The sequence below is a fragment of the Lissotriton helveticus genome, chromosome 4_2 (genome assembly GCF_964261635.1).
Source record: "Lissotriton helveticus chromosome 4_2, aLisHel1.1, whole genome shotgun sequence".
In the NCBI taxonomy this organism is placed as follows: Eukaryota; Metazoa; Chordata; class Amphibia; order Caudata; family Salamandridae; genus Lissotriton; species Lissotriton helveticus.
The window spans coordinates 132,900,650-133,044,828 of NC_136064.1; the positions used below are offsets into that span (position 1 = coordinate 132,900,650).

The 144,179-nt window shown below is 43.4% G+C and overlaps 1 protein-coding gene across 1 annotated transcript; it reads right to left on the reverse strand.

Moving 5' to 3' along the window:
- Positions 1 to 13,266: 13,266 nt before the first annotated feature.
- Positions 13,267 to 75,859, reverse strand: LOC144752118 (nicotinamide N-methyltransferase-like). Its single transcript, XM_078640062.1, has 3 exons — positions 75,707 to 75,859; positions 60,322 to 60,529; positions 13,267 to 13,868 (listed from the first exon to the last, which is right to left on the reverse strand). The coding sequence occupies exons 1-3, from the start codon at positions 75,852 to 75,854 to the stop codon at positions 13,442 to 13,444; spliced, it is 783 nt and encodes a 260-aa protein (XP_078496188.1). The 5' UTR covers positions 75,855 to 75,859; the 3' UTR covers positions 13,267 to 13,441.
- Positions 75,860 to 144,179: the final 68,320 nt, after the last annotated feature.

The following is a 144,179-nucleotide window of genomic DNA, read 5'->3' on the forward strand; positions in this document are numbered from 1 at the left end:
CATCCAGTGACTGTATGCTTCTGTAAAGTTAAAATATGTCTTACATATTGAAGAATGAGTGGATGTATAAGTGTCTGGATGAAGGATTTAGTAGGTGCATGACTGACTGTATAAGTGAGTGATTAAATGTGTCTCACTGAGTGCATGGGTTAGTGACTAAACTGTTTTAAATTGTGCATCATTGTGTCTGTTGTTTTGTAATCTGATGCATGTGTTGATCATTAGCTATATGACTAACTATATGGGTTATTGATTAGTTGCCCAAGTATTTGTATGGGAGACTGAGTGTGTGTGTGGGTGTCTGGGAGGTGTATGACTCTGTGCATAGATGTGTGAGCAGTTGATTCACTAGATGTATGGGTTCAAAAGTGCATGTGGAAACATCTGTATGGGCGGTTGACTGTGTGCATGAGTGTATTGGTGAGTGAATGGATATCTCAGTGCTACATGTCAAAGTAAGTACATATGTAAAACACAGTACATGTGATAGTTGACATATATAAATAACTGTGCATAAGAGCCAGTGAATGTGTGAGTGGCTGTATGGATTATTGTGAACTTGTATCAGGGATTGTATAACAGAGTAAATATGTGTTATTATATGTTCCAATAAGTAAGGTGTGTATAACTATATAGTTGAGGAAATCGAGGTGTGATTGATTCTTTGCAAGACTGACTAGGTGTGTGAGTAACTCCATGGATGAGTGACAGTCTGTGAGTGTCTGTTTACACTGAGTGTATCTAAGGTTATATTAGAGTCTGAAGAGGTTCATTGTATCATCACATGAATGATGTCATCAGTGATGTGATCAGTAATGTCAAATGAGATGTCATCAGTGATGTCATCAGTGATGTCATTTGAGATGTCATCAGTGATGTCATCAGTGATGTCACTGACCATGTCATGAATGATGTAATATGTGACATCATCAGCAGTGGATTGCAGGTGCGCGATATATAGTTAGTGCAACTAACTATATATGGAATTTCAATGGTTTTGTGTGAGTAAAATAAGGTTTTCTAAATGCTATTTCCTAACTATATATGGTCTATAACCTATGGTTTTTTCAGTGAATTTTCAAGGTTTTGTAAATGCTAATTCCTAACTATATATGGTCTATAACCTATGGTTTTTTCTGTGAATATATATATATATATATATATATATATATATATATATATATATATTCACTGAAAAAACCATAGGTTATAGACTATATATAGTTAGGAATTAGCATTTACAAAACCTTGAAAATTCACTGAAAAAACCATAGGTTATACACCATATATAGTTAGGAATTAGCATTTAAAAAACCTTATTTTACTCACACAAAACCATTGAAATTCCATATATAGTTAGTTGCACTAACTATATATCGCGCACCCGCAATCCACTGCTGATCATGTCACATATTACATCATTCATGACATGGTCAGTGACATCACTGATGACATCACTGATGACATCTCAAATGACATCACTGATGACAACATGCAGTGACTGTATTTTTCTGTAAAGTTAAAATATGTCTTGAGTGGATGTATAAGTGTCTGGATGAAGGATTTAGTAGGTGCATGACTGACTGTATGAGTGAGTGATTAAATGTGTCTCACTGAATGCATGGGTTAGTGACTAAACTGTCTTAATTTGTGCATCATTATGTCTGTTGTTCTGTAAACTGCTGCATGTGTTGATCATTAGCTATACGAGAGGCTATATGTGTTATTAATTGGTTGCCCAAGTATTTCTATGGGAGATTGAGTTTGTGTGGGGGTGGCTGGAAGGTGTGTGACTCTATGCATAGATGTGTGAGCAGTTTATTCACTAGGTGTATGAGTTCAAGAGTGCATGTGGAAACAGCTACATGGGCAGTTGACTGTGTGCATGAGTGTATTGATGAGTGAATGGATATCTCAATGCTACATGTCATAGTAAGTACATATGTAAAACACAGTACATGTGAGAGTTGGCATATATAAATAACTGTGCATGAGAGCCACTGAATGAGTGAGTGGTTGTATCGATCATTGTGAACTTGTATCAGGGATTGTATAAGAGAGTAAATATGTGTTAGTATATGTTTCAATAAGTAAGGTGTGTTTAACTGTATAGTTGAAGAAATGGAGGTGAGATTGTTTCTTTGCATGACTGACTGGGTGTGTGAGTAACTCCATGGATGAGTGGCAGTGTGTGAGTGTCTGTTTACACTGAGTGTATCTAAGGTTATATTAGAGTCTGAAGAGGTTTATCGTATTAGCACAAGAATGATGTCAAATGAGATGTCATCAGTGATGTCATCAGTGATGTCATTTGAGATGTCATCAGTGATGTCATCAGTGATGTCACTGACCATGTCATGAATGATGTAATATGTGACATGATCAGCAGTGGATTGCGGGTGCGCGATATATAGTTAGTGCAACTAACTATATATGGAATTTCAATGGTTTTGTGTGAGTAAAATAAGGTTTTTTAAATGCTAATTCCTAACTATATATGGTGTATAACCTATGGTTTTTTCAGTGAATTTTCAAGGTTTTGTAAATGCTAATTCCTAACTATATATAGTCTATAACCTATGGTTTTTTCAGTGAATTTCAATGGTTTTTTAATAGCAAATATCATAAGCTGTCGAATGTCAAGTACGTGGTAAGTAAAAACATTTTCGTGTTTATGCACACTGATCTGCTTTGAATACTGCCCCCCACCCCTCATTTCTATTAGGAGTACTCTCTCTTTGCAGATAGTGAAGGGTAGTTAACGCAGCCCTTTGCCCCCTTTGTAATACGTCGTGCCTGCTTCTCTCTCCATTTGATTGATTGTTCTCTTTGGTTCATTCTCTATTTACAAACAAGCACAGAGTCGCAATACTCTGTTTAGTCTTTGCAGATAGCGAAAAATCGTGTAAAAAAACAAAAGGAATCGAGCAAAATCAGTAGGCCACTAATGGGATCTCTTTTTGACCTCGCTAAAATAGAAACATTAGGAACAACCTGTTGAAAATAGCAATGCGTATGTACATAAGCGGCGTTCATTTGTGTTCACAGTACCCCTTGTTGATTGTTTCAATCGAGCATTGAATTGTTCGAAGTTAATTCTCTTAAGGATCTTCTCTACCTGCAAACGAGGAAGAATAGGAATATTCTCTCTCCCTTTGCAGATAGTGAAGGGTAGGTAACGCAAGCCTTTAACACGTCGTACCTATTTCATTCCTCATTGATTGATTGATTGTCCGAACATTGACTGTTTGGGAATTAGTTATTTTTGGAGGTATTCCCTGTTTGCATATAAACGTAGGAAAATCTTTGCAAGTAGTGAAAGGGTACGTAATGCGGACCTTTCTCCCCCGTTGTAATCTGTCATGCCTATCTACTCCCCACTGATTGATGCACCTTTTTCACCCGGACCATTTACTAGAGATACGTCATCTGGCCCGACCAGAGAGCACCCCTAGTGGAAAAGACATATGCAATAATAACGAAGTGATCACTGTATCCTGTTAACAGAAACTTTACCATGAAACAACCTGGAAAGAAAAAAATAGGAAAACGAAAATCAGTAGGCCACTGATGAACATGAACTTTTATTAAACAACAAACAAAGAAACGATAACATAACGTAATGATAAAACCTATTAATGTCCTAGAAACAAGAAAACGTTAAACTATGCCAGTGGTGAGAGACCAGAAAAACAGTCCGAGAAACCAAATCCGAGAAACCAAATCACCCCTCGCTGTCCCAACTCATGCACTCTGAAAGTTCAAAGTTTTGAGGAGTGCTTGTAACATTGTCTGAAGCCTATTTGCAATTGCTTCATCTTCACTATTCTTAAAGTAAGTGGGGGCTGTTGTGATGCGGTGCCACCCTGAACCGCTTGACGGAGGCCCCCGAGGGACGGTGTCATGTCGCGGACTCGGAGGGGGCGCTTGGCTCCGGCCCCCTCCCCAAGTCGTGTTGCCCTGGTGTGGCCTGAGATCGCCCCCGACATAGGTGGCCGGCTCCCGGGGTCAAGCGGAACTTTTTTCCTTTTGGTGACTCTTCCATTCTTCACCTTGTCCCACAATCCGTTTCACCTAAAGACACGCTGTAGTGGGGCACCCCTTTTCCGTTTCATTTGCCATTCAGCCCGCTTTTGCTACACTGTGCCTCTTCCGCTATTCAGCTGTTTACCGCCCGCTCTTTCGACTACAGCGTCTCGCTCACCATGTACTTGAGTTGCTCCCGCTCTTGCGGCGCAGCGATAGGCGGCTGCCACAGGACTCTCAAAATGGCGGCCATCTCTTCAGATTTGGGCGTGGTCCACTAAAATGGGCCTGCGACACCTTGGAACTCGGACGCTTGTCTGCTAGAGCTTGGGCTCCATTCTCGAAAGCGTCCCCTCATCCTTGAAGATTCTACAAAAGTCTTGGGGGGCCCCCGACTCCCGCAGGCTTCTGGTGGGGAGCGCCTAGCATGATTGCTCGTGGAATGGCCACGACGGAGCTACGAAATGGTGGTGCTCTCATGCTAACGCCAGCTTCAGTCTGAAACATCCAGAAACACTGTAGACTACCAATTCGATCAGTTCCGGTAGCGCTCCAACGTGACCCGGTAGAGAAGAACTTGCCCTCCCCTCTTTGACTGATGGTTCTTGTTGCCTGTCCCTTCTGTTGTCATTTAACAGAACTATTTAGCCTGCTGAAAGGGGTTGTGTGCCGTCCGCTGGTTGGTGGAGACATTTTCACTATATTCTGGACCTGCGTTGTCGCGTAATGCGTCATATGACGCGCCGCGTTAGAAAGTTTAATAAATTATTAAACACAATAAACAATCCTTAAAAAATAAAAGTCTATCATTCATTTTTCATTGCAGTACGCTGCCCAGAAAGCTTCCCGGTTCCCGGACCGGGCGCTACCCACGCAAAAAAACAAAAAAAAAATTATTTTTTTTTGCCCCGCGGGGCCGTTTTAAAGCCTCCACATTAAACCTAGGGGGTCAGGGAGGATCTACTATGCCCCCTTATGGTTATTTGCCCCTTTGTTTTGGCCTCCTCTTGTCTCTCGATCCTACCGAGAGACAAGATGGCGGCAGCTACGGACTTTTTGGAATGTTGACAGACGCCAGAGAACCAATCAGCTTCGCTTCACAAAGCTCCGTTGCGCGAAAGGTACGCGTCCTGGAGCGCTGCCCGGTCCGCTGCTACAGATATATATCTTTTTTTAAACGTTAATTTCTCAAAATCCACTGGAGCACATATATTGAGACCTACAAAAGGCACATCGGGCTACCAGTCCCTACAATTTTGCCAACTTTCGTGCAAATCTATTCAGCCGTTCGGGCTAAAAGTGAGGCTAACCGCCCTATGGAAAAATCAATGTTAAAAACACGTTTTGGGACCCCCCTTTTTTCTCGGCCCCCCCTCGACGAAACCCCCCCAAATTTTCAGGGGCTGCTCAGAAACAAAATGTGCCATTTTCCTGAAAATTTCAGCCAATTCCGTCCACAAACGCCAAAGTTATTAGACATAGAATTTTCAAAAAACCCATAGGGAAAAAATCCTAACTATATATACCTACTGGCGACCGCCAGTAGGTAATATATAGTTAGGATTTTTTCCCTATGGGTTTTTTGAAAATTCTATGTCTAATAACTTTGGCGTTTGTGGACGGAATTGGCTGAAATTTTCAGGAAAATGGCACATTTTGTTTCTGAGCAGCCCCTGAAAATTTGGGGGGGTTTCGTCAAGGGGGGGCCGAGAAAAAAGGGGGTCCCAAAACGTGTTTTTAACATTGATTTTTCCATAGGGCGGTTAGCCTCACTTTTAGCCCGAACGGCTGAATAGATTTGCACGAAACTTGGCAAAATTGTAGGGACTGGTAGCCCGATGTGCCTTTTGTAGGTCTCAATATATGTGCTCCAGTGGATTTTGAGAAATTAACGTTTAAAAAAAGATATATATCTGTAACAGCGGACCGGGCAGCGCTCCAGGACGCGTACTTTTCGCGCAACGGAGCTTTGTGAAGCGAAGCTGATTGGTTCTCTGGCGTCTGTCAACATTCCAAAAAGTCCGTAGCGGCCGCCATCTTGTCTCTCGGTAGGATCGAGAGACAAGAGGAGGCCAAAACAAAGGGGCAAATAACCATAAGGGGGCATAGTAGATCCTCCCTGACCCCCTAGGTTTAATGTGGAGGCTTTAAAACGGCCCCGCGGGGCAAAAAAAAAAAAATTTTTTTTTTGTTTTTTTGCGTGGGTAGCGCCCGGTCCGGGAACCGGGAAGCTTTCTGGGCAGCGTACTGCAATGAAAAATGAATGATAGACTTTTCAAATACTGTTGTTAATTGATTGTTGGTTTTGTTGATTATTTTTTATTTTTTTTTATTTTTTAAGGATTGTTTATTGTGTTTAATAATTTATTAAACTTTCTAACGCGGCACGTCATATGACGCATTACGCGACAACGCAGGTCCAGAATATAGTCAAAATGTCTCCACCAACCAGCGGACGGCACACAACCCCTTTCAGCAGGCTAAATAGTTCTGTTAAATGACAACAGAAGGGACAGGCAACAAGAACCATCAGTCAAAGAGGGGAGGGCAAGTTCTTCTCTACCGGGTCACGTTGGAGCGCTACCGGAACTGATCGAATTGGTAGTCTACAGTGTTTCTGGATGTTTCAGACTGAAGCTGGCGTTAGCATGAGAGCACCACCATTTCGTAGCTCCGTCGTGGCCATTCCACGAGCAATCATGCTAGGCGCTCCCCACCAGAAGCCTGCGGGAGTCGGGGGCCCCCAAGACTTTTGTAGAATCTTCAAGGATGAGGGGACGCTTTCGAGAATGGAGCCCAAGCTCTAGCAGACAAGCGTTCGAGTTCCAAGGTGTCGCAGGCCCATTTTAGTGGACCACGCCCAAATCTGAAGAGATGGCCGCCATTTTGAGAGTCCTGTGGCAGCCGCCTATCGCTGCACCGCAAGAGCGGGAGCAACTCAAGTACATGGTGAGCGAGACGCTGTAGTCGAAAGAGCGGGCGGTAAACAGCTGAATAGCGGAAGAGGCACAGTGTAGCAAAAGCGGGCTGAATGGCAAATGAAACGGAAAAGGGGTGCCCCACTACAGCGTGTCTTTAGGTGAAACGGATTGTGGGACAAGGTGAAGAATGGAAGAGTCACCAAAAGGAAAAAAGTTCCGCTTGACCCCGGGAGCCGGCCACCTATGTCGGGGGCGATCTCAGGCCACACCAGGGCAACACGACTTGGGGAGGGGGCCGGAGCCAAGCGCCCCCTCCGAGTCCGCGACATGACACCGTCCCTCGGGGGCCTCCGTCAAGCGGTTCAGGGTGGCACCGCATCACAACAGCCCCCACTTACTTTAAGAATAGTGAAGATGAAGCAATTGCAAATAGGCTTCAGACAATGTTACAAGCACTCCTCAAAACTTTGAACTTTCAGAGTGCATGAGTTGGGACAGCGAGGGGTGATTTGGTTTCTCGGACTGTTTTTCTGGTCTCTCACCACTGGCATACTTTAACGTTTTCTTGTTTCTAGGACATTAATAGGTTTTATCATTACGTTATGTTATCGTTTCTTTGTTTGTTGTTTAATAAAAGTTCATGTTCATCAGTGGCCTACTGATTTTCGTTTTCCTATTTTTTTCTTTCCAGGTTGTTTCATGGTAAAGTTTCTGTTAACAGGATACAGTGATCACTTCGTTATTATTGCATATGTCCTTTTCACTAGGGGTGCTCTCTGGTCGGGCCAGATGACGTATCTCTAGTAAATGGTCCGGGTGAAAAAGGTGCATCAATCAGTGGGGAGTAGATAGGCATGACAGATTACAACGGGGGAGAAAGGTCCGCATTACGTACCCTTTCACTACTTGCAAAGATTTTCCTACGTTTATTTGCAAACAGGGAATACCTCCAAAAAGAACTAATTCCCAAAAAGTCAATGTTCGGACAATCAATCAATCAATGAGGAATGAAATAGGTACGACGTGTTAAAGGCTTGCGTTACCTACCCTTCACTATCTGCAAAGGGAGAGAGAATATTCCTATTCTTCCTCGTTTGCAGGTAGAGAAGATCCTTAAGAGAATTAACTTCGAACAATTCAATGCTCGATTGAAACAATCAACAAGGGGTACTGTGAACACAAATGAACGCCGCTTATGTACATACGCATTGCTATTTTCAACAGGTTGTTCCTAATGTTTCTATTTTAGCGAGGTCAAAAAGAGATCCCATTAGTGGCCTACTGATTTTGCTCGATTCCTTTTGTTTTTTTACACGATTTTTCGCTATCTGCAAAGACTAAACAGAGTATTGCGACTCTGTGCTTGTTTGTAAATAGAGAATGAACCAAAGAGAACAATCAATCAAATGGAGAGAGAAGCAGGCACGACGTATTACAAAGGGGGCAAAGGGCTGCGTTAACTACCCTTCACTATCTGCAAAGAGAGAGTACTCCTAATAGAAATGAGGGGTGGGGGGCAGTATTCAAAGCAGATCAGTGTGCATAAACACGAAAATGTTTTTACTTACCACGTACTTGACATTCGACAGCTTATGATATTTGCTATTAAAAAACCATTGAAATTCACTGAAAAAACCATAGGTTATAGACCATATATAGTTAGGAATTAGCATTTACAAAACCTTGAAAATTCACTGAAAAAACCATAGGTTATAGACCATATATAGTTAGGAATTAGCATTTAAAAAACCTTATTTTACTCACACAAAACCATTGAAATTCCATATATAGTTAGTTGCACTAACTATATATCGCGCACCCGCAATCCACTGCTGATCATGTCACATATTACATCATTCATGACATGGTCAGTGACATCACTGATGACATCACTGATGACATCTCAAATGACATCAATGACCACATCACTGATGATATCATTCATGTGACAATACAATGCATCTCCTCACGTTTTAATATAACCTCTGTTTCACCCAGTGTTAAATACAGAGTATAATTTTTGAAACCATTGACACACCAATACTAGTTACTACATACGTACTCACTGATTCCTACGTCTACACACACATTCACTCATTCACCCATACAATCATTCATACATACAATCACTCATCTTTACAACACTATCATATGCACTCATACACCTATACAGACACTTACACTCTGCCACTCATCCATGGAGTTACTCACACACCTAGTCAGTCCTGTAAAGAATCAATCACACTTCCATTTTCTTGTCTATACAGTTAAACATAGAGCACCTTACATTTTCAAACATACACTAACACATACTTACTTTCTTATACAATCATTGATACAAGTACACATTGATCGGCACAGAGTCACACACCTCCCAGCCAGCCACACACACACTCAGTCTCCTATACAAATACTTGGACAATCAATCAATAACCCATATAGTTAATCATATAGCTACTGATCAACACATGCAGCAGTTTACAGAACAACAGACATAATGATGCACAAATTAAGACAGTTTAGTCACTAACCCATGCACTCAGTGAGACACATTTAATCACTCACTCATACATTCAGTCATGCACCTACTAAATCCTTCGTCCAGACACTTATACATCTACTCATTCTTCAATATGTAAAACATATTTAAACTTTACAGAAACACACAGTCACTGGATGATGTCATCAGTGATCTCATCAGTGATGTCATTTGAGATGTCATCAGTGATGTCATCAGTGATGTCACTGACCATGTCATGAATGATGTAATATGTGACATGATCAGCAGTGGATTGCGGGTGCGCGATATATAGTTAGTGCAACTAACTATATATGGAATTTCAATGGTTTTGTGTGAGTAAAATAAGGTTTTTTAAATGCTAATTCCTAACTATATATGGTCTATAACCTATGGTTTTTTCAGTGAATATATATATATATATATATATATATATACTGCTTTAGCCTTAACTGAATTACAAAAAGATGAAAGGATTTGCAAGTGACAAATGATTGTTCTTCCCTAGAGGTTGGTAATCCCCCCCAAAAAATATGAGAATTTGCCTTGATCATTGAGAGGAAATTCAAAAGGTTTAAACTTGCACAGTGATCATGTTCTTCTATAAAGGGCTTAGCAATTTAATATATACCAATCACCTTTCAAATGGAACACTCACAATGAAGTTGTGTGAATATAATTGAGCAAATATTTTGAGGGCTAAATAGTTCAAATATAACTATATTAAGTGTATTATACTGTCATGTAAAGGATACCTGGAGTCAAATTGTCATCAAAAATGATATCATCCAGTAAGTTTCAAGTAAGTTTTAAGTACGTTTAAGGCAAGGGTTAGGTTAGATTCAGGACTTGCAGTTATATTATTGTTAATTGGACTTTAGGAAAATAACCTTCTTCCTAAGACCTGAACTTCCATGTTATTATTATAAACGTCACCCCTAAGGTTTACACTTAGGCACCCATAGGGCAGGTTTCAATGTTATTAGAAGGTTTTACATGGTCCTAGTCCTGGTAGTGGATTAAGTTTTCACTACTTTGAGGCCTTCTTATGCCTTATTACATTTAATAAGTGCTAACGTTTGATTGGTAGCAATTGGAACTTTGGCTTTTTGTGTCTGAAAAAATGTGATTTAAAATACTCTTTCACTTTTAGAACATTGACATTTTCTTGCCCAGTTTTGTGTCTGTAGCCTGTTTCTGGGTCACAAGACTCAATGTAGTTGGTAGCTGTACTTACGAGGAAATAGGTTTATCTGAATGGGCACTCACTAGCAGAATGGGGAGGGGAATTTGGCACAGCCCCACTTGCAAACTAATAGATTGTACTCTGTCTTGACACAAAGGACTTCACACCACTTCATTGTTCATGCAGTCAGACTGGAGCCAGAACAGGGGAGGCAGGAAACTTCAACCACTTCAAAGAAAAAACGATCATAGTGCTGTTTTGGAAATAATACGCATCTCTGTGTTATCCTATGTCACCCAATTTTCCCTCCTTCTTTTCACCGAACACTCTTCATTCTATGAAGCACGTTCCTTCTTTTGGAGCAACCTCTTACTCAATCAAATTGATGTTGCATTATCTTGTCCATTAACTTAAACTTGTACATTAAATTAGTTAATACACTAATTTGGTCTGGTCTGTGTGTCTAGTCTCGTGTACAACTGAGTTTCATGATAATATTGACTAAGCCTCTCAGAAGGTTGCCTCAAGTTGTGTTTCAAGGCTCCTGTCCAAATATATAAATAAAATTAAATATACTTTGAAATTATGCTTTTTGTAAATTAGGTTCTAGGACCACTGTATTTTGTATCGTGTAGTGCCCAGGTCCAGGACTAACCTTGGGTATACCCCATTTTTTTAAATGGCCAAGTAAATACCTCAGCCAGCAACCCAATTTCCCACACCCCCCAGTCAGGCTCTCAAAGGCAACCAATCCTGGATTTCCACAACAATTTGAAATTGGTGGCACACAAAATGGATGTTTGTCTTTTCACCTCACATACAGTTTCCTTCTGTCTGGATTCACTGAACACTCAGCAATGTAGATATTTAATCATCATCAAAGCCATTGGATTAAATCATAGATTTTTTTCTATTCCTTTAAAAATTTCTATACATTCAAAGATAAATCAGTGCTTTGATGTTTGAGCTTTGTGGATCAGCAAAGTGAGTAGCATATTAAAACCAGTCACAGACAAAAAAAATATAAAACACAAGTGATTGTATTGGTATAATCAGTCACTGAGTATGTTTCTCTTGGTGCTGATCGGTAGGGACTGCATTAGTCTGATGTTGCATAAGTTTGGATGCTTAGGGCCAAAGTTGGATTTCTGCTGTAGGACTGAGTTGGGCACATTCTCCAAATGATTATTTGACATCCAACTCAACTTGAAAACACTGGATGTCTCATTTTTGGCAGGGCAAACCTGAGGAGTTGTGAGAGCGAAATAAGGTGCACCATTCCCAGGTAAGCGAAGAGACATAGGGTGCAAATTGTGAACATTTCAAATTGTGAATCCCATGCAATTGGTACTTACAAAGTCCACACTAATTACCTAGGAGCAGGAAATGTCTGAGACCTATTGTTATTGAAGCCAATAGGTTTGCAAGACTGACAGAGTTCCCATTGAATCTTTCAAAGGATTTGGCATTAGGGCCCAGTGGCAGGCTGAAAGTCTAGCAGGTCTTTAATGTGAGTGATTATAGCAAAGTGGGACAGGTTTCATGTTTCATGTTGATTCTTTTTAGACTATGGCATACATCAATCAGTGAGGCAGATAATTGGACATATCCCTCATACATCAGTCTAGACTGACAGCACTTGAATGTTTTGTCTGATGCTAGGGTCACTATTGGATTATTTTCTGCCTTCAATTCTCAGAACAGATGCCTATCTGAATATATGTCCTTTTGTGTCTGAATCTGCACCTGTAAATAAACAAATCATACTTTTGGAAGTAGACCACATTAAATGTCATACTCTGTAGAAAACTGAAAAGCATTTCTCACTTGAGAGATAGAAGTGGCCACAACTAATTATCCCATCAAATAAAAAGCAAGTAACTAGGAGTAATTGTGCTGACCTGAATTTAATAGGAGCACAAGGCCTCTTACATTTAGATGGAGCGATAGGTTACTCCGGGATACCCCTCTCTCTAACCTGTATTTGGGTACTACCTAGGCTCAAGCAGAATTTCAGGTATCCTAGAGTCATCCAAGAAATCCAGGTAATTCCCCATTACTCTTTGACAGAGCATCAGTGATAATTATGTGGTTACTCCTGCTCTTATTATCAGGAGTAATTTGTGGGGGAAATCCTACCGAGAGTCCACATTTACTGAGCATGAGTGGCTGGGAGATCAATACCTGTGTTCTGTTGTATTTAGAGCTATTTCTTAGCACAAAAACCACTCTCACCATTTCAGATGTGGGGAGGCATTTTTGCTCTAAGAAAAAGAAGTAAAAGCAGAATTACACTTCTTCCGAAATGATATGTAATCTTGTAGAATAGTGGCCACCCCTACTACCACCTGTGCTATGATGGAGCAGAAACCTGCCTTAGCCTGCACCGTAAAGGAAGAATTATTGACAGAGGGCTCAAGTGCTAGGTGAACAATAAATTATATCAATGAGCATAGGAGTAGATCTTGAAAATGAACAATTTAAAAATTGCATTTTAGAAAGAAATACAACATATTCAATCTGGAAAAGAAACAGACAGAAGTTTACAATGTATTGAATTTAAAGTAAGCAAAGCAACAATTCATAAGACCTTCAGGTGGAGAATGAAACTAAACTGGTAGCAAGAAGGTAATTTATTCACAAATACAATTTAAAATGTTAAGCAGTGAGAAAATAGGGAGAGGTAAAGTACAGATGGTATCAGCAATAATTAGTTTTACAAGAATAGAAATGGAAAATGGCTAAATATCATATGTGTTTTTCAATTGAGATTGCTAGTAGACTGAGGAGCTATTTCTTTAGGGCCTTAACATAAAGAACACCTTTGTAATCTACCACATCATATAACCGATGCACTTTCCTAGGCAGCATCTCCGACTCCTGAATGTCATATCCACACTCATCAAGGGCTTCTCTCACAAAAGCTTCATCGATGCATAGATGCGGAAACTTGAAACTCCCAACCATGCAATATGTTTGTTCGAGGCATACTATAATTATGAGAAGCCCTCCTTTTTTTAACAGCGTTGACACATTTATAAGGGTGCTGCAGAACTCTTCCTTCTTGGTCACATGGCATTCCAAGCAATGCTTCAAAAAGAGGCAGTCAGCTGGGGGCACAGAAGTGGGAGAAAATGGATTGCATTCCATGACATCATATTTAAGAACTTCTTTTATTTTTCCTCGCAGCATATTTTGATTCTCAGCCCATGCATCCCTAAAAATTTAAATATGTGTACAGTTAATACCAACTTTTGTCCATTGGTTGATCTCACCACCACCTTAGTTTTATTCTATTTCCCTAAAACAATACGTTTCAATAAAATGTGATATCCCACTTGTCCAATTTATAAATATATAATGTAGATAAAAACGACATATATTTGCATTTAAATATACAGAAAGACAGAGAGAGATCATGTGCCATATTTCACATTACCCACTACGTATTTTGTATATCACATGTCAATTTTGAGATGTTCAATTTCACTTAGAATGTTTAGGTTAAGCTAGCATTCAAGAATGCATTGGAATGTGGCAAGAACAAGAGGATTTATCAATTTCAGTGGCAATCACATTTGTCAAATAATTATGGATTTACTGGTTTTGCCACACACATCACAGATTTTGCAAATTGTGTAAGTTCCACCCAAATATTGTTTTGCTAGCTTCAATGAATGAAAACAACACTGCCAGATGTTGTGACATATAATTTGCATTTTTGGTGCAAAAATAAATAAATATTAAATAAACAAATTGCAAAATATCCAGCTTCCTAACTTGGCTCATGATCCTAGTCACCTAGAAATTGATGAAGGTATAAAAAATGTTGTTGGGTATTCATGATATTTAAATCTATCTATCTTGGCGACTTGGATCATCGTATCAGTCGCAAGAGGAAACACTGGATATTGCGGTGCATTGAAGTAAAGAAGGGGTCTGGAGAATAATAGGACACTGGGACCCGTAGAGACATTACAGGAGGGAGTCTTCCGTCAAGAGTCAAACCATCAAGGGGCATGACAAGGATTGAGTTCAAGAAAGAATTATTTTTGTATAACATGAGGTTTTGAAATTGCGTATTGGATACAGTAAAGATAAAGAGGAAGGTTATCCTGACCGGAGGAGGGTCTCTCTGTTACTGGAATTAGATCATTTGAGTGAATTCTAGATGGTTTGGAAAGTAGCTAGTCAATACTAAAGATACAAGGAAGGCCATCCCTGGGCAGTGGATGCCAGTGAATCACGCATCCTATTGTAACGTGCAAGATTACGAGAAGTTGCTTTTTCAAAACTGAAGTTGGAAAGAAGGATTGGACAAGTCTCCTAATATTCTAAATAGAGGAGCCCTGATGATGTCCCTGAAGGGACGAAACGCGTAGGCTGTATTGTCAGCATAGAAGATAATAAAGTTGAATTAAAGAAGAAAACACAACAGCATTGGGATATAATTATTTTATACTTGTTTTGGATTACTTTCTAATAGCAAAGATGTGTGTTGCTTAACCCCATGGATGCTCAGCATATTCCCCTCCTGTGCTGAGAATTTGTAAATCCCATTATTCATGACGAGCTGGGCTCGTCATGAGCGTGCGAGAAGGCTACTTCATGACGAGCCCAGCTCGTCATGAGTGTGGAAGGGGTTAAACCCTTTGATACTAGAGATACTCCTTTGTTTATATTTATTGTTGTTTGATAGCAGTGTCAACGGTGGGCTGCTCAAAGTTGAGTATCAATAATTGATAAGAATAATTATTGAAAATCGTGCTGTGCACATGATTCTAGTACCCTCACCGTGCTCTTTGCTTTAGTATCTATCTATCTATCTATCTATCTATCTATCTATCTATCTATCTATCTATCTATCTATCTATCTATCTATCTATCTATGTATCTATCTATCTATATATATATATTTGAATGTATGGTGAGTCTCTTTATACAGCCTACAGAGAACACATGTTTCAGGCACACTGCGCTTCTTTAGGGTTGTTGCAACATAAAAAAATCCAAATCAATGAATATTTCATTAAATAAGAGCATCATATTCTATAAACACAAACTCTATACATACTATTACAATTATTATTACAGAACAGAATTGTGTACAATGCAATCTGCTGTTTCCAAAAGTGTAAAATTATTGCACTTCCCCATCACTGTCAATGGACATGTATCATAAAGAAGAAAAGTATCATATGCCAGTTTAATTTGCAAACCCTACCCAAGGGATGTCTATTGCAACTCAGTCAGTTGTTTAGTGTTTGTAGCTGTGACCCATGTGTACCTAGCTACCTAGTTACAACAACTGTCATACCTAAATTCTATTTAAAATTCAATCATCATTTACCTTATACTAGAGGCTTTCTTAATCAAGCACTATAACTAAACAAAATATGACTACTGGAGTTGAAATGTAATCATCTTTCCAAAGGTTTTCTCAAGAGTATTTGTGTTTATTGTGCCTATATGACAGGTACACATAAAACTGTATGCAATGTTTAAGGTTGCTTACAAACACCCTGTTGCCTTCAATTGTAAAGTGAACTGCATCAATGCTGTAGATTCCATGCATGTCAAAATAAAGTGTGTTTTTGTAGATGGAGCCCATGTTATAGTCTCTGGGGAAAGCAGAAACCGTGTTAATAACAAGTTTTGTGGTGTTGTCAATCTGTGGACAGAATAGATGACACCACTTCTATTTCTGTCTTTGGCTTATGTTGGAGTACACCAAGACAGTGTGAGGGGAAATAGTAATTTATTGTGCAAAGATGTCCTTCATTAGGGTTTACAGTTCTACCCCAGTCAATGTGTCTAGGTCATTGCCACCACAGTGCACAATCATGAGGTCAAGGGATACATATTAGTAGTACCTGAATATATATGTCTTCTGACATTATTGCAATTACATTATTGGGTGTTTTAAACTCTGTCTGCATTTCTAATTAGGTGTGTCAGGTTAAAGTCTGGGTGGGATGGTAGATCTATAATTGAGAATATGTGTTTCTATGAGTGCAAAAAGCACACTGAATCTTTGGAGTACATATTTAGTCTTTTAAGCATATACCAAGTTGCCCGATGGCCTACCTGCACGTTTTGTTATCAATGAGTTATACATTGTACAAAAATAGTTAATTTCTTGTGTTGGAGTTGTAAATGTGAAAGATGACATACACATAAAACTGCAGCAGGCCATGGCATGATGCAAGAGCTATGTATCTCCTTGTTACACTTCAAAGTGTCAATTGTATTATTAGATATTGCAATGAGTGTTTCAGCTCCTATCTAGGACTGTCATTGCATGTATATGTAGGTTTGTTTGTAAATGACTGCCTCTCTTTGTGACATATACATATCTCTAAATGTACACAGATATGTCCACCAGTGCACATCCCCGTTTGTTATTATTCTCCAATTCAGTAGTAATTCAGTCACTTAGTAGAACGATTTCTTTCAAATTCCTCAGATATTTCAAGTAGTACACAGTCCATCAATATTTCAAAATCTTGTTTATTGATTATTATTCTTGCCACATCGTCACAGCCTTTTTGTTGATATATCTCTAAATGTGTCTATAAACGGCTGCATGTATTGCTTCCTGGGTGCGTTACTGTGTTTTTTTCACATTGTGGGCAACTGCTTCTATTTATATGGCATAGCTACAGCATACCGCAGTTGTGAGGTATGTGTTGTAGAACAGCAGTGTATGCCTAGTCTACAAGGTTTAAATGAGAAGATAACCCTTTCATTACATGTGTATGTGAGTTGTTTCTAGAGGGCTGCATCTCTTTGAGGTTACTTCTATTAGCTCATTCAGATATTTGCGAAGAACTGACACTCACTCACGTACCATGCAGAGAAGTAGACGTTGCATCATGTTTCGGGCCTCTAATACATCCATTCACAAATCCACTCTTTCAGTTATACAGCTAGTCATATAACCACTCACTAACCACTCAGCACTATGCTTAAGACATGTCTCATAGACTACTTGCCTGGATGAGTAACTAGGTTCTGTCAGTACTTAGGTGCATATGTGAATAAATGTACAGTACACCTTTAGCTATGCCGTCAGAATTTTAAGTAAATGTGCCACTACATCAGTGTCTGTTTTAGTTAGTCTGTGTATCTCTAAATAAGTATGTCCATGGCTATAGTAATATTCAGGGTCTATATTAACTGTATTATAATATTAAAACTGTTTATGTTTATAGTTAAGAAATTAAAATATGTAATGTGATAGCACGGATTTAAAAGATAAATATATATGTATTAATTTCCCTTTTAGTGAAGGCACTGTGAGCTAGCTGGTCTCTAGGCCAACATATCCTGTGGGGGTGCCAAGAATCATCCTTGGCACCTTGCCCACAATGTATGTTATGCAATAAACATTCTGATCCTGTGTATTAGTAGGAACTACACATAAGTTTCAGCATGCAGGGACCCTCAATTTCAGCCGAGGTACCTCCTCTGCCCATCTTCTGAGATGCTTAATATTTATATAGGATCAATGCAATGTAGGTATTGTGTAGGGATTAGATCCATGCAAAGTAAGAAAGCATGCTTATTTGCAGGAATACTTACTAGCTTGTCTATGAAACAAAGTGTACCGAAACACTTTTCGTCATTTCCGAATGTTAGGTATAACTCACCTAAAAATTCAAACTTTAATTAGTAGACTTTACTATGACAAAGTTCCTGCTCTATGTTTAAGAGAAAGTAATACAATTGTTATGCATGGTACTGTGGTAGAAAAGGGTTTCGATGATGTACAGTTTTGTTTCTTTTGTCCTAAAGAAGTGTATAGGGAAAATGAAGATTTCAGTAGCAGGTCTACCGCAACAGCACAGTGGTATGAGTGTTGATAATTTTGTACGAGAGTTTAGAAAGGTTAATAATTTTTCTTCAGATGTTCCCCATCAGTGATTGCATTTGTTGTCGACACAAAAGTCAAATTTTAACTGTTCAATTGTTTTTAAAAACTTGAAATTTAACAATGATAAGTGGCGTGTCTTGTCGACACAGCAAGTTATATGAAAAAACTGCTACAAAAAGTTAGCGGAAAACAAAATGCCTGCTAGAGCAGTTCATAATAAAATAAAAGTCATATCTATTCCTGAAGTACTTCAAGATTTGGAATTGTATTAATGTATGTGTTGTAACTTGGCACTTGGTACCACCCCTCCCTCCTGTTTCCCCCTCCTGCTTTCTCCCCACTTGGTATGGCCCGTGCTGTCACTGGAAGGCAGCAGTAGAATGTTGATCAGTTACGATCCTGTCAAGCTGGGAGCACTTGTGTTGAATTTAACTTATTAAATGTTCTGGAACCTTACACCGTGTGGACCTCATTACTACATTTCTTGGCGCCGAGGGAAACGGAGCTGAGCCAGGGTCAGTTAGGTGCTCTCCCCTGGATTTGAATGAGCTTGGACGAGGAAAAAGAAAGTATGAAATTATAAACAGAGGATTTACCTTGGGCAGTCCGTGTGAAAAAGAAATGTTGAAAGGAGTAAGACCCAAGAATATGAGCTCTGGAAAAGGTGGAAGTTCGTGAGGTGAGCAGTTTCAGCGTTGTGAGGAGAGCTGAGTGGAGCGGTGAATGAACTTGGAATCGTCGACGCCGTGTTTGAACTTTATAAATTGAGCCTCGGTGACTGAGTTTAAAAGTGTGCGCGTCAAGAGTACCCATTGTTCTCTGTTTCCGCAAGTAATAGAGAGGCAAATCAGCGCACTTTGAGTGCAGCCAAAAGTTCCGTCACATTTGACAAACCTCTCCTCAAATCTGCAGAGCAAACCTGATACCAATTTGGAGAGGGCACTGCCACCGTGTGGACATTTCAAGCATTGAAGCGTGAGAAAATATACAGTAAGAACAGTTCAGCGCATGACAAATCAACCGAGCTACGAGGAAGTGAAGCACAATTTAGTGGCGGTTTCCCTCGGTTGTGAAAAGTCGGAAGGAAAGAAGTGTAACTCTCCTCAGTGCTATGCGTAGGAATTGAACCACACCGGAGCAGAAAAGTAGCATCAGAGAGTGTCGACTGAAAGGAATAAGACGACACTGAGCTTACCAGTATCTACCAAAGGCAAATTGGTGAGTCATTGTGGAGGGGAGGAGGAGAAGTGAGCGGGGCAGGGAGCGATCTATTCCCTGAAACTGCATTTTGATCTTTTGTGAGGCACCGCTGAGCGCGAGGGGAAGTCACCCCATGGAGAACTTTAAGGTTACAGAAGACATTTAAGCGGAAAAAGGGAACGAATTTAAATATCTGCCACCGCTGTTAGTAGTGGATAAATCTAGCATTGTGAGGAGAGTGAATATAAGGTCTAGGACTTACCGGGAGCAAACCGGAAGAGATTAAATGAAATCTGGTCGCTTTATACTGGAATCTGCGCAGTCTTCAGCCTTACGGGTTGCCCTTAAGGAGCTTGGGGCTAAGAGCGAAGTTGTAGAAGTTAATGGGACGCAGCGAACGACTTATGGAGGCATTGTTATTGTTCCTGTCACTGAGTGGGCGCCCTGTAAGCACCTTGCTCTGTCCCCTCCGTGGTTTGTGAGGACTGGTGCGGGGCGTGGGAAGCAGTGAACACTCGTGAGGGAGAAGACGTAGCAGGTCTTGCTCCAAGGAACCCCCGAGTCCTCAACAGGAAGTTCCCGCCCTGTAATTGTGGAAAAGAAAGAGGACTTCGCAGTCTTCGTCACTTTCTGTGTGAATATTTGAGATAGCCTCGTTCGATGCGAGGAGGAGATGTCAGCGGAGCTGAGAGCAAAGTCTATCCTTGATTACCGCTTTCGATATTGAGTTGAGCGCAGTGTTAAGCCTGTGAACGGCGTTGGAAGTGAGATTCCTCCTCAGATTTCCAGTGGGCAACAAAAGAAAACGTTAAGGTTTGGGGCGTGTGAGTGAGGTTCCCGGCATACTGAATGGGCTTACACTCTAGCAAATGTGATAACGCACTGCCATTTTGATGCCAATTTAACCAGCAGACCACGTGAAGCTACTCCGGTAAGGTGGGGTAAATCCGAATTTTGAATTTAAGGGCAAGCGGAGGAAGAGGATGTGGCAGTGATCACTAGATTTATATAAAAGTTGAAGAAAAAAAAAAAAAAAGAAATAAGAGTGAGCAATTTAAAATTATTGAGCAAAGTAAAAGAATCGCCGTGTCAGGAGGAGGAGATATCGGCATATGATGATAACAGCGTTACCTCGTTAGCACAGGATGAGGTACCTTAGCTAGTATTGAGAAATCCTCATGGTGAACTACAACGGGGCTCCGGAGCAAACACGCCATTGCGCTGGGTGAAATTTAGCTTATCTACTCTTTTCACCTACTGTGTGCTTCGCTAGTAGCATAGAACCGAGAGAAACTTACTGTGGTGTTCTGTTTATCTGGTCTTATAGCAAAATAACATGGAAATAAACAAAAGGTATAACGTATCTCCACCGGAGCCAATTTTTGAAAGGGATGGTATTACCACAAATACAAGGGAAGAATGGAAGGTATATTTTCGCAATTTGGAGGCCAAAATAGAGAATGAGGAAAAGCCATTACTTCCCAATGATAAGGTGGAAATATTGTTGAATAGATTAGGTGCAGGAGGGGAAGAAGCCTACGTCAACATTGAAAAGATGGACAAAGAGGAAGCTGGAAGAAATGTAGGTGAAGTAGTTATGGAAGATACAATGGATCACTATTTGCAAGTTATGTCTGGTGATGTACAAAGGTATGAAGTTTTCAGGGATAAAAAGGATGATAAAGTGGGAATGAACATGAGTAAAGTTAACCCTGTGGGTACTATCAACTCTGGAGGAAGTGATATTGATACTGTCGCTGATTCTGAGTCACATTATTCCACGGTGAGCACGAGTTTGTGGAAAGGTAAATTAGCTGGAGCTTTTGGATTTGAACTCATAGAGTCCAACATATCCCTTAAAACGTACATAGGTGATGACAATGACATAACAGGGAGCAAAGAGTTGGAATGGAGATACAAGAAAAGAAGTACAAGGAAAACGTTTTATATCACAGAGATTGAACCCTTTGATCTGAGAGGAGTGGAACAAAAGAAATCTAGATGTATGATATACCTAGAAAGCAATGAACACAGGAGTAATCGGGTGAGAATCAACAGCACACAATTAGCCAGGTTTGAGTGGTTAAAAGAAAGGAAACCACCATATAAGGGTGAGGTGGCATGAAAAGGAACTGCTTGTAGAGTGGAATGGAGAAAAAATGTGGTTATGGACAATCTCAAAGTAAAATGTGGGACATATAAAGGACTTGAAAGGAGAAAGAATATGAGCAAGGAATCTGTGAAGGTAAAAAGTGAAGAAGTTAGGAAAAAAGAAAATGAGCTGATTAGTAAAGGTAAATGTAAGGTAACTCCAACTAAAGGAGTAAAGGAGGAAAAGTGTAATCCTACACGACGCAATTATTGGAGAGAGTGGCATGAAGCTTCATGGAATGAACCCATTTCCAGAGGATCAGGTGCTGAGTATGTAAAGAGATCCGAGGTGGGAGGATGGCCTAGACCAGACAACGAAGATGAAAAGGTGTATGAGGTCTGTGGTGTTACCAGGCGCAGGCGCAGTGTGGTCTGGTCCAGGAAACTACCAAAGGGAAAGATCTTAAAGTTAGTATCACTCACCTGGATGGTGGTAACGATACGAGGGAGAGGAGAATGGAGCACATTAGAAATAGAGTTCCCAGGTGTCCGGGAAGTATAAGAGAAGACAGTGGAAGAGGGTAAAGAGGCACACGATCAGGTGATATGCTCACTCCTCGAACTAAGATGGGAATTGACCGGTGGCTGACTGCCATAGCGGAATAGCTGATGTTCTAGGAATCTTTTACCCTGTAGCATCCGCCTGGGCAGTCCGGATTTCCACGTTGGATTAAGGCCAGGACATTTGGTTGGCCATCGCAGAACTAATAACTCCTGTTGTCAGTAACACTTCCTGTGTAATGTTGAACTGAGGATTACCAGAAGTTTGACTTGGGGTTGGTCATCACGGAACCAATAACACTGGTTTACAGTTATACCACAGGTGACATTTTGTGGAGTATAACTAGAAGTCTGAAGTGTAGGCCTCCTGGTCTACGACAATGTGGTAGTGATGTCTTACCAGTGTCTACATAATTTCCGTGATCTCAGACACTAGTATTAAGAGCATTAGGTCTCACAGCCTCTTGTAAGAATTTTGGGGTTCAGGGGGGACGGGAGGTTGGGGCGTCCAGCCCATGTTTTACCCATCCCCACCTTACATTACCGGGAGTTTAAGGGGATTCCAAGTCACCTTACGGTTAGTATACACGGGGTGAAGAGTAGATACAGTTTCAGTCATCCACCCTCCCATCCTGGGATTTCCCCATCCCACCCACTCAGAGACTGTGTTATCTCGCTTAGAGGGGTCATTTGCCAGTTTTGATAGAGGCTTTGGGTTCACCCTTTTAGATTTTCCAGGTTCTTACAGGGGTTTAGATCTTCTGGGAAGGACCTTCAGCTTTTCATGTTAGCGCATTTGCAGTCATCTCTTCTCCCTATGCTACTGTATTTCTCTCTCTCATTGCTTCTCTCTCTTCTTTCTCCTATTCCTTCCTCCTCGCCTTTCCGCCTCCCCTTCTCAGCTGTCCCATTCATTTTCCCCCTTTGTCTCCCTAGGGAGGATGATGTGTTGTAACTTGGCACTTGGTACCACCCCTCCCTCCTGTTTCCCCCCTCCTGCTTTCTCCCCACTTGGTATGGCCCGTGCTGTCACTGGAAGGCAGCAGTAGAATGTTGATCAGTTACGATCCTGTCAAGCTGGGAGCACTTGTGTTGAATTTAACTTATTAAATGTTCTGGAACCTTACACCGTGTGGACCTTATTACAACAGTATGCTTATCCAATGTATACATCCATTCCAAGAGTTGTATATTTACCACTAGATTCAAACCATAATAATAAAACTGTAAGGGTACAACTAGATTTGCGGAAGCACATGTAATTCTAGTGAATGGTGCTCCTACCAGGAGCAAGAAGAAAGGGGAATAGTTAGCTAGCAGCCGCCTCAAACCTAATGCACCAAAAATGTATTTTCACTAATCTCCCTTCTTAAAAGTTCCACTGACATACTTGAATGGACCAAACTGATCACCGGCCCAAACTGCACCCCAAGCATAGTGTACTAAGCCAAATCGGACTGAACAAGAACCAGAACACACAAACTCACATCAACACACTGGCCACAATTTCAAGGTTTTACATGAGCTACCTGACCTACCTGATCAAACTAAAGCCATTTCTAGATACGTCAGACCTTAAAATGTCAATACAGGCTTTAGTTATCTCTTGGATCAAATACGGATGCTCAACCCTCTCTGGCCTACCCAAGATCCATATGGCAGCTCTAAAAGCTTATCTAAATGCAGCCGTAAGGTTCTAAACAGGATCAAAACTATTCGACTACATTTCACCGCACCTGAAGGCACTGAACAGGCTTCTCTAAGAAGCCAGAATCCAACACGAATTGGCTTTAACACACAAAAAAGTGTTACACCATAATTCACCCTCATATCTTGCTCAGAAATTGTGGTAAAATAGGCACTCCCGATGTTTCAGAGAGTTTGTGTTGAAACCAGCCCTCTTCAGGAAGAAGAAAACAAACAATAACGCTTTCTCTGGGGCTGCAGCTAGAATCTGGAATGCACTGCTGCCAAACACTAGAAGAATAACATATTTATCAAGATTCAAAAAGGAAACTAAGACTTTCCTAATGGGCAAATTTCTTCCAAAAACTCTCTCAGTGCATATGCACATCAGCGGCCTAGCAATATTATTTTGCTCTGTACTTGAAGTCTACGCATTTGAGCCTGTCTATGTCTCATAGATGTAACCTATGCAACTCTTGTATCATGGACAATGTGTACTATTTGCATTATTCATACTTCACGGTCTCTTTAATGGGCAGAGGCTGGTGTTGTGCAGTCTTCTTCTACTCCTGCTAATGTTTTATTACCTCCCTCAAGTGTACTCATGATTGCCTGTTCCTAATATTGTGTACAGCTTGTTATCTCTTGAAAGCGCACTGATATCCTAAGGGATCACGTTTGCACTCTATGTAACATTGAATAAATAAATACATATTAGATCTGGAATAAAATAATATTTATTATTTGAATATAGATGATCTTTAGAATATAACACATATGGGGGTGATAAATAATCATCAACAGGTCTGGTTGAAAAAGTGGATCGATCCCCATCTGATGAAACTTACGAACACTACAGTATACACCCTCTTCATTCTAAAGAAATCATTGGTGATGCTCACTTTCAAATAAAATAATCAAGAAGATCTCCCTTGAGTGTGTGGGAGAGTTCACCAGCTCAGTGTTTCACTCATCTGTTTCCTACTGGACTAGGTGGTAGATGTGATGACAACTCTATACAGACACCAGCTGCCGAGTACAGATCAACTAGATCATACCCAGTGGATCCGAGATTTCTACAGTGAATTCCCTATATATTTCTTCTTTTATTTGAGAGTGAATTATCAGGCTTTTCAGATTCAGTAAACCATATTCTGAAGACAGGAGTGAATCTCCAAAATATAACTGCAAGGGGATATGTTAAATAATTTTAAGGAAAAGTTGAAAACCTGGAATACAACTTTCATAATTTGATGGCACTAACTAATTTTGGTGTCATCATGGGGAGCTGAAATGCATATTGAGAAAACTAAGAGCATCAACTTAGTTTCGAACTCTCACTTCTGCTGAGTATGAATGGGATGATCTGCATCAATTCCTTCAAGAAGAAAACCCAAACATAAAGGACCTCAATTTAAAGACACCAGTATAACTTTGTTCAGTGGATCCTGCAAATATTTGCCGATATTTTTAGCAAAGGCTTTAAGCAACAATGTCTTTCATCTGCAACAAAACTAAACCTCGTCTCTGTGAAGTAACTAATTTATTTTGGTGCAAAGAGTAGTATGCTAGAGGTGCTTCACTAGTTCACATACTGCTTTCTGGGTAAAAGATGTTCTGAAGTTTGTAAAAAATAATGTTAAAGCAGTTTGTGAAATGTGCCATCACAAAAGATACCATTGACAAGGGTATCATGACAAATATGAATGCAAAGGAAAGTTTTAAACTCTATGACATTTTGGATAACCATGACCTACGATCACAGAAGTAAGAATGACCAGTTTTTTGCCTGCATTCAGATACACCCTGCTATGAAAATCATCAAAAAATGCATACAACCTGGGAGGAACAGAGGATTAAAAATATATCAATGACTACAATACTGTTATTCTGAAGACGTGGACTGCAAATATGGATTTACAATTCATTGCAGACAACTCCATCGCTGTTGCTCACCACGTGACTTCATATATCACAAAATAAGAGAAGACATGTGGGGGAAATGTCTGCACAAAAGAGTCTTACTAAAAAAATAATCAAATTTTCAGCTTAAAAATGCTTTCCCACAGAGAAATCGGTTTGTGTGAATGCGCGGACAGGTCAAGCATATCTAATTCATTCTCCAAGTCAAGAGGAGTTCTATGAGTAAGCCTAGGCTTTGAAAGTAGTCATAATAGAGAATTAAAGTCTTGTTTAGAAATACAATACCTGTCACAATTTGAACCCAAGAGTAGAGATATTCTGAAGACTAATATGCTGGATACATACTACCCAAGTAGGAGTCCTCATCTTGAAAACATGTGTCTATAAAAAGTTATTTAGCATTATACAGATATGCAGTCCTTGGATGTGAGGATTGTTTAGTAAGACACAAAAAAAGCTTATTACCTCAGAAAACATAATAGCCAAACTCCAGTAAAAATAGGGGGCATATGTACAAGTCCCTATCACCACAGTCCCTATTACCATGGGAACGTCACTTATTGTGATGTTCACATGGCGATAGGGACCTTGCCTTATGTACAATGCATCGTTAAGCCACTTAACGTGGCTTAACGCTGCCTTGTTCACAAGGCACCCTTTCACACTATGTTTAGCATGAAAGAGGTGTGCAGTGGGTGTTGTGGTGGGCATTCCAGTGCAAAACCCATTGTATTTGATGCTGCTCCCTATGTACAAAGGTAGCGTACATAGGCGGCAGCGCCAAAATTAAGACCAGGAAATTCCTGGTCTTAAATTGGCGAAACAAGGAGAAATGCATCATTTCTCCTCATTTTTGCTTTTTCCTTGTGTGCTGCCTTGTGCAGCACACTTGGAAAAAGCAAAATTCCATGGTTTGTTTATGCACAGGAAGGTGTCCCTTCCTGTACATAAACAAACCTTTTAAAAATATGCCATTTTGTAACTTTCATGTATGCTGCATGAAGCTGCACACATGAAAGTGACAGAATGGGAATTTAGGACTGTTTATGTGCAGAAACATTTTTTGAAAAATGGTTCTGAAAAGAATCTTACTCATTATTCAACTCTGTTGTTAATTTGAAAACATTTAGTAATTTTTTTGTACTTTTTCAAAAATAAAATGGCAGCAAGGGAAAATAAATATAAGTTCATACAGAATAGCAAAGTATTATCCATAAAGTATCACTGTGCACCTCATCAATGTCCAACATAATGACAACAGACTGCTTTCCATCAGCTAGGGTGACATTGCAATCCAAACAGTACATACTCACATGATGTAATTGAGGAGAGATATTGGGCTGGCACCTCCTTACGTCTGAGGGCTCTGTAGTTACTGTTGTAGGTGCTGCTGCTGTAAATGCCCTTGTCTGTTTTTTTCTCTCTTTCCTTTTGTGCCATATTCAATTGTCTTCTGTACTATGTTTTTAAGTGGAAGAGCATTTGCCTAGTACCACAAAAGTAGTCTTTGGCAAACAGAAGAGATTGCAAAAAAATCCTAAGCCACACTTTGCTTCTTGTGTTACGGCTCTTTCTCTCCTGCTTGACTGGGCAGATGTTATTTCTCCTCAGTTGACCCTGATGCAATTTAATATTTGTAGAAAACACAAAAAAGACTAACAAATTCTCCCTTCTTTTAAATATCCCCACCATAGCTCCAAAAGTGTTCCAATCCCCCAGAGAAACATTCAAGAAGGCACAAACAGGTGGGAACTTCCTTTCAACATTAATCAAAAGTGATTCCTCTAATCAGATCTCTTCATTTCCAAATCATGTGATCTTCATGCATACCAGCACATTCGCAAACACTGATGTCATCACTGTGAGGGAAGTAGTTTATTGATATATTGTAGAAACATGTAGTTGTGTAATAGCATGTGCATCTGAGAATCACATCTGAATTGATACTCAGTTACTTCTCCAGAAGGAGAATTTCTTTTTTTGCTGATGAAAGACATCATAGCTCCAAACTTGTGGTTAAAATACCTACAAATATTGGAGGGATCCAAGGAACAAAGTCTGCCAGCAGCCTACAATTAGCTATTCTTCCTGTTTGAATTTGCTTCTTCCAGGAATTCAAGAAGGTCATTCCACATATTCTCAGTACAACTGAGTGTAAGAAGCCAAGTAGATGCTCCTAGGTTTCTCACGTGCATTTAAGTTCTCCATGACAACAATACCAATACTCGTTGGTACCCTGTTTGCATGTCATCAAATTAAATACGGTATATTCCTAGTTTTCATCTATTTCATGAACTCTATCACTGAATTCCCTTGCAAAGAGATTATGTAGATGAAGTCATGCCTCCAATGTATAGTTAACAGCATATGAAAGTCCAAATAAGTCACTTTCAAACAGAAGATGAAATATGTTGGGAATACGCTGCCAAAAACTTGGATCTGAGTATAATTCTGTTGGCAGGTATTCAGGTGCTGGTATCTGTACTGGGTTGCCATCAAAGAGTTCAACTTCTCCAGTGGGAAATATTTGTGATAAACAGAGAGCGTCTTTTAACCCCTCCCCTGCTGATGACGTAACCGCTCCGTCATCAGCCGCGGCCGCGCTGTGCTGATGATGGAGCGGTTCTGTCATGGCCCGCCCGGCACGCCTGCGCGGCGCGGATTCCGCGCCTGCGCTGAGCGTTCTATTGAGCGGGGCGGGCCATGACGGAACCGCTCCGTCATAAGCACAGCGCAACCGATGCTGGTGATGGAGCGGTTCCATCACCAGCATGCGCCCGCCGCTCTTCCGCCCGCCCCCTTAGCACTGCGGCGGAATAGCCGCCGCAGTGAAGGGGTTAAACTACCTCCCATACACTCATGGGAGCTCCTTTTGCTTGCTTCATTTGAAATAATTCAGAGGCATCAGCGGCCCCTTCCACTTTTCAAACTGTCCACTTGATGGCAATTGTTCATCCTGTACCTATAGCGCCTCTTCAACAGAATCAATATTTTTATAATAAACATAATTTTGTACCAGATATGATGTTGCATTGTTAACTTTACTAATATCTACAAACTCTTTCCAATTGTTTATATGTGTTATAGTCGGTGGCAGTTTACCTGTATTAGGTTATTAGGCTCCATACCAACTGAAATGGGTGTACACATAGGATTAGAAAAGACTCAAAACATAAGTCTGCTAGTTCTTGAGGAATAGATACCAACTTTAGGTAGTTGTGCACTCTTCATTTCTCCTAAACAAAGGGCAGGGGCTTTGACAAAATAATAAAGCCTTCTAACAGATGTTTGCATTACAGAGTGGTGAACAGCTAACATTCTGAAGTAATGAAAGGTGCTTTTGCCACTTTATTTAATAGGCATGTTAGTGAATGTCCCTGCAAATTTGTTGTTACTCTTACTTTGCATGGATCCAATCATTACAAAATCCATATCTTCTGTTTCCCACTTTTGCGTGCAAAGATATGTAGTAAAGTACTCAATATGTCTGTTTAATGCCAAACACTGCACATATTACTGCTGTTCATATTTAGACCTGTGCATGCCTTCCCTGTACCTTTTCAGCTTTCATTTCCTTAAGATTTCTAGGGACTATCTCCTCTTTTTCAATAGGAATACCACCCTTCCCCTCAAAACATCGGCCAGTTGTTTAACCTGCATGCACTAATGAGGTCTCTTAGAAGTAGCTTACTTCGTTAAAGGCTCAGTGCTAGATTTATGCTTCAAATCACCTCTAAAAAGTTTACAAAAGTTATTTTATCTACAAGGTTTCTTAAATCGTTTCTCTTCATACTTAACACTGTTTTATCCAGTATTTTCATTTTGTTTAATATTAATATAACCATTTTCAGCGTTATGGCAAAGGCTTTATCTACTACAGCTTCCAGGTGTTGCGTTTGCTAATAAGCAACTGTTCTTCTCCTATAGAGCTTTAGACTTCTAAACAAATTTTGTATTACCCTACTTGTGAATAATTTTCTTCTTATCTCTTTGTGTTGTTTCTGCCTTGCTGTTAGATGACGTATTTTTACAAAGGTTTCCATTTTGAACATTATTTGCTGCTTTTCATCTCTTAGTTGTAGGTAAACTTTTCTTTTGGCTGACATAATCTTCCATATTTTCCATTTTTCTTACTACTTGTTTACATAAATGACTTAGTTCTCTTACCAGTACTTTGTTTTTTCTACACTATTCTATCAATTTTCCTCTTTTTTCTTCTGAGTTCTCTGAAAGCAGTAATGTTTTTTTTTGTTGTTCTTTTCTTCTCCATCCCTTTCTTTTACCATTAATAAACAATCATAGATATATGATTATGTTACTGTTACTATTTTGGCATAGCTACAGTGTACATTAGAGGTCAGTTTTATGTAGGTAAATCATCTGAACGGGGTTTAAATGCCAAATAAGCCCAGCAATAGAACAGGATGCACAGCCTCAAGTGTACTATGTCTAAGATATCTCTAAAGGCCTACTTCCCTGGATGGGTGACTTGGTTTTGTAAGTTCTTTACTAGACATCTAAATGAGTGTCTTATTCCCATATGTGAGGGTTTGTTTCCATATAAGCAAGTTTGTTGCTATATTACTGACTCTGTTTGCAACAGTCCGGCTCTGTTAATCTATATGTCAGGGGTGCTACAGATTGACTTCTGGGTGTGTTTGTTACTATTAGGTTATTTAACTGAGTGTGACACTCTCTTCATTAGTGCTACATATATAAGAGTTCTGCCATTGCATGTGAATGAATGTTTAGATGCTTCTGACACTGTTTCGACAGGTGTATTTGTGGCGTTCTTTTTTTCTACGTGCTTGTAAAGCTTTCCAATCAGGTAAAACACTAGATGCATAACTGAGCCTTTGGGATTGTAAGTGAGTATGTAGCTCACTCAGACTTCTAAGTACATGTGTTAGCCTTTATACAAATACAACACATGCTATTGCTTAGCTACAGGGTACCTTTGGGCTATGATACATGTTGTAAAATAGCAAAGTGCTGCTTGTCAATATGTTTTAAATATCAAGATGGACGAGCAGTAGAACTGTATGCACAGCCTCAAGTGTAGCAGGCCTTAGACATGTGTGTCAGTCAGTAAGTGGGGGTGAGGGAGTTTCCATATGTAAGTACCTTTCTCCTTTTGTGACTGCATGACTGTGTAATTGTATATGTAAAGGAGTAGCATGGAATTATTGTTAGGTGTGTTACTTACTATTTGGTTAGTTGAATGAGTGTACCACTGCCTCTGTTAATGCTAGATACATAAGAGTTGGTTCTGTGCTTGAGTCTCAGGGGGTGTACTTGTTGGTCTCTGCTTTTGGATGTGCTTATATAAAATACAAATCAGGGTGCAAGAGTAGATATATATTTGAATATATAGGCTTTTAAGTGACAATAAAGTGGCGGGAACTCTGGAAGTGCAAAAACAACAGTTGATTAACAGAATGCAGAACAATGTCATACATTTACCCCAGTACAGAGATCTGGGCCTAAATCCATCGTTTTTTTGCTCACCATGCCATTCCAGTTTGAACCCAGCCGTATGCAAATCAGTCTTGACCCTGTGCCCCATAGGAACAGTCTAGCCTGAACGGCCAAGCCATGTCCTCCCTGGACTGGAAACAAGCATCCTAGTACCGGTTTTGGGATTTCAGCCCTCATCAGCCATGATAGCTTGATTCCAGTGGCATAGAGTAGTCGGTACTCACGTCTGAGCATACCCGTCCCACAAATGCAAAAACAATAGTCGATGGACAGAATGCAGAACAATGTCATACAATTACCCCGGTACAGAGATCTGGGCCTAAATCCATCATTTTTTTGCTCACTATGCCATTCCAGGCATCCTAGGAGTTGTTTCAGCCTTTCAGCCCTCATCAGCCAGGATAGCTTCATTCCAGTGGCATGGAGAGCACAAGACTCACATCTGAGCATACCCGTCCCACTCGGGGTGACAAAAGCAAAAACAACAGGTGATGGATAGAATGCAGAACAATGTCATACATTCACCCCAGTACAGAGATCTGGGCCTAAATCCATCGTGTTTTTGCTCACCATGCCTTTCCAGTTTGAACCCAGCTATATGCAAATCAGTCTTGACCCTGTGCCCCATGGGAACAGTCCAGCCCGAACTGCCAAGCCAGGTCCTCCCTGGACTGGAAACAAGCATCCAAGGACCGGTTTCGCAGTTCTGTTTGTTGTCTATGTACTTGAGTGTCCATGTAACTTGTGCTATGTGGGCAGCACCAAGCACATGGCAATAAAAGGGTCCTGGAACATATGACGGACACTGTTAACAAAGACCTACACTACCCGATGGCATGACATTCTGAAATCCATCACTTCTCCGACGGCTCAAAATTTTAATATTTTGCCATTGAACAAGTGAAAGTGGGATCTGGGGTGGTAATAGGTTACTCCAGCTGCACAAAAATGAATCTATGCATATTATTGATCTAGGGACTCGCCATCCTGAGGAGCATAACAGTGACAAAGAAATGACATACATTTACATATTAACTGATAATGCCTAAGCATGTTGAGCACTATTGGGTTGCAACAATATTTTGTGGACACTATGTGTTACAACTCCTGCATTTATTCAATAATGCCTAAACTGTGTATTGTTATGTTTCAATTTATTCCAAGCCTTCTTTGTTGTGCTCTAACACTGTCTACCTCATCAGCATTAGTAACGAAGGGTAGACTTGTTATACCAGTCAAACAGACTATATAGGGGTTAGATGGTTATAACATGTGTTTTAGCATAAAAACCCTTTGTCTGTAATAACGCAATAGGACACATTACTTTGTCCATGTTAATCATTTTGTGATCACAAGTTATATTGCACCATAACATCGGTGTGATGGCCATTCACTGTGATGAGCCGTAGCATGACTGTACTTACGTCTTATACATTATGCAATGCTTGCTGCATGACACTTTGGCTGCTTAAACGCAACCGGACAAGTCAAAACACTACTATCATTCACTTGCCTGTTTCTACATGTGATGATATTTGCATTTAAACATTGTATGTTCAAATTTCACCACTACAAAATGGCCGCTGTACTCAGTTACCTGTTGGATCTACGGCTGTAGTCCTCTTTCTACTCCTATGTAATGCTTTTATACCACAATGTATACATGCAATAGTTGTTGTGACCAAGGCAGCGGGACTGCCAAAACGTGTCATGTATAGATTTATGATGTAATAAATCTGTTCTGTATCAATATTGCCTGGCTGTTTCCTGAGTGTGTGCCTGAATGTGGTGAATTGAATTTGTTCGCCGTGTACTATACCGGCCATGCGCGCCACCTCCCCCGGGTCTGGGCTTCCCAGAAGGAGTGATTGTTGTTTTGTGTATATATATATATTTTTTTTTTGTTTCACAAAGCTCCTGCATTCGAAGACGCACACCAGAACAGTTCTTTAGGGCAACCGGCATTTCATTTCCTTTTGTTTCATTGATGAGGCCCTACGCGCTTCGAAGGCTTCCCTTCTTGTTCACGGGCAAAAACGTCTGTGGTAGGTTGGTCATTAAAGTGCACTCCCCTTTTAGGGCATATGATGTCACCGCCTTCAGGTGAAGCATTGCATTGTTGTTTACTGCTGTGCATGCTGGGGTATGTAGTGTGCCGTGCATCCTATTCCAATAATAGATTTTAAGCTACTGCAAACTTTTGACGTTTATTTTCTTTAATTTTCCTCAGCCCACAGTGGGCTACAGGCAGATGAAGACCAGTTCATTAGCAAGCCAAACTGTTCTCCCAAGCACAGACTGCGAATATTTCTGTGTCTGTGTGGCCTCTTGACTTACGAGCAGTGCTGTCTTCACGACTGGAATCGCCGTCGAATAATTTTGTTTCACAAAGCTCCTGCATTCGAAGACGCACACCAGAACAATTCTTTCTTTTTAGGTTTTAGGGGTGTTATAATTAGTTGGATAGTTCACTCGTACAAAACCATTGAAATTCCTCAGATATAGTTAGTTGTACTAACTATAACTCGTGTGTACGCAATCCACTGCTGATGATGTCACATATTACATCATTCATTACATGGCCAGTGACATCACTGATGACATCTCAAATGACATCACTGATGACATCAACCACGTGAAGTATTGGAACCAGAAAAATTAGCTGGCTTTTGTGCAAATGTTTTTGAACTACCCTGTGGTGGTTTGGGGCACTGTTCCAACGGAGTGTAATTGTAAAAAGCATGTTAACACTTGCTTTATGCAGAAATTGATGAGAAGTATGTTGAAAAAAGAACATGTTGTCATAATTAGGTGTACCATCGTACAATTTGTCAGAGGAAAACACAGTTGAATATTCTAGATCTTCCAGCAGGTCATGCACTGTTTCAATGTCCCAATCTTCAGAAATAGTATTAGTGGTAATGAAATAATTCAAAGACATTTTTAACAAATATGTAATTTGTAAAAGCTTGGTGGGACCCTACACATCATATGATACCCTATCCCAAACAATACCCTTGTGAACTGAAACTGCCATTACGTTTATCAAGGAAAGGTCTCCGTTCAAGGTGGAATGATGCATGTGGTTTGAGTACCAAGTTCCCCAATTGTACTACATAGTTTTCTGGAAGATATTTAAAAGTACCAACCCAATCTAAAGGACCAGGAAAAGTAATCCTTTTCAACCGAAGATAGAAAACACAGACTTTCAGCCTGAAAGGGAGATGCATTTGATGTGTTAGTAGACAGATGAGTCAGAAGCGATGTTATGAAAGTCATTGAAGTATCCATAGGCCATTTGATCTATTTTTGGAAGCTCAGCAGGTTTTGTAGAACCTAGTGATGACTCTATTTATGTTACATTGACATATACCGTTTTTTGTCAGGTTTTTTAATTGAAATCAGTTTCAGTTCTAGTTGATTGTACAGTTGTTATAATTGTAACAGGTAGAATACATGCGTTGTTGCTTTTTATTGTTGTCTCCAGTTGTAGAAAGGATGCTTCTTCAATTATCAAAGCTTCCATTCGAACTTCCTGTAAGGTAGTGAGAGGAGGCAGGGAGATACCCAGGATCACACATCACCTACTTTTGAGAATTGGCCACATAGTGTGGTTTTATCAGCTCAATGGAGTCAACTATTTTTAAAAGAGGTAGCAGAGGTACAGTTCTGGTACTTTCAATAGTACGATCACTCTGTAGGAAGACCCAAACTCATTTTAAGGATTCAGTCAGAACTCCCCGGGTCTACCTTAACATCTCCAGTGGCAGTGCGTTTTACTTGCACATTGCTTTGTTTATCCTAGAATTTATTCAATTCATGGTAAACAGCTATGAGTTCACTGATGTCAAATGGCGTTTCCACCACCAATGTGATGGGATTATAAAGGTCTGAAACCCACATCTTTACCTCAAACAGGATTTCAAACGGCATCCGACCATCCAGGGATTTTCTATGCATGTTGTTGAGTGCTAGCTCGACTCCATATAGGTGATGAACCCAACAGCACATGAGCTTAGTACCCTTGATGGTAAAGACTTTCATGTGGCCCATAGGGACATTGTTGTCTTCACTAACTTTGCATGAGCACCCTGCAGCTTTCTTGATGCTTTTGCACATGTTACTACAGTCTTTATTTTAGCAATACCTTCAATGACTATTTTTACATAAAAACTCATCTTGGTGTTTACTATCTACATGTTCCTGTGATTTTGACTCAACATTATATGCAAGGTCGTACAACAATGCCCCTGTTATTTTGTCCCGTACAGGCCTTATCCCGTAGACACAACACGCTGATGCAGCTGTTGTTTGGGCACAAGGTCCTTTCCATGGAGAAGAGTGAGACAGCACCTATGATGGTGATCTACCACCTATAGACTAGTATGTGGTCTGCTGAAAAAAAACAGAGATCTTCTAATATATAATAATACTGCTTCTTAGAAAGGGGAGGGAGAGTAGGCTCTATTGCCTCCCCATGATGACATTTCCCTTATTGATTTATGGACTAGTTGCTATGCTGACTGTATTTGTAATATGCATTTTCCTGCTTGTTGTGGCAAGTATATTGCATGTTAGGGCTTTCTAGTTAAAATACATATTTTAAACTATTTTGTGTCTCTGTCAGATTCTATTGTGGAAAAGTACAAGAGTGAGAGTGAAAGGGTGTGTCTTGTTGCCAAGATTCCTGAGATCTGTGAGTATTGTGTTCTAGGGTGTTTAATCATTTGTCTCTCTGTGAGTGAGAAGGAGAGCAAGTGAGACACTATAGCTAGTCAGTCCAGGGCTTGTGGGTACTACTGTGATAGGCAGACTCAGTCCCTATACACCAAGGTCCCATATTCCTGCATATAGTTCTGTATTCCCCGCAACACCTGCTTTAGGTGATGCTGTTTCCTCTCCACAACCACATTTCCCTCGAGATGGTATGGATACAAGAAATGCAGGGTCATACCCAAGTTCCCATGACCACTTTATACTCTAATCTCTAGAGCTCAAAGCTGGACCCGGCTGGAATGCAATGTACATAATGCGTAAGTTCCAATAAAGACTCAAAGAAGGGATTCTTTCTCTTTTGCTATCCTGGCATAAGTGGACCATAGGACTTGCTGTTTTGACCTACCTGCACTGCTCTGCTTTCTGAGCCCCAGGGAACTGTTCGCCGGACACGCTTCGCGGGTCCCGCATCACTAGGGCATCTACCGGGCTCTGTGGCAGCGAAACAGGGCTGCGAGCGTGACGGCAGGGACTCCAGCAACCAGGAGTCCCGGCGAGGCCGATAGCTTACACCTGGCCCGCTCTCCCTGTAAGCCACGCCCACAGTGCACCGGCTTCGTAAAAATCAGCCCTTCTTCCCGGACCTGGTGGGATTCTTTCTCTTTTTCTATCCTGGCATAAGCGGACCATAGGACTTGCTGTTTTGACCTACCTGCACTGCTCTGCTTTCTGAGCCCCAGGGAACTGTTCGCCGGACCCGCTTCGCGGGTCCCGCATCACAAGGGCATCTACCGGGCTCTGTGGCAGCGAAACAGGGCTGCGAGCCTGACGGCAGGGACTCCAGCAACCAGGAGTTCCTGCGAGACTGATAGCTTACACCTGGCCCGCTCTCCCTGTAAGCCACGCCCACAGCGCACCGGCTTCATGAAAATCAGCCCTTCTTCCCGGACCTGGTGGGATTCTTTCTCTTTTGCTATCCTGGCATAAGCGGACCATGGGACTTGCTGTTTTGACCTACCTGCACTGCTCTGCTTTCTGAGCCCCAGGTAACTGTTCGACGGACCCGCTTCACGGGTCCCGCATCACAAGGCATCCACCGGGCTCTGTGGCAGCGAAACAGGGCTGCGAGCGTGACGGCAGGGACTCCAGCAACCAGGAGTCCCTGCGAGGCCGATAGCTTACACCTGGCCCGCTCTCCCTGTAAGCCACGCCCACAGCGCATACGTACATAAACAGTCCAACATCCGCGCATGCGGGACGCGCGTGGATTGAAGCGCGGCTCGAAGCCCGGACAAAGGGCGGGCCCTCTGAAGCCCTCAGAGGCACGACGAGGCCGGGCCGGGCCTATACACTAACGTGTTGTGTAAGTTTATATCTTCTTACATTTGTTTACCTCCTGAGCATGGCTGAGACACGAGACAAATCCACTTCCGGAGGCATTGTCGGGAATACCAAGGGTACCTTGGAAAACTATTTCTTCAAGAGTGCTATTGATCTTGATAAGGAGAGTACTTTGGCAGATCGTAGAGCGGAGCGGTGTCGCTCTATTGAGTGCCTGAAAAGTAGACCTCTCTTGGATGGGGGGCCCTGTATTACACCAGTTGGTGCTACTACCCACACAGAGAACGAGGACATTCTTTCCATTGACAATGTTCCTATATTTTTACGTGATACGTCCCCCTCACTTGATTCTCCCAATAGTTTATCTATGAATATTGTACCCCTTCCTGGCGATTCCATTGCAGGCACGGATGTGATAGTTGAGCAGCCTGTGCCTGTCTTTGAGACCGTTAGGAATAAGAAGGGTAGGAAACCAGCCATGCCCAAAGTTTACGGCCCCCCACCTAACAAGAGAAGGAAAAAGGGTGGTGAGCCGCTTAGAAGCAAGATTCTCCACTCTGACTTCGGTAAAATCACTAAGGGGAATACAATACCTACATCCACACTGAAGGCCACTGTACCAAATGTCCAAATTTCAACGGCCCCTACGCATACTGCATTAATTTTAAAATCCCCTACACAGACTGTACCAACTCCCTTCTGGTTTGGCTACCCCCCTGAACTCCCCGACTAAGATAACCGTGCCGGCTGTTCCTCTTGAAGGTTTTGAACATCTATTTAGGTCCTTTGCTTTACCCATAATAGAGAGGTTGAAGAAGGTAGAAGAAAGGCTAGGAGTTTTAGAAATGGCTGTAAGCAAACATGTTGCACCATCTAAGGGTCCTGTGAAGCTAGCCCCACCCCCTGTAGTAGTACTGCCATCTCCCACACTTGCTGTTGAGACAGGCACAAATAAAACTAGCAAGCCCACAAACATAAAAAAACAGAGGGCAATACCCCCTAAACCGGTCCAACAGTTATCACCTTGTACAGCTAGTGAAGTTCTGAAGGAAGGGAATAAATCCCTCATGGGAAATAAGCGAGAGGAGAGGGAAACAATTGGTATAGCTAGGTCGGAGAAGTGTGGGGGGCGCCAAATCGAATTACCCCCTGAAGCGGCCCCTTTTGTGGTTGTCTTGACAGGGGTTCCGACATTAGAGGTTGGTAAGAGAGAGGGGTTTTTCCAGCTGAAAAATAAAACCATATATTGGCTTAACCAAAACCGACCACTGCCCCCTAATGTCAATGGTGACCTTTTGCATGTTCGTCGACTTTCCTGGCTGGGAAACAGAGTGAAAAATATAAAGGGGGATGTAATCATTATCAATTTTAGAGATCCTGGGGTAATAAGATATATTTTAGAATGGATTCCTGGGAGCATAGGTAATTCCATTGTTCCCTGTGATCTGCAGGCACCTCATCCCATGATTGCTGAAAACGCATCTAGGTGGGAAACTGTTCCTTTTAGGCGCCACATAAATGGAAACAAGAGGTTTGATCACTTTGAAGGAAATGGGAGGATGGATCACCTGCTACCCTTCACTCCGTTGGAGGTCGCAAATAGGTTTGATGCTTTTTCAGATCTTGATGATTGCAATTGACAAGCGGGACCTCCCATCAACAAGCGATCCGCAAATGTAAACCAAGACGATAATGTCACACCTAGTCCTCCATCGCAAGCCCTGATATTAGAACAAACTATCCAACCTACTGTTGGCAGCTCCTTTGATGATCAATCCTCACTGAACTGTGAGTTTGAGCTGGGGCGAGCCCCTAGTATATTCACAATTACACCATCCGCCCCCATAACTGGGACCTCGCAGGGGGAGGACAAAGACTTATGCAAACTCCTTAGTTGGAACGTTGCAGGCTTGAGAGCTAAAAGGGAAGATCCTTTATGGATTAATTTGATCTCTTCCTTTGACGTGATAGCCATCCAAGAATCCTGGGAAACTTTAGCAAACACTTGGTTAGATGGCTTTGCTAGCTTTTTCGTACATGTGACACCCAGCTCTGCGGGGAAAGCTAAGGGGGGGTCTTATTTTTCTCTTTTCCCCACATCTTGCGGGGTATTTTAAGCAACTAGAGTCAGGCTCCCGTAATCTGTTAATTGTGGAATGGACTGTTTCACCGATCTGTTCCATTCTACTAATTAATTTTTACAATTCCTGGGAGAGGGCAATGGACACTGATCACATTGCACCCCTAGAGAAATTTTTACATAATTTCAGTCTTAATAAGCACACTGCTTTTGAGCTCATCGTGTTGGGCGATTTTAACATCCATTTATGTAACCTTCCCTGCTATATAGGTGAACATGTGGGCCCTTTAGGGGCGTCTATTCCCCACTTTGAACACACAAAATCAGGTGAAGCGCTGGAAGTATTGTTGGCTAGTTTTAATCTTTATGAATCTTTTAACACAGGTGGGGGGGATAGGTGGCAGCCCCAGTGCGTGTTCTATCATCAGAGCCTACCTCCAGCTTCTTGAGGCTCCCCTGTGGCGCGAAGCTTGTTTCCAGAAACCAAGGGGCGGCCGGGCTTTGCTCCGCCGCAGCGTTTGCTCCAGTACTTCCGGCTGGCCGGGCTTGGCTCCGCCGGTCGGGAGTCCCAGGCACTACAACCCCCAGCAGCCCTGTGGTGAGGTCGCCTGCCCCAGCGTCAGCGCACAGCGCCAGGAGGCGCTTAAAGTGGGAGGTTTTGCCAAGGACCAAGTGGCAGCCCCAGTGCGTGTTCTATCATCAGAGCCTACCTCCAGCTTCTTGAGGCTCCCCTGTGGCGCGAAGCTTGTTTCCAGAAACCAAGGGGCGGCCGGGCTTTGCTCCGCCGCAGCGTTTGCTCCAGCACTTCCGGCTGGCCGGGCTTGGCTTCGCCGGTCGGGAGTCCCAGGCACTACAACCCCCAGCAGCCCTGTGGTGAGGTCGCCTGCCCCAGCGTCAGCGCACAGCGCCAGGAGGCGCTTAAAGTGGGAGGTTCCGCCGAGGACCAAGTGGCAGCCCCAGTGCGTGTTCTATCATCAGAGCCTACCTCCAGCTTCTTGAGGCTCCCCTGTGGCGCGAAGCTTGTTTCCAGAAACCAAGGGGCGGCCGGGCTTTGCTCCGCCGCAGCGTTTGCTCCAGTACTTCCGGCTGGCCGGGCTTGGCTCCGCCGGTCGGGAGTCCCAGGCACTACAACCCCCAGCAGCCCTGTGGTGAGGTCGCCTGCCCCAGCGTCAGCGCACAGCGCCAGGAGGCGCTTAAAGTGGGAGGTTCTGCCGAGGACCAAGTGGCAGCCCCAGTGCGTGTTCTATCATCAGAGCCTACCTCCAGCTTCTTGAGGCTCCCCTGTGGCGCGAAGCTTGTTTCCAGAAACCAAGGGGCGGCCGGGCTTTGCTCCGCCGCAGCGTTTGCTCCAGTACTTCCGGCTGGCCGGGCTTGGCTCCGCCGGTCGGGAGTCCCAGGCACTACAACCCCCAGCAGCCCTGTGGTGAGGTCGCCTGCCCCAGCGTCAGCGCACAGCGCCAGGAGGCGCTTAAAGTGGGAGGTTCTGCCGAGGACCAAGTGGCAGCCCCAGTGCGTGTTCTATCATCAGAGCCTACCTCCAGATTCTTGAGGCTCCCCTGTGGCGCGAAGCTTGTTTCCAGAAACCAAGGGGCGGCCGGGCTTTGCTCCGCCGCAGCGTTTGCTCCAGTACTTCCGGCTGGCCGGGCTTGGCTCCGCCGGTCGGGAGTCCCAGGCACTACAAACCCCAGCAGCCCTGTGGTGAGGTCGCCTGCCCCAGCGTCAGAGCACAGCGCCAGGAGGCGCTTAAAGTGGGAGGTTCTTCCTCGTCCCGCGTGGACGCGCGCGGGACGTGCCGGGCTAAGCCCGGGCAAAGGGCGGGCCCTCTGGGGCCCTCAGAGACCGCAGGAGACCGGGCCGGGCTACCCCTCTTATCTTTGCCATTCCCTGCATATTCAAGGTAATTAAATCACCTTGTTGGTTCATAAAGATAACAGTTTGTAACAGTCCTGATGGAGGCCAAAAGTAAAAGCAGAGCGGTGGTAAGAAAAACACCCATGCATACACGCTCAACTACAAGGAAACAAACATTGGCGCCAACACCTTTACCTACTCTAACTGCAATTGATAGAATGCTGCAACAAACAATTGGAGTTGTTGTTAAAGCTATTGAAAATACAGAAAGGAGACTTTCTCTACCAGCGAGTATGTGTTTAACAAATCAAACGTCACAAATTATTAATACACATGTTAGCGTCACAAATGAAACTACAATGTCACATGACTCACTTTTGTTGGAATCTTTTGCTGGCTTGCCAAGGTATGACCAACCCGATGTACCACAACCTCTAGAACCTGTTTTCTGTACTAGGGAGAGCAGACGGTCTATAATACCTGACCTGTCAGCTAGTATAACGCCACAGCCCCTAACACAGAGTGATGTGCCTGTATACACAGGGGAATTGGATGGTTGTGATACTAATGCCGTCATTACAACAGTACAAATTAGTGACATCAGTCTGTCAAATAGTGAATCTGAGTGTGAGTCTCTTCCACCTAAAAGGAAATCTATCCAAGGTCGAAAAATGTTAATAATTAACAGACATGTTAAAACATATAGAAGGAAAAAGAAGAGGGCTGTACAAACCCTAGAAACTTACGAAAGAGAGGATGAGATACATCAGAATAGTGGAGGTACACACGTAAAGGATACACAACTGATGGAAATACTAACTCCATCCAATGTCGATGTACTGACATCATACTTCGATAAAATGGTAAAAACTTATATTGCACCAGTGATGGTATCTCTAGAAACTTTAAGTAAAAAATTAGAGAACCTAGAGAAACTGGGCATAGCTAATCTGGATGTCCTAGAACACCTGGGCATGCAAACCAGACCTCACACAATTAATGCAGACTCTGGAAACCTGAGTAATAACATACCAAGTACAGTAACCCGTATCCCAAGTGTGCCCACTATGGTGGCAAATCTGGTACCATCTACAAGTGGAACGCAGAGGCCAACAACCACCACCCCTAAGATAGTAGGTAGGCAGAAAGCAGTTGGGGCTCAAAGGAACACCAGTGACCCCACCTATAATAACAATAAGAGTTTACCTGTACCGAGGCGCCATATTAATAACATCATCCCGGCCCCTATTAATTTGCCACCTGAATGTAGACCTTTATTAGCGATTCTCGCTAATGTCCCCAAGTTGTTGCCCACCCAATTTGAAAACCAGGAAACCCTAAAAAATAAAACCCTGCACTGGTTGGTGAAAAACTGCGGTTTCCCAATACGAGGGTCAGGTGAGATTGTAACTACACAGAGGGTAGGTTGGGTGGGACCAAATAAAAAGGAGATAGACGGGGACTGTATAGTCATAAATTTTAGGACTACTGAATGGGCAAGAGATTCGATTCTACATGCACCTATGCCATCGAATCACGAATATAATATCACGCTGTTCCCACTTGACTATTTTTATAGGAATCAGTCAGGAAGACAAATTACTACATATACCTTCCTGCACCCAAGAGCTGCCCATATCAACTGTCCTAATGCTGCCCCCATTTGTCCCCCTTTACTTCCCAATGTATATGATAACTTTTTGGTCCCAACTTCCAACAGATTCCAGTTGTTTAACTCACTAGAGGAGAATGACTGACTGAATGCTTTATCTTTGGCCCCGCACCCTGAAAGCGTTGCAATGGGTGACATATTAAGTATGGAAAAAGAGTTGGGGAACAAAAACTGTGTAAATGCAAGAATTGAGCCAAAGTTAATGTCGCCTAATAATGTGTTATGTACAGATAATGTTATAGATAAAGACATGGATAATGTAACTGTAACAAATGTTAACGCTAACGTTAATACGACAGTAAATCCAGAAGCTTCATTTCTGTCTAACCACCCTGAAGGTATAGGAGTCAGTTATGCTGACTCCCTTGTAATAAGTACTTAGAATATAGCGGGAATCGCCACAAAATTATGTACCCCATTCTGGGATAACTTTATTACATGTGGTTATGATATTATATGCTTACAAGAGACATGGCACAGAGAACAGATACAAGTGGAAGGTTACACCCCTATAGCGTGGCAGCAGTAGCATCTAAGGCTGGCAGAGCAAAGGGAGGCCTACTGACTCTGGTCTCAACCAAATTAACAGAATTTAATGCTGGGGGACATACAGTAGTATGCCACCATGCGTCTGTATTGCGACTAACACATAGTCACGGCAGGGACTTAATTATTGTAAACTTTTATAACAATATTGTGGGCCCTAAACGGGATAAGATTGTCCCCGAAGTTGAAAGTGCTATTGAAGCTGCAATTGCTCTTTCAAAGAATAACTTTGCAATATTATGGACAGGCGACTTTAACATTCAAGCTGGTAGCCATGCTCGGAAGGGGATTTGCGGTCACCACGAAGAGCATGTAGGGGGTGACAGCGTTTTCGTTAATCATTTTTTGCATAGTAATTACAGCAGCGCACTGAATAACCTAATAGCTAAATTTAATTTGGAACTGCTTGAATGTACAAAGAATAAAAATAATGAAAAGTGCCCAACATTTAGGGGGAGAGATGCCCATTCGAATATCGACCATATTTTGGTGTCTAATGGTTTGGTTTTCTCCAATGTTTGGGTAATAGAGCAGCCTGTGAGTGATCACAATAGCATTTCAGTGGAGTTAATGGGCTGGGGCCCAAAAACCGTTGTGCATGGTAGATCTGTTCACGGGATCACTGCTGTAAGACCAAATGGTACGAGAATTAAATGGATTAAAATTGATCCTAACAAATTAACGAAGGATATTATTTGTAAATGTACCAGAGAGGTTGAATACTGCCTTGCACCTAACGTGATAGCGTCTGTCATTCTCTCTAATTATATGAAAATTACATGCACAGTTGAAAATTCTTTGCTAAAAAGAAATAGAAAGCCTAAAAGAAATAAAACTGTGTGGTTTGACGAACATTGTGCTAAGACCTTAAAAAGGTTGAAAAGTGTGCTTGATGTTAAACCTAGAGATAAAGAAAGAGTTAGAGAAGAACGAATTAATTATAAACTGGCCCTGTCAACCAGGAAAAGGGAGTTGCAGAACGACGCCTGGAATAAACTTGATATGGCCGCTGCAACCAAAAACCATAAACTCTTTTGGGAAACCATAAATGGCCCATTCTTAAAGAATGATAATATTCCCGAGGTCAGTTCCCATGTTAGTTGTCTTGCATGGATTACACATTTCTCAGAGATTTTTAACTCTGATTTTAATCCAGATGGGTCTACTCTTTGTTTTAAATGGCAGAAAATGCAGTTGTTTTTAACTTTAAATGAAGTGACAGAGGCAATTAAAAACAGTAAGGGGGTGTGGAGAAGCAATCGTCCCTACCCCGCCGGGGCGGCATTCCAGACAGGGGTCACTCCCCTTAACAACGGGGCGTACAACATACCATACCCATCGGACTTCCTCTCTCTCTCTCTCTGCCCCCAGGAACTGACAACAAACACCCCGACCAACGAACCGGAAGCGAACACACATGACCCTGGAAGTGAGGCATCAGTCGATGACCCGGAAACCACCATTTTGGGACCCGGAAGCTCTTCCCCCGAAAACAACCCGGAACAGAGAAAAGCCGGGTGGAAAGAAGGAGAAGCGTTCCCAACAGCGGACTCGTGGCAGGAGACAGCGGTAGGCGTGGAACCCCTGACGGAGAGCGGAGCAGAGAAGGAGCGCGAAGAGGAGGACGAGGAAGAAGACGTTTGGTCGGAGGACTGGTGGCGGCCTCCGGAGGTGGCTGGAGAGCGGCCGCAACTCGGACGAGAGTTGCGGCGGGGCACGTGAGTGACCACTATCCTTTTTCCGTGTTCCCTTGTAGATACTTGTAATTATTTTATAAAGGAACCCTCACAAGCACACCCCACTAGCTATAGCGATAGAGAAGTATCACTGGCACTGTATATACTCCTGTGCACTGATCCCTAAACACCGCCAAACACTCTCTTCCCATTCCTGCTCCTACTGGTCCTGTCCCCTCTTACCCCCCAACCACCTTACCCCACGCTCGCTTTCCGATTCCCTCACTCCCCGGTGCAGGTGGAAGTACTCGACAGTCCTTGCTGAACTGGACTAACCCCTGTATTCTCTCTCCCTTGTATACCTCCGAGGAGTACCAGTGTCCGGCACTTACCACGACGACCTCAGCCCAGCAGAGGACTACACCCCACGGAGCCTACCCTACCTACGAACCACCTCAACCCTACGCTACCCCGCCGGAACTCCCTCACCCCACTCTGTTGCGAATGACTTTGTACTCTACTCAATAATAAAAACCACTGAACATAGCTCACTATATTCGGCCTCCCCGCCTGTCATTCCGGTCCGCCCAACCCACAAGCCCACAGGGGGGTAAAGCACCTGGGCCAGATGGGGTACCCATGGATTTTTATAAACATGAAATATCTCTATGGGCCCCAATTTTAACCCGTTATTTTAATGCTGCGGTGGAAGATAACTTACCACTGACATGGGGCCAGTCAATTATCATACCCCTTTACAAAAAAGGATCTAGGTCAGAGGCCCGGAATTACCGACCAATCTCACTCTTGGACTCGACAGTTAAAATCCTTAGTCGAGCCCTCTTAGTGAGATTGGAAGACTGGGCTGAGGAGAAAAACATCCTGTCCCCGGTGCAGTATGGGTTCCGTAGGGGAATAGGCACAATGGAGCAGTGCGTGAACCTGGAACTCATAGTCGGCAAGTATACTAAAGCTAAATCTGGTAACCTTTACCTATGCTTTGCCGACTTGAGTTCCACGTTCGATCTGGTGGAACACGCATTGCTCTGGCCCACATTATTGGCAATGGGTGCCCCCACTGAAATTATCCATCTGCTCGCCCGTTTGTATAATAATCTATCAAGTAAAGTTAGGTTTGGAACAGACGGCGAGTGCACCCCTTTTTTTAAAGTTAGGGGGGGCATCCGTCAAGGATGCGTACTCGCCCCCCTACTATTTTCTCTTTTTATTAATCAGGTTGACACAATTTTAAGAAAGACTAATGCAGATGCTCCCATCATAAATGGTAACCCTATCCCAGTCCTTTTATACGCGGACGACGCGGTTCTCCTCTCTAGGACTCACAATAAAGTCCACATTTGTAAAGCGCACAATCACCCGTAAGGGTCTCTAGGCGCTGGGGGCCGTCGGGAAGATTAAGCGAGCTATTGCCCAGAGTCACATGGTGCTGGGCTAACCTGCTGCCGGAGCCGGGGATCGAACCGTGGTCCCCAGATTCCAGCGTCAGTCGCCCTGGCCGCGGCGCCACACCTCTCCCCCTCGCCCTGGCCGCGGCGCCACACCTCTGACTCCACACAATGGACTGCAGTATTTAATTAATCAATTCCACGTATTTATTGAAAATAGGAAATTGAAAATTAATAAAGGGAAGACGGTTACTATGGTGTGTGGTAAGAAACCAAGAAAACACAAGCCCTTTTTTTTAGAAGGGGGGAGATTGGAATCTGTTAATACATTCTGTTATTTGGGCATCACCTTTTCAGGAGATGGGAGATGGATAAATGAACAAAAAAGTGTTCTTTTTAAAATGGTTAGGAATACAAATTGTATATTTAGATTTGCTGCTAAATTAGGGGATCGCAGAATTCATGAAATGCTAACCCTTTTTAACGCTAGATGCATTTCCTCAGCTATATATGGGGCCGGGGTCTGGGGGTATGATGCACAGAGTGCCAAACCAGTTCAGGGGAAAGAGAACGTGTTTTTAAAAAGATTAATTAGTGCCCCAGCTTCGGCCTCAATTGCGTTAATACATAAGGAACTCGATATGCATTATGTCAATGATTTAATTGTCCTCCGACCTTTGTCCTTATGGCGCTCAATTTGGGCAAAGGAGGAAACAAAGTTTACGCAGGACGTAATAACCGATTGTATTAAACTTGACCGCCGATCAAATATCCCTTGGCTGAATCATATACATCATTGGTATAAAACACTGTATGGCCTGGATATTTTTAATGACTTAACAACGGATCCTATACCATCAAAGCGGGAGTTGAAGGTATCGTTTTTGAAATATATAGCTGGGATTAGAATGGAAAAATATGATAAACAGAGTACATTCAATCTTTACCAGCAATACAACATCAATGAAGGTTTTCAATCCTACCTTGCAATTGTTAGTATTCCTTCCCACCGATTTGTATTAACCCGTCTCCGCCTAGGAATTGTGCATCACCTTGTAGCCTTTCCCGTGCCCAAAAAACCCGGAACTTGTTTGTGCCCATGTGATGGCAAATCCGAACAGAGTACGTGTCATTTTATGTTATCTTGTACCTTTTATACCTCTTTTAGGACATTTTATTTGAGACCCATCTTTTTAAAATATAATACGAATCATTTACAAATAGCAATGAAACTATTGTTTAACCTAGAGACCCCAGATGTATGCTTTCATGTGGCCACCTATATCTTAAAATGTATTTTTGCAAGAAAATCAATTATCATATGAACTCTTTCAGCTGCTAAATGTACTGTGCACTTTAAATAAGATGTTGTTGACATTATGCACTTTATCATGCTAATTTGCACATACATGTATGTTGGTTTAATCGCTGCTATTGTATAATTTGCACTGTTGTAAAGACACAGCACTTGCACTTTAGTGCTGCTAATTGCATACTGCACTTTAAGAAGGATGCCGTCAAACCTTTCTCTAGAATTGCTAAATTGTACATACCATAATATAGTGATGACATTTAGCACTTTAATTGCATATTTGCACATAATTAAAGGTTGTATAAAATATCACTATTATAGATAAATGCATTCTTTGAATGGCTTAATGTTTATGTTCTACAAATGCTGCTAAATGTATTCTAGATATAGAATCAACTGTATAGGTTTTTTTTTTGTTTTGAGCTCTATCTTGATACATTGTGTTTTCATTTCAATGGTAGTATGCTCTAGTATTGTGTAATTTTTATTGATGTTCATTATGTCTGTTGCTATATGGTTGTATTTTCTTAACAAACCGAATAAAGCATCTTTGACTTTGAGTCCCCACCTATAAAGGCTCGGCTCAAGGGTCCATAATTGATTATATATTCACCACTCCTGGGCTAAACATCAAGGTGAAAACCTAAAGGACTATTCCCTCACCCTATAGTGATCATAACCCTGTGTTATTGGTGATGTCTTGGGGAGACCTTAAACGTGAGCGCTTGGGCCGCCCCCATGTGCAGGCGGCACTTGTGCCTACTGATCAGGGTAGGCGGCTCAAGTGGGGCAAGGTGGTCCCAGATGACTTTATGGCAACCCTTTTGCCTAAAATTGAGGGAGACATAGAGACATGTTTAAATCAAGAGGCCTCTAACCATACAATCACACAGGCTTTTGAATCTATATGTGCCCAAATATCGAGGGACCTGATAGTCAAGCCTACCCAGAGATCGCCTAGGACATCTAAGTGGTTTGACGCCGACTGTTCACGAATACACAGTCCCCTGAAGCGTGCGTTAAAAGCCATACCGAGGGACAAGGCTCTTATTGCCAACTTGAGGAGGGAATATAAATTGACCTTAAAGGGGAGAAAAGATGAAATCAAAAGTGAAGCGTGGGACGAACTGCTCTCTATCAACGTCTTGGGAGACAGTAAGACATTTTGGGAGATCATAAATCACCCTTTTTTTGTCGGGGCAGATAACGCAGCCACTGACTGCGTTATTCCGGATGAGAAGTGGGTTCTCCATTTCAAAGACGTCTATGGTGACAAGAATAGTCCAGCCCCGTGCAGCCCAATGGTAGCTCGGGTGTCCCGCCGGTAGATTTTTCTGAGGAGGAGGTGTTGAAGGCCATCCTGGAGACCTTAAAAAACAAGGCTCCGGGCCCCGATGGTATACCTGCAGACCTATACAGACACTCTCCGAGGATTTGGTCTCAGGTACTAACTAAAGCCTTCAGGGTAGCAAATGACAACGTGTTTCCCAATACCTGGGTGACCTCCATTATAGTGCCAATTTTTAAAAAGGGACAACGTGAGGACCCGGGGTGTTACAGACCCATTTCCCTCCTTGACTCTGCCATCAAAATCTTAGGCAGAGTCTTATTGTCTAAACTTAGTGGAAATTTGGAGGTCTGTGGGGGGCTTTCAAATATACAATATGGGTTCAGAGAGAAACGAGGTACTCTGGACCAATGTTCGAATTTGCACCTGCTAATTGCCAAATATGCGGTGGCCGGGGAGGGGTCTCTTTATTTGGCTTTCATGGACCTCTCCTCGGCCTTCAATTTGGTAAATAGGTCCAAACTGTGGTCAATCCTTCTTGAGATGGGGATGGATTCTTCCCTGGTCACATTTATGGCCTCTTTGCACCAGGAGTTATTCGCCAAGGTAAGGGTCACAAACGAGGGAAGGTGTACGGACACTTTTAGGTCGGAGAAAGGGGTCCGCCAAGGGTGCATCCTGGCCCCCCTTCTTTTCACCATTTAGATAAACGGGTTGGGAAAACATCTAGAGGAGGGGGTGGCAGACGTTCCGCGTGTGGGAGGACTGCAGGTTCCGGCCCTCCTATACGCGGACGACGCCGTACTGATTGCACACACAGGTATCGGTCTACAGACACTATTGGATCGTTTTGGTTCCTTCATGGAAAACCTTGACTTGAGAGTAAATGCCAAAAAATCTCATTCCATGATAGTGGGCAAACAGAGAGGAAAGTTTAGAACTAAAATCTTCACATGCAAGGGCGAGGTGGTTTCCAGGGTTCCGATCTTCCCTTACCTGGGGGTCCTTTTCGATGAAAGGGGGTCCTGGGCGCCCCAGATAAAGGCAAAGAGTCTATCCTTGGCTCGTTCAACATCTGCACTGTTGGGTTTTACAAAAAGGTTGGGGGCCAGGCCGATGGAGGCGCTTTTAAAGGTTTATAACACCAAGTGTATTCCCATTGCCACCTATGGGGCCGCCTTGTGGGGCTACGCTACCCATGATAAAATCCAAAGGGTAGAAAACGGGATGATAAGACAACTGCTTTCAGTCCCCAAATCTACCCCTACCTTTTCTACCCATGAGGAACTGGGTTTGCCTTACATTGCAGATAAGTTTAACCTGGCACCCCTCTTATTCTGGGAAAAGACATGGCTTAATTCAGAGTTAACCTTGAACCATCTTATTCTGGAGGATGCCATTTCTTTGGACCACGCCATGAAAATACCTTGGCTGAAGTACTTAAAAAATACATTTTCTGTTCTAGGTAGAACGGAACTTTTTTTATCTCCATCTAACATCAGGAGAGAAGATGTAAAATGGATCACGGCCCATTTTCTAGAGAGGGTGCGTCTTAATAGAGAGGAGAAGGAAATAATGAAACCATCTGTAAGAGCACACTCTATGTTAATCACTACTCCCACCCTGGAACCATACCTGAAATTTGTTTCAAGACCTCTCCATAGATCCCTATTGGCAAGATTCAGGTTTAACCTGATTCAATTCTCCTTAGGTTGTTATCCATCATGGGCAATTCAGAAGATGTTCCTCCCTGTGAGTGTGATAATTTTTCAAAACAAGATACCATGCATTTTATGATGTTTTGTGGGTTTTATAGTGCCGCTAGGAAGAAACATCTGTTACCTGTTTTGAGGGAGGCTGGCTTTATTCAAGTCAGACCTGCATTAATTTACCTCCAGATGTTGGGCAATATTTACATTACTTTTAGCGTTGCCACTTTTCTAGCGGAAGCTTTTAGAATTAGGAATAAACGTGTACCACTGAACACTTTATTGTAAACATGGTATCATTTTAACAGATTTCTAACTCTATGTCCCAAATACGATGTAGAACAGTCTAACCATGACCTGCACTGATTTTGTACATAAATGATTTGTTGATGTTAATGTATATGTATTGTATGTGCCTTTTATGATTTTTTTTAAATCGAATAAAGTGTACTTTGACTGACTGACTCAAAGATCCTTTATAATAGTACTGGCATCAGCCGAGTGCAGTGACCATGCCCACAGGAAACAAGAGCAGGAAGCCATTGCTACTACAATGCACTTGTAAGCCCCATCTAATAACAGGGGGTTGCTATTGTCTAAAAAGACACAAGCCAGTGGCTTGGTTGAAATATGTAAAGGTATCTGGGTTGGACACACTACGGTGGAACCTTTCATCTGCTGGCAGATGTTGTATTTAAGGACTAAGTCATGGGTACATTTATAAAGACCTGGTTACCAATAGCACTGCTGCAGTGATTAAAATTTAGCAGCCACCCATGCATGTGCAGAAACAAGACCTTTGTGTGCAGCTAACATCTAATACAGTCTGCAATCAGTGTTTGGGATTTCCGTATCCCTCACTCTAGGAATGTGAGCATATTGTATGATCTGTGCATCTAACGTGTAGGAGTACACAGGTGGAAAGCCTTTCAGTAGGTGGGTGTATTTGACTGAAGGGTTGACAGCCACCATATTGTCTCTGTTTATCCTTGTGCTCAAACAAGTAAGCTGAGCAACCGCAGCAGTGCAAACTGTCGCATTTGCAGCTTTATTAGCTGTGGAATTCACTGCAACATTAACACAACATAAACATTAACACATTGATGACTTAATATGTGTAATGCTACCTTTTCCCAAAGCATCTTGTGCTTTACCGCAGAGCATTCTAGAGGGTTAATTTTTTTAGATAGAGGATATGCTTATTTATATTGTGGTAAAGCTTGTGTTTGCAGTGTAGAATGACATCTGTAGTCTACATCTGTTCCAGTGAATGATTTAGCCCTTTGTCTCCATCATGGATTTAAGGCCTTGGTGTTTGGAATGCTTGCTTTGGTGACAGCCTATGAAGTTGGCACGTGAGTCACAACAATTATGCATTTACCCTAATCCAGAGCTCTCTTTCTCACCACAGCACTCTGTACTGCTGTCAGGATTGTTTCAGTAGTTGCAAAACACATTTCAGCATTTGTGTATGAGATTTATATGCAGTTGGTATGGTGTCACCTGCATTGAACATGGTGAAAGTGTACCCAGATGTTCCTGTGATGATGCGGATAGCCAGGTTCATTGTGTTTACCTGTGTGTGCAAATGTTTGGAGGATATCTTGTCAGTTTGTATGGAACAAAAAATATTAGTATGTTCCTGTTTCCAATGTGTGCCTGAGAAGTCTGGACGTATCAAGTTGTAAAATGGCTTAACCCATTCTAAGTAATCTGGAATATATGTTCTGCCAAAATTTAGGAATACTAATATGAATTGCAGTCTTTTCAATGTTGTTGGAGGTTGAAGCAGTGCACACTTCTCTAAGAAGTGTGTTTCAAGGCTTTTGCCTTCACTTGACAGCTCATATCCCAGAAAATGGACATTGAGGTGGGAATTTGGAACCCATGTGAGCAAAACTTGAAGTTAAATGACAACTCTTGTCAAGTGTTTAACAAGGTCATCATCTGTCAGCTATATCTCATCAACAAAGGACAATGCTGGGTCATCAACATTGTTTAGTAACTTTGTTACTCTAGTTGGAAACAGCCAGAGACTATTGTTATACCCCTAGGGCAATCAAAAGAAATGCCTCTGACAGCCTATTGCTGAAATGTTGTTGGATATCTGTTTAAGATATCAGATGTTGTTTTGTATTTTGTGTGCATTCTGTTCTGCAAATGTGCGAATAGATGTGCTTAAGTAGGCTTTAAGCGAGGTGTTTTTAGACAAGCAGGATAGTGGTGCTGGGGCAGGTTAACGTTATGGTACAGTGAGTAAATGAGGAGCACATTTTTCCACGGTACAATCAGGCCAGGGGTAGACCCGTAACCCCTGTTTACAGTGTGGGCCAAGAAACCCACACAAACACAATTCAAAACCACTTCCTGGGCACACCCGTAGGGGTACAGTTAATACAGGTGTGCTGTTAAATCGGTACAAAAAGTAAAAGAGATCAACATCTGTGGTTCCATGTACTGAGAGAGGTTTATGCAAGTATAGTAGTTCATCAAAATGCCTGCCAACACGTGTTTCGTAAACAGGTTGGTACCTGTGACTCTTCAGGGCTGGGAACAATACAAAATTATTAGTCACATCTAAGGTCAAGAATCTCTAAAGAGAGTGTGAAACTTAATACAGTGGAATCTTTGGGGTGACTTCATACAACACCCTATTACCAGTGAAAACCCTAAATGAAAGTTCTAAAGGGACAAAAAGAAGGGAGCCAAGAATACAAGAAAGAGAATAAAAAAGTGTGGTGTGTTTAAGTGTCTGTAGTCTAATTACTAGATGTTGGACCTGGCCCTTCTGGCAGGTTCACCCGTAGACTTTTTTTTTGCTTTTTCTTAGCCTGTTTCTGGAACCTGGGTTGGTGATTTTAGGCCTCTGCGCACTTTTTCACTGTGGTACAGTGTAAAGTGTGTGTGCTCTCTGTGTATGTGTGGTGAGTGACCTGCCCTCCCATAGGAATAAATGGGGAATATGTATGCCCATTGTACTTCCTGATGTGTGGGGATTGCAGGGTCGAGTTTGATATGTGCGAACTCGGGAGAATGAATGCTGCATAATGGTGTATGCGGCATGGTTGTGTCTAGTCTAGAAGTGCCACTTTTAGAAGTGGGCATATTTGTGTAGTGAGTCTGCTGGCACGTGATTGGCTGGGGAGCCTGGCCCAGGAGTGCCTGGGCCTGCTTGTGGATTGACTGTCTGGTTTGAATGTGACAGGGGCTGCAGAGCCCCAGGAGGTTGTCTGAGTCAGCCCGTGGATGAAAGGCAGCATCTGCTGCCAGGGAAGTGGGTGGAGATAGCACCTGATAGTGAAGGGCTGTGCCTGCCTGCCACAATGCTGGCTCCACCCCCCCGCTGGGCGACTGTCACCTCTGTCCCTGATACTGAAGGGACTTCCCTCTAAACCAGTCTAGCTGGTTCTCACACTGCCTACACAAAGACTTCAAAGACTTTTCACTGTATAAGAAGGGGCTGTGTCCCCTTCCAAAATGATCTTGTTTCTAACTTGAATCTGCCAGGGGCGTGCTGCTGCTGGGGCTCAGGGGAATCCCTGAGCCCTGCCCAGCCCCTGGACTCCTGATGGACTTTCCCGGCTGGGGAGCTTGGAGGACTTTTTCTTTGTGGATGGCGCCCTGGGAGTGCTTTCCTTTTTATTGCAGGACTCCTGGGTACATCTAGCGCTGGGAGCGCTGTATTCGCCCATAGCGCTTGAGAGCGCTTTTATGCCCGTTTATTTACTCAATTTACGGGTGCCACCCCGTTTTTATTGAATTATCTGAGGCCGGTGCCCACCCGGCATTGCCCCGTGTTTGATTCACCGCCGCCGGCCCGGAGATCGTGTGAGGAGGTGCTGAGCCCGCCTCCCTGCCCAGGGCCGCGCTGCCATTGGCGGCCCTGCGAGACAGGAAGCCAGGCAGATCCTTTGGTGACATGGGCGGGGCCTGTGTGAGGCAACTTCCGCTTCCCCCTGCCCGGAGAAAGCTTTCGTTTATCGTTGCCGGTCTCCCATGCTATGGAGGGAGACCGGAGATGGGCCCGAGGATCGTGGAGGCCGGCGTGAGCTTTCGCGGGGCTCCCATGAGGACTCGAGAGCCCCGCGGTGATGTGGCAGGCCGAGGAGCGAAGAAGGCACCCAGGAGATGGCTGCCGGTGCCGCCGGTGTGGGGCTCCCATTGCTGAGGGAGAGCCCGCAGGCACCAGCCAGCAGTAAGCAGAGGGCGGAGGGGGCGCGGGGCACATTGCCGGTGCCCGCCCCCGCCGCAAGTAAAGGATCGCCGGCATCGAGGAGGAGACCGGAAGAGTCCCCGCTGCCCAGAGAGCCGGTGAGTGAGTGCCGAAGGAGGAGGTGGGGGCTTCGGGGCACATTGCCGGTGCCCGCCCCTCCCCTCCGGTGTGAAGAGCCTGTGAGGCTCAGAGGGGCCTCACTTGTCTTTGAGCCTAGTGAAGGGCTCCGGGGGCATTTTTCCTTTACTGAGAGACTCTGGGGCACTGCTTCGTTGAAGAGCCCGGAGAGGCTCAAGGGGCCTCATCTTGTTTTGCGAGCCCAGAGAGGCTCGTAGGGGCATACTTAACTATGGTGCATTTAGGGCGGCCCCGGATGGCAGTGGGACGCCCCAACGTTGGCTAGAGCCCAGAAAGCTCCTCAAGGGCATTTGCAATTTAGAGCCCTGAGAGGCTCCAACGTGAGGGCATAATTGTTTAGAGAGCCTGTGTGGCTCAGAGGGGCCATAGTTGTTTTTAAGAGCCTGTGTGGCTCCAATGTGTGTCTTCAGAGCCTGTGGGGCTCCAGCGTGGGCGCAGTTTGCACCTAAGGGTCAGTGAGGACCCTGGCGCAGTTTGAAGTTCACAGCTGCCCATCAATTAGCGGGCAGCTGCACCGTTTAGGTTTTGGGATGTCCTCAGGTGCCCAGCAAATAGCGGGCACCTGCAACGTTTAGGTTTTGCGCCGGTGGCGCACCCCTGACTGGCGCTGCATGGCAGCGCGCCCTGACATTCTGGACACAGGGCTCTTTTAGTCCCTTTATTAGTTGGGGGCTGGTATGTGATTTCTGCGCAATGTGATTTCTATGTTTTTAATAGTAATTTCTAATGTGAGTTTTGCGCAATGTGGTTACCTGCTATGTTTAGGATGGTAATTGTCTACTGTGTGTTGTTGCGCTATTGAGTTGGGTTGGGGCACCTCTGAATGTTTTTAATGCATCATGTGTCTTTCTTTCCCTGCGCTGCACCTCTGAATGCTTTAGGCATCATGTGTCTTCTTGCGCTGGTACCTCTGAATGTATTTTTATTGCATCATGTGCTTTATTCTTAACACCGCTGAATGTGTAGGTTTATGCATCATGTGTTTTCCTTTACTACTCCTCTGAATGTATATTTATGCATCATGGGTAATGTGTTCTTTCTTAGACCCCTAAATGTTGTGTGATACTTAGGTGGTTGTTCTTTTTAGTACAGGTGGTCCTAGTGAGGTCCTGCTCCCCTGCATGACATTCTCCTAAGGTGTTTAGGGTTGCGTAGGTGTTACTCACCTGTCCCCAGTAGTTACTGGATGTGATTTACAACGGTTATTCTTTTTGCTGTACTTATTCTATTTCTAAAAGTGCTGATTATGACAGTGGCCCATGTGGCCCTGCCCTGTGTAAATATTCCCATGTGAATATTGCCCGTGCCAGTTGGCACAATGTATATGTGTGATTCTATCTGATATGTTTTTACAATACAAAAGTTATTTTAATATAACCTTGTGTGGAGTTCCTTTTGTGGTGTGCCTAGGATGTTGTTGCTGTTGTGTGCTGACGCAAATGCTTTACACATCGCCTCCGAGTTTAGCCTTACTGCTCGTGCCAAGCTACCAAGGGGGTGAGCAGGGGTTATCTTGGCGTGTGACTCCCTTGCCCTGACTAGAATGGTGGTTTCTGCCTGGCTTTGGCGTCAGCCTTAGCCTACCAGAAATAGCCAGTTCTAACACTAGATGATATGAATGCTCTGTTTTCATTACTGGTAACAAAGGATTTTTCGTAGCTGATGAGCAACTTGTTATTACACCTTAGTGTCCCTAAGATGTTTTTTAGCATCATGCTTAATTGGATTTTGTCTCGAGGTTTTGGAGTCGTCCTCAATTGTGTATCATGGTAAGGGAAATCAGCATACCACCCCACATGGTTACAGTACAACACAGGAGATAGCGCTAACATCCATTACTTGGTGTATGACTGCTTTACTGATTCTGGAACAAGTTCAGAGAAAACAGGTACATTTACTGTTTCCCCATGTGGCCATCAGTTGTTGCTGCTGCAGATAAGAGCAGTGGGCCAATGTGTCCAGGTGAGGGGGGATTTCGAGAGACGACGACAAGGGAAAATGCATTATTTATTTAAAAGTTATACTTTTAAGAATTACTCTTTGATTGTGGTTTAGTAGATTTGGCTCCCAAACTATTTCTAACTAGCATATCGTAGATAATTTTTGGTAATTCGCACTCCAGCTCTGCAGGAGTCAAATCCTTGATGCTTTGATGCAGTGCCAATGCTGCTGCTTCCCCCTATATGTTTTTTAACAAACTGTTGGATACTGTGGCAAAATTGCCCATCAGTTTCAATCCCTAGTCCAGGCCAGGTTTTGCCCCATACTCATTCTGGAGCTGTTTCAGGACTTTAGGACACACAGCTAAGGAAGGGCTACCATGAGTTCTGGTATATAAGTCGGCAAAGACTGTACACCAAGTTGTGCACTCTTCACACAGGGGCAGTTATCCCCATTGGCAAGCAAACAGTTAAAATTCTCTTTTTTTCCAGAAGGCCCATAAGGAAAAATAAAACCTCAAACTAGCTTGTTGGAGAGGTATGGCAGCGCAGCCAGTGTGTCTGACTTTAGAGCAAAGGGCACACGGTTCAATCCTCAGCAGCAGCTCAGCTCACTTAATGACCCCGACAGACCCCAGCACCTGAATACCCTTAGGAGTTATAAGCTGCACTTAACAACTCTGGTACAGTATGAATTATTTTTGCTATCCTCCTGTCTGACAGAAGCTTTTCCCATGATTGCATTTAGTGTTTGTGGGCTGATGCCCAGAGTAGCCAATTGTGGTTGTTTAGCTTAAGCAGTCCACTTAGAATTAAGTGTTAAAGTTTCATTAACAAACTTTGTAAGACGTCTATACATTGTTACCAACTCTTTGTGTAATCTTCTTACCTCTGCTGCTGGTAAATAATCAACATTAGGATGTAGTGTGTAACCGGCTAAGACTAGCTATGTTACTCTTTCATTGCTGAGTGGACAGAGGCTAACATTTGCTCTTGTGTGTGGTAGGGCGCCTTTAAAGCAATTTATGTATTGGTAGTAAGTGAGAAATGTTTCTATCTTTTCATTTGTATAGATATCCGGTATTTCATCCTCAGTGCATGTGTGAAATAATTGTTTAACGTTGTCTGCAGCCGGGAATGTAACACAAGAATAGAACGCCTCTTTCCTAAATGCTTTGTGTGCCTCAGCCATGAAGGTAATATCTTCACCCCTGGGTGTGAGACTGTAGTGTAATAGTTTCAGAGGAATTTCATATCTGCAGTTCTTTGCAATGTTTAATGTCCGAGGACCGTAGTCTCCAGACACAATAGGAAATTAATTACACAGAGGTTATACACACTGGGAAGTAGAGCCATTAGGAGTTTAAGCTTGAGCAGCCTACAGCCAATACATAGGATCTAGAAACTAAGCTGTGGAAGATTTTAGCTTTCACCACAGACTGCTCCTGGTAGGAGGTGAGTAGGTGTCTCTGAGAAGGCAAACATTAAAATAGGAACCAAATTAACATGAGGCACCATGTTGTGTAGTTTCCACCCAACGGTAAGAACTGCAGGGCCGATTTACAATCCCCTTGCAAAACTTTTGCACCACAGTTGCGTCACTATTTTTATGCAGTGGCAGAGTAAACACAGACAGCTAGGGAGATGCGTCACGTTGTAATGCCCTGCACCACATTATACCTCCATCAGATATAATGTATGCAGGGTAGGCGTTCCAATGCAGGAAAGCCTCTGAAAAGTGATGCAGTGAAATCTACAATATTTCACTGTGCCATTTCTACAATGCCACTGCGTCAACACCTTATGCCTGCTTGAAGCAGGCATAAGGTGTGATGCAGCACAAAGGTATAGGCATTCTTGAACATTGCTGTAGTGGCTTGCATGACCTTTGTGTCAACAGTTGTGTGTCAATCCATGGTAGCGCAAGGAAACTGACCCATCTATGCTATTACTCAGAGATGTGTCAGTTTCTTGTAAATCTGCCTGTACATGTTTGTGGACAGCATAACTGTTGGGATGGTGCTATATGCCAGCCAGCTCACAATTCCACCATAAGTACTCCTGAGCTTAGGAAGGTAGTAAATGGTTCAGGTAAACACTAAACATGACAACCCCGATCACTCAGGAGTCTTTTAAACAGATGTAGAACCCTTATGATCAGTCATTTGTGCTCTCCTTCTCTCAGTGAAATGTACAAGTAATGCAGAGTGGGACATTTCCCCCCCATGATTCTTGTATAACATGTATGTGCTGTAATGATTAATAGACAGAAGCAATTTATATTTGTTAGCAGTACCAGGACAGCATTCAGAATAAAACATTCCACCATCATGCTGAAACATGGAATTTATTCAAGCATATAAAAACAATCTAGAATTAAGGTGTACCCCTACTATGCATCCACTAATCAAAATGTGCAGGGAGAGTGTGTGTGTTCTGTTTCTCTATGCAGGATGATCCAACCCCTGTTACCTGAAAGGAAAGGCTGTAAGCCCATGTCATATTCACAAGCTGGAAACTCCGAGAAACTAATACAGAATTCTCACACACGCAAATGTGTATAAGAGATTATGGTGAGAAAGAGAAGGCAACCATAGAAAAGTGTATGTGGTGAAAGATGGCAGCACTTCTACATGGCCCCAACTAAGACACATGATGCTCCCTTTCATGCGGTACAGCAAGGTGGCTTGAGGAGTTGCATGAATATTTGATAAATAGGCCCTTATGTACATTTCTGTATATGCAGAGATGGCAAGTTTAAAAAAGCTGTATGGCTGGTGCAATGGGACGCCTGAAAATCTGCCCCTTGCGTGGATTTCCAAGCATGCTACAACAAGTTTTTGAATGGCAGAAAAGTGCATAGATAATTTCAGTTGGAAGTGTAGAAAGCAGCCCAGACTTTTACACTTTCACACATACAATGTGCACACTTTTTATATTATGCACTGATCTGTACAGAATACATACCTGTTGCCTTGAAGCTCACAAGTCAACTTGGCAGCGTGACTGCAGTCAATAGCCCCAGGGGCATTTGTCCTCCATTTTTCTACCTCTAAGTTGCATTTGTCAGTCGAGCAACCAATAATGATCTCTTCGAAATACTGACTGGCTAGAAAGAGGTACTGGAATAGAGGAGCAATGGATAACTGGATCAGAGTCTTTCCTTTCACAGCACCTGGTTAAAAACATGATGAAAATTAGAATTAGTATCAATCTTAGGAAGACAGTCAATTTAAACACCCTATGAAACAGCTCCACACTTTTCATATTAGTAGTAACATAGAAGGTACAGAAGGAAAATTGAACATGAAACACCTAAATCATGCAAAATGCAAAACAATGTGTAGGGGAGGTAGAACCTGTAGCTTCAAACAACTCTGCAGGATGCTGAAGCTCCCAAGTGAAATCATCTCAATGCCAATAATAGCGACATTTGCCAGAATACCTGAGGGAATCACTGATCTAGAGAAGAGACCCCTCATCTCCCTCCCCCAGAGACTGGAATGCAGCAAAGCCTGGCTCAGGTGGCAACCACTGATTGAAACTGGGCTGATTGATTGATTGATTGTGGGTTTCTAAAGCGCTAGAATCGACTCCCAAAGGAGTATCTCTGTGCTGTAGACCGCTGGGGAACCCGTCCTGGCTTTCTCTGTTATATGGTCCCTACTGGGTATCTCCAAGGTATGTGGGGGGCCGTTGTGGAGATGAGGCAAGCTAATGCCCAGAGTTGCAGAGTGTGATCCCGAGTAGGCACCGCGGAGAGAATTATCGAGTCCGCTGACCCTGGTCCACGACCCTGCCGTGTCGGGAATTGAATCCTGGTCCCGGGCTGTCCTCTGCTCCCGGGTCTGCCGCCTCTAACCAGTGAGCCACACCACTCCATTCCTACCACTTTGAAATAGGAGGCAGAAAAAGGGTATTGCAAAATGGGGGGGGGGCAAGGAACAGGGAAGGTTTGTAATACCTTCAAGCTAACCATGGTATTGATGATAGGAATTTGGAGCAACAGAAATGATTGGTACAGCCCTAGAAAGAGATCTATGATTGGATGCTGATGATGGCATTCTTTAATTTGGGCATCTGCCTGAATGATTCAATCAAATACAGCCGCAATTCTACAACCATCAGTGATGACGCTTCCCTCAATTCTATTCACTCTGTTGAGAAGGCTGTAACTTCATAAGAGAATGCTAATCCCAGGTCTCCCACCTTTGTTTACAGTAGAGACAAAGGGGGCATAGCATGACTGGGGCTGGTAACCTAAGCTTGAGTGACATCCAACTGAAGTACTGCCATATGCTTTCTGCATGGCTGGTTGTCTTTTCCCATGTTCACCTAATTGTGCATGTTTTAGGCCTTGTTTTCCTTTGCACAAGTTACAATAGAAACATGCTTGCTTGTGTGCCACATTGTACTTTCACAGGGAACCTGCATGTGAATTGGTGTTCTGTTCTTTTCCTGTGATTTAGTCTGAGAACCACTGACAAGGTCAAAAAACAATTTCCATTGTTAATCTTACTTGCTAGGCCCTAGCACATAGAAATAACACAAGAATGCAGCTGTTGTGTATGTGATCAAATGTCACACAATATAGATGAGTCCGTGAGCCACATACACACACATGGAACATGAGTTCTGAGACAAGAAGATTGTTTTGGCTGAGATGAAGAACGTACATCAGTGTTTGATAAGGTACAGGTCTACTGATGAACGGAGAGATCTTTCATATAATCACTTAGCTCTACTCACAGGGGGGCGTGGTTAGATTACTATGCCTCAGACAGCACTTTTCAGAGTATATGGATTATTAAATATGCTCACAGTATTTTTATTTTGCATTTGCTGTCTAATTGTGGCAAGTATGCTGCATTTCACAGCACGATAGTTGAAATAAATATATGAAACTTACTTTGTGTCTCTTGGTTATATTATTCTAGACATGTTTGAGTAAGAGGGGGAAATGTTGTATCCTGTTACTGCTATCCCTGAGAAGATAGAGAGTGTTGTGTTCTGTGGTGCCAATTTACTTGTTTCTCTGGTATGGTTAGGAGGGCAAGTGAGGCACTATAGCTAGTCGGACTCAGGGTCATGGATACTGAGGTGGTATGATGGCTCAGTCCCTACATGGTAATGATCCATGGCCCCAAGCATAGTTCTGTTGCAGAGCAGAATCCCTGCAGCACACACACACATCGGCAGAGAAACAGCTCCACTTGATGGGTAGATCAGTACAGCAGATGGGTTTGAAAAAAAGGCTGACAATATCTTGTGCACCATCATGACTGGTTGAGGGAACCTACAACCAACTCTAAGGTGGGTACAACTCATGATCAGCAGACAGATTGGTGCAGAAGGAAGATGAAACATGCTCTTACTAACCAGTTTTCATCACAACCATACCCCCACTCCTTGTTCAATATGGACCCTCATGTCAAAACAGAAGTCTTTGCAACAATTGCTACTCTCAGAGGAAATAGCAATAAAACCATGATGGATTTTAACAATAACAGATGGGTCTAGGGGCACACAGTCCATGCTGGATACTTTAATAAAGAAACTGGCTGATGTAGCAGTCTCTTTTAAATCGGTTGACGCTGCAGTCATACAGATGGAAATCACAGAACAATTACTATGTGAAGACATAGCGACCTCTAACAATCGAGGTAGCGTCTATGGACTCTACAAGCAAAAAGAGGTCTATTAATGTGGCAATTGCAGAATTGAGTAGTGGATTAGGAAAACTGTCTCAGACTGGACAACATGAGGAGTTCATGGATCCAGGGGCAATAAGAAAAGGGTGTCAAGCTAACTTTCTTGAAAAACGTTCTTCCCACATGGATGAATACCACGTTAGAACCAACACTGGAGTTCAAAAAATCGCACAGGGAATGCAGTTGTCAGATCCCTCAAAACCTAAATGCACCTCACCAATTTTTATGTGTTTAACACAGAACCAACAAGCCTGTCAAGTTATCTCAGAGGCCATTAAAACACGGATCCTGCTCATACATAAATCACTAAATATATCTGACTGCACATTTCTCTGAATAAACAAATCCCAAGTAGAATCAGATTTTTGGAAATAAGACCTCAATTGCACAAAAGAGACATCAGATATCTGCTGTTAGAGCTGACCATAACTGTGGAGGGATAAACTAGAGAATGTGAAAAACCCAATGATCCAGAATACTTCCTAAAGACCCTAGACCCAAGTGAAATGGAGACAAATGGATTAATTTATGAGGTTTTAGTGCAGGGCAGTGCCGCAAGGAATCTTGAGGAATCCTGCATCGAAAGAAAAGAGCAGGAATGTGTATCTAAGAGATACAGCATATTCCTTTCCTCTTCCTTGTAAGTATGATGCAGCACCATGTGCTGCTGGAGCACTAAAGTGCTGGTGGGGCCTTGCAAATGAGGCACAAAGAGTAGCTTTTGATCCCATACTTCAGGAAGTATGTACTCAATAACAACAATGGAAGAGCATGATAAGGATAAAAGAGAGATACTGGAAGATACATCCCAAAAGTGTATGGACAATGGTAGAAACAGGCCTAGGTGACACTCAGCATCTATGGACAAGCCTGTTCTCCATTGAAGGTCTAATTAGCAACCCAGTCTTGTTGCGGGAAGAAGGTGAGGGCCAGTAAATGGGCAGGGTACTGTAACCAGTCCCAGGATGCTTGTTTCTAGTTCAGGAAAGACCTGGCTTGGCAGTTCAGGCTGGACTATTTCCATGAGGCTCAGGGTCAATACTGATTTGCATAAGGCTGGGTCTGAACTGAGGTGGCGAAGTGAGATAAAGAATGATGTGGATTCAACCCAGATCTGTGACTGGGGGTGAGTGTCTGAAAAGATTCAGCGCTCTGTCCATCCTCTCCTTGAGTTTGCTTTGTTCGCCCTAAGTTGGCAGGGTATGCCCAGACGTGTGTTTGTTGCTCACTTTGCCCCTGGATTCAAGCTAACCTGGCTGATGAAGGATTTTACCTAGCAACCAATCCCAGGATGCTTGTTTCCAGTTCAGGGAAGACCTAGCTTGGCAGTTCGGGCTGGACTGTTCCCGTGAGGCACAGGGTAAAGACTGATTTGCACATAGCTGAGTCTGAACTGAGGTGGCAAAGTTAGCTAAAGAATGATGATGGATTCAACCCAGATCTGTGACTGGGGATGAGTGTCGGAAAAGATTCAGCTCTCCACCCATCATCGTCTTGTGTTTGCAGGATCCTGTGTCAATTGTCAAATGAGATTACAGGTACTTTTTATATATCAGACAGCTATCTTACAGATAGAGAAGGGGATGAGCCTCAACTCAGGAAATGTCCTACTAGATGAAGGACCCTAATTAAATGGGGAAAGACTGACAGACTACCTCACCAAAACTCATGGAAGGAAAGGGCAGGATAAGAAGTTGATAGACGTATGGAAGGTATGGGATGCAACACTTTACGTAGTTACATGACATGTGTTGCATGTTTTCTTCTTTGTTCATTAGAAGTGGTTCCAATGTCCACACTCTAGGGCCCTTCACATATGAGAATTGATAATAGAAAACACCAATACACTCAAGGTGAACAGATATTTACACTTGCCGATGATATGCTCAGCGCCAGAACTTTACAACCCAAAATAACATAAAAACTCCAATACAATCCCATAATTATCTTTACTTTTATAGAGCTGAACCAGAATTCAGATTTAATTGCCCTTGCACTTTGAAATATCCTCACAGCCATACATAGTAAGTTGAATCACACAGCATATGCAGATACACAAAAACAATCTGCAAGGTCTCTAGCCACAGTGGCTCCACTGTGGCTAGAGGCCATTTTGTAAAGTGGAAAAATCAGTTGTTTCACAGAAACAAAACGTAACTCCAGTAGAAAGTGAAAGATTGAGATGTGACATGATAAGTAAAGATACTACTCTCTCTGCAGGTGCAGTCTGCGGCAGCTCCTATGTTCTAGCATCAATGTATTTTTCATTTGCTAGCTCTGAGCCAGCACTATAAAGAGGGGTGGGGCCGAGTCATGGGTGGGGGAGGAGGAGTTCACTCCCTAAGTATGCATATGTGTTTGGCCTGCCAAACACACCTGCAAACTTAGGTTTCCCCAGCCCGACTGCATTGAACAGCTTGGCTGGAGAAACCCCACAGACACCCTGATCTGAGCTGAGAGTCTTTTCAGCCTGCTCAAACCAATCCCTGTACTGCCCTCATGCCATGAGAGCAGCACAGGGATTGGATGGGAATCTGTCCCAGGGGCTGCTGGGACCAGGAAGAGGACAGGAGGCACAACATGATGCAGTAGCTGGCTTCAGTTAAGTTATTTCTAATTATTATTATAACACCCCAGTGTGACCCCCTTGTCACCCCCTGTGCTTGCCCTCTCACGCTCCCCCTCCCTGCATTCCCTCCACCTCCCACAACCTTTGTTTGTGGTGGCCACCACTAGGTGCAGATGACTTCATTCAAACACTGTAAACGGGGAAGTAGCCCCGATATGTAAATTATTATCCGTACATGTAGTACTCACATGCTAAGATGAGTGTGGAAGAAATATTTGCAATACGTCAATGAAAGACACAGAATTACTTTAGGCTCTGTTTACATACCCCTTGTCTCTTTTGGAAAACACAGGTTCCAATTTAGACTGATTGGAATTTAGAACTCTCTTGGGTGATTGTGAGCTTTACAAATACGCATACCATGACATAACATATTCTATATGACTTTTGTATAGGATGAGATTTTCATTCATGTTTAATTATTTTATTTGTGCTTTTATGGCCTTTGAGCGCATCAAGTTCATTTTGACTTAACTTGAATTAACATAACATAACATAACATAACATACCATAACATTGCATAGCATACCATAAAATAACATAAATAGCATAGCATAACACAACAAACATGGTTTAACAAAAGAAACGTGGCATCACATAACATGACATGCTATGGCATAACATAACATAACATAACACAGCAAAAGACAACCTAAGATAACATGGCCTGACATGACACAATATAGCATAAGCAAATATGACATAACATCACATACCATAGCATGACATTACATAACATGACATGACATAACATGATAACATAACCTAACCTAACATAACATATGACATAGCACAACACAACATAGCATGGTGTTAGACCCCTTGCTTGGTCGGTCAGGTGCTCTAGAACTGAAGCTGGGACAAGTCTATAAGTCACTTCACTACATAATGATGGACCAGTCCCGAGCAGTTTTATGGAGCTTATTGTTTCTTGAAGATAGTGATTACACGTTCCTATCTGGAGTGCACAGTACACACTTCAGGATTGATTTCTTCTTCTTAGCAACCCTAACCAGGTGAAAAGTGTTCAAGTATTTCATGCGTCACTGGTTTGGTTTGTATACTTTAATGTGTATCTTTGTTTGTAGTATGTGCACTTGCTAAGCTACCTACTTCATGCATTTGTTTGTAAAAATTATATATGTATGGCCTGGTAACAATTTAAATTAAAAAAGAGTCCACAAAAAGGATGTATTCATGATTGTGTTAATATGTGTCTGCAGATCAGCGAAGCAGCACATTTGCACCTCAAGTCTCCCAGGAGATTGGGTGCAACAAAAAATTAGCTTCTCACTGCCCTGCTATCTGGGGAGATATAGCAGGCCTGGGTATAAAGAGAGTTTGATGCTCAGCACAAGCTCATGTTCGGTAATGTAAAGTGTTTCCCCACTGCCACTCAGGGAGCTAAGGATAGCTCCGGCTGAAAGCAGGCAAAACAATTCTCTGTTGTTGCAAGGAATATGCATATGTTCTGGTCAGGTAAAGAGTATCACAATAGGTTTCTGAGATAACTAACCTTGAAATCAGGATCAAAAGTTAGTGGTGTACTCTTATGTCCTTCATTGTCTCTACCACTGTTGAGCAGTAGTAGAACGATAGTAAGATATAGGATATTGGTGGTCTGTCAGGCTTCACAGAAGTCAGCTGACACCTAACATCTAGTGTTAAGCCATGTCTCCTGACCTACCACCTGATAATACATTCATTAATTCTATTTAATGTGTAGGTGATTTCTCAGAGTTAGGGTATCTATAATATGTCTCTAAATCTATTTAATTATGAGAGATAGGTGCATGGGTAATGTTAGTCGTTAATGTTAATGTTAATGGGACTTGTAGAGCACACTATTACCAAAAGGTGTCCTGAAGCTAACCATTTATCCTAACCTGGAAAAAACAGGAGTCTTACCAGTAGGCTGATGTGCTAAAACACCAAGTTTTCAACTCTCGTCTAAATTCCAGGAGAGACGAGGCTGAGCAAATGGACAACTTGAGTTCCAAATGGTGATGGTACCTAATAAGAAACCTCGGCCACCCCAACTTGATTTTTTAAATCTAGGTACCCTCAATGTTCCAGAATTAGAGGATCTAAGTGTCGTTCTGGGCACGCACCATCTAAAGTACTGATCTAGGCCCGAGGGCCTATTTTATGCAAAACCTTGTACGCAAGGCTTTGAATTGAATCCTTACCCTAACTGGCAATCAGCGTAACTGTTTTATAGTTTTCCTGAACAAAACATTTTTTGGTGTATGAGTAAGAACTCTTGCAGCTGTATTTTGCAAAACCTGAAGTTTACTGGGATGTTGGGCCTGCATATTAAAATATAGGCCAGTACAATAGTCTAATCTGGCCAATTAAAGCTGATATGATAAGTTTTTGATAATTTCCTGGACTAAAAGCCAAAACCTTTTAATTTTTCCTAAAATTAAAAACATGGATAGGGTAAGAGTGTTAATCTGTTTAGCAAAGGTAAGCCTATTATCAACAAGGACCCCAAGGTTTTTGGCCTTTTTAACAGATTTCTGTAGATTACCTAAATTCATTGGCCGCCACTCCAGGAACCGGAATGAAGGGTCATTGCAAAAAGGGAACCACTTCCATATTATTGGAATTCAATTTTAAACTATTAAAACTCATCCATAAGCTTACAGCTGACCTGCATTCACTAAACTGTTTGCTAATGGCAGGTTGTTTCATGCCTGCTACAATGATTTGAGTATCATCGGCATAGGAGGCTTTGGCAAAGCCAAAGTATTTCATGATTGGGGCCAGGGCTACAATATAGACATTAAAAAGGAGTGTGACTTATAGAAGAACACTGTGGCACTCTACACAGGAGCTGAAATGGATCCACCGCCATAAATTGCGAACAATCTTCTAAAAAATATTTCAGGAGATGAAGTGCAGATCCTTGCACACGGATACCTGCTAACCAATCAACAAGAATAGCGTAGTGCACAGTATCGAAGGCTGCCAATAGGTCTTATAAGACCAGGGCGGCCCTTCCACTAATGTCTTGAGCCTTTTTAATTTCCTCTACGGGTTTAATTAGAGCCAACTCAGTGCTGTGCCCAGTCCTAAAGCCATGTTGTGTTTCATCTAAGCAGCCATGTAGGTTAATATAATCCATCAGTTGCTTATTCATGGCCTTCTCTAGGAGTTTAGCAGGAAATGGCAAACGCGATATAGGGTGATAGTTGTTAATATCTGAAGCATCTAAATTAGGTTTATCAGGATGTCCAAAATTGATAGATTTAGAAACACTCCTGTCCTGAAAATTTACATTAAACACTTTTACCAGATTGTCCTCTACAATATCTTAAACTATTAATCCGTTTTACCACTATCATGGTGCAAGGATCAATAGGTTAACCTGATTTTGAGATAACAATAAGGTCCATCAGTTGATGGAGGTTGCCCTAGTTCTCCAGCTACCGACTTCATTAAAAATACTTTTGACTTTATCGTCAAAGTGCCTAGCAATCTTGTCACAGAAGGAATAGGAGGCGAGGTAAGCATTAACACGGTGCTAAATAGTTATTTGGAAGAATTTGTTACTCTAATAATTTTTTGTGAAAAAATATACCGTTTTTTCAGTCCTAATCATTTCCTTATATTTACTCAAACTATGTTTGTATTTGATCCCTTCCGCAGAATCATAGGCTACTCTCCAAATACATCCTTGTTTTTTTTTACAATTTAATTCAACTTATCAGAATACCAAAGGGCTGAAGGGTGGTTACGTTCTGAATCAATAGAGATCAAGGGGGCTAATGGTGAGCTATTTTTTTCCATCCAGAGGTTGTAAAGGCGGGCAATTACCTCTGCATTCTCCCCATACTCTTGTTGGGAGCTGGCTAGTTTCACTTGAAATGGCTGTTGAATAACTGTTCCAAGCTCTCCCCGCTCTGCTTCTGGCTATACTGCCAATTTGAGATTCGGAGTCTAGTGGTCCAACATTAAATGTAATGGCTGAATGGCCTGACCAGAGAAGTGGAAGGATGTCTTTAACTATAATTAACAGATTGTTTGAAAAGATCCCATCAAGTGTATGTTCTGACCGATGGGTCGTACCCTTCACCCATTGTGGGAGCCCAAAACTCTCCATGATGTCCAGGAGGTTAGCTGTGTCCACCTCCAAAATAGCTTCAAAGTGAAAATGTAAATCCCCTAACACTGTGATGCTAGAGGCAGCTAGCTTATCTTCTTACAGGTTTTGGAGATTATCTATAAAAGGACCTCTCGGGTCCTTAAAATTGTGTTGCGTATTTAGTTGAACAGTAAGTGATAGGGCTTCACACCTAAGCTAAAGAGGAAAAAGTAGCGACAAAAGATTACAATTACACGGAAATAAAAATAAGTCTAAAATGAGAAAGCAAATGCTGAAATAACCCCTATCTAATATGACACCCACATTCAGGAGCAAGGGACCTACCGGTTGCATAGCAAGTGCAAAATATAAGGAAATTAAAACAATCTCTGCCGGTAGGAGACTGGAGGTCAAATCCAATCAATGGGTAAGGAGTTACTGAATATCCACTGAAATCTGGTGGTAATATATATACTTATTTCTCGTTTTCCTCTTCTCTATGCACAGGTGTAATTCAAGGCAGAATTATGTTATGAGCCTGTTCTCCTAAATATTAAGGGCCTGCGTTACAGTTTGGGATGGGGTTACCCAGTCATCAGTCTCTAAATCAGGTCCAAAGTGGTTTCGTGGTTGCAACACTTGGGATCCACAAATCAGAGGCTTTGCAGCAATGAAAATCGCTGGTTGCAATATACACATGCCATTTTGTGAGTCTGAAAAGCCTTTCTAATTTGCAAAATGGCAGTTGTGGCTCAATCATGGTGTATTATGGATAGTGGGTTCATTGTCGACATTGCTAAGTTTAAATGAGCTTTGCTGCCATTAGGCTGCTTTTGCACATAACACTACATGCGTAATTTTTGCAAGACATTGTTTGTGCCCTTTTCACAAGTGAACTGTCTGCTTTTCATGTTCTCTGCTGTGCTCTGAGGTTTAGTCAGCACACAATGTACAAGGTCGATAAACAATGCCCCTTGTTACTCTGTTCTGGCCAGTCGCTCGGACCTAGACATAACATGACACACAGCTGCATTACTGAAAATCATATGCTTTAATATTGTAAGCTAAGCAAATTGTTCAGGCACTTGGAGAGAGACCTTTACAGTGAGTGGAGCTGTGATTTTTCTGAGATGTAAACCTTTTATCTAGTCCGTGACGTTTGGGGTCTGCTGACCAAACCCAGATGTCTTCTTTTTTATAATAAACTACTTTTAATCATTCTATTAAATTGTGACAATGCTGACCCTATTGTGTTTATTAATTTTGCTGATCGTAATGGGACGTGTACTGTACCATAGAGTGCATTAGTTAAAATAAAGATTTTAAACTATACAGTGACTCTGATTACTCTTATTGTGGACAAGTATGAGTGAGAGAGTGAAAGAGCTGTCTTGCTCCCTCGATTCCTGAGAGAGTCGGGAGTGTCGTGTTCAGGATTGTCTAATCATTGGTAGCTTTGCTGTTGGAGAACGAATGAGACACTCTAGCAGGGATTCTGCTCCTACACAGAACTGTGCACAGAGACTTGGAACCTCAGTGAATAAGGGTGTGCCAAAACTCACCTCAGTAGCCAAAATCCCCTAACAGACTAGCAATCAGTGTCTCATTGGTTCTTCCATAACTCCAATGATTAGACAACCCAGAACATGGAACTTAGAATACCTAGGGCAATGTGGAACACATGAACACTCTTTCGTTATACAGTCCTAAACGGGGAGTAAATAGAGACACGTGCAAGTTTGAAATATTTATTTCTAATGCCATGTTCTGAGGCGCAGTATCTTAGCTAATACAAGCAGACATATTATAAGCAACAATATTATCAGCATAGTTACCATTCCATGAAATACAAAGGGAGAAAGCATGTTAAAATGCTAAATGGAAAACAGGTTAGAATACACCTATATCTCACCCTACCTTGATAATAGGTTATTTTATATCTACAGAAGCTCTCTTGGGATAACAAGGGCGGCCCCATACCTCTGGTCCTAGCAGAAATGGATCACATCAGTTTCTGTACCATCTCTCCGCATGCAAATGTTCTCCAAGTGTGTGGGAACAAGCCTACGCAGTGCAATATTAAATGCGCCAAAAATCAGAGGTGGCCACAGCTGCATATATGTTATGTCTAGAACGTGCTCTGATCAGTCCGGACAACAACCACTGTGTTGAAATAACCTTGAAGGCCTCGGCACTCACTGTTCAGACAAAGCTTACCAAGCAAGGCTGCTAGTATAGAAAAACATATAATTCTTGTGTGAAGCAAAACACTCTGCTAGACTCTAAACATTTTTAATAATGTGTGCCGTGTGCAAAGGCAGCAAAAAGGAAAAATGGCGTTTAAACTTCTAATAAGCTCATGCCAACTTAACACGGTATAAATGCAAGTCTCATACCCATGACAACACTATAGCTCGTCGCTTTGGGATTTTGGGTACTAGTGTCGTAGGTTGGTACACCCCTATTCACTGAGGTCCTTGTTTCCTGCGCATAGTCCTGTATATGTGCACAATCTCTGCAACAATGGGCCTCCTGTATTTGAGATTCAAGCCTATGTATCTGTGGTTTGCAATCTTAATTAGTGTCGCAAACAAGTGGAGGTGATTGACACTAAATCAGATGGAGCAATGTCTTTGTGGGAGATTGCACCCTTTCTTATTCAACATTCTAAACGTGTGGACTCATAATCTGCAGCTGGAGCCTGGAATACTCAGATCCACCAGTGCCAGGACATTTTCTGTATTGTTAGCAGCACCCCTTGAGGTGAACCCTTTAAAGTTTACCCATATACATAGGGGGACAAGAGAGAATAGGGGGCATATTTATGAGCCAGTTTGTTTCATGTTTGCATCACGAAATGCGGTACATGTGCAACACAAACCTCAACTGTGATTTATGAAGCCAATCATGTTCACTTTTCATGGCCCTGAGTGACTCCATAGCTCTATGCAGTGTAAATCACTGTTTTGCCTTACTCTGCCCTGGGTGAATTACCAGAACTAGTAAACCTTGGAATGGTCAAAAATGCTAATCCTTCCCATGGGAGGCTTAATTTCTCCCTGTATTTCCTCTTTCTGTGGGTGCTGCATTCTGTCGCCTACACAAAGGAGGAAAATGCCACACGTGCAATAGTGCCCGTTTTGGCTCTATTCAGCCAAAACAGCACTGGTGCACGGGAAAATACAGGAAGGCACAATTTTCCTTTAAGATTGTTGCATTACTGCCCTTTCCCTGTTATGCACTCCATGCACTTTCTTGTAAATATGCCCCTTAGAGCACACTTTCCGTGCTTTACAAACAAGCATACACGTTAGAATGGAAGAGGGTGTGTTCTTGTTCTTCCTGAAATCCCAAGGAACATGCATGAGCTATGGTTGGATGTTTGGGGCATTACATCATCACTCATGTATGATACATAAGGAATAGCCAAAGTTTTCATTTCATCTGTTTGATTCCAGTATTACTAGAAACCCTTGCTTTTATGTCTGAGTCTCTGGTGAACCTTTGATTGTATTTCAGTGCCACCAGTGAACCTTTGGTTTTATTTAAATATCACTGCCAAAACATTGGTTTCTTTCATTGTTACTAGTGAACGCTTGGCTTTATGTCGATTTCACTGGTAAACCTTAGCTTTCATCTGAGTGTCACTAGCGAACCGTTGGTTTTATGTCAGTGTCTCTGGTGAACTTTTGTTTTTATTTCAGTGTCACTAGTGACCCTTTGGTTATGTCACTAGTGAACCTTTGGTTATATTTCAGTGTCACTCGTGAACATTTGGTTTCATTTCAGTGTCACTCATGAACCTTTGGTTATATTTCAGTGTCACTACTGAACCTTTGGTTATATTTCAGTGTCACTTGTGAACCTTTGGTTATATTTCAGTGTCACTTGTGAACCTTTGGTTATATTTCAGTGTCACTTGTGAACATTTGGTTATATTTCAGTGTCACTAGTGAACCTTTGGTTATATTTCAGTGTCACTTGTGAACCTTTGGTTATATTTCAGTGTCACTCGTGAACATTTGGTTTCATTTCAGTGTCACTCATGAACCTTTGGTTATATTTCAGTGTCACTAGTGAACCTTTGGTTATATTTCAGTGTCACTTGTGAACCTTTGGTTATATTTCAGTGTCACTTGTGAACCTTTGGTTATATTTCAGTGTCACTTGTGAACATTTGGTTATATTTCAGTGTCACTAGTGAACCTTTGGTTATATTTCAGTGTCACTTGTGAACCTTTGGTTATATTTCAGTGTCACTCGTGAACATTTGGTTTCATTTCAGTGTCACTCATGAACCTTTGGTTATATTTCAGTGTCACTTGTGAACCTTTGGTTATATTTCAGTGTCACTAGTGAACCTTTGGTTATATTACAGTATCTCTAGTGAACCTTTGGTTTCATTTCAGTGCCTAGGGTTTTCTCGTCAGCAGCTGCAAAAATTACCTCTATTGACAGAGACAAAGCATGCCACGTTGATGGCATGCACTGAATCATGAGTGTACACATATGGAACCCATCAAAGATCAGCCAGTAGTTTGGTGTTACACACTTACAAGCCTATGAGACTTAAAGAAGGTAGTATCTATCTGTGATTGTTGATCATCTCTGAGAGACATTACTGTTTAACTGTCCATGTCACAGTGACTAATACATGGCCTTGAGTTGAGGTCTTTGTGGGATTTCCTTAGAATCAGTGACAAGAAAATACAGGTTATCACCAGTACAAATTAAGCAGTAGTCTATTTGTCTTTTGATGCTGGTGGTGAATGTGTTGCCCACAGGTCTTTCACTGTACCGTGCAATGGATTTTATTCTCATGTACTTTTCTCACTTTGTCATCAGTTTATTGTGTGCTGTGCCAGCAAAATTCCTTCATGTGCTATTTAATGTTTATAAACTGTTTTATTTGAACATAGGGTTGTGCATTGTTTTATTTGAACATAAGGCTGTGTTGTGTCTTATTTTAACATAAGGCTGTGTTGTGTGTTGTTTTAACATAAGGCTGTGTTGTGCTTTATTTGAACATAAGGCTGTGTTATCCTTTATTTAACATAAGGCTGTGCTGTTTTTCATTATCACATAACATTATGTTGTATTTTATTTTAACATAAGGCTGCAGTTTGTTTTATTTTAACATAAGGCTGTGTTGTTCTTAATTTTAACAAAATACTGTGTTGTGTTTTATTTGAAAATAAGGCTGTGCTGTGTTGTCTTTAAAAATAAGGTTGTGTTGTGTTGTCTTTAAAAATAAGGCTGTGCTGTGTTGTATTTTAAAATAAGGTTGTGTTGTGATTTATTTTAATATAAGGTGTTGTGTTTTTTTAACACAAGTTTGTGCAGTGTTTCATTTAACAAAAGGCTGTGTTCTGATTTATTGTAACACAAGGTGTAATGTGTTTTATTTTAACATAAGGCTAAGTTGTGTTTTTATTCAACGAAAGGTTTGTTATGTTTTATTTTAACATAAGCTATGGCAAGAGATGATTCATCATGCCACATACAACACATTGCGTAGGTGCAGATTCCTCCTTTCAATATTTCCACCAACAGAACAAAGAAGAAACATTGATCACACCCAACCTTTCTCTTCCTTTTCTTGATTCTGATTCTAGTCCCAAATCTCATCAACTGTCCCTTCTTTTATTGCGAAAGACCGCCATAATCCTTACATTGATTATACTTATCTTCTAGCAATCAGAACTGAGAAAGGAATTAAGATATCTGAATCACAGAGATTTCCCCCAGTATAGAACAGGATTCAATTAATAACATGTTTTCACAACAGAAATGTTTCTCAAAAACCTTCTGACTGCATTTTATGATTAGTCAGACTTTATTTAGCCCCCAGATCCCCCACCACTAGCACCACAGAGAAAATGAATCAAAGATGAGGGTGTAATGGATCGAAGAACAACTTACCCGAAGAGAAGGCTTTATTCAAAAGATCAAATATCCTATAAATAGAATCTTCCTGAAAGTCTGACTCCTGTTGGAAGAAGGACTCCATCAGTTCCTTCGGATCCAGGTATTTATCATGGAGCTCTTTCAGTTCATAAAAAGACGCCATTCTGATTGATAGAAAGATACAAACTACTTCTATGAGCTGTGCACCTAGATTTATACTAAATAATTTAAATTGCAGATTATCAGAGGGCAGACATGAATCACCGCTAATATTCATGTGCCCCTAAATTCATTAAGAATCAATCCCTCACTTGTTGACATTTAGCAGCTGATAGACGCCTGTGAACTGCTCATCCTGTTTGCCAAACATAATTATTTGCTTCAGGACACAGACAGAGCACACAGAAAAATCCAATCACCTTAGCGTGACCAAGTAAAGCAGTGATGTTCACGGTCCCACTGCTATATTAATGTGTGATCCCTTCTCTATTTCCTAAAAGTAGTTCCTTGCATCAAGATATGGAATCACCCAACACTTTCCATTAACCATTGTTAACAAAAATGGAGACATTGGGGAGCAGGGGACCAGAGGAAATGGAGCAGTCAAAGGACGGAAAAGGGCTACCTCAACATATACCAAAGTAAAGCTAAGGTGGGCTTTAAGCCTGCATCTCCTTCCACAGTGGGATGCCACTGCACTTCTCTTTCATGTTCCAGAAATTCTCATGATGTTTTTAACAACTAGTCCAGTGCGAAACTCTTCTATGGTTCACATGTATCTAAAAGAAGAGTGCATCAGCGCTGTCTTCTAGGTCTGTAATTTGCTGTCCAAGCGGACATTTATCCGAGTCATGGAGGCTCATTTGTCCATGTTGTCTAATTTATTATAAGGGCACCTATTTTGACCTGGATTTATTGTGTGTACGCTGTGAGGTCTGTATTCTTCACTCTCACAAGGAAGCAAAGATAAGCAGTCCAAGGCCTACTCAAGGGAGGTGGTGTGGGATAGCACTCACCAGTCACAGCTATGCAATATTAACACTCAATAAATGATTGTCCGCTCACTTCCGCCTACTACCGCGCCCTGAGGCGCACAAAGGAGCGGCGAACCTTCAGCAGAGCGGAGGCATTTGCTGGAGATTCTGGTGGGATATCCATCCCTACCTGCTTGCTGATCTTCCTGGGGGCTCCTGCTATCAGTCTCCCCCGCCGCCGTTGCTCTGAAACATCACACGGCCACTGAGCAGGGAGACTACATCCCCCAGGACACCTTGCTGGTCATCCCGCCCACTTCCGCTTACTACCGCGCCCTGAGGCGCTCAAAGGAGCGGCGAATCCCCCACATCGCGGGACGTGCGCGGGTTGTGCCCGGGTTAAGCCCGGGACAAGGGCAGGACTGTCTGTGGTCGACGGGGCCAAAGGAGGCCGGGCCGGGCTACCCCCCTAACATCTTGCATCCAACAGATGAGCGGTGAGTGGTACCTTAGTCTGACAGAATAACTTGTGGGCAAGTGGCGAAAATGGGGAAGAACAGCGCTATTATCCCAGCGGTCAATTTAAACACTATTGACACTATGCTGGAACACGCTATGAACTTGGTGAGTAGTGAAATCCAGCTGGCTGAGAGAAGACTGTCTGTGGGCCCATCTAAACCACCTTGCACTAATCATCATGATACTACAGACTCAAGTGTGGCACAGTCACTGAGACACATAGCAACTGTACACTCACTACAAATTGTAACTGGAGAGAATTCACTGGATATGGAAGGACCAGACCTCACTGGGTTAATTGTTAATGTTGAGACCGATCTAAGCCAGATCGCCCCTTCGACCACAGTAAATGCACCCCCCTCGCCTGATTCAGAAATATGCGGGACAACAAAGAAGAGGAAGGCACCAAATCCACCATGCCCTAAACCCGAAACGTAGACAGCCCCCATGCTTGAATTCCCAAAGCACAACTTTAAATAAATGGTTCAGGGGCAATACAACCACCACAGATCCAATCCCAAGCAGTGACCCATGTTGTAATTCTATTGATCCAATCATTGTAGTTGACAAGGACAGACAATGTAACATCACGCAGATGAAGTCTACACAAACTGGCTTCTCAGACTTTACACTTGAGGACACTGCTATTGATATCATTGTCGACACAGTGTACAATCGTATTAAAGGGCTAGTGGATTCAAGCTTTGATAAGTTGTGGAAACGTTTAGACCGCTTGGAAAGCCTAACTCTTAAAGCTACATTGCCCCATAGGGAATGCAATGATGCAACCAACCATGTAAATATCCAGGAAAATCCCCCGTCGGGAACGCCACCACTTCCCCCTGTACCCCTAGTCCTCCTAATTGTAAAATCAGTGCCATCCACTACCAATCGCAATAAACCTACATGCCCTGGCACATCCCAAATTGTTAATCCAAATTTACTACATAGTAATGTGACAGCTAACACTAGCACTGCTGTGGTCGGCCATAAGGGGCAAACCGAACCAAATAAGGACATTTTGAATCTACCACCTGCTTCCTGTCCATATGTGTTAGTCCTTGCAGGGGTACCCCCATTAGAGAAAAATACACCGGAGTCATGGGTACAATTAAGAAATAAATGTGTGGACTGGATGGCTAAACATAAAAGGTACAGGAGGCCCGATATGCGTGAGATTTTAATGGCCCGCATGGTGGGGTGGGTGGAACCCAGAACAAAAACTATCAAAGGGGATTGTATCGTTATCAATTTTTCATGCCCAAGGACTGTTCGATCGATACTTGCAGTTAAGGAAACTAACAGTCTTTTTTCGACTAATATATGTGCCCTACCCCTTTTTATAAATGTCCATCGACACAACACCCACTCTCCAGTTTCTTCCCTCAGTGTGTAAATCAATATTCAGCTATCTCTGATCTAGATATCCTCGATTGACCCACACACATAACTCACTTTAACAGTCTGGTGGTGCACAGGTATACTGATGAGATTGTTCGTGATAGCCCTGGGGTGCCTCACTCCCACAAAATTGATAGCTCTGATTCCACACTGAAGGTTCTGAGACTTCTGCACATGTGCCCTTTATTTGATGCTGCTATAGAAATATATTTGAAAGTTGGTGATGACTTGGAAAATAATGCACTTTTGCACATTGTCAAGCAAGTACTGCTGATATTGCCAACAAAATAGAAAACATAACAACGTTTTGATCTTATTTTTAATGTGATTTTTATTATCTTGACCATGTACGTGATTATTTGTGTACCTTTATGGATAACAAAATATCCAAATAAAGATTATTATTGACTTGATTGTCCAGTCTGTGCTTTATCGTTTGGAAAAGGGAAAGTATACTTATTACAAACACACCACCCAATACTATGCATCAATTTACAATTGATGATGGTAATACTTTTTGATGGCATTTCATGACTATTCTTACCTCTCCCTAACAGAGTTCTCTACTACCGGAACATATCTGGGAGTAAGACCCCTAATACTGGAACCAGAGCAAGTGACTATCCTCCTCATTCGTTCAACAAGCATTTCACCATAGGAATTAATGCAATAAGTACATTTAACTATGACTGGGGGCATCTACTATTGGCCATAAATCGTCAAAGGACCAGTATGGCCTTACCTTAGAGGACTCACATAATTTGGGATCTACAAATGGGACAGAATGGTTTGAAAAGGGACTTGCAATAATAGAAGTGTCTACCTTTTGCGAATCGTGTGATATTAAAACATAGTCAATATGTGATGCAGCGTGAAAACATTTGGAAAAGAAGGTATATTCACATCTGGTAGGGTAGTCTGCTATCCATAGATCAACTAGTGCAAAATCTTGCAAAAGGCTAACCAAGACCAGAGCTGATTTTGTTTTATTCTGATGTTTGATAGAACAAAAGCACTTCCATCCCAATTCTTGAATGAAATTGAAATCTCTTTAGATGAGATGAAGTCCTGTACGTGGTACCAACATGAGGTAAATGTTGTCTAGTGATGTTACCTTGTTTTCAATTGGTCCATAAAAGCTGATCAAATTTAGTTTATAAAAAAGTTTCTAGCTGACCCTAATCCATCTAGATTTGGGATATTGCATGACCTATATAATTTCTCCCACAAATGTATTGGTAAAAAGTATTTAAATCCCCCATAAAGCAGCACTAACTGACGTAAAAATGCCTGAGATATACATCGTGGCATCCACAGAGCTTTGGCTGAAGCTTTCAAGTTGGTATCCAGAAGTATGTTAACCTGCACCTTTGATTGTTTCAGCCATGCTATGATAGATCTAAATTTATTGTGATTATTGATGAAATGGTGAAATTAAATATTTATAAAGCTTGTAGATACTCACAAGGAGTGTCCCGGCGCTAAGTCGACATTAGTGTTGCATGAGACTATCCTGATCTTATTCATTACAAAATATTAAAATGGATGGTCTGAGCTCCACAGCACTCCTTGACATAAACTAAATAGGAAATACCATCAATTGCCAAGATTTTAACCATCCTGCTTAAATTTAAAAAAATCCTGATTCTTAGTACCCCTTTTTCATACCCCACCATCACTCACCACCTACCCATGTCTACACAACACCCTAACCCCCTCCCTCTTCCTCCAGCATTCCACATCACATGGTAAAAAACAATAAAGAATAGAAGAACAAAAAAGGGAAAGAAGAGAAGAGAAGAGAAGAGAAGAGGAGGAGAAGAGAAGAGAAGAGACGAGAAGAGAAGAGAAGAGAAGAGAAGAGAAGAGAAGAGAAGAGAAGAGAAGAGAAGAGTTATTTGGTGATGCTATCCTTTGCTCCCCCCCGTTTGGTGCTGTGGAGACTGAAGGAAATCCCGAGCCAATTCAATTGACTAAAATATATGTGCCTCGCCTTATACAGAACTTTCAGCTTTGACTTTTAAATGATACCCTCGGGGGCACCAAGCTGCTTAAAACAGTTAATCATGCCTCTAAATTTATTGTAGCACGGTGAAAAAAAGCAGACATATCTTAGAACAGCTTAAACAAAACATTGTCCAGAGTCTGATATGCCTAGTCTCACACAGCACATGCCAAAATCCGTTTCGTTCCTCAAAAATCACCAAAATGAACCATAATAGTATGAGGATACTTGGCTTTAGGGTGCTAGACTGCACAAACACAATGAGCTTGTGTGATAGTAAGATTGATCTTCTGAGCTGCTGCCTTAGGTATACATATTTGGAAATAAGATCCGATACAATGGCTACTACCAAATGGCCATTTTCAAATCCCATGGGTACTCCTATTATACGCAAATGTGATCTTCGGGACCGAATTTCCTCATCCTCAACTTTAATTTGGAGCTTGGCCAGCTTAATTTGTACTTTAGTCACCTGGACCATTTGACATGGTAAGCTGTCTTCAAGATAAAAAATCTGCTGCTCTGCGTCAACAATGCGGTACATGAGCTGTTGAATATAGGATTGGATTGTGCATGGCTGTGATACGGTTTTCTTGTGTGCATCTTCTTGATATATTTCCATATTTTTTTAGCTCCAACAAGATCTGTTGTAACAGGACATTAGAGTCTGCTTATCCATCAATGTCTTTTGCATTTTGAATTAAAGGTGGGATCTGAGGTGGTGGAGACATCCTGACTGGTACTCTGACCATTGTTGAGGCCCCAATTGTAGGTTCCACAGCAGTGGTGAATATTGAGGAATCCATGAATATGCTGGGAGTTCTCTCACCAAGAGATAATTATCCCTGCCTCTAAAAACTGAAAGTTTTCTTGAATGCTATAGAGCTGGTGGATTTTGCCTCCAGGAGGAGCCCCCAGTGATAGTGCTTCATTTATTGCTGATGTACTTATGTCCATAGTCTGAAGAGAAGCAGGACTTGCCACACCAAAGGAGGGTTCTATGGCATTGCTAAATTCCATAGAAGACCGTGAGGTAAATAAAAAGACAGTGAGGTCAAACCAGAGACTGGCTCTTAAATTGCATGTTGTACGCACATCTTCTTGAGTGAACCAAGTTTAAAATGAACTGTTTTTAAGGTTGTTTTAAGGGTTTTGAGGGTAGTGGGGATTTAGGATGCATGTTTGAAAGTTGGGAATAGGTTTTGTAGATTAAGATGTGTTTTTTATAGTCTTTTGCACTGTTTTGGCATTTGGCATTTTTTAAATGTGATATTTGAATATCATGTTACATTATGTGATGTTTTGATTATTTAGATGACTAAGTGTTGTGTTGTGTTGTGTATTTGTATGTTTGGGACTGCAATCTATTATGCTCATGGGTATTTACAACTTGCACAGTTTTTTGGAGAAGTGTGGCTCAATGGTTAGAGCGGCAGACCCTGATGCAGAGGTCTAACCTGTGACCAGGGTTCAATTCCCCGCCTCGGTGGGTCTTGGGCTCAAAAATTCCACGGACCTGATAATTCTCGCCTCGGTGCCTATTCCAATCATGGAGTCCACCTCTGCAACTCTGGGCAATAGCTTTCTTAATCTCCACAACGGCCCCCACAACGCTAAGGATGCCTGGCCTCCACCTTGGGGGTGCCCAGGAGTGGACACCTCACAGGGAAAGCCAGGATGGGTTCCACAGCGGTATTCGTACAAGCGCCTTGAGACCCTTGCGGGTGAGTAGTGCGCTATACAAGTATCAATTTACATTACATTACATTTGTTCCCAAATGATTTCTATGGAAGTGTCCTTAGATTTACTTTTTTGGGGGGAGGGGGGTCCTGTTATGGTTGTTTTTCAAAATACCACAGTTTGTATAGCTTTGGGAGATTTTGATTAGATTGATCATATGTTTGCATTTTCTGGGGGTGTTTGCTTTCAGATTTTTTTTCTTTTTTGTGGATTGCTATATTTTTTTTGCAGAGATGAAAAATATCTGCAACTACAAAACTGTAAGCTTTATTTTGTACTTATTTTGTGTTGGTGAACATTGTGATATTATATTGTTTATGTTAACAGTACAATATTATTTTCAATATGTGTTCTGTTCCAATGAACAGTAGCACACAACTACAACTAGCAGTAAAAACAAATGGAGGCCAAAATCAACTAAACATTCTATGGGAAATATAGCAACAATATTTACTAAATGTTACCTCACTCAAACAGTTTGGTTGGGGTCAAATAAAGATCATATAAGGTTTTCTAAAGCTGCACCTTCAGGCTAGTGGACCGGAAATCTTTGTGGCTATTGCGACTGCCTTAACTAAATCAGCATCATGGTCACCTAGCTTCCTAGCCCAGTTTGCTTTGATCTTTCCAAAGTTGTCCGGCAAGTTGTCCAGAAAAATACCATAGATATTTCTTATTTTGCAATTGGTCCGAGCCATTACCTCCAGGTGAGGCATTTTATTCAAGGATTTGGCCATCCTGGAGTTGTTAAGAAATTCACAAATTTGCACGTATTTAAAGTATAGGCTGTTTGAGATGCAAACCCTTGCAGCAGATGTGTAAAGGGGCAGATCTGGCCTAGGACATAAAGGTCTCCTTTTTTTGTAAGGCTTTTTTTAAATAACTCGCTCTAGCTGCTGCAGCAGCATTCCATCAGCCTTTTTTCCTAGATCATGCTCATAGATTGTGGGAAGGTCACTGAGGCTTTCCTGAGTTGTCACTTTGTTATCTGAAAAAAAATTATATGTGCATTTGTTGTCGACAAACCGTCCAATAAAACAGTGTGATATTAGGAAGGGACAACCAACCTCGTCACTGTGGGAGAGAAAGATTTTTTTTGATTGCCTCACCTTCCCATATTGCCAAATAAAAATTTATGAAGATTGAATCTAGCATCTTCAATATTGATTCATCTATAGCTACCGGCAGTGACCGTAATAGATCTAGAATCTTCTGAAGCATTGTCACCTTGGGGACGTTACCCTTACCAATAATTGATAAATGAAGCCCATTTATGTGAATGAAGTCAGTGGAATTTTTTTTTAACCAGGAGAGTTAAATTAATCTTGCCTATAATATCTACTTTGGGGCTGATGCAGATGCCGAGATACACAGCTGTATTTACACGCCGCAGGTTGTGAATATTGAGATTATCTGTGCAAATGATTTGTGTTTTCTCCTTGTTTAATGCTTAGCCAGAAGCTTGCCCAAACTCTCCAGCAATGGCTTTGATTTCCATGATTGACCCTTCAGGATCAGTGGTGAAAATGGCAATGTCATCAGCGTATGTGAGCATCTTGGTCTCATGCTCTTCACATATAATCAGCTTTATCCCCTGTTTTTTTAGAATCTTCTCTATCAATGGGTTTCTATACGGACCATACACAAAGGTAGAGCAAGGGCACCCCTGCCGGGTCGCCATCGACACCTTTATAATTTCAGACTCTTCACCCATTAGTTGGAGCTGTGTGTATGGGTCAAGATACATGGCTTTAATAGCGGTGATAATTCGGGGGTCGAAGCCCTTTCATTCTAATATTCCCTTTAGAAAACTCCAAGCCACCCAATCAAAAGCCTTCTCAGCATCAAGGAGGACCATAGTCATTTGCCCCCCTGTCTCGGCTATGATATCAAAAAGTGTATTGGTCCACCTTATGTGGTCAGTTATCCCTCTGCCGGGTATAAAACCATGCTGCCAGGGCAACCCCAAAGGACCCACCAGTATTTTTTATATATCTTAGTGTTCAAGTTTGTCAGTGATATCGGCCGATACGAGGCCGGGTTGTCCGGGGGTTTGTGCTTTTTGGGGAATATAATAATGTTCATACCTTTCTAAGACTCCGGTGGGAGCCCATTGTGCTGTACAACTAGAAACAGGTCTGATAGAAAAGGAGCTAGCTCAGATTGAAGTGTTGTATACAATTTAAGGGGTATTTTATTGGGGCTGGCAGCTTTCCCAGAGAATAGATGACATAAAGCAGTTAAAATCTATCTCTGTGAGTGTTATATCCATTTCTGGCTCATTCCTAACAGATTGATAGAGGATGGCCCTGAGATCTGCCTCTGACACTACTCAAGAGACATCCGGGGGTACACTACTGTCTTCCTTACATAATTTCTGATAAAATTCTTGAAACACATGGAGCATGACCTTGGTCTCTGAGCATATTATACCATCCTTCCTAATTGACGTCATCCTGCTCCTTACTGTTTTTTGCCATGTGCGCAGTGGAAGCCTTCTCCCAACTGATTCCCCATACTCATATGTTCCGTTCATATGTGTTTGAAATTCTTCGGCCAGTCTCTAAGTAAATTAGCTATTTATGTCTGCTTTTAATGCTATAATTTTAAGCTGGGTTTGCGCTACTCCTAGCCCCCATATGATCCTTGTCACATGTTCTTGCTCAGTATCAGCTAGTTCCCCAAAAGCCTCTCTTCCTTACCCTGGCACTGTCTTTTAGCATGGGTAACAAAGCTGATAATATCCGCCCTCAGGCCAGCTTTGAAGGCGTGCCAAACAATACCTTGTGATGCACTAAACCTATTAGTGTAAAAAAAACCTGTGTCCAGTGCCTAATATGTTCAACACAAGTTGTATTCGCCAGCAGCTTCCTATCAAAAGTCCACATATAACGGGATTTAATAGTAGCTTACAGGAAAATTGTATGAAGCCATTTACCCGTTCGCAAATGGGCTGATTCTCAGAATCAGCCCGTTTGTGGATGGAAACAAGCCTTTTGGATGTATTATCCCAAAAGGCGCTCGCTCAAAAGGGAATCGCAAAATTTGCGATTCTCTATTCTGCTAATGCATTTGAGGAAACGCAAATTCTGATTCTCTAAATGTAATTCTTGAAGCACCCAAGTTGTGCGATTTTGCCTTTAGACATTGCAAATTACCACCAACTTCAAGTTAGTGATAATTTGCGATTTCTTCGAAAAATTCACTTTTTTGCATTTTTCAAAGTGCCCTGTGGCGCACATACATGTGCCCTTTGGGCATTTATGTGTGCCACATATGCACATATGCTTATTTCAGGGGTGCAACACGGTGTCCTTTTGACATCCTTGCACACTTGAAATAGCATAAGGGGTACCTGCAAATTGTGAATGTCTTCCCATTCATTCCTATGGACCCATTCTGGGTGCATAGAAATTAATGGGAAGGTATTCCTTAATTGCGAACCACAATTTGTGATTCACAATTAAGGAATACGTAGGAATCACAATTCATATTGCAAATCCTACATGCAATGTATTTTGCGAGTCCTTAATAGCCAATCGCTAAAAATCGCTATTAAGGACTCGCAAAACGCTTTCTTGATACATATGCCCCTATGACCTCTACCTCCAAAATCAGCCGGCTCTGAGATTATCTTTGGAAGTTTCTTGATGTCGGCTTTTTTACCAGACCTCCTCACTCAGGGCTTTCTCCCCTGATATTGTAAGGTACTACAGATGACAAGCAGGTATGGCTAGGATGCTAGCTTGACCTAAAGATCCTCCTGCATCTTCTGGTCTTCTTGGTTCAATCGTTATATAGTACAAACTGTGAGTGTATCTCAAGCTCAAACCAGTGATTACCTGCCTTGGATAATCAAAAGCGTACACCTAATTAGCCCTATTTGGGGTTTGGGTGAGATAGCCACTCCTCAAATAATATAGCTCTGGGAGGAACAGGACAGCAGCTTGTACCCCCTTATTGCCAACAACTTCCTTTTATACAATGGAATGTGTACCTCCTGCATGCACACCATCTCAGGGGCAATTGTCCTCACAAACTCCACCACCATTGAGCACAAATTGTTATTTTACCCAGCTTTTCTTAATCACATCTTTGCTAAGTAGCGATACAGTGTATCCACCATAATTCCATCTCTGGGTAAGATTTTCAAATTACCCCCCTACACCTAACCTCTGCCCTTGTGCCCAACCAGCCTACCACACCCCAGCCCCCTACCATCTCCCATCTAACATCCCTCCCTGCAGGCTCCCCCATCTCTCCCTGCAACCCCCCACCAATGAAAGCTAACAGGCAGCTTGGTCTAAGAGATGAAGCAGCACTACTTCAAGAACAGTGAGACCCCAATCACACCAACACAGTTCAAGTTGAACCTATATCTCCCCCTTCTTACAGGCTTTCATTTCATTTAACCAAAGATAAACAGAGACGGAGAGTAAAGGTAAGAGCCGGGGTAAAAAATCTATGCAAATATGAATTCCTCCATTACCCCATCTCCAATAACCAAGTGTCTGCTGATCCTTACATCTTAGCCTATTAGCCTGTCACCCAGCTCAGGTTGCAGTTCTCATAGCCCCTATGCTCGGAAAAAAACTCCTTTGATTTTATCTCTAAAGTGAAGAATCAGATCAAGTCACTTTCAGCTTTGTTAGATTCATCATAAAAGCCTGAACGCCCTTGGCCTGCAATAGAATATTCATCTTCCGTGGTCACCAGTGTCTCTCAACTGTTGTGTGGCAGCAGTCAGATCAGGCAAATCATCAACTGTGTGTTTGGCTTCCCATTTTGCCTTTTCAAAAATGCAATGCCGCAGAAGGTAGTTTCCAAGGTAAACTAAAATGGCTCCAGTTTTTGTGTCCAGTCTTGCAGATTGTTTTAGCATGAGAGGGACCTGATCGTCATGCTTAATCTCCTAAGCCCAGATCCAGCTTTCCAAATATGTCCTACTTAATAGTCACGCATATAAGAGCTCTCCTTGTTCTCTGGAATGCCTAAAGATTGCAGATTGTTCTGGCCTTGGCGGTTTTCCTTGTCTTCAAGCTTCCACTGGATGTCCACCAGTCTAGACTTGAAGCCTCTATCTGGCCCTGTGTACCTGCGAGCTCCAACTCTTGCGCTCCGGTTCTACTCTCCAAGTCAAATGATGAAAAAATTGCACTGCGTGCCCAAGATTAAAAATAGTGCAAAGAAATGGCAGTTGTAACAAATATCTGCCAATATGGTTCATGTGGTCAACATGTTTCAGCAGAAAATCAGGACATTATTGTCCTCTGCCTTCGTCAGGACCTCAATCAATGATTGCTACTGCAACGAGTGAATATGAAGAAAAAATAATAAAATCAATGAACCATTTCACCTGGATTCCTAGGTGCTGGTCACTCCTCTTGTTTGTGGAATACTCGCCCACTAGTGTGCAGGAGGGTACGGCCTCACCTCACCTGGCTGCGGCTCAGGGAGTAGAAGCACAGCTCTCTCCATCGGTACTCCAAATGGTCTGTCGAGCCGTCTCCAAGAGGAGTGACCAGACACCTAGGAATCCAGGTGAAATGGGCAATTGAGCGATAATGATAAACTCATGTTTCTCTCATTCACCTAATTTCAACTCACTGATAATTTCACATATTTTCACTCACTGCAATCTTTACATTTTTTTACCCATCATTTGACACCTTCACTTAATATCTTGAAAGTGATCCCGTGCTTCATAATTAGATGCAGGACGTATCCATCTAGTCCTAATATACATCTTTTATGATTCACGATGAGAAGGTTGTAAAGAAGCCCAGATGATGACCCGGGCGGTATCGGATAGTGACTGATGGGTATCCTTATCCATTAGGTGTACTTCTGGGGCATTCATTCACACACTGAAATTGTTGCTCCATGTCTTATTAAGATCTAGATTGTGATGCCAGTTTTTTTTAAAACTGGTACCGGGTGTACTGGTGTGGACATATCTCTCCCTCTAGAAGGGTGGGATCATACCCCCGCCACCAGGACTGGCGGGGGTATCAATCCAAAGTGTTTGACACCAAACACAACATGTTTACTTGCAGCCATTCCAAAGTTACCAGTAAAGTCAAGGTTATAATGCACTTATGAGTATATGGTCTGGCTGCATCACAGAACAACACCAGAGAATAGATTCTGAAGGCTGCAGAGGGGCCCTGCTCATGCATGGGCACCCTCACACACAAAACCCAGCACCCTGCTTCAGGATTGATAAGGCCTGCTATAGGGGTGACTGATAGGTTTATATGTGTAGTGATATAAGGTAGCTATAGGGAACATATATCTAAGTAAAGGGTGCTTACCCCACCTTACACAGGTTGCAATATCAGACCTGTGGTGTCATTTTGGTAGGCTTCCCAGGGGTGGCATAATACATGCTGCAGCCCATGGTAGGCCTCTGGGGAACCTATGTCCGGCATATATAAGATACCATATACTAGGGACTTATGAGGGTGCCCCAGTAACCAAACTGGAGTGTCCCTAAAGTACTTGGAACCATTTTAGAGAGGAAATCAGATAGGCTGGGGCCCTGCATAGGCATCAAAACACCAGGAAATAAATGGGGGCAACCATGTCGTCAGAATCCACCTTCCTACAGTGTGGCATACATACCACACCATTCAGGAACTGGGGGTGTCGATTTAGAAGGATCACTACATGTGCCCCCCTGCATGCACCTCCAGACACAAAGGCAAAAGGGCCACAGTGGGCCTCCTTTCTTGCCTCACCGCCACCCTTTTCTTGGGATTTGTTCTCTGTCTAAATCTACTGAGAACTTCTCATAGGACTGTTCTGTTATGTCATTAACAAACGTTGGCCACTCTGAGAAAAGCCTGTGGCATGTTTACACCACAAAGATGAATATATTCTGTAACAAAATGATGGTGTGCTGTGCAAGGCTTACAGTAGGGCTTATTGAAAAATAACCAGTGGAGACACTCATAGGCACACACTGTAATTTAAACCCAAATCCCTTATTCATACTTCCAAAGGCACATCCTTATCATAATCCTGTTAAACACATCATTAAACTGCATAAATATATCTATTTGCCCAGACAGATCATGCTTTTGTGCTCACCTATCTGTTTCCAGGCATCATGTGCTTTTCCTGCAGGTTCTTGGCTCTTCAGCTGATGCACCTCAGGGGGTATAAAACAAACTCAAATATACACGTCTGCAGCACACACAGCTGGGACGGATTTCCAGCAACAGAAATATTATGGGCTGATCGGAAGACTTGTAAAAGTTGTTTGCAGAGTTGCGTAATGTGGAACATGGATGAGACCCAGTTCTGTAGATCGCAGAGGAATCAGGGGTTTCAGGGCAACAGATGTGATGGTTGGGGTGTTTTAACTCTAGTGTCCTAGAAGAAAAGGGGAATATACAAGCCAGAAATAACTTTTTGAGCCCAATTCTATTTTCTAGTCTACTTTTCTTAAGTAGTAAAATACAAATGAAATGTTGACTATACATAGAGATTGGGATTGAATTAGATTTTGGTGGCACTACGCCATTCCTCTGTGGGAGAGTATAAAAGTACTTCACAAGCTGACAGTATCCCACCCACCGTATTTAGACATGTGTTGTTGTTGAAATGAAGGTCCACAGCATTCAATAAAAAGTAAGGTATATAATATAAAGTTGAAGAGAAAAGCACGGCACAACTGGTAGTAATAAGAAATCCAGTAAACTGTCCCTTGCGGAACCTGGAACCTGATATGTAAGATGCAGACAAGCCTCACTACATTCCACGTTCCAGCGAGCAGTGCACAGAGAATATTATTACAGAGAGAATACAGGGAACGACAGAATGTAACAGTTGTCTAAACCACTGTCTATAACAACAGACTGTTTCCTGTAATATAAGTGGTGCAGTAACTGCAGATTTCCAGGTGGCATTACATATGCCCTGTTACATGTACCTTCAGGTACGGAGAGAAAAAGGGGTCCATATATTGCCTCACTGCCACCCTTTTTATGGCAGGGTTACTGCCATATAAAGGGTGGTGATCAGGCAACTCAAAGCATGCTCGGTGCACCAGCTGCAGCAACACCAGCATATTTTGATCTTGAACCACTAACAGACTGCTGCAGGACCCTTGATCCGCAGGGGAAGCAGATGTTCAGGGGCTGTCTGACCACCAGAATTATAATACTGCAGGCAGTCCCTCAGTGTGGTGGTGTTCTGACCGTCACCATGACTGTGACAGTCCCATGGACCACTGAAGTCATAAGTAGACTGTTGCAAAGATGACACGTACACTGTAGTCTGAAGAGTCTTCTTTATTGCATCTCAACACCATCACAGGTTCCAGTCAGCTGGCGCCAGCTGTGGAATGTTCACACAGTCTTGCTTCCACATAACACTGGGGCAGAGGGCATGGGGGAGGCCAAGTGTGGATCATAACACACCTCCTTACGTTGGGAAGAATAGGGAAAGAAGGGGGGGAAAGGGTGAGAGTAAATACAAGGCAGTGGCAGAGCTGCCTACAACTTTACAAAATTGAATTCATGCAGTACTGTCACCGGGAGCAAGTAAGGCAGCCCAAAAAACACATTTCATTTTAATGCAGTTTACAACTTTACATGATGTCATGTGAAACAACAATCCTTTGCCCCCATAGGCATGGCCATAGGCCATGATGATCTCCTTTGTCCAATGTATGCATTTTCACCACTTGGAGCATCGACTTGAGGGACCAAAACCTCCTTAGGAGGAATGATTCTGTCCATGCTCCAAGTTTGCCAATTTGCAAGCTGGACTACGTTTCTTCTCACCTTGATTACCTTAATGGGTTCTGAGAATCTCTTGGCCTCCCTTCTGGTTGGTTTAGGGAGGTCCACGCAGACCCAATCCCCTTCTCTGACCATGCAATACTTCACATGTTTAGTTGCATCGTACCTGACTTTAAACTTGGCTTGGTGACCTGCAGCTCTTTCCCTAATCTTGTCACCATTCACCGTACAGGTGTTCTGTCTTTTCAAGGGAGGAGAGAGTATGGTTTTGGGAACCCTAAGCTTCACTGAACTAAAGAGGGACATCCCTTGGACCAGGTTGGGGGTGGTGCAATAGGCCCAAAGTGTGTCCTGCAAAGTGTCTTGCGTCGAGAGACCTAAGATCTTTGCACGCTGTAAACATTCTTTTCCCAGGTTATTCATATGTTCTACCAACCCGTTGGCCCGGTGCCAAGATAGGGCCATTTTGTGGTGGGTGATGACCATTTCTGATAGGAATTCAGTCATGTTATCTGAAATAAATTGCACCCCATTATCTGTTACCAAGGTGTCCAGGATCCCTTCCCCAAAGAATACGTCCCTCATGATTTTTATCAGTACCTTCGTATCTATCTGGTGCACACACTTATAGACCACCCACCGAGTGTGGTAATCCTCCATGACCGATATGAATCGTTCCTTCAAGGACCTAAGGTTGAGTGGACTGATTATGTCAAGGGCTAGTTTGGACCATGGATTATCTGGCAAAATGACAGGGGATGGGGGGTTTCTTAGAGGGTTGGGGTAGTCCGCTGTGCCCCTTACAGTCCCTATCTCCCCTCCCACCCTTTTAACCAAGGGAGTCAGCCACGTGAATAAAAGTGTTTGTGGACTGACCCACCTTATTTTAACCACCGCACCCTCACGACTACACTTTCACCAGACCCCTCACACGCACTCAACTATTGGCTGGAACAAAAGAACTCCAACAAAGAGCGCCTTTTCGGCGCCCGTCGGACATTGCAGCGCCAGTCTGACGAGGAGCAGGAGACCAATGATGAAGCGTGACATCTAGTTAATTGGATGTGTGAGGTCTCCTAGTTCCAACAAGGGAACACTCTGTCCCCTGCCTATGCTCTCCCCCCTCGAACACACACATTGTTATCTTCCCCCGGGGAACTTTGTACCTTTGTGATATATGGGGGGGTTTCTTGCCTGTTGTATTTTGTCTGATCGGCTGCAGTCTAAACAGTCCCTAACATTGTGCTCAACCATGGTATCCATCTCTGGCCACCAGTAATCCAATCTTATTTTGTTTTTCGTGTGGTTCCTCCCCAGGTGACCAATATGAGCTAGGTCCACAATCTGTTGCCCAAGTGCTACAGGTGGAACAATTTTCTCTCCCCTACAAACTGTCCCCTCTTGGATAATCAACTCCAGTTTTATGTCCCAGAACCCAAATATTGGAGTGGTGACCTTGCATTTCTCATTGGACCACCCCTTGACAATAAGGCTTTTAAGGACCTTCATTTCCTCATCATTATGTAGGCATGCCTCCCATTCTTCTTTGTTTAACTAAGACAATTTAAGAATCACATCATCAGCTTCAACTTGGGTTGCATTATCATCAGCACTCGTGGGTGAGCGAGGGAGGAAATTCGATACCATATTTTTTTAACCTGGCCTATACTTTACATTGAAATTGTACCCTTCCAGCCCTAAAATCTCTCTTGTTATCCTAGGTGTGGTTTTTTCAGACCACTTAGTTGTGTATGCATACATGAGGGGTTTGTGATCAGTCTTCATGGTGAAGGGAATACCCCGCAGAAAGAAGTGGAAGTGTTTGATGGCCCATGCACATGCCAGCGCTTCTTTTCTGACTACCGAGTACTTTGCTTCTGCTCCTTTAAGGGTGCAAGACGTGAAAAACACCACTTGTTCCTTGCAACTGATGACCTGGGTGAGACTGTCACCCAACCCTTTATTACTTGCGTCAATATACAGGACTTTTTGTGGGATCGAACCTGCCCAACAGTGGGGCGGAGGCAATGCTCTTCTTCACTGTGAAGAACGCTGCTTGACAATCTTGGTTCCATACAAAAAGGGTTCTTGCTGTAAGTAACGCCCTCAACGGTCCCACAACACTTGCATAATTTCTAACAACCTTTGTGTAGTGTTCAGATAACCCCAAGAAAAATGATAAGTCTTCAACACACAGAGGAGTGGCTGTCCCCTAAATGGCTTCCACTAGGTCAACTTTTGGTGTTATTCCATCCTGAGAAATAGTATGGCCTAGGTACTCAACAGATTCAACCCCTATGCAACACTTTTCCTTCTTTAATGTCAGTCCTGCTGCCTTCATTTTGGTCAACACACTCCTCAGAATGGTGTTATGTTCTTCCAGATCATTCCCATAGATGAGTATATCATGTTGGAAGCACATGATACATGGGAGGTCCTTCAGTACATGTTGCATAATCCTCTGGAAGGCAGCGGCGGCTAAGGCCATGCCAAAGGTACTTGAACGCTCCAAGTGGGGTTATGAAGGAGGTTAAGTGGTGGGAGTCAGGGTGTAGCTCTTCCTGGTGGTAGGTGGACGAGAGGTCTAGCACACAGAAGCAGCTTGCATCTTTGATAAGGGTGAGGACCTCATTTATACATGGCAAGGGATGCCTATCCATCCATATATTAGTGTTAAGGTCCCGCAGGTCCACACATAACCTGATCTCTTTGCTGCCTTAGTCGTAAGGACAAGGGGGGCCAACCACTGTGAGCACTCCATTGGTTCAATGACCCCTTGTGACAGGAGTTTGTCTAATTCTGCTTGGAGGGGTGCTTGCATCATATGTGATATGGGCCTAATCTTGTGAGCCACAGTTCTTGCATTTGCTTTAAGCTTAATGGATTGTTTATAGTTTTTTAGTAGTCCTAGTATGTCCGTAAAGACTTCAGGAAAGCCATTGAAAACCTCTGTGCCCCCCACAGACAGGTCCACTAGGAGAACTTGGGCAGGGCTATTAGGGTCTAATTTGATGTCCAGTTCCCTCTGGTGTTTCCACCCCGGCAAGTTGGAACCCTTCTGTGTAATGTATATTTTTCCCACCGTACGCCTCCGTTTAAACCTTATGTTCATGGTTGTCATGCCTATCAAGGCTATGGTGGTCCCCATTGTAACCTCCGGATGGATGTCAGTAAGCTGCATACCCTCTTGCCATGAGGGAAACAACTTGGTAAATGCCTCCGCTTCAACCAAGATATAGGGTGAACACGAATCAGAAAAAAACGCCACCTCTCTTTAGTCCAAGGTGATAGTACAAGACGGAAAGTCATTTGTCTTGTCGTCGCTTTGTAATTGGAACACCAGTTTGGCATGTTGGGGTGGTTCTTGCTTTACAGCCGGTACTGTTTTAGTTTAGTGATCTCTACATACTCTGGCCAAATGCCCCTTCTTCCGCATGTATGACAGGTAACTGATCTGGCTTGACAACCTGTAAAGTTGGCCAGATGAGAAGGGCCACCGCACCTATAATATTTGAGTTTGGATCCAGTAGGGAGAATACCTGGACCTTTACCCTTGCTGTCTTTGGTGACTTCTTGTTTGCTGATAGCATTTACCTCTGCGTTTCTATCTACATCCCCTTTCATCGCTACCATGCAATCTGCAGTGTGCTCAATCTCTACAGCTATGTCTATAGCTTGCTTAAGATCAGGGTTGGCAAGTAACAGCCTTTCTTGTATCTTGGTGTTGTTAGTGTATCTTACCAACTGATCTCTACTGAGGGAATCTTGCAATGTTTCAAATTCACATGTATAGGCCAGGCCTGTAGTAGCCACAATGTAAGTTTGGACCTACTCATTCTTTCCTTGTACCCTTGGAAATAACTTGTGCCTTTCCAACACCACATTGATTGTTTTACCAAAATGATTTTCAAGTCTATTGACTGCTGTACATGTTCTCATCATTGTCACTATCCTCATCTACTTCTGATGAAATATTGTCATATGTCTTACACCCTTCGCTCCCTAGGTTGTGGAGCAGGGTATGTAGTTTCCAAAGGGCTGAGAATCCCCCCCCCCCTTAATTGCTATGAGATAGGACTACAGGAGACCAAACCATTGTTTCCATGGTAACTGTGGCTCCCGCACTTCGTTGAGGAATGATGGTGGTTTGCGACATGTTTGTACTGGCCATGTTGTACAGGATGAGCTCACTGGATGTTGCTACCTTCTGGCTAGGCAGCCACTAGTAGATGAGCACACAACTATTAGTTGGTTTTTAACAAGTCAGTTCTGAACAGGTAAGCCTGAGAGCCATGCTGTGCCTCTCTGCACGAGGGAAAGGTTACAAGCATGTAGAACTTATGTGCCCATCAGAAGGAGGCAAAACGCTACCCCAACTTCATTGTAAGCTATGCTTGTCAGAATATATGTGAGCGAGACAGGCTGGTACTGATGCAGTAGGAGGAAAGGGTAACCTTGCAGAGCGGTGGCAGTCGTGTAGATTATGTACCCATAAAAAGAAAGCAATGCTCTACCTCAACCTTCATTGTACGCTGTGCCTGTCAGCGTGGGAGAGCAACACAGGCTGCTGGGAATACAAGCGGGCGGAAGGGTTAAATTGCAGGCCTCCCCGCTGACGATTATCACGTTGAAGGAATTCACCTCATGAAGATCGCTCCGCCTCACAACAGCAGTGCACAGACACTATAGCAGCGGGCTGTGACTGAACCTGAGGCAACGATTTCCATCACATATCCTCATGATGGCTGCCCACCGCTCTGCCGCACAAAAGCAACACGCCACAAAGGAACATCAAAGAAGTAGTCGAACTCTGAGGGAGCAACTTCCCGGCAGTGGTGCCCTCCACTGTGGTACTCCCGGAGCCACCACAGTCCTCCCTAGGCCCTTTTCTGCCGGCACCACCATGACACACGTCGATCCCCACACTGATGCCCATATTTGTGGTTTATTACGTATTTTTTTTCCCAGACACTGGTCAGGAGCGGCTTCCTTCACGCAGCGGTAGCCATAGTGAGGGTATATAGGTTCCTGCCCCGCTGTGACTGCAAAAGAGAGGGTATTTTAATATAACTCATGTTGTTCTCACATGCATATCACCTTTTTGATTATTTTGGTCCTGAAGAAGCACCAACAACCATTATGGCAACACAGGCGTGAAACATGTCGACCTATGACTGCTGACACCCGGCATAGTGTGCCTTTGGGGCGTTGATTTTTATCTAGCAGTTTTCTTATTGCAAAGGGTGCAGTACTTATCTCTGTACTTCAGGTGTACCCATTATTAAAACAATTTTTATCACATTGCACATACTTTTCTTACCCTTATTGGACCCTCCCCACACACCCTCATGCACCATCCAGCTGTCCTGAAAAGATCTCCGAGAAAGTGACCCTTCGGGGGACCCGTAGGGTATTGCAGCACCGGCCCTACGAGGAGCAACAGACCGATGATGAAGCATGACACCCCTTGGGGTGTGTGAGGGCATTAAAGGACAGAGAGTGGTCTACTTCTCTCCCTTACCTGAGGGTCCTCTATACCTAGGATTTCTTTTCTTTTCAACTTTTTTTCATTTTCATTACATGGCTGACTTTTTGAGCCCTTATGCATGGATGAAATTGTGCACCCTGCTATAGGAACAGTGTCCTCTTGTTGTTTAAATGTGTGTCTTTAGGAGAATGGACATTGGACCTTTATTAGCTCCTAGGTCCACCCCTCTTCCTTTGTTGATTCAGATAAAATTCACACAAACATTTATTTTTTAATTCATGGAGATGTGTTAAAGTGAATAGCTCCAACGGTTAGCTAGGATCAACCTTTAATTTGTTCCCAGTTGCCTTCAAATTTAACTCATATTTGCCCTTTATTGCTCTGAAACACTCCTTCTCAGGAGCGGCCTCTACCTTCTGGAACACTTTGCTTACTGAAATCAGAACTGTTAAAATCATTCTTTCCTTCTGTTGTCTGTTAAAAATTTGACTCAATATCTCTACATGTTACCACTGGATAGCAGTTGAGCCCCCAATTCCATGTCAAAGCTAATTGAGATACTTTCTAATTTTACCTTCCTTTCCTCCCAGGTTAACTTTTCTCTGCTTTACTTCCTCTCTCAGTCTTTTCCCTCAGCTCATTCTTCTTCGCTTCTTCTTTGTCTCGCTTTCAATGTCCTTCCCTCCGAGTGTCCTGCTCCACCATACGATATGCAGTATGAATATGTAAAATACATAAATAGAAAATATACCTGAGCTTACTTGCCAATGTAATTTAGGCCAGTGGTTCTTTACCTGTTGTCTGGGGACCTATACAGGTCTGTGATCCCTACTTATGCAATCTGTGACTGTTTAGAAAATGTAATATTCTAAACAGATTTATTATGTGCTGATAAATAAAAAAGCTATTTCTAAACCTGAAACTTTTAAAACATTTTGTAAATTTGAAGGAATTTGAAATTGGAGGGTAAACGTTAGTTGGCACCATCAGATTGGTTTATGGGATCAGTGCAAGTACATCAAACAGATAAGAGAATGGATATTGAATGTAAACATTGAATTAAGAAAATCTCCAAAATCCCAATTAAAAGTATGTATTATTTGATATGTGTTCATTAACTAATTAAAATATGTAAACATCCGTGTAGCTGGACAATTAATGATTGCTTCAGTAATTGTGAGTATTGTCTTGCAGTGCAAATCATCAAAATTGCTTAGATGTAGATCTCAGGATTTGAATAATAAATTAGCGGGGAATCCCAGTAATTCAGTAAGGGTGTACAGAAACAAAAAGGTTAAAAAAAGCTCTGATTTAGGCAGTAGACTTCTGCCTTTTACATTGGCAACATTGCAGGCTACAGATTTTACCTAATCCTGCTGGTTATGCCTAAACTATGGATTGACCCCAGTGTGTAGTGAATACAGGACGTTTACCAAAGGAGGGCCCACTCCTTGATTCAGCAACATTATCCACAACGTGACTCTGTTCACCTACTTAAAGGCAATGGACAGATCCACAAAGGAAAGGTAAATTGGGCCTAGCATGGGCATACTTAGAGATTAACAAAGCCAGGTTCAGACATTGCTCATTAGTGCCTAAGTGTGGTCAGAAACCAAATTGAAATGGCAACGAAATGCCATAGTCAGCTACCCAGTTAAACAATTGATCATATATGACTCTGTCAATAACTTTTGTTGTAATTTTAAATTGGACAGTAGGACTTAGGAGACATGCAATCACCCTTTTTTGAATATTGACACAACTGTGGCAGTGGACCAAGAATGTGGAATGTTAGCTTTAAAGAAGGAATTGAATATGCGAGGGCCCCATATCGCAGGCACACAGTTCACTAAATAGACCCGGGGCTTTTCTGTATTGGATGGCCAGTGCCACATCCTGGAAAGCCTGTTACATAAAAAAAACTATCACTTGGGTCATCCTCGATAAGGTAAATGGATGTACAGTGTGTGACCAAGACTGAACTGGGAATATTGCTTTGCAGATGGGGAGTGGGGGGAGAGTTCCTTGCTCTAATTAGTTTTATTAGGGCCCATAATGACTTGTTTTCCTTCCCTCGGGAGTGCTTTCCAGCAAAACCCAATTCCATTTATATAGTACCCTGGCAGGTCAGCTTTATATTTGCAACATGCCTGGAGAATCTCAGACGTTGCCCTGGGCTGAGCATTTCGGGCCACTGTCAGATTGTGGTTCCATCAAACCATCGAGGCTCCTCGTTAAGTGAGTGAAGAGGCCTGAGCATAAATTCCCTGATGCAATGAGTTATACGATTGTAGTGCTAAGTCATCATCTCTTAGCCACTGTCTGCTAGGCAAGTAAGAAAAAGACCTAAGTATAAGTCAAATTAGATAGACAATGCATCTAGGGGTTTGTTTAAGTGCCATACTAATCTTAGGCCGTCCATTGGGTGATGAGTAAAAGAAACTAGGATACTGTTACTGTAATGCAGGCGTCTCTTAAGCGGTAATGCCATGGAAGCACAGAGGGCATTGTGATCCCCATGTCTAGAAGTAAAACCTCTCCTTTGGAGCACCATGGAGTAAAATAGGAGCTAACAAAGATATCATCAATTATTGATGCCTTGCTCACCCTGTGCACGTTGTGACTGTTCTAATGGAACCACCTACAGCCTCAAGAAAATTAACCAGGTCATGGGCTATGAGATAATTCAGGAGGTCTACCCCCCTCGGGTCCTGAGCGATGGCATAGCCATTTGTGCAGTCATCATGGCTCTGTTTAATTTTGTGTTAATGTCACCACACAGGAACATATGAAGTTGTGAGTGACAATTTACTGCTTTGGCCTGTAGGTAAGATAAACAAAATTAAACAGATCAATATAGTTTGGACGAATGACATTAGTAAAATTATTGTTATAAAAAATGTTGGTTAAAAATGCGCTATTTATTTTAGGTGCATTCATTTGTATTGCTATAAATGATGAAGATTTGGCTTTAACTTGTGAGACCTCTACCTGGAGACCAAGGCTAACCCACAGGGCAAGCCCACCCATAGCCCGGGCTCAAGGGATGGAATATCAAGGCAGGAATAACAGGCATAACCTTCAAGGTGTGATGCAGCAGTGAGCCATTCTATCTAGAGTGATAGAACTATTTGCCAAGATCCTCTCCTGAGGTTCAATAGCAGAAGAAAAGCTAGCCATAGGAATCTAAAATTAACCACAATGCAATCCCCTGAGAATTCTGGTGCATTAGTCCCTATCCAAGCACACCTCCTCACATGCAAAATGTCTCTTGTGTCTCCTAAGTTTGAATACAGGTGTGTTAATTTTACCTTAATAAGTTGAAAAATGAACACTGATATATTACACATAAGAAACACAATTTCATGTCAGGGCAAGGTGAAACTGCACAAAGCCAAAGCAATTGTCTACAGACTATTCATAGTAAGGCAAATGGAAAAGAAGCTTACCTTAGATCCCAGCGATAACATAGTTTATTAGCATTGTGGTAGAAGGAGAGGGAGGATTGGGACAATGGGCTTCAAGATGGAAATGGAAGTGGGAAACAGAAAAAAGGTAAGTTTATGTCACTGTGCCTTTGATTCTTCCACCTCAAAATAGGAGGAATCCAGTTTCCTCGACCGAAAGGCACATCGTGATTAGGGTGGTAGTAAGTTTGGGTGAACTACAATAAGGAGCTATAGAGGGTAATTCATCAGGTCACCCTCTACTTGTAAGTCACAATAACCACAAAGGCCTGACAAAGAAGGGCACATAATCTACACAGCTTCCTTTATGACACTGGAAGGGGAGAACACACAGTTTCTGTTTCCTCAAACCCTCTGCTGGTTACCAACATTTTTTTTCAGCCTTTATCAAGTCTCAACTGCCCCAAATTCATTCCAAAAAACAATTGTTTATCAGTCCCCTCACTCTAGACATACCCCTCAATAGAAGAGTGTATGTAAACACGCAAATAATTGTGTGAAGGTGAGAGAATCCGTCTGCTGGTTGGTTTTCACCAGTTTGCCCACGTTTCTCATCATCGGAATCTCTCACCAGTGAAAAAAGAAACAGAAAAAAACGAGTCCAGTGTAAAGAAAAGAGGTGCAGACAGTAATAGGTATGTCTAGAACAGACCGCGTAATGAGCAAATGGAAAAATTCCTCCAATATAAAATTGAGTTAGGGCTCACATGAACCAAACTTCAATTTTATTCCAAACCGTGAGCCCTACTCAAAATTAAAACCAATTGCACATTTTAGACCATTTAAGGATGGGCCAACATGTTTCATTACCTTTTGTTTTTCGTGTCTCACCGCGACTTACTACAGTCGACATGGCAATTTCACTGACAACTGCCTAGTCGCTTTATCCATTAGAAATAAAATGAGTTTCATATCAAAACCTTAGCATCAAACACACTCTCATTCCAATTGTGATGGTAACTACACAGTGTGTTAACCTCTCACTTATTCAGTCATGAGCTTTATATGATGCACAAATGTTTTCTCAAATTCCACGCTCATCACCCTGCCACGCCTCCTGCAGGGTAAGCCTTTACTCTCTTAGGCCCGCTACTCTCATCAAGAAGCAATGATTTTATAAAATGCGTCCCGATTGAGCTGCATTCAACCGGCACTCAATTACAATAACTGGACACACGCACACCCTTACCGCATCACCCTGGACCGTAAGCCTTAACTTGTTCCTATGCACTGCTTCTAACAAAATGTGGCATATTTAATCACAAGTGCATCGGTGAGGCACTCATGGTCAGCTGACTCCCCTGCGTCACATCGCTGCCCCGACGTGAGCGCCATCTTTGAATGGTGCATCTATCCAATTGTAGCTGCATCCTACACTTTATTCCAAAGCTATATTCACATCTATTCTACAATTCATAGTTACCATCCATTACAAACTAATTGCAAACATTTCCACAATGTATACAGCTAGCAGGCCATTAATCCTGGGAACCATTGTAATTCCTCATGCCTTAAAAGTGGACATCACCAACATTCTAATTTGACCATGGCCTGTGTATCCCGACAACCTCGTTTCTTTGATTTTTAACTGAAATGAGAGTTACTTTATTGAGGTGAACCCTGCAACCTAAATGATCAAAAATACCACACCAATAGCAACTTCATACAGCAACCTGTTAGACAGCTTTCCAGGCATAGGTTGCTCTTTCATATATTGGTACACACTCCCTTATTGATAATTCCACTCCTATGGCCGCACTGGTCATCCTCACAGAGACCAAGGATGCCATCTCCACTGACATCAGTATAGCCGCTGGCATCTCTCTTCAGGGGCCAGCAGTAAATATTTCAAGGTCTGCCCTAATAAATCTTATCTCCTGGCCTTATCTGCTGATCTTCCCGACCAAATTGGTTTGGAAATGGTTTCTGACCCAATCGGATCTGAAGAGTCTGACCTACCGAGTACGATGCATCCGGTTTCTTCCAGATATGATTTGGTTAGACTCCCATTGACTTCTATTGAAGCCTATGCTCTTAACCGCATTGTAATCGGGCTCTTGGTTGGGAAGACAGAATCCAGATCCGATTCGGAAGGAGCAAATGCTGTTAGGAGACCTTCCTAACTGAATCTTAATCGGGCCCTAGGTAGGAATGCTTTCCTTACTGCATTGTAATCGGGCCCCAAATGTCAATAGTTTTATGGGAAGCATGACAAAGCTGATAGATTATTGCAAATACTGTTTTGGGAAAGTTAATGGGAGTGTGTTTATTAACATGGCATACCTATTGCCCATGGCAGTAGGATTTTGTTATTGATTGTGAGCTAGCCTGTGAAAGACTGTAGGCCTAGCTTTCTATAAGGTCCCTATTATAAGGGATTATAAAATACTGTTCAGTATTTAGTCATTGCCATCTATTTTTCATGTGTATGCTTGTGATTCTGTGCATAGCATTAGTTTTCTCTAAATTAAAATACTTAACTAGTCTTCTCCTGGAGACTTACATGTTAGGAGGGCTCCTCAGTAAACTCCCCTGACAATAGTGCCAGTCCCTGCTCTTACCGGACCAGTAGGTTCAGAGGGGTCTGGAACAAATGCATCTATTTAGGTTCGACCCCCTTTTCTGTGGAATAAAGGGAAGCTTGAAAAATGGTCAGAGGTGCAATAATTACCATATGCAACCACAGCTATTACAGCACCAAGACAGCCCATCAGGGACCTCCTACGCTGTGGGAAAATGACAGCCTCATCTTCCTGGACCAATTAGCCACTTTTTACACCATCTCCCATCACACCCTGATCAACATTCTCCACTACATTGTGATCCAGGGATTTACACTCAAGCCCTGACTAGATAAAGATGTACTGAGTTTTGCAACTTAAAATTAAGAGAAGCTTGGTTTTCGGCCGATGTCACCTAACTGAGGTATCTTTGGATTGCCCTGCCATCACTACCTTCGAGAGTCAAGTGCTGAAGTAGTGCGGTTCATTTTCAGATTACGATGGCAATAATCCAGGACACTGAAATGCCTTTGACACCAATAGAACCCAGCAACCTCCTGCTATTTCATGGCCCTATCAAAAAAGTTCTCACTTTAAGCAACATTCACCTAACATCTACTAAGACAGTCAAGTCTTTTGCAAATAGAGTGACCAATTCTCTCCAAATTGTAAATATTTCCTTCTCACCATATAAAATAGACTTGTTATATTCCAACTTAAACTATCCAAGACAATTTAAATGTGATTTGTGACTGGTTAATGGTGCATAGAACCTCTGAACCCTTATTTATCTTTGCCCCTTTTGGTAGTTTGAGAGGCATATTTACTAAGAAGTCATGCTGTCGCAGGGTTTCCGTTCTCCCACAGAACTGTGCATAGAGATTTGGAACATTGGTGAATTAGGGTGACCCAAAACTCACCTCAGTACCCAAAACCCCTTACTAGGCTAGCTACAGTGTCTCATTGGTCATAACAAACTCCCAATGTTTAGACAAACCAGAACATGAGCTTACAATACCTCAGGTTACGTGGAACACATGAACACTCTTTCGTTATACAATCATTTCAAACCAGAACGTGGAGTAAATGAGGACACATGCACATTTGAAATATTTATTAACTAATTCTGTTTTCTCAAATGCAGTATCTTAGATAATACAAGGAAACATATTATCAGAAGCAAAGTTATCAGCATAGTTACTAGTCCATAGAAAGCAAAAGGTGACAGCATGCTAAAATACTGTAATGAATAAGGGTTAACAACACCTATTTCTCACCCTCCCTAACTAGCATATTATATTAATATCTAAGAAGGTCTCTTTGGCTTTTAGCAGGGCAGGCCCATACCTCAAGATCCTAGTATTAAGAGATCACATCTGCTTCCACCAGCTCTCTCTGCATGCGAACCGCATCAAGTGTGTGTCTGTGTTCTAAGCAAAGCAATATAAAAGCCTCCTAAAGCCTAAATTTGGCAGAAGCTGCACTTATGTTATGTCTATGAAGGTGCGGAGATCAGACCTCATAACAATTCTGTATCGTGTTATTCCTGAAGCTTCAGCACTCTCTGTACAGACATAGTTTATTAAGCAAAGCTGATATCAGAGCAATAACATATTATTCTCATGTAAACCACAGCGAACTACTAGGTTGAAAGCTAAATCAACAATTAAGTGTCGTGTGCAGAAGCAGCAAAAGGAAAAATGGCATTTAAACATTTAATAAGCCTATGCTAACTTAACACATTATAAAAATAAACAGCAGCTATATGACACCCCCCCATGATCCGAGCACGGACAAGATAAGATAAGATAAGGGCAACTTCATGAAAGCAGAGTTCAAGAACGATGAACAATGTTATAAACTTAATAGGTGATGGAAAAAACTACATGAACCAAATCAAAAATTCAAAATGTCAATACTGTGTTCAACAGCACTCTAGTCAATAGGTCTGGGAGGTGAAAAAATGCAAAGAAAAAGGTGGCATTTATCATAAACCAAGAAAGTTTTTAAGGCAAGACCGAATATGCAAAATATGCAGCAACAGCCTCCAACATGAAATCACCGTCTTCATCCGAAAACAGTTCAGCCATCCAATTCAAAAGTGGGAAAGAACATACGTGCTCTTCTAGTACCAGAGCCTCTATCACCATCAGAGGACAACTCGGTGGGTTTTCAAGAAAGCTCTGTGCCAAGATGTCTTGCGCTGCTGCGAGTATGTTCCAAGGACCCATTAGTCCATTCATCAATGCCAAGGCCATAATCCTATCGCCAGAACAAATCAACTCGTGAGTCACGACGGGACACATCAGCTGATTAAAATCGACATCAGGAGAAACCGTCTTGCAGAGACACAAATCAATGGCCCAGTCAAAATCACAGCTCAGGCAATGAAATACAGGCTGGACACAGGTGAAATAGGAAAATCGAAACGATAATCCAAACGCCGTGCTTAAAGTCGCAAGCGGCAGTGTGCCATAATATTCAAGCATCCTGTTGCGCAGCAGTGCCAGGAGGGGCTGCGCGGCTTCTTGCACATGAAGGGCATCCATATTTAAAGAAACAAAAAATCACCAAAACGCATGCCGCTAGTGCCAGTAAAACCGGGAATCCACCAAACAGACTTGAAAAAATGGAATGAAAGAAAGCAGGAATGACTCCAAATATTTTCTCAAATGAAGTCCCGAGACCGCCGCTAACTATTTTAAAAAAGTGCGCCAGCCCCGTCGTCGAGGAAGCGTTAAAAAATAGAATGAACCAGTTCGCTGAAATGCAACGGTAAATCAGTATTTAAAAGGGCCTGAACCTCTGTACGGGTGTTAGCTATGTGAAGCACAAATGTTTCTCGAGCCGCACTCAAGGCCACTTCTTTTTTGGACAATAGAGCTCTTATTCTGCTCATGCCATTGAACTCCGCTTTAAAGGTTGGGATGCGCGGTCAGATGGAAACATCCCCGTTCCCATGCGTGGGTGGGTACAGTACATTTTTGCCGCAAACTACATGTTCAGTTACTGTCACCACATAAGCAACACCTTTAATTAACCCGCAACAATCTTCATTATTTAAAAGTAAATAACTTCCGTTCCCCAGTAAGGTAAAAGTCGGGATGATTGCCGGAACCGGAGTCCCCTTTAAAACACAGGCTAAGTTTGGCCGGTCCTGGTAACAAGAACCGTGCAATTGTATGTGCCTACACATTAATGAGTGATCTGGTGTTTCTGTACACTCCTCCCCATTCAGATAAACCTTCTGTCCGTCTTTCAAACATCTATAAGTGAAAGGAAGGGACCAGACTTCATGGAGAAACGCACTACCTAATGGTTCATAGCGACCTATGGCAACGTATCGCATACAATTTGTAAATTTATACAAAGCAAAAGGTAATGTTATCAAGCCGTGGATAAGCCACGTTGCACCGGTGGCCTCTGCCACAGAAAAAGGCAAGGACTCTAATCTCTCAATATGTAACATTGAAAAGGAAGCATCTCGCATGGAAAGCAAGCGCTGCTTGTCAGTTAAATTAAAGGGTGCAAAGAGAGAGGAGACATTCATGTAGGTCCATGGCACCTTGCCAGACTTAAGTGTTTGTAGGGTCCACGCAAATTGCATGATAGAACGCAATTGATTTTGACCATGGTACAATTCAGATACTTCATCCTGCACAATATCCACTACAGAAGACACAATATTATCTAACGTGTAAATGCAGGAAGAAAGCATGTTAATACTATTGTCTATTACTGCAAGCACTTTTTCCAGGTTAGCTTGATCTATAGCTCTAAGGCGTGTGGCCACCTCAATCTGTGATGTCTTCCAGATTTCATTGTAAATAGCATATATCCATCTTTTTGATCTACCACTAGCCGGGCCTTTTATGAAATCATTTAAATCTACATCATCATTCAGCTTTGCAAGATGTAATTTAACTGCAGACAATTTAGAATGTTTCAGCCAATTTTTACATAATTTGCCCACTGAGTAAGTCGTGACAGAATATCCATGCCTGACTTGCAGGTCAGGCATGGATAAGTCAGTGGGGTAAGTGTAGTCTATATCATCATGGTCTGTAGCAGGCAAAGTACTTAATAAAGGACTGGAAATTGCAGGCAATTCGATGGCCACTTCAGTTTCAGGATTAGAAGCAGTGGCCAAAACTGAATTTCTCACAATGGAAGGACAGGAGACTGCCGGTGTCATACTAAGAAGAATCGGCCACTCTGTGTATCTTGACATTGTCAATTGAGATAAACCTGTTTTCCTTATGACCAGGAAGTGGTGGTAAGATGACTGTTCTTGTGCCCTTCACTCCAAGGACTGGAACCGGAGCTCGATAGGAAGGACCAAATTCTTTCTTGTTATCGATCTTCTCACGAACCAGTTCTCCAACTTGGGGTAGCCAGCCGACTACCGGGATCTGCAACGCAACATCCGATGTGGAGGGCAAATGTTCCTTTGCAAGACTGTCTCTGGTCTTTTGTAGATCCTGTAAAACATTGCAATGTTCATCTACGTCAAAGGTTGTGGCGCGAGCCACGCAGTCTAGACCGTCAAGGTCAGGGATGTACATCTTGATGCCAAAGAGCATTTCGTATGGGGTCCGCCCACCCAGAGACCTTCTAGGGAGATTATTAAGAGCACGCTGCACGCCATTGAGGTGGGCCAGCCAGTTTCTGCCAGTGCCTATAACTCGAGCTGTCAAAGATTGCTTTAAATCACGGTTCATTCGCTCCACTACACTATTTCCCTCAGGTCTGTAGGGAGACGAAAACTTGACTTGGACCCCCATCAAAGTCATGGCATCCTTATACGCCTTAGAGGCGAAAGCCGGACCCTGATCCGAATGGAAGGTACCACAGGCAAAAATCCCTACAAAGACACGCAAATTTCTAATGACAGTCCGTGAATCAGGGCTGCGATGGGGCCAGACCCATACAAAGCGTGTGCATGAATCCACTGCTACTAAGATATACTTATACGCAGTATCAGAGGAAAAAGGACCGCAGTGATCTAAATAAACACAACCTAGCGGTTTATTAGAAATGTACAACTGTGTCTGTGGCGGGCGCGCAGCAGTCGAAGGTTTAATCTGCTGGCAAATGTCACATTGAAGGACATAATCTCGCATCTGTTTGTACAGCCCCCGCCACCAGAAACGCTGTTGTAATTGAGTTACAGAGGCCGAGACGCCCGCATGCGCAGACGACACACCTTCATGTTCCGCTGTAATCAAGTCAGCCCTGCAATCCGAGTTGGGAATTAAACGTTCTCCACCTTCAGGAATTTTCACAAAAGGAACCTTTTCGGGACTTAAGTGGTATGTGTACTTCGAAGGGAACCCCGTAGGATGTTTACCTCCCTTCTCAGTGGCAGCAACAGCCGCCAAGATGTCATCATCAATCTTACTTTTGGACCGAGTAACTGCTGCAACTAAGTATGTAGACACTGCTGATTTCGCTGCTTCATCAGCAAGCGAGTTATCGACAGTGTGAACTCCCACACGCTGATGGCCGAGAGTATGAATTACAAAAACGAGTGGCAATGTAGCCTTAAGCTCAGCCACTCGAACCCCAATCATCTTGTGTTTTATTGTGCTACCCTTGGAATCACGAAAATCATTCTGAATCCAAAAGAACAAGTTTTCATTGTAAGACTGTACACAGTAGTAAGAATCACTCACAATAAGAGTAGTCACACTAGGATCAGCATACTCCAACGCTAGTAAGAGAGCACGAAACTCTGCCAATTGTGCGGTGCAGTCCCCAAGAGGCTGCGTGTGTACTGCCTTGGACTGGAAATCATCGTTCACCATGGCACCGACCACAATGGCGCATACGGAACTGTAGGCGTGTTTAGAGCCATGCGCAACCTGCGCCGAACCATCAGTGTAAATGATGCAATGGAAGTCCTCCAAAGGACGCATAGCTAGAGGAGCAGGATGAACGAACTCATACTGCAAGTACTCTTGCGACCGTAACGAGGCGTCAAAAATAAACGTGACATCCGTGGACGTCAAGGAAGCAGCCCATTGAATCCACCGAGGGTGCAAAGCTTTAGAATTTGGTACACTGGCTTTTGTAACTGCCTCCAAATGAGGACAGGGTGTAACAACCAACATGCGTTTCCCCTGTGACAGAGCTCGTTCCTTAAGAATCGCCATCTGCACAGCTGTTAAAAACTTTTCCACAGTGGGAAACCGCATTTCAGCCGAAGTGTACAAGTGAGACTTGTAAGCAATAGGTACTGTGTCTCCTTCATTAAAAGTGAGGTACGTGAAACCAACCGTCCCAGGAATTATTCTTATCACCAGGTTGGTGTGGTTATCACGAGTCAGCAAGAATTTAGAAGCGAGCAGATCAGCCTGCAAGGATTGCAGGATGGCTGAGTGCTCAGGCAGCCAGCATGATTTGGAAAAAGTTGGTTTTATCAAAGCATACAAAGGCTTGATACGCTGGGCATATTCAGGAATGTATGTCCTCCTGAAATTTAAAAAGCCCAGTAAAGACTGTAATTTTTTCAGTGTTGTAGGTGCGCGCAACTGAGCGCATTTCTCCAAGAAGTGAGGAGCCAAACCTCTACCTTCATTGTTGAGCTCATAGCCCAGGAACAACACTGTGTACTCAGCAATGTGCGATTTTGCAAAGTTACATTTGTAACCCATGTCCGCAAAGTTACAAATAATCAAATTTACACGACACAGATGCTCCCAAATTTCGTCGTCTGTGAGATATATGTCATCCACATACAAGCAAGCATCTGGGTCGATCCTCTCCAAAAGAGAGACTATGCGGGCGGTAAATGTACCAGGACTATTCTTATAGCCCATTGGGAGACGCCGGAATTGTTTTTGGACCCCAGCGCGTGTAAAACTGGTCCATTGGGAGCTAAAGCTATCCAATCTGTGGGCATAGAAACCGTTGGAAATGTCAAGCGTTGTTTTAAAACGCTTACGCACTAGACTATCCACTAGGGCAGAGCTGTGAGTATTCTGTACTGCACAGTTACGGCAATGCAAGTTCAAATGCCGGTAATCCAATACCAAACGATACGATCCGTCAGGCTTGGTCACAGTAAAAAGACGGTTATTCATCGGTGACACACATGTTTCAATAACTCCCTGATATTCCAATTGTTCAAGGATTTCCGCGACGGAAGCCTTTGCTTCACGACGAATGGGATATTGAGGTTGAGGCTGCGGCTGAGACCGCAAAGGAATCTCATGGCATAGGGACAATTTATCCCAACCACACTGGTTGCGGTACAGAGGCGGCGCTAGAGCTCTAGCCCACTCTTCTGCAAAATGCTGCGCATGCTCTTTCGAGACAGTGTTCGCGAAACTCGGGAGGATTACCTCCTCCCCTCGCGGCGCCACGAGCACAAAAGGTGGGGGCCAGTCAGCCTCCGAAAGCAAAATGTCATAGGTAGAGGAAAGATTTTCCCAAAATACCCCTTTGATGGTACGTTGTATGTCACCTTCTATCAACAGGACAATTTCATAAAGTCTATCAGGGGGAGCAAGTCTCGTATCGGCTGTTTCTACCACAACGTAAACATCAGTCGCTGACACCCTCAGTAGTGGACGCAGGGCCTCTCTCACAATGGTAATCTCCGCCGCGCTGTCCAGCAAGGTCAGAGCCCACGTCAGATTCCGAAGCCGCGTTCTCACTATCTGTGGCATATCGATGCACTGTTAAAGCTGCAACTTTCTTTTTGGCAAACTGCGGTCTCTTTGGCGTTGAGCCGTCCTGCTGACCTGTGCCGTCTGTCTTGCGGGGCTGGTCACGTCCTTGCTGACCACCCCGTCCCGCTCCGCCTCCTCCACCACCGTTCTTCGGAGCCGATGAGTCCTGAAAGGAACGAGGAGAGCGTTGATCTGAAACCTGAAATCGATCAGGTGATTTAATCATCGCGCGATCACGCAAGTCATAAACTCCCTCAGTCGGCGCAGGCACCTGAGCCGCAGGATAAGATTCTTGAGTCTGCTGTTTCTGCCTCCCCTGATTCTGTTTTTTAGGCCAATTTTGTTTTTTGGACTTGGGCTGGACATCTGCCTGAGCAGACTGCCCCTGCGGTTGTTTTTTCTCTTTGTCAGAAAAATACTTTAGACCCTTACTCGTGCGACCCACTGTTTTATAAGCAGCCACTACAATCTTCGCTAACTGGCGGGGTTTCTCGGCATCGTGAATAGCAGCCAACACGTTAAACACCTGAAAGTTCACAGCATCCCCTTGACATTAGCAAGTAAGATATCACAAACTATTTCAAAGGAGCCACACAGGCGCATACCCAATTCAACCGCTGCTTCTGTTCCGTGATCGTCCTGAACACGTTTAATGATCGTAGGCAGTACAGCCATAGACGGGGTGCCGAAACACCTCGCATAAACAGCTGCAAAAGTTCTCCCCCAGCTCTCACAGTCAACGAGTTCGGGAGCTAAATCTTTAGGTAAACTAATCGTCAAGATTCTATGTTTTTCACCAGGAGTCGTGTTAGGAAATACTGCTTCCAGTTGGTCAAATTTCTCGGCAAGCCAAAAAGGAAAGTCATCCTTATCATCTGGTCGCTTACCAAACACTGCATTGACCATAACCGGATTGAACTTCAATCCGCCATGTTCCGCTGGAAGAGCCGGACCCCCGGGGGTCCTCCCGGGAGATGACGACCTATGTATTGCACTAATGCACGAATCACGGCAATGGAAACGTCATGTAGCCGACGTACCTCCGCTAGGGTACAATTGCCGCGTTGAGGATGAGGGGTAAATCCAGCCAAAACAGGCCAATTTGCGCCTGGAATGGACAAAGGACCTAACCTCGGAGCGGTTAACGAATGGGGTACGGCGCCACCAAACCAAACGCGATGCTGCCAATGATCAATAGGTATTTCCAGTGCCCTGTACGGAGTATATTCATTCGGTACAGGTGAGGCAGTGTAGTTGTGGAACACACCAGAATTAGCGTCCACAGCCGGAAACGTCACCCACAAATAAAACAGTTCGTATGGGTAAGCTGCATCCGCACTCACTACCAAAATCACAGCCAAGCCTTCCAATGGGACTTGGAAAGTCTGTAAATGGTTGCGCACCGCAATGTGAATATGCTGCGGGATGTCCAAAGGCTGGGCCATGATAACACAGGAACTTAGAAAAACAAAGTAAACTTTGTAGCACAACTGGGTAGTAATTCAAGGAAACCGTTTTAGAAAGATTCAAGCTTGAAAAGACCTATTTCAAAAATAGGTAGGTTTGTCCGACACCACCGTTGTCCGGAAACGACAGTGAAGGGGTTAAGGTTCGAACGATATACTACTCGAGTGTCATGATATAAGACCACCAACGGTTGGGCGCCATGTCGCAGGGTTTCCGTTCTCCCACGGAACTGTGCATAGAGATTTGGAACATCGGTGAATTAGGGTGACCCAAAACTCACCTCAGTACCCAAAACCCCTTACCAGGCTAGCTACAGTGTCTCATTGGTCATAACAGACTCCCAATGTTTGGACAAACCAGAACATGAACTAACAATACCTCAGGTTACGTGGAACACATGAGCACTCTTTCGTTATACAATCATTTGAAACCTGAACGCGGAGTAAATGAGGACACATGCACATTTGAAATATTTATTTACTAATGTTGTTTTCTCAAACGCAGTATCTTAGATAATACAAGGAAACATATTATCAGAAGCAAAGTTATCAGCATAGTTACTAGTCCATAGAAAGCAAAAGGTGACAGCATGTTAACATGCTGTAATGAATAAGGGTTAACAACACCTATGTCTCACCCTCCCTAACTAGCATATTATATTTAATATCTAAGAAGGTCTCTTTGGGTTTAAGCAGGGCGGGCCCATACCTTAAGATCCTAGTATGAAGAGATCACATCTGCTTCCACCAGCTCTCTCTGCATGCGAACCGCATCAAGTGTGTGTCTGTGTTCTAAGCAAAGCAATATAAAACCCGCCTAAAGCCTAAATTTGGCAGAAGCTGCACTTATGTTATGTCTATGAAGGTGCAGAGATCAGACCTGATAACAATTCTGTATCGTGTTATTCTTGAAGCTTCAGCACTCTCTGTACAGACATAGTTTATTAAGCAAAGCTTATATCAGAGCAATAACATATTATTCTCATGTAAACCACAACGGACTTCTAGGTTGAAAGCTAAATCAACAATTAAGTGTCGTGTGCAGAAGCAGCAAAGGGAAAAATGGCGTTTAAACATTTAATAAGCCTATGCTAACTTAGCACATTAAAAAAATAAACAGTAGCTATATGACAATGCAATGCAGCGCGACAACTTGTTTCACCGCATTACATGAGAAGAAGAGTGCAGAAGTGCACCATATCTACTAACATTCCTGCTCTCTCCCTGTGCTGGTGCAGCACAGGCATCCTTGCACCATGGTGCAATGTTTCATACATTACAGCCAGGATGTTTTTGTTCAGGAACGGATATATTCCTGCACACAAAAAAATCCTTAGAGGAATGTTCCTTTTTCTACGTGTTTTGCAGGATGCAGAACTGTTTGAATTAGCCCTTTTCATAGGGTCATCCCCACACTTTTTGCCTTTCAGCTCCTATTTTTCTGACCCTGTTTTTGTTGGCTAAAGGACTCTGGGTACTTTACCTCTGCTGATCAGTGCTAAAGTGCATATGATCTCTGTATATATTGTGATATGATTGCTTTTCCATAATTGGCACATTTGATTTAGTGGTGAGTCCCTAGTAAAGTGCACAGTGTGTTCTGGGGCCTTTAAATCAAATTGTACTAGTGGGCTTGCAGCACTGGTTGTGCCACCCACACGAGCAGCCCTGTTAATGTGTATGAGACCTACCACTGTGGTGTTTGCCTGCACAGTTGTAAATTGCCATGTTGTTTTGCCAATGTACCTGTATGCTAGGCCCAAACCTTCCCTTTCCTTTTATGTAAGACACCCCTAAGATAGACCCAAGCTACCCCAATGGGCAGGGGGCAGTGTATGTGAAAGGTATGGCAAGTACTGGTGTGTGTAACATGTCCTTATAGTGAACTAATGTTTATTTTGTTTTTTACTATTGAAAGGCTGCCTGTCCCATAGGCTTATCATTAGGGATGCGCTGTAACATTTTACATGTGTAGCTTTCCATATGGAAAAGATGGACAAATGGAGTTTAGCCTCTCTGAACTCAAGTTATTAACACACCTTTTGGTAAAAGTGGTTTTTAAACTTTGAGTTGGAAAATGCACTTTTAGAAAGTGGGCATTTTCTTACTTTACCATTCTGTGTGCCTCTGTCTGTTTGTGTATTCAGCATCTTGAGTTTCAGTGAAGGAGCTGGGGATATGCATTCACTCTAGACAGTCACTATGCCTTGCCTGGGTGACTCATTGCTGGGCTGAATAGACCCGGTCTGCATTTAGAGTGGTGGGAGGGGTTCCACTTGAACCTGAATAGGCTGTGTCTCCATTTTCACAATGCGGTTTCTGGCCCCTCTGGTCGTGTTGCACCACGGGAAACAGAACTTGTTTGGACTTACAGCAAAGAGAAAAATGTCAAAATAGGGTATGAGTATTGCACCTAAAACCCAGGACTTTAGATTACTTCAAGAAACAAGAGGACCCTGCCAAGAAGAACAACAGAAGAAATGTGTACAGAGCACTGTCTTTTCTGTGTAAGGGGTGGGTTGGCCTGCAGGTGCTGCTCATGTCTATGGTAGAGGAAAAGGACTGACTTTGTTTACCCTGCTGTGGTATCCCGATTGTGGAGAATCCCCAATGGTTTGTATGTGCTGGCCTCCTGCTTTTAAAAGACTCAGAGAGATCAAAGTCTTCCTTCTGTGCACTTTCCCTCTGCTTTGGGTGTTGCAGGGATTCTACACAAATACAGAACTATGCGCAGGATTATAGGATCTTGGTGTATAGGGACTGAGTCATCCTACCACCTTAGTACCCATAGGCCCAGGACCAACTAGCTATATGGTCTCATTTCCTCTCCTACTCACTCACAGAAAAATTAATGATTAGACACCCCAGAGCACAACCATCCCATATCTCTCAGGAATCATGGTAACAAGACACACCATGTTGCTCACACTCTTGCACTTGTCCACAAGATCTGACATAGACATGAAACAATTTAAAATACTTATTTTAACTAACGTTCCCTAACTTGCAGTATTGGTGCCCCAACAATCTGGGAAATGCATAGTATAAAAATATAGTCAGCATAGCAAACAGTCCATAATTCATGAAGGGAGGTGTTTTCATCAATAGACACTGGAGCCTGACCTCCCACCCCTTGCTAAGAAGAAGTATTACTATATATTAGAAGATCTCTGGGGTTTGTCAGTAGACCCAATAACTCAACCTATAGATGGTAGATCTACATATTAGGTGCTATCTTGCTCTTCTCCATTGAAAAGTCCCTCTCCAATTGCATTATAATACACCAACCTATGTTGTCCAAACAACAGTTGCTTCGGTATGTTTTGTCTAAGGGCTTAGGCCTGGCCAGAACAAAATAACAAAGGCCATTGTTGTTCGACCTTGCTCACAATGTTCAGTCAAAATCCCAGGAACATGCACAGTGTGAATACAGCAATTAGTTCTCATGTGAACACAGCCATTGAAATTATTGCAAAAGAAAGACGTGTAGTAACGTGCGCAAAGTAGCAGGGAAGCTGCAGTGTGTTCATGCTAACTTAGAGAAAAATGTCAATGTCCCTATGGGCCATGTGACATGGGAAACTTTGTTTTGCAATTTGTGTTACAAGGTCCGCATGCTTTCACTTTAATTTGCACTGCCCTGGTGCTTATTTCGGGAGAAGCTTCCTTCTGGTTCTTTCAAAGTGATTCTACCCAGTTGTGTTTCGTGGCTGTTGTATGATGTGGGAAGTCTCTTGGTGCTTTCTTAGTGGAGGACCATAGTGAAAAGCCTTCCGGGAGTCCTCTCACCTCGAAGGAAGGAAAGTGCGACCACTCCCCAGCATGGCAAGCATCGCAGGACTGCCAATCATCGCCAAGCAACAAACACCATGGGAGGGTCCTGCAGTGCCAGTCAATGCCTCTCCAAGCCACCTACAGCCGCTGGAGGGAGAAGCAGCCTTTACCCCAGCCCTGGCCTATAGTTAACGGATTCTTGCAGGTGAGCTGGGATTCCCAACAGGATAGAGGAATGATCAAGGAGCATCTTCTCGCCTCTTTACCATGCTACTGCTTGCCCCGTGTTCAAGTCCAGGTTGGTCAGCTGAGCGGGAGGGAACACTCAATGGCGGTCCCGCTGAGCCCCATTTGACCCCAGCGGCCGTGTCCTCTGCAGCTGCAATTTGAATCACTCTGCAAGGTAGGTCACAGTGACACAGGAGGTATGCCCACCCCACCATACTGGCCAATACCTTGTGGGGCATTTTTGTGTACATCAACACCCCCCCTCTGCCAGCAGCAGCTGAACCGCACATTCGCAGGCACCTAATTTCCATATGTGGGGAACTGACTGAGTTCTCCTGTCCTCCTGAACTGTTTATGCATCCTCCCCTCACAAAATGTCACTAGGGGGTGCCACAGGGTCACAATTGCCTCCCAAGTCCTGAGGGGCCATAAGTGAAACCTTGGGGATTGCCAGATAAAGTCCTGTAGGAGTGCAGGGATTCTGACAATTTTGTATTCTGATCCTAATCCAAAGCTGCTCCATTTTTTTTATGCCCTGGTGTGTCGCTATGAGCCGTTTTATGCCCTGCAGTGACAGGCCAATGTGATTGATTTCAGGAGTGTTATAATATGTACAGTGATTTACGTGATGGAGATCTAATGTGTTTGTATGTATAATACAAAGCATATGTTTATATAACCTTGTGTGGAGTCTATTTATGTGGTGTGCCTAGTTTGTCACTGGTGTGTGAGTGTGATTTACACATTGCCTCTGGTGTAGGCCTGCTTGCTTAGCCAAGCTACCAAGGTTGTGAGCAGGGGTTAACTTGTGTGTGTAACTCCCTTACCCTGACTAGAGTGGTACATTCTGACTGGCTTAGGTGCATACGCTAGCCAACCAGAAATCCCATTTCTAACAAGCACACATTGACAGATAGGCTTGCGAGAGTCCTGCGGGCTGTCCTGCAATAGCACAAATTAAAAAATGGAGGCCTGTGATTGGTCAAGAGGCCAATATTTCCAGTGTGCCTTCACACTTTTGTGGGAGCAAGAAACTCCCTCAAGTCTAGGTAGTACTCTAATTGTCTGGTTGTTGGAATGTTAGAAATGAAATGACCACCATTACTGTTTACTGTGAAAAACTGGTGTTTTGGAAACTAAGCAAAAAAACTATATAACATGGCAGTAGAAAGGCTTGTTGCCTCCCCCCCCTAGATTTAGAGAGGAGGTGTCTAATGGAAAACTACTATGAAGAAATTAAATGTAAATTGTTTTTAGCAAATTTGTACGATCTTGAACGTCCCTCGTAAGATTTTGAGTTATCAAAAGGAGTAGATGAGTCCTCAGGACACTCTATTAGCAGGACTGCCGATTAAGGTCCTTGTTTATGAGAGGAAATAAGAAAGAGATGAGTAGTGATATGATTAGAAGATTAAATTTTTTTTACGTTACAATCTGGATAGACTTGGAATATTAATGGACTAAATATTGAAACTGTAAAATGTTATAAATATTTGGGTATCACATTTGATGACAGAATGTATTTTAAACAGCACTTTCTTAACTTGAAAGCTAAATCTACAGCATTGCTGTTTGTTTTTAGAGAGTTTAGAGACAGGTTTTCATGTCTGAACCACAAGCATTTACTGAAAGTAATGAAAGCAAAGCTGATACCCTCCCTGGCCTACGGTTCAGTGACTTTCAAGGCAAAGACTTGAAAATTCTTGATAACCTACAAATAAAAGTCTTTAAATCTGTCTTCAAGGTTCCAAAGAATATTGGGCACGCCAATGTCAGATTGGAATTTGGTTTGAAAAGACAAAGTTTAATAGGACAATCTGCATTTTTTAAATCTTTATATTCATTCTTCTGTTCAGACCCAGACACACTTTCAAACCACTGCTGGCAGGAAATAATGAGGCATGAGCATGCTAAGGGTTGGAGATCCTATTTAACGGAGAGCCTAAACGATTTTAAGTCTCATCCCTTTGAAGATCTAGCCAGACACAAACAAGTGTTACGACAGACATTACATTAATCTTTCATTACATTAAACTTTCTAGCGACTCTATTGGATAAGAATGAGTTCGCTAAAAAAAAACATGCTTGGTCTGGTATTAACTCATTCACCAAATTGGAACCACAATCATATCTTATTACCCTTTTAAAACCATCTACTAGAGACAAATTTATGCTGCTACGATTTGGGAGATATGCCACAAAGGACAGAACTCCCACATGGGAACAAAATTTGCCCACAAACAGCTGTAGGTAATGTGTTTTTATATAATGAATTTCTCTTGCATATTCTATCTATTTGTCCTCAACTGTTAGAAGAAAGGAAAGCCCTATTAAACATTTTTTTTAAGGAAATTGGGGTGAGAACATGTCGACAAGCAATCCTAATTTGTCTGTCTTGGAAATAGGTCTGTTTGACCACACAGTTTATTCTTGTTGCAGAAAAAAAGTTAATGGTATGTTTTAAAACTAAAAATCTGTTACTTTTGATGATGCTAGACTTACTTTCGGATGATTATAAAATGTAGGTAGAGGTAGGTGATGTCTAAATACACTCTGCCATGCACATTTGTTCATGTAGAAAGTTTTTAATGGAAATTATGTTTATAAGACTCGACCATTTATGCTTATGGGTTTGAGAGGGTTTGGGAGTAGAGCTAAGGTTCATCTACACACCCTACTATGCACACCCATAATCTGGGCTAGAAGTCTGAAAGGAGAGGCCAGTCCCTCCCCACACCCTACTATGGACACCTATCACTCTATATGACCTTCTACACACACCCGCCATCTGGGAGAGAAGTCTGAAAGGAAAACCAGTTCCATCCCACACCCTACTACATAGGCCAATCTTTACAGAAAGAGGTCTCAGCAGAGAGGAAAGCCCCTCCACACCCCCTGCTATGAACAACCTTCATCTGTGAAAGATGTTTGAAAGGAAATACCAGTACCTCACCACACCCTACTACATAGAACCATCATTGAAGAGAGAGGTCTTAGCAGAGAGGTCCTATTATGCATACCCGTCATCTGAGAGAGAGATGTAGAATGAGAGGCCTATCCTTCCAACACACCCTACTATGCACATCCATCATCTGAGAGAGAGGTCTGAAAGGAGAGTCCAGTCCCTCCTCATACCCTACTATGGACACCTATCCCTCTATATGACCTTCTACACACACCCGCCATCTGGGAGAGAAGTCTGAAAGGAAAACCAGTTCCATCCCACACCCTACTACATGGGCGAATCTTTACAGAAAGAGGTCTCAGCAGAGAGGAAAGTCCCTCCACACCCCCTACTATGAACAACCTTCATCTGTGAAAGATGTTTGAAAGGAAAGACCAGTACCTCCCCACACCCTATTACATAGAACCATCATTAAAGAGAGAGGTCTTAGCAGAGAGGTCCTATTATGCATACCCGTCATCTGAGAGAGAGAGAGAGAGAGATGTAGAATGAGAGGCCTATCCTTCCAACACACCCTACTATGCACATCCATCATCTGAGAGAGAGGTCTGAAAGGAGAGAGCAGTCCATACACACACCCTACTAAAAACATCTGTCATCGAAGAGAGAGGTATAAATGGAGAGGGACGTTCCTTTCACACCCTACTATGCACATTCCTCATCTGAGAGAGAACCCTGAAAGTAGAGGCTAGTCCCTTTCTATATCCTATTATGCACACGCATCATTACACAGAGAGGCATCTGCAGCAAGGACAGTCCCTCTAGACCCCCTACTACACACACCCATCATCTGAGGGAGAAGTCTTAAAGGAGTGCCTTGTCCCCCTATACCCTACAATACACACCTATCATTACAGAGAGAGGTCTCAGCAGAGTGGCCTGTTCCTCCACATACCCGACAACAAATACCCGTCATCTGAGCAAGACATCTGAAGGAAGAGGCCAGGGCCTCCCCACACCCCATTATAAGGACCCATCATTACTGAGAGGGGTCTCAGCAGAGAGGCCAGTGCCTTCCCATACCCTACTATGTACACCCGTCATCTATGTGGTCTAGAAGGAGAGGTCAGTCCCTCACTGCAACCTATTATGCACATCCATCATCTGAGAGAGATGTCTAAAAGGAGAGGGCAGCCCCTCCACACACCCACCTAAGCACACCCAGGTCTGAAAGGAGTCCCTCCACACACCCTAGCATGCGCACTTGCCATCCAAGGGACACATTTCAGCGGAGAGGCCAATCCCTCAATATACCCTTCTATTCATACTTTTCATTTGAGAGAAAGGTTTGAAAGGAGAGGGCAGTCCCTTCTCACACCCTACTATGCACACACATTATCACAGAAAGTTATCTCAGCAAAGAGGCTAGTCCCTTACACATACCACTATTTCCCTACTAGTACACTGCAATCCCAGGAGAGTCTTTTGAGAGTGGAGTCCATGCTTCAGGGGGTGGGGCTTGCTGTATGAGGGTCATGCAATCCCGTGGGACACTCGCAAGACCCACATGAAAAATTACTGGACCTGCCATGAAGTGATTCATGATCCCGCAAGAGTCTGACATAATCAAATGGGGAGAATTTAAAAAAGGACCACGCTTTAAGCAATAGTTACCATTCCTATTTCATAGTTGAATACATGCTGCAATGTGATTGGGTGCATAACCAGATATATCAAATTTTCTCCCTGGTGCTTTGGAGGAAAAGGAAGTCCGTTTCAGTTGTGCTAAACAGAAGTGAATTTATGTGGAGATAAAAGAGAATGCGGTCCTAATATGCATTTAATAAATAACTTGAAGTTCATTTATTTAATATTATAGTTTATAACCTTTTGTTGTGAAGTCTCAGTAAGTGTACTAATGTTGATAAACCTATTCTACACCATTTGTAGAGTGTGAACAGCTATTTGGGGAAGGTATATCTCTTGCAGGCTGGGTTGAAAAATCAAGTGTTCCAACTGTATGTACTTGTAAGACAAGGAAGCAGTGGTTCTCAAATTATAGATTGTGGAATGTGGAAATACAAGCCCTTGTCTTTTTATGAACCTCACTATACATATACTTTAGCCCTTTAATTTGTTTGGTTGGCGATATTGCTATGTCTAGTATGAAACACTGTGATGGATGTTAGCAAAGGTTTGTGAAGATGAATGTGTTGATGTATGAACTGTTATAGAAGCAGAGTTCATGGCATATTATAATTTAATGGCAAAAATAAGAAAATTGACTGGTTGATTGTTTGATATTTTCCAGGAGAAAGTACTGATGCACTCAAATAAATATGTAATTTAGGCTGAAAAAATGTAGCAAAGGTTAGACATTATAGTGATGAATCATTGTTACTACTTATTGATTAGTATATAAATTTTATATTTTTTGTCATTTTGTCTTTTTTAGGAGGAAAATGATAACTTGTTTCTGGGTAAATAATTATCTGCTTACATAAGCAGGAGACAGAGCCTTGTTAACGCAAGCAGGATTATTGGGATGTTCAGCAATAAATACTTTTGAAGCACAGTATTTTCAGGTTAGAAGGATATGGAAGTGACTGAACAGATGTGTGGTTTAATTGCTTGATTTTATTTCGCACAAACTAGGCTTTGTGAACTGCAATTTATACATATGTTGCCTTGCTGAGATGTTCTTGCCACCTAGCCTGCTAATATATACAAGTAAACGGAAGACTGTTTGTCAGGCTAAGGTGGCTTAAAGACTGAAAATAAACGCTACATGAATCCAAATGGGGTGAGACATTGGCACCTGTTAATGAGTGTAAAACAATTGTATATATAGTTGTTTGTTTAACCCTTTGGGTATTCATGACAGAATGATTCCGTCATGACGACCAGGGCTAATGTGCTCATGATGGAACCATTCCGTCAGGATCACATGCTCTGAAAAACGCTCAGCTGCAGACAGCAGAGGAAGTTCCCTTTTTCTGCCTGGATAGGTGGAGAAGAGCTTCCCCAAACTCTCCAGGTCTATTTTTGTATTACTTAGTTTCAGTTTCTCAGTTTCGGTGCTTGTGGGGCTATCTCAGCCCCCCAAGCACAGAAAAAGATGTGAGAGGTATCGTTGGAAAGGGGAGAATCTCCCCATTTCAATGGTACCTGTCTCTAGTAGATCCATGCTTAGGGATCACACCAGGAGGGCGATTCTCAAGCAGGGATCCACCCACCAGCACCAGGGAGGGGGAGCGGCCCCTTGGGCAAGGGCCTTTGCTCCCCCCCATATTTTGTGGGGCATGGAAATGCTTCCCCCAGAGAAATGCCAGTCTTTCTGCCCCCCTGGGGGGCAGATGGGGCAGTAGCCACCAATCTGCTCCCCGGGGGGGCAGAAAGCCCATTACTACCCAGAGTTTTTTTATAATTAATGTTGGGGCGGGGTGGGGCTGCCCAAGATGGGCAGGACAATGCCCCTGCCCCCTTCCCAAAAATGCAAAAGCCCAGGTAACCCCCCTTGCAAAACCAGGTTGTTTTGTGGTAGGTCATTTTGATGTCTCCTCAATATCTTTTGGGCCCTTGCCTGTCACAGGTACTTGACCCACCTATGCAAGTTAGGTGCCATTTTTATTGGGAGACCTTGGAAAACGATAGGTGGTAAGAATTTTGTGGATCCACAAAGGTTTACAGAACTTTCCCACACAGAAAGGTTTTTTCACTTGAGTTTGAGGTTTGCAGGGGATTCTGGGTAGAAAAATGTTGTAGGATCCAAGTAAGCCATACCTCCCTGGACTCCACTGGGTCTCTCATTTTCAAAAATGTGTGAGTTTGCTAGGTTACCCTAGATGGCTGCCCACCCAGGACCAAAAAAGCAGATGCCCCCTTGTATCCGAAAATGACCTGCTTTTGCGAGGGTGGTCACATGGGTTTTTTGTCCCGGGCTTGGAAGCCATCAAGGCAAATGTTAGATCTGGGTGTCTCTAGTTGGCAATGATGTTCACCTTTGTCCAAATAGGGACCCTTACTTCTAAGTCAGGATAAGGGGGTTACACTCCTTAATAACCCCTGCTCACCCCCTTGGTAGCTTGGCACGAGCAGACAGGCTTATCTCAGAGGCAGTGTGTTAAGCATTTGTGAATATACACAGTAATACAGTGATAACACTACAGATGGATACAACACAGGTTTTTATAAAAATAACTATTCTTTATATAGACTTAAACACAAGACTACAAACGACAAAAATCCACAATACTGCACTTAACATTATTTAAAAGATGATTAAAGTCTCTTAGTTCAAGTTGATGGTAGATGCGACAAAGTTCTCAACGAAGTACTTGGATGCGTAACGCAAACTATGCAAAAGGACTCGCAGAAGGGGAGACGCGTCGGTTCCGTGACCCGGGGGAACGGTTACGTCCTTCCTCAACGCTTGCACAGAGTGGGGGACTCGTCGTGAGCCTTACCGGTGCGGAGGAGATACGTAGATACTCGGCCTGCGGGCCCGTTGTGGTGCGCAAGATGGCGCCTTCATGGGATGCGATGACAATGCGATGGTCCAGTTGCAATGCGAGAAGATGGCACCCTTGATGCGGTGATGCGATGATGACGCCCTGGAAGCCTTGCCACCACTCTGTATTTCAGAGCCGCGGCAGGCCCTGCAACACACTTCTCCGGTGATGCAATGGCGGCTCTCTCGATGGCGTCATGCTTCCCCGGTGATGCAACAGCGGGCAGCTTCGATGAACACACTTCCAGGGAGATGGGACGAAGGCTCGCTTCTCCGGCGTTGCGATGATTTCAGCTGCAGCGGCAACGCGCTTCTTCTCGATGCGTCGCGCTTCCAGCTCCCAGCAGCACGCAAGTGACTGGAGTCAGAATTCCCAGCAAGGAAATTCAGGAGGGAGCAGGAGGTGAAGTCTTTTGACCCTGAGATTTCAGCAGGAGACAAGAACAGTTCAAGCCCTTGGAGAATATTCTGTAGATAAATGAAAGTTCTTAAAAGTTCCTTCTCCTTTCCCTTGGCAAAGAAGCAACCACTGCAGGGCAACCCAGCAAACAGAACACTGGCAGAGGGGCAGTCCAAACTCCTTCAGCTTCCTTGGTTCTTCTCCTTGGCAGAAAGGTTTCTTGTTCCAGAAGTGATCAAATTCAAAATAGACTTTATTCGGTGTATTTCAACCATAAAAGTGCAATAAAAATACATCAAGTACATACATCAAATTACATTTTAAATCCAGAAGTAAGAGGGCTATGAACATTACATACAATAGTTCTTTCATTGGTCCAAACATAATCGTAATTTAAGAGCCAGTTTTAAAAATTCAAGGACTTGAAGGACACCATTACTGTGTAACAATTGTAAGTATAAAAAGGCTGGTCGTATCTGATTAAAATTCATTTTTTTTAAAAGTGAGGTTAAAAAGCGTTTGCGGGGGAATTCATAGTATTTACATAGAAACGTGAAATGCATCATGTCCTGTGGAGACTTTCCGTCGCAGCCACAGGACGAGGGAATTTTACAGAAGCTCTCCTTTTTAGGTCTGATGAGCAGATGTTGAAACTGGTTGAATCTAAATCTTGTAAGCAGAAACTTGTCGTGAGTGCTGAAAGTGCCGAGTAAATACGGCTCTGTAGTCAGACATGTCTTAACCATAATAAATTTCCTCACACTTACTTTTTTTAACTCAGCACCCTCCCTCTCTGCCTTCTTTTGTTGATAGAACAACTGTTTGACTAGATCAGTGTCTGCCTTCCCAATTACTGATGGGTTTTCAAACAATTCAGGGCGGCCCAACTCAGTAAAACATATTTTTAAATACTTCAGCCAGGGAGTGCTTAGAGCGTTCTCAAGAGCCAGAAAATCATTAACTATCAAATGTGTCAGCGGGATTTCCTTGCATAACCACATTTTCAGCCAACATAACAGAGGTCGTAGGGACAGGATATCGCTCAAATAGCCCACTCCTAGTTCCTCATGCACCATAAAGTTAGAAGTGCAGGCCGAAACACATAAGAGCCGTTTATAAAAACAAATTTTCTGTGGTTTGAAGTTGTTCCCCAGCCATATAGCCCCAGAGCTCACTCCCATATGCAGCCGTTGCTACAGATTTTGCATCATATAATTTAATCATAGCAGCCGTCGGCTTTTTACCAAGCTTTGATGCAAAGTTAAAAATGGAGGCATTGACCTTAGATACATCACATTTTTTTAGCAATTTGCGGGGCCCAAGAAAGCTTCGAGTCAAAGAGTACTCCTAAATAAGAAAATGTACTGGAAAAGGGTATAACTGCCTTGTCTAGTTTGAAGGTATATTGTCTCTTTGGCTGTTTCCCCACCTGCATGATGTAAGATTTGGAATTATTCACTACCAAATCTCTATCTTCCATAAACTTTTTAAAAGCATTAAGAAGCAGTTGAAGGCCTTTTTCCGTTCTTGCTAACAGCACAGCATCATCTGCTTATAGCAGAACAGGGATGCTTCTATTCCCCACTCTTGGACTATCAGATTTCACCTCCCTTAGAACGCCATCCAGCTCATTTATATAAAAATTAAAAAGGAAAGGGGCTAGTATACAGCCTTGCCGTACCCCCTTCCTAGTTCTAAAATCATCGGTAACGGATAAGTCTTGGGAATACCTAATATTTGCACTGGTATTGTTATGGAGGTCAGCCAGAAAGTTTACGATGTCATTGTCCACTCCTTTGGCCCTCATGGACCCCCACAGCTTCCCCCTGTTAACACAGTCGAAAGCTGAGGATAGGTCCATGAAGGCCATGTGGACTGTGCCCTTTTGGACTTTAGTATATTTACTTAATATTAGAAAGAGGTTCAAGCACTGAGTTGTGGTCGAGCCTCTGTTACAAAAACCATATTGGGCAGTGGACAGAATATCATTGTCCCTTGTCCAATCGGTAAGTCGCCGCAGTACTATTCTCCCCACAAGTTTTGCCATGGAATTAATCAGGGAAATCGGCCTGTAACAGAGGGGACTATCCCTATCGCCCTTTTTAAATATGGGCACAATGGTTGAGAGCCCCCATGAAGGCGGGCAACCCACCTTTGCAGCTGCGTTGATAACCGCTGCAATAATCGGTGCCCAGAAGTTGGGATCTGATTTAAAAAGGTCCGGGGGTATCCCATCCGGGCCTGTTGATTTACCCGCTGTGAGTCCCTCTATTCCCACCATGACCTCTCCTATACTAACATTCAAGCATGTACCGCCCGAAGTACGACCATCGGGTACCACATTAGTTTCACTTCCCCCGTACAGTTGTTCAAAATGTGCGACCCATTCCTCTTTAGTAATGACACATTCTAGGCCTTCCCCTGAGTCTTTCACCAGGAAAGGTTTCTTGAGCACCGCCCAAAATCTAGCACTATTTTTCAGTGTTTCTGGTTCTAGAATCTCAGCCCAGGCTTCGTTCTTCAGTACCTCCTTTCTTGTTGTAATAACTGATTTATACTCTTTACGTGATCTCTGAACTAATTCCTTGTTTCGGGGTTTTAACATCAAGGCTGTTCTAAGATCACGAGCCGCTTTAGAGCATTCCTTGCTAAACCACCTCGGGCCAACCCTCCCTTTGCACGTTATAGGTTCTGTCAGTGATATAGCTATTTTATCAGTTAGGCTATTAAAATCAGATAGAACCTGAAGTGGGTCAGGGTCAGCCTGAGTACATTTAGTGATAATGTCACTACAGTTAGTTTGGATATTCTGGTATATAAGGGCCGGAGTGCACATGGACCATTTTAAGCGGCGTCTACCGTCAGTTACTGTAACCCTACCCTTACCTAGATTTCGTCTTTCTGTAGCCACCCAGGGCCCCCTTAGGTGTATGGTCAAAGGGTTATGGTCACTGAGGGGATTAGTGTCTATGGAGAATGAACGCACGAACTCCTGCATGGGGACGGTTAACAACATGTAATCAATAATTGTTCCCTTCCCATGGCCTTTAAAGGTTGGTGTAAGAAAGCGCTTTGATGGGTCACATAATGCCATTGCAATGGTAAGACCATGTTCATTAAGGAAGTTATTAAAAATTCCCCCCTCAACGGTGTGTTCCAGGTGTAATCCATTTATTCTGGGACAATGCAGTTCCGTGAGATTTTTCCCTGGAAGGTCACCGCAGGGGTGAATGTTAAAATCACCCATTATCAGCAAATTGTGGGAACAGTCCCTCATTGAGGTATCAATGTACTCACTTAAGGTTTCTGAATTGCCAAGACTTGTAGCATTATTAATAGAATTATAAAAATTGATCAGACCAACCTTACAGTTGCCTGCAGATAAAACTAGACCTTGAATGTCAAGGTTATTAGAGGGCCTGTTAACAATTGTACATCTCAATGCTACCGATATAAACATTACCATACCCCCCTTTGCTCTCCCCCGAGTTACAGGCACAGCAGGTACAAAATAGGCCTTATAGCCTTCAATATACACATCACATTTTACAGACCAAGTTTCTTGTAAGCAAATAATTTGAAAGCCCCTAATGTAAGCTAACCAGCTTTCATCCTGCATTTTGTTTTCTAAGCCCGCCACATTCCAACATATAACATTGTTTTTTGGTGTAGTTGAAGAAATCACTTCTATCTGTTGAACTGCAGGCGACTGAGCGGTACTCTGAACTTCCGAGACCCTCAGTCAATCGCAGGCATCCAGCCCCGAGAGCATGTTAAAACGGTTATATAGTGGAACATTATAACCTGTGTTGATCTGCTTATCGGCATTAAAGTTTCCTGGTGGTGTCTGCCAGTTGTCAACATTTAATGCAGGTGTTTGCCACCCATTCAGCCCACTAGTGTTGTTATTATACATGTAAGGTGTTACCGGACTTGAAATCTGAACTTGTGTTAAAGGTCTGTACCCATGGGGGTTATTAAGGTTTTTTTTAGGTAGATTCTGATCGGGCGCATAAAAGTATCCCAAGGGACGCACACAGACACTATTTGCATTATAAACAAGTGAGGATGCACGTAGCAAGACTGTGGCGACATGTTGGGGGTGCTGAAAGTTCACTATCACGCAGTCCCCCGTAGTTGATTTCCTTGAAGGACCGACCCAATTTACTCTTTCAGTGGATATAATTTGATCGTAGAAGTGAGATGGGTAGCCACAGTTTTTGTTTAGCCATCCCACCGTTTTATTTTTTGGGGAGTCTTGGCGTTCTCCATGAGATTGGGCTGATACTTCCTCATGGCGCGGAACATTGGTTAGTACCACCACGTATGGGACACACTCAGGAGGGAGATTCACATTCCTGAGTCTGGCCCTCTGTGGGACCGGTACACAATTGCCTGAAGAGGCAGGGACCTGCTGAGTCGGCTGGTTTAATGGGGCTGTGCGAACCACCGCCACAGGGCCTACCCTATTTTCAGAGTTTGATTGCCGATTCTGTTGCACACTCTGACTCCTGGCTTCAGTCACCTTCCCGCTCCCAACAGCGATAGTTTTAGCGATTGTTACGCCTGGAGCAGGGGTCATATGACCCGTCACTAGAGTGCCCAATCTTTCTACCTCAGACGCTACTTTTTCCAATTTGGCCATTATTGGAGTAATTAAATCTACAATTTTGGTCTCCAGTTTGCACACCAATGTATTTATTAGTGCTTCTAAGTTAGTGTCGGACAGAATCACACTCCCCTCGGTATTACTAGCCACATTATTAGGTTCATCCAAAGCCTGGTTGCTTGCACTATTGATGATGATGGCTTTGGAATTGTTGGGTTGTTTAGTGTATGTTTTAGTTTTTGTGGACTTTCCCCTACGGCACCCCTGAGTCTTAATACACTTCCTCACAGGTCTTTGTGAGGAATGGGCCTCCACTGACTCTTCTGCTGAGGAGTCTTCCTCCGTTGTAACAAGCATATCCACGGACTTCTCAGGGTGCACCTGTGCCTGTGCTACTGTGAAATGGCCCTCTGTACTGTGTGTGGCATTTTCTAAAGTGCCCTCTGGGACTTCTATCGTTTCATTAGATACAGAGTCCAAAACAGGGGGAAGACTTTTACTACCTAATGAGACCCAGCGTTCTTTGTTGATTTGCGTTACTTTTTTTACCATAAAATTATCTATGATACGCGGACCCGATGCCGCTGGGTCCACGATAGTTGCAGGCATGTTAACAAGAGGCAGAAAAGCTGTAATAACCCACTCGCAATCAGCAGTTACCCAACAATGTTAAGATGCAATACAATACAATGTTCAAAGTCTTACGTGGGGGATTAAAAGGCTCTATGTTCATAGAGCCAGAGTCCGTGGCCCGTCCCGTCCTCTTCCGACCACCGAGGGCCACAGAGGGCCCGCCCTTTGCCCAGGCTTCGCCCGGCGTCCCGCTCGCGTCCCGCTACGCGAGTGGCAATCCTTAATAATAGGGACGTTGCGGGCGGGGGGCGTGGTGTCCAGGGGGCGTGGCGTCGAACACAGCCCTTCGCTATGACACCTGGGCAATGCAGTCCCTTGCGCTTGATCCTCTTTCCCCCACACTCCTCGGCACTTCTGTTGGCCCCTGGAAACAACACAGAGGACGTTCAGCCCCTTGCTCCCTTGCGCAGCGGCACCCGCGAAGCGGGTGCTGCAAGAAGTGAAGTCGCACAGACAAGGCTGAAGGGCAGAGCAGGTCTCCTCGCTAAATCCTCCTCAGACCACGGAACCCACAGTTACATCCGCAGGTACCCACACAGTTTGTCAGAAGTGATCTAAAGTCTGTGGGACTGGGTCCCAATATTTATACCCCAAAATCCTTTGTTCTCTGAAGGCAGAGAGGCCTCTGCCTAGTTCAAACCAGTTCCTGAGCACTATGTTTACATTACTCTTTTGTCCCATTCGTCCCCAAAAATCAAAATGGAGCTGTATCTTTGCTAATTTCTGGGTCCCCTACAGTGGAATCCACAAACCCTGGGTAAATTTAGAATCCCCATGATGTTGGAAGAAAAAATTGCAAATTTGGCATGGATAACATATGTGGTCACAAAGTTACAGGGTCTAAGCCCAAACTACACCAAACAGCCAAAAAATGGCTTAGCACAGAGGGGAAAGGCCTAGCAGTGAAGGGGTTAATAGCTGTGTATATAGTTTGAAAATATAGTTGCTGTAATTGTGGATTGTTGTTTAATTGTTTTGTAATAATAGAAAAGTTTAAAGTTACTTTTCCATTTTTTTCCTTAATACTTTTTTATAAACTTCCATTTTATTTTAGTATTGCAATAATCACAAAACTGGCAGTTCCATCTTCTGTAAATATGCTGCATGTATATGTATCTCTAAGGCAGTATGCACATATTTTGTTCTAATAATACTTGGTAAAGGAGAAAACCCAATTATTTGTTTATGTAGCAATGGTAAGTTGCCATGCAACAGTGAGGTGTCAGTAGAGAGATCTGTCCTCGTCCACCATGTAGTATAGGGACGTCTGATAGAAGAGAGAGGTATTGGCACTCAGAGAAGTGAATTTTCATTCTCTTTTATTCACTCCAATCAGCTGCGATGCAGAGTCCCTGGTGGTTACTCACCCTGTTGCTGTTGGGTCAGGTAATTTCGAGCTGTGTCCAGGCCCCCAACTCCGGCCACCGTCTCCACACTGATGACTGTAGCCACCATTTGGTCGAGCTCATCCAGCTCATCCTGTGGCACAGGAGGCCCACTCCAGTCGCCCTTGCTGACTTCCTGTTGGCGGTGAGCTTCTCCTTGGTTTGGCTGTGCACTTCATTCCGGTGCCTCTTGACCTCCTCCATTGACCTCCTCGACACGCCGAATGCATTGATGTTGGTGATGATGGACTGCCATATTTCCGTTTAGGTTGCCTGTGCCGCAGTGGAGGTGGTGAACAGTTGTTGATGGTGTTCTATCACCTCGGTGACGATAATCCGGTCTTCCTGAGCACTGAACCCCGTCTTTCTCTTCTCCTTTCCCTTCCACGAACATGGGGTTCCTGGCTGGTCCTCTGTGGGGCTTGTGGAGTTTGGCTTGTCCTCCACAATCGTTCCGGGTGCATCCATGGTGCTACGCAGTTTTAATAGGTTTTGGTGTTTTTTTTGTTGCTTTTATAGTGCATTTTCCTGAGCGACACGTGGTAATAACAGGCCTTTGGCTGGTTTTTCGCTGGTTTTGGTATCACGCTTTGTTGTATCACAACTTTTTGGGTGTTTGTATTTCACTTTTTTTGTTTGTTGCACTCGTTTTAACGTGGTCATTTGATGCGTTATCATGCTGCTATCGCATGGGGCCGCCAGGTTGGGGATTTGGCGTTAAGACGGTGTTATTTTCTCTTGATGGACTGCGATATGCAAAGTCACGTTAAGCTAAATTTGTGATTGTTATCACACGTTCTTGAGAATATGCCCCCCAGAGTGTTAATTGTGGGCGACAGCAATGTCTATTTGCTGCTGAAGCTGCAAGAAAGTAAAATATTATCAGGGACTTGGATTTGGCTAATGAGGACATTACTGGGGTGGAACAGAGAGGATTAAAGATTCATCAATTGCTGCTTTGGTGAAAACCATGGTGGATTCACCAGCTCCTGACATCATGATGGTGCACTGTGGTGGCAATGACCTAGGCACATTAACTGGAGTAGGACTGGAAATCCTAATGAAGGATGCCTTTGCTGTTTTGATTATGCTGCTTTTCCCTCACACTATCCTAGTGTACTCTAGCATATGCCAAAGACAGAAAGGCAAATAATCAAATCAATTATGGCAACTGATTGACAAAGCCAGGAAGCATGGTAATTCAACCGTTTCTTCTTTCCTCAGATATCATAACATGGTATCAATCTATACCAACAACCTGCATTTTAACATGCATGGAATTTATAGAAATGATTGAGTGCACATTAAAGACAAAGGCAACAGGGTGTTTCTAAGTAACCTGAAACTCTGCATCCAGTTTTATGTGTAGCTTTCACCCAAGAGCCCAAAATGGTGTTAATTTTCTTGTCAAATAATGTTATTTCGAATTTTTGAAATTTGCGACTACGTCACTATAATCGTGATCACATCACAAAATCACAAAAGAAGTAGACATTCAAATACTGCCACCACATTAAGAAATTTTAACTTAAAAATTCATTCTAAGTATTCTGGTACACACATTACTAACTATATCACTGCTTAAAAAACAGGTTTGTACACATATTTTTGTTGTAAGTTTAAACCCTATTTTCTATCTTTGCCATGAAGCACAATGACTTATGTAAGGGCGATGAGCGCAACTTTTGTAAGAGGTGTAAAACACATATATGCTAGGGCTGGGTGTAGTTTGCATAGTGCCACTACACGCACTACGCCAAATTTTTGTAAAAATGTGTGGAAAAAGAGGGCACGTCCTGAGGGTCCATGTGCCCGGGATAGCGGTCCCTCGTGCCTGGGCAGGCTCCCCAATCTCCCCAGCCTGGATGAATTGGAAAGCAGGGACCGGCCCCGGGGCCTGGGTTTTAGTCAGGGCCTGGGGTTTGGGAGCCCCTGTCCTGCGGCCTGCCAAGAGTTCATCTGCCCGGGAGAAGGGTCCCTTGTGAAGAGCCCCAGAGACCTGCAAGGCTCCATGGGTCCGGGGCAGTCCTCTCCCGGGTCTCCGGGCCCAAGAGCTCCGGTGGTCCTTCCCCGGGCTTGAGGCCCAGCCGGGGTCCTGAGCCCCCGGCAAGCGGAGCCCAGAGCCCTGTGTGGGTAGGCAGGAACCCTACTGGGATGGCTTGGGCGGGCAGCTGGGAGTCCTTTCGGTCACAGGCATCTGGTCGCACCTTTCCCTTCGGCCATCTGGTCGCACACAATGCTTTCCAATGGGGCAACCAGATGGCTGGGTTTTCCTGGAAGTCCCAATGACAGGCCATTCGCCTCCCTGATCCCAGTGAGAGCTCCAGGAGGTCAGGTGCCTCTGCGCCCTGGGTCCCCTCTGTCACTCGGTGTGTTCGGGTTCCCAGAAAGAAGGGTAGCCGTCCTCCAGATTACTAGGGACAGGGAAGCCGGGATACCACTCCCGGGCTGGCAATTCTCTGCCAGTGACCAGATGGGCTATGCTTGGACAACACCTCTCCTCCGTCCAGGGGCTCCGGCCCACGGCATGGCAAAGTGCCTGAGACAGGCTCCATGGGTCCCCGGCAGTCCTCTACCCTGCGCCTGCACCTGAGAGCTCCAGTGGTCCTTCCCCATGCCTGAGGCCTAGCCAGGGACCCCCGGCCCCCAGGAAGCCAAGCCCCTGAGCCCTGTGTGGGCAGGCAGGAACCCTACGGGGAAGGCTTGGGATGGGCAGCTGGGAGTTCTTTTTTTCCTGGCCATCTGGTTGCACCTTTCCCCTTGGCCATCTGGTCGCTCGCAATGCTTTCCAATAGGGCAACCAGATGGCCGGGCTTCCCTGGAAGTCCTGCTGAGGGGCCTTTTGCCTCCCCGATCCCAGCGAGGGCTCCAGGAGGTCGGGTGCCTCCACGCCCTGGGACCCCTCCATCACTCGGTATGCACAAGTTCACAGAAAAAGGGGTAGTCTTCCTCTGGATTACTAGGGGCAGGGTTTGCCACAACACCCCTCCCGGGCTGGCAGTTCTCTGCCGGTGACCAGATGGGCTATGCTCAGTCAACACCTGTTCTCTGTCCAGGGTCTCTGGCCCACGGCGTGGCAAAGTGACTGGGATGGGCTCCATGGGTCTTGGGCAGTCCTCCCCCGGGCGTCTGGGCCTGGGAGCTCCAGTGGTCCTCCTTGTGCCTGAGGCCCATCCACAGTCCCCGAGTCCCCGGGAAGTAGAGCCCCTGAGCCCTGCGTGGGCAGATGGGAATTCTGCCGTGAACGCTTGGGTGGGCAGCTGGGAGTCCTGTCCGTCCAGGCCATCTTGTTGCACCTTTCCCCTCAGCCATCTGGTCGCACGCAATGCTTTCCAATCGGCTGAACAGATGTCCGGGCTTCCCTGGAAGTCCAGATGAGGGGACATTTGCCTCCCGGGTTGCAGCCAGGACTCCAGGAGGTCAGGCATGTTCCCGCCTGGGGTCCCCTGAGCCTCGCAGTACACACGAGTTCCCAGAAAGTGAGTTAGCCTTCCTCTGGATTACTAGGGGCAGGAAGTGCTGGGACACCCCTCCTGGGCTGGTGATTCTCTGACGGTGACAAGATGGGCTATGCTCGGACACCACCTCTCAGTTTTAGGGGCTCTGGACCATGGCATGGCAAATTGCCCGGGATGGGCTCCATGGGTCCCAGGCAGTCCTCCCCGGACGTCTGGGCCCGAGATCTCTGGTGGTCCTCCCCATGCCTGAGGCCTAGCTGGGGTCCCCAAGACCCCGGGAAGTAGAGCCCCCAATCCCTGCCCTGCGTGGGCAGGTGGGAGCCCTACCAAGAAGGCTCAGGGTAGGCAGCTGGGAGTCCTTTCGGTCACAGCCATCTTGTTGCACCTTTCCCCTCGGCCATCTGGTCACACGCAATGCTTTCCAATGGGGTGACCAGATGGCCGGGATTCCATGGAATTCCTGATGAGGGGCCATTTGCCTCCTTGATCCCAGCAAGGGTTCCAGGAGGTCGGGTGCGTCCGTGCCTAAGGTCCCCTCTGTCTTGCAGTGCGCACATATTACCATAAAGGGGGGTAGCCTTCATCTTTATTACTAGGGACAAGGTACTCTGGGAGCCCTCTCGGCCTAGCAGTCCTCAGCCGGCAGCTGGACAGGCAAGGATGCCGCCCCAGCCTAGGGTCCTTCCCGGGGCCTGCCGTGTGGCAGGCTGCCCTGGGTGGGGTCCGGTTGGCCCAGGGAGCCTCCCCCGTTGGTCTGGGTCCAAGGGCCCCGGGATGGGTGGCCTCCCCACCCAGGGCTCTGTCATTGGTCCGGCTGCGTGGCAGGGTGCCCGAACGAGGTCCCGCAGGCCCGGGGATGTTTGCCCTGCACCTTTGAGCCCTGGAGCACTAGCTGGGTCCAGGGGTCCTGCTGGGCCCCGGGTTGGGTGTTCTGGCCTTGGGCTCCATCCCCCAGCCTGCTGCACTGCCAAAAGGCCCAGGATGGGGTTCCGTTGTGCCCAGGGAGGCTCCCCTTGCTTGGCTGGCTTCAGGAGCTCCATCCCGATGTGTACGAGGTCAGCATAGATGTAATAACAAAGAAAAGTGACTACGCAAAAAAAGTCACTTATTGGAAATACCCAAACAAAAAGTTTAAATGTGACTTGTCTGGAGACATATTTGGAACTTTTAAAGAACTGAGAAAACATGTCTCCAACAAGCACAAAGGCTTCTATCTAAAACATATTGCTCAAAATGTGACAAAGAAGCAGAATACCACAATATTGCATGCCATTATGCCAAATGTAAAGGAAGACCTCAAGAAGGAGAGCTGTGATTCCTGTGCAGCTTCTGTGACCTCAGATTTGGAACAAAGATTGGTGTTTCACAAGATGCTCGCCATGCGCTTCCAAGGGCGCAAAATGAGGCTAGACTAGCAGCTCTAGCAAGCAGCAAACCGTCAAAATTATGGTCACAGGAAGAAATACTGCTATTAGCAGCATTGGAAAAAGTGTATGAAAACAAGAGAAATATTAATACGCTGATGGTTCCACATTTTGACCATAAAAACAAAAAACAAATTGCAAAAAAAGATGAAATAGAAGATCTAAAAATCGGCAAAAGATGCACTGCAAGCATCAAATGTTTCTGAAAATGACTCTTGCGATGAACCAGAGGTTACAGTGGAAGTAACAACAGAAAAGCGCAGAGACTTTATCAATTGCAAACGTGCGCAACAAATCACGAACTTTGATGAACTGGAAGATAGAATCACAGAAATTGAGAAGTACACCAAAAACATCGAGCAACACGATGCTGCTATGCATGAGATAGTGACTTATAGCTCAGAAAACACCACTGATATAAGTCCTACACCAGTGAGTGTACCAGCAAATTAACCAACAAGTGAACTCACTAATGAGCACCAGAATGCCCCAGTAGGAAACAAGATAACAAAAAAAGACAAGAAAAATTGAAGGCTTAATCGGACATACAAAAAAAGTATGCAAAAGCAAAGGGCAGCTATAAAGAATACCAGGCAATGTTTATAAACGACAAAAAGAAAATTGCCAGGATTATCAATGATGGGGCAGAAGATGCCACTTGTCAAATCAGTGCTGATGACATTTTTCAATGCTACAAAAGCATAATTGATATAGAAAACAAGAAAAATTCTAAATTCATGCTGCTTGATCGAATACCGGAGGCATACGAAATTAGAAGTTTATGTAAAGAAATAACACTGCTCAAAATAACTCATGCCTTCGAAGGCTCTGATTTGAAGAAAGCAGGGGGGCCTGATCAGATTGGTCTGAATGACTTGTATAAAGTACACAGCAGGCAGCCAAGACCTCTGCCCAGCATGTTATTGTCTTGGTTGTTGATGAGACGAGTACCAGAAAGTATAAAAAAGAACCGATCAATATTGATTCCCACGAATGTACTGATTACTGAACTTAAAAAAAACAGTAATTGGCGTCCAATTACCATCGGTACTGCATTCATTAAGTTATTTACAAAAATACCATCTAAAAGACTCTCATTTTTTGTTGAATTGAATACGAGACAAAAAGGCTTCATGAAGGTGAGAGGTTATCTCGAGAATCTGACTCTCCTGCAAAATATCATAAAAGAGGCACAAAAAACGGTCATTCATTAGCAGTGGTGTTCATAGATATCTCAAAAGCCTTCGACTCTGTCATTCATGGTCACATTATACAGAGTCTCGCAAGGCACAGAGTTCCATCATACATCAGAGACATAATAAAAGACGTATACACTGACTCAACAACGTTTTTCAAGGGAAAGAACAACAAAGCAACTCCTGAAATAACAATGAAATATGGGGTTAAACAAGGTGACTCTTTATCCCCACTACTATTTAACATTCCCAGGGATCCTCTGATCTGTGATCTTCAGAAAAACGGCAAGGGCTTCACATTTGGATCAGATGGTCTTATCGAGAAAATCACCGCTCTCGCCTTTTCTGATGACATCGGAGTACTCAGCAGCACCTGGGAAGGAATGAGTACAAATCTGAAAATCATTGAAGAGTTCAGTAAAACAACAGGATTCAAACTTAATGTGAAAAAGGGACATGGATTTTATATCAGTCACTATAAAGATAAAATCCTGATTAACAACTGTATTGTATAACTCAATGGCAAAACATTCACCCCAAGTCACAGACCTGGGTTTTTATCCATCGTTATTTTGCCCACCAAGCCAAGTTCAGACATGGATATATGCAAATCAGTCTTGACCCTGTGCCTCATGCGAACAGTCTAGACCAAACTGCCAAGCCATGTCTTCCCTGGAACGGAATCAAGCATCTTACGACCGGTTTCTGGCTATCAGCCTTCATCAGCCAGGATAGCGTGACTCCAGTGGCCTAGTGAGAACAGGACCCACGTCTGGGCATACCCTTCCCACATAGGGTGAACAGCAAAACACACAAGATGATGGACGGAATGCTGCACAATGGCAAATCATTCACCCCCAGTCACAGATCTGGGTTTAATCCATCGTTATTTTGGTCACCAAGCAACCCCAGTTCAGACATGACCATATGCAAATCATTCTTGATCCTGTGCCTCATGGGAACAGTCCAGACTGAACTGCCAAGCCATATCTTCCCTGGACCAGAATTAAGCATCCTAGGACCGGTTTCTGGCTATCAGCCATCTTCAGCCAGGATAGCTTGACTCCAGTGGTGTAGTGAGCATGGGACCCACATCTGGGCATAGGGTGAACATCAAAACACACAAGATGATGGACGGAATGTTGCACAATGGCAAAACATTCACCCCCAGTCACAGATCAGGTTTAATCCTTCGGTATTTTGTTCACCAAGCCACCCCAATTCAGACATGGCCATATGCAAATCAGCCTTGACTGAGTTTTTTTACTCAGTCAGACCTCTGTGAGGTCCGGCGATGCGCAGACAGGGAAAGGCAGCACCCAGGCCTACCAGCTGGGGCCCCCAGAGGCCCAGGTATGCACCTGCCTCTCTGCCCCGTCGCGATGGTCCTTTTGCTCTGAGTTTGCTTAGGCAGACCTCCATGAGGTCCGGCGATGCTGAGACGGGGGAAGACAGCACCCGGACCCCCCCACCGGGTCCCACAGGGGCCCAGGTACGCACCTGCCTCTCAGCCCCTACCTGATTGTCTTTTTTCTCTGAGTTTGCTCAGGCAGACCTCCTTGAGGTCCGAAGATGCTGAGACAGGGGAATGCAGCACCCGGGCACGCCGGCTAGGGTCCCGAGGGGCCCGGGTACGCACCTGCCTCTTGGCCCCTTCCCGATGGTCCTTTTTCTCTGAGTTTGCTCAGGCGGACCTCTGTGAGGTCCGGCGATGCTGAGACGGGGAAGGCAGCACCTGGGCCTGCCTGCCGGGGCCCCCAGGGGCCTGGGTACGGACCTGCCTCTTAGCCCATTCCCGATGGTCCTTTTTCTCCGAGTTTGCTCATGCAGACCTCTGTGACGTCCGGCGATGCTGAGACGGGGGAAGGCAGCACCCTGGCCCGCCCGCCGGGGCCCCCAGAGGCCAGAGTGCCTCTCAGCCCCTTCCCGATGGTCCTTTTTCTATGAGTTTGCACAGGCAGACCTCTGTGCGGTCTGGTGATGCTGAGACTGGGGAAGGCAGCACCAGGGCCAGCCTTCCTGGAGCCCCAGGGGCCCGGTACGCACTTGCCTCTCAGCCCCTTCCCGATGGTCCTTTTTTACGAGTTTGCTCAGGAAGACCTCTGTGAGGTCAGGCGATGCTGAGATGGGGGCCCCTGGGGGCCCATCTGCCGGGGCCCCCAGGGGCCCGCGTACGCACTTGTCTCTTGTCCCCTTCCCGATGGTCCTTTTTCTCCGAGTCTGCTTGCCAGCATACCCCCTGCACAGGGTGGCCTGCCAGGGGATGCCCCAGCTGTACTCTGATCGATTGGGCACTCTCAGTCCATTTAAGGATGGACTGCTTTGCCACCCTGCATGGACTGTCTGACTCGAGGGCCTGCCACCTGGTGGGAGGCCCTTTACCCAGCATAGCCAAGGCCGGGTGGCCCCGGCAGCTCATGCTCCCCAGTGGTCTGACCGGAGTGGAAGGGGTCGGGTGGTGCAAGGCCCTTGGATGCTGCTGCCCAGCAGGTCTGTAGGTCATGTGTGCCACACCGTCACCCCTCGCTGCCCAGCACATTTCCACAGCAGGATTGAATGACTGTTCCGAGGGGTGCTGCCGCCACCAGGCTCCGGCACTCCTGTGTCTCGCTCCGGCTGCGCCTCAATCCGCCTCTCCCTTCTGGGGGAAACAGCTGGGCCTGCCGGTGCCTATGTAACCACACCTCTCTACACCCCTCCAGCGAGCCCTCCCGCCCAGGAGGGTGGGCTTATTGCCCTGTCAGTCTCCCGAGAGATGGCGGGGCGTGCAAAGGTTGCCGGTCAGGTAGATGGGCACGTGGCCCCCACCCCTTCAGCTGGTGTGGCTACCTGGTTGATCCTGCCAGTAGCATATGCTTGTCTCAAAGATGAAGCCATGCAAGTGTAAGTACACACGGCCAGTACAGTGAAACTGCAAATGGCTCATCAAATCAGTTATGGTTCATTTTATCGCGCCATCTTTTACTTGGATAACTGTGGTAATTCTAGAGTTAATACATTCCGATGAGTGCTGACCTCCAGGGATGTGTGCATTTATCAGACCAAGACCAATGCGGGATCGCCCGGCTGCTTTGGTGACTCTAGATAACCTTGGGCCAATCGCACATCCCTGGGACCTTTCCGTCGCAGTCAGTATTTTGTCCGATAGGTTCGTAATTAAGCTTGGAGGCCGCTCGTTCCCGGTTGTTGAGTCTTGCTGTGGGTGTGGTTGCCCACTGCATCGTCGTCTTCCCACGATACTTGGTTGAACCCTCTATTCTTCCCTCTTCCTCTCCTGCCCCTCTCTAAAAAAGGCTGTTGGTATTGGTTGGGGAAGTTCGGTGGTGGCATAAAGCCAGGGTTCCAACCCATCATTGGGAAAGGGGGCTGTTGGAAGGGGAATTGGTGAGCCATTCCAGCCATTGGAGGGGGTAGTGGCCATCTCTGTTGTTGGTTCAGATAACCTTAATTACTAACCTATCGGACAAAATACTGACTACGACAGAAACCAAGGTCCTTGAAAGAGGCCTGGGTTTCGTCCTGACATCCCGCCCAGACAAGTTTAAGCTTCATTGTGAACTTGCGGCCTTTTTCAGGAAACTCTTCCTAATTTTTTGCACTTTTTTCACCTTTTCTTTTTCACTTTCACGTCCCTAGGTAAGGGTGGGCCTTAGCGTGCCCATACCACCAGGGTTTAGTACACTTACAAGAGTCCTGATGAATGCCTGGTAATTTTACACCGTTTCAGAGGCAGAAACATGTTGACTGACAAATAAGGAAATAACCACACAATTAACTTTGGACTGTTTTCCCACACACTATTTTAATAATATGTCCTAAGTGATCACATAATAAATTATTTTTGATACACTACAGACATTTTTAATCACTACTAAATCCTGCTCCGCAGTGGATCTGGCATTGAAGCTCACTAAAGAGGCATTCGGCCTCTTTAGTGGGGCCCGATGATGAAGCATGTCATCACCAGGTGATGAGTGAGGGCTTTCTTAAACGTCCTGAGTTAGGCCGTCCCCCCTTTCCATTGCTCCTTTGTGTGATCTCATCGATACCACAAGACACTCTTTTTTCACTAAAATAGTACAACAGCAGTGACATAGTGTTTTGTGGAAGTTTAAGGATGCAGATAGTGCATGGGGTTTGAAGCAGTCCATGTCGTAAGGCCTACTTCGCTGCATGACTATTTGGATACTGACTGAAATATTAGAGTACTGTAAGGAGAGTGTCTAAGTGAATATATAAGTGCTTGAGGTTTAGCGCAGCAAATGAATTAGCAGATACTGCTGAATGGGTCACTACAATAATGCAACAGCAGTGTGTGGTAAATAAATAAATAATACCCTATTTTTGAATATATAAATGAATAACAGATAGCTCAATAAAATAAGAGTCAAGATTCGAGGTAGTAGGAGTTTGCAGGTTTATTACAGCATAAAGGACAGGAACAGGACAACCTGCATAGTAATAGGATGGCAGGGCCCAGCAGCGCTGCTGAAATCAGGATCGGGGCAAGGGGAACGGAAGGGATAACTTTTTTAATAACAGTGCATGAGCATATATACATAACGCAAACACATAGCATTACATTGCAATAGGCGTAGCAGTGGGTGGAGCAGAAGGCGTGACGCGTAGCAGTCGCGAAAGATAAGGGGGAAAAGAGGTGTAACTGGGCGTATACATAGACATGTGGTGCAGACGTAACAGAATATGTCATGAATGGGGCGGAAACCATGGAGGGGGCTACCTAAGGAGCCGGGACCTCTAACCTGATGGTGCGCGCAAACTTGCAATGACGTATCACTAGGAGAAGCTGGGGGCTATGAACTCTGTGCTAGGAGCAGAGACTGAAGTCTGGAGAGTCAGGGCGACATGTACCTAAACAGTATCTAGTATCTGATGTTTAGAGAACATGTTGATATAAACTAGAAGTCAGGAGGGGAAAGGCTAACTTGATTCTAAGACTGGACCATGCATTATTCTACATGTAGTGCGTGATGAAGAATATTAAATGACCATTAAATACAGTATTTCTCTAACGTGGAGACGTATAGGCTAGACAATGACGGAAACTATTGATGCGATTCAGTAGTTTAGGAATGCAGAGAAGGAGGACTGACCAGATAACTGGAATCATAACATACTTTTGGCAGACTCAGAGGCAGAGCCAAGCTGAACCGGGCACTGCGAGGCAGGAAGTAAGTGAAGGGTCGAGGATACAGGTGGGGGCTGGATCGCTCCTCAGCGAGGCTTCAGGAGACAGGAACTGAATCTGGTGTCCGGGCCCTCTTTGAGGCCTAAAGACGGGGACTTTTCAATGAAATAACGTGCACACTGGGAAACGTGGCAACGTAGCTTTACATAGGCCTAATATTCGTAGTATTCACGAGGACTGGAAACTGGCATACTAGAGGTGGACACAACTATAATTGCGTCATTAATCAAACATAGGGAGTACATATGCATATTTAATCATGCACACATAACATATGATGGAGGAGGCGTAGGGACACAGAACATGGCAAAATTTACTTTTCCACAAGTGACAGAGTGTTTGGTTGAAGTGTAAGGATACAAACTGTCGAATTGAAGATATGAAAGTCAAGTACGCATATGGATAGAAGACTGCATGCATAAAGCATAGGGGTTTGAAGCAGTCTTTGTCCTAAGGCCTACTTTACTGTATGAGTACTTGGGTACTGACTGAATGATTACAGTTCTGCAAGGAGAGTGCCTGACTGAATTTATAAGTGCTTGAGTTTTAGCTCAGTGAATGGATTAGCACAAACTGCTGAATGGGTCACTGTAATAGTGCAACAGCAGTGACAGAGTGTTTGGTGGAAGTGTAAGGATACAGAGTGGAGAATTGATGATATGAAACACAAGTGTGCAGGTGGATACAAGACTGCATGCATAGAGTATAGGGGTTTGAAGCAGTCCAGGTCCTAAGGCCTACTTCGCTACACAAGTGCTTGGGTACTGACTGAATGATTGCAGTTCTGCAAGGAGAGTGCCTGACTGAATTAATAAGTGCTTGAGTTTTAGTGCAGTGAATGGATTAGCGCATACTTCTGAATGGGTCACTGCAATAGTGCAACAGCAGTGACAGAGTGTTTGGTGTAAGTGTAAGGATACAGAGAGTGCATATGGATTTGAAGCATTCCATGTCCTAAGGCCTACTTTGCTGCATGACTATTTGGATACTGACTGAATGATTAGAGTACTGAAAGGAGAGTGTCTAAGTGAATATATAAGCGCTTCAGTTTTAGGGCAGTAAATGGATAAGCACATACTGCTAAATAGGTCACTACAACAGTGATACAGCAGTGACAGAGTGTTTGCTGGAAGTGTAAGGATACAGACTGGTGAATTGAAGATGTGAAATACAAGTGTGCACGTGGATAGAAGACTGCATGTATAGTGCATAGGGGTTTGAAGCAGTCCATGTCCGAAGGTCTAATATATATCTAACTACTGCATTTAAGTGTTCAACCCTAACTCATTTTGCAAATACATAAGCAATTTGCTGCACTATTTGCAACAACATTACATCAAAAAAGTGACACAATACAAATACAAAGAGGCACAAGGGGCTTGTAAATCCGCCCTAGAGAGTTTACAGTAGTGTATGTATACAGACTGCAAAATTGTAGATGTGTAACACAAGTCTAATTCTCAACAAGCAACACTATTTACTACTCTAGAACTGCAAAAGTGCCTGCACACATTCTAAATTTTTTAGTACTGTACTTTACTGTACAAATCTGACTTACCACACACATTAACTTACCAAATGCTTTTATCACAATGGTTATCCAAATGCAGACATTCTTATACAGAATCTCTGTACTTCACTGTTCTTAGCAAAATCAGAAAATGGCAAACTTTCCCTCTCATTCTACACATATATACATGTAAATAACAAATCACATTTCTTTCCACATTAATTCAGAAGCTAACACGCATTTCTATTGCTTGAACATTTGAACCCTTTCCAACTGACATAACTTTCAACCCTACACCCATTCTGCCTTCTGCCTGTTACCATAGAAACACTTCATGGAACACTTAACTGAGCACACAGGTCAAAAGTTCATCACACAATGTTGCAAATCAAAACAGCAAGTGTGGTTGACTTTTCAACATATCAGCTTATCTTATGTAACATACCTTTCAATCAGTTTTTGTTAACCAATAGGAATAATGCTTTTAAAAAACAGAAACATGCACCCTAGTTTTCAGTGTAGAATGTTCTCAAACAACCAATCATTTCTTTCGTTTTTTCAAACTTTTTTCAAAACTGCATCTTATCCACCATTTTAGAAAAATCATAGTTTTCAAACTGCCATTTCATTTACAGAGACCATCTGAGTGCATCCAGACCTCTCTTCAATATGGTTAGAGTGTGGATTGGGGGACACAGCTATATTTTCTGGAGCCAAAGGTACGCAGAACAGAAAGGAATCCACAAAGTCCTAGGTCTACCAAATGTAGATATTAAATGGATTGGACAGAGAGGGTTAAAGTGGCATCAATTGATGCCATTGGTTAAATCCTTTTTACATCTCCAACACACTGACCTCACATGTGCGGAGGGCGGACAGGCAAGAGCCAGGCAGACAGCACTTCCGGTTCCCGGAGCTGAGGTCAGCGCTCTAGTGGCTGCCTCACTCCGGGCTATTTAGCCACGCCCTTCCAACAAGCGCGCAGCGGTTGCGCGCAGGGGGCGCCTTCGAGCGTGCCTAAGAAGCGCCGAAGAAAAGCCCGTCTGCGCCCGTCCGCGACAGGACGGGGCGAGGGGCAATGGACCTTGATCCTTCCTCACAAACCGTCACCGGTAAGAATTCTCAACCCCTTCTATATTCACCCCTATTTTTACGCAGCCTTAGACCTGCTACATGTTGTAGCACAGTTATACCCTGGCATCGCATTGAGGCTGCCTACTCCTGCCCTGAATGTCGACATCTATCTAACAACAATGTGT

Bases quoted from the DNA above. Each gene is read 5' to 3' on its own strand.
- LOC144752118 (XM_078640062.1), bottom strand. From the start codon at position 75,854: ATGGCGTCTTTTTATGAACTGAAAGAGCTCCATGATAAATACCTGGAT. The intron at 60,530-75,706 runs GTAAGTTGTTCT...GTTTTTAACCAG, and splicing joins GAATAAAGCCTTCTCTTCGG to GTGCTGTGAAAGGAAAGACT. The intron at 13,869-60,321 runs GTATGTATTCTG...TTAAATTTTTAG, and splicing joins TGTGAGCTTCAAGGCAACAG to GGATGCATGGGCTGAGAATC.